Here is a 129,814-nt window from a genome sequence, read left to right as displayed (position 1 = left end):
AAAATGTAAAATAGTTAGTCCAAGATATCATTTGTGTATGTGCTGTGATCAGTCGTGTCTCTTTGCAACCCCATGGACTGTAATAGCCCGCTAGGCTCCTCTGTCCATGAGATTCTCCAGGCAAGAATACTGGAGTGGGTTGCCTTTTCCCGCTCCAGGGGATCTTCCCGACCCAGGGACTGAACCTGGGATATCCTGCATTGGTAGGCGGGTTCTTTACTATTGAGCCAACAGGGAAACCCAGATATCATTTGGACAGCTAACAAATTGAACTTTAGGATTTTGGGTTTTTTAAAAATATTTATTTTTATTTATTTATTTGGCTGCACAAGGTCTTAGTTGTGGCATGTGGGGTCTAGTTCCCCAACCAGGGATCAAACCCAGGGCCCCAGCATTGAGAGCTCACTGTCTTAGCCACTGGACCACCAGGGGAGTCCCAGGATTTTTGTTCTTATTAGGTACAATTTCCTGAAGAAAATTTCGTGGAAACTATTAAAAAGAAATGAGTAAAAGTAACTGCTTTTTCTTTCAGACTTCCTTAAGTTACCTCAAAGTTCTCTTCCCAAAGATGTTCACAGAGTAAATGCCTCTTATTTTGCCCAAAATGAAGTTCATCAAAAAAGAAAAGAAGTATCTTACACAGAAGGTTCTGTTTTTATTGATTAGAATTGTGTATAGTTTTAATTCTTTTCATCACACATATAATACACAGTAACCAGCAAGTAACATGCTAAAATAACTTATTGACAAATTCTAATATTGAACACAGAATAGTTCTATCTCTATTAACAATGAAAAACAAAACCACTCAGTATCTTGGAAAATTTAAATGCAGGCCATTATTTCACAATTTGGAAATCTGCATAGTCCAGCTTTACGATGACCTTCTCATTGTGGAAGCTTGCTCTGTCGATGTGCGATTTGGGACTTCCTTTTGTCTCAAGCCATTCCTGCATATGACGTACTTTGGAGGTGGGCCCTTGCAATTGTCCTTGCACTGTGCCCTGGTCAGTGTTCTGGACCCAGCCTACTAATCCAAGCTTTTTACCCTCAGCCTAAGGGAAAGAAAAAGACAAAGAGGAGAAATCCAGTGAGACTGAACAAAACAAAGCGAGACTACAGTCTCTTGCCAGAACCTTGGCCTACAATCAAGCCACTGAAACTAATTTGATATTGTCCAGAACAGTCAAAACAGAACTACAGCAAGGAGAATCTCATTGCTGATCTTAATGTGAAGTGTTGACCACTTGACTCCATTTCCTTCTTCCACCCTATAAAACCCAGGCACCAGCATTTTTCACTGCGTAGTCAATTTGATTAAGTACTAAAGATTTAAGACCAAATCAGATGTTTTCAAAATGATTCTGTAAGGCTGATTTTTGTTAGGATACTGGTATATATCTTGTTCATTTTCCTTCTCCTAATCAAGAATCTAATAGATATATTAAATAGAAAAAAGCATAAAGTTATCCGATCCTTCTGTTTCTCTTTAGCCAAGACCATACCTAAACAAACCCAGATGATTAAGTGTCCATTAAGTGTCCAATGACTTAAGTATCTTTAAAGATCATTAGAGAGTATTTCACAATTTCCTGGGAAAATCATTCCATTGTTCTCACTGTAAAGAAACAGTCTAATCCAAGGTCTTTACCTTGCATTCAAAGCCCGTTTTCTCTCATCCTCTGAGAGAAGGAAAAAGTTGCTGGTGATCAGCCTCTAAACAACTACATTTCATAAGACCACATTAACTATTGTTTTCACTTGACTTTCTTCTGTCTAAATAATCACAAGGCCTTTAATGTTGAATAAGCTTAGGAAAAACATCTAATCATTGTAACTGCTCTTTTCTTAGACTTTTTATTGTTCTTTCCTATAAAGCATTAACTGTGAAATAACTGAAAATTGGGGGAAAGTAGCAATGTTTCAGAGGCAATTTTATTTTTGTAAAATTTCCAACTAAGGATTTATAAAAGTTATTGTTTGTTATATTCTATCTAAATAGAAGGAGTTGGATTACAAAAGAAAATGGGAGTTAACAGGACTGCATGTCCAAATGCTGGACTAGTGATCTAGTAAATATGGGACATTGCTGGAGTTGGCCAAAGAAAATGTTATGCAGAGCAAAAGTATGTTTGATGAGGAACTGAAGTATTCATCAAATCAGTTATGTTCAAAGCAAAGACATGTTTCCATAATGAACAAAAGAGGCTTCGGTCAAATAACAGTTTAAAGGATATGGAGGAAATTAAGGAATCAAGAAAAACAAGAGATATCTACAACATGATTAAGGGTTGTAGATTGAAGCATTAAAAAAGAATAGAGAACGGATTTGACTAAGACTCCATGTCCCACTGACTTTGTGCAACAACTGCACTCTCTTCTACTTCATGTAAACCCAGGGGAGTGGTCTGTGCCTCGTTCTTAGTTACCTTATATGGTAACTTGCTATAAGAATGATTGTGTGGAGGTTTTGAGCAGGAGGTTATAATAGTTCAATACTTTAAACTGCAGCGTGATTTATCTGAATTCCTGAGAGTAAACAAAACACTCCCAACTTTGACAGATGTTGAGAATAGGGATTTCCTATGGCTTTTTATCTGTGCACTGGATTCTGTTCTTATTTTTAAATGGTAACACAATATTGCTGACTCATGTTCAGCTTTGACTATAGATCTAAACAAGCAAGTAGTGCTTTCTCCTAAGAAAATTCCCAAGAGCTGATCCTCCCTCATAACCATATTTCCTCTTGAACAGTCATCTGCAAACATTTTAAAGATTATAATCACCAATTCTAGTCTCAATCTAAAAAAAAGGTACCCTCAAACCAATAACCTAGAACTTCCACATTAAGAAACTAGAAAGAGAGGGGCAAACTGAACTCAAATCAAGCAGAAAAGGGAAATAACAAAGATTAGAGCAGGAGTTAATAAATAATACAGGGATAAAGAAAACTTCTCTGGTGGTAGGGTGGTTAAGAATCTGCCTTGCAATGCGGGTTTGATCCTTGGTAGGGGAACTAATTTCCTACATGCCCCAGAGCAACTAAGACACACGACCCACCCCCACCCCCCCCAACCCCAACTAGGGAGTCCTAGCTCAACAACAAAAGATCTGCAGGACTCAACAAAGATCCTGTGAGCTGCAACTAAAAGACCCGCCACAGCCAAATAAATAAATATTTAAAAATTGTTTTTCTGCATTCTTTTATTATCTCTTTACATTGAGGGGTGGGAGGTGCTATAAAGATGGGCTCTCCTGCCATCTGCTCCTTTTCCCTCAACAACTTTTATTAATCTTCATTAATTTTTAACCCATTTATTAAGCCACAGGAACTTACCCTACATGAAAGTGAAAGTTGCTCAGTTGTGTCTGACTGTGACCCCACGGACTATATAGTCCACGGAATTCTCCAGGCCAGAATATTGGAGTGGGTAGCCTTTCCCTTCTCCAGGGGATCTTCCCAACCCAGGGATCGAACCCAGGTCTCCCGCATTGCAGGCAGATTCTTTACCAGCTGAGACACAAGGGAAGCCCAAAAATACTGGACTGGGTAGCCTATCCCTTCTCCAGGGGGTCTTCCCAAACCAGGAATCAAACCGGGGTCTCCTGCATTGCAGGCAGCTTCTTTACCAACTGAGCTATCAGAGAAGCCTACCCTACATGACTGGAGGCAAAGCTATCTGAAACATAGCCTTGCTATGACTTTCAGTAATTCTTTTCTTCCAACAGGCACTCATACATGAGCAGGGGCCAGGAGGAACTGATTTGCAAATCATTGGAAAAAGAGGTAGTGACACTTAACATTCACATTTCAAAGATTCAGGTTTGAACTTTTAAGTGGCTTTGGCAAGTTCTGCAGTCTTAACTCATTATCTTTGGGGTTGGAGATACACTGGGAAGGCAATAGCCTGATACTCCCCTATAGAAGACAGAAGGCAAACTAAGATTTCATCTTTGTCATTAGGGAAGATTAGTGAAGTCAAGGCAGAGGCTGTCAATAGTCTGTTCATCCTCTCAATTACTAATATGTCATAGTAATACCAGGCTCCATGTTCAGTGTTACTATTACTTACCCTGGAATGAATAAAGTATTTTCATTAGAAAAGTTCACCTGGAAAAGGTGTTGTTGCTTAGTCGGCAAGTTGTATCCAACTCTTTGTGACGCCTTGGACTGTAGCCCTCCAGGCTCCTCTGTCCATGGGATTTCCCTGACAAGAATATTGGAGTGGGTTGCCATTTCCTTCTCCAAGGGATCCCCAAGGGATCTTTCTGACCTAGGAATAGATAGAACCCACATCTCCTGGATTGGCAGGCAGATTCTTTACCATTGAGCCACCTGGGAAGTCCTCCCCTGGAAAAGGTACTTGTTCTTTAAAACCTAAAATGAGCATAATTAAGGAATTAAGTAGAGGAATGGGAGAGGATTGAAGAGAAAAAAAGGTCTGAAGAAAATGCAACAGCTACAGAGGAAGCAGTTACATAAATTACAGTCATTTAAATGTCATCTCTGATCAGTGTTAACTTTCCTGTAAGAATTGTGATTTGTTTTGATGATGCCCCAATAGGGAGAACTGGAGAAGCCCTTTCTCTTTGTAAAAGAGAAGCTCATCCATATGTGTGTTGGTACTCAATACCACTGTTAGACCAATAATAACAGCAGACAAAGCTTCCAGTAGGGATTCCCAGGTGACTCAGTGGTAAAAGAATCCACCTGCCAATGCAAGAGACCTGGGTGGAGAAGATCCCCTGGAGGAGGAAATGGCAACTCACTCTAGTATTCTCCCTGGGAAAATCCCATGGACAGAAGAGCCTGGCAGGCTATATAGTCTGCGGAGTTGCAGAGTCGGACACGACTGAGCATGCATGCACACAGAAAAGCTTCCATTTGCGTTGTGGTTTACCCATTGCAAAGCATTTTCATACCTATTCTTCCACAAACCACCTCTTTGCCATTCAGTTACCAAAGAGCCAGCTTCTCCAAAGAATATTTTTCGGGAACATGTCTCTTGTTCCCATGCTGATAAGGTAGGTAGGCCACATACCTGAGTGTACTTGCGGAAAAACACTCCTTGCACCTTTCCAAAAATTTCATAATCCACTGATATCAGGGTATCCCCTTCTGCCATGCTCATGCTCAAACCTGTCAGAGACCAGGATAGCAGAAAAGTAAAGGGCTCATTATCCTACTCCAGGGTCTCCAATCCCTAGGCAGAAAGAGTCACACCCATACCTCTACATCCTTAACCACTGCGACCCCTCCCTGACCTTAAGGTGCCCGTACTTCGGATACGTATAAGCGCGGGTGTCTGAAGTAACAGGAAGACACCTGCAAGGGAGCTTCGGGTCGCGATTGCCCACAGAGGCCTCTTTTGGGGCAATTACCTGCTTATCCAATTACCTCCCTACAACCCATCCCCGGTCCCGCTCCCTTTCCATCCTTCCCTCTTCCCACAGACCTGTCTTCCACGCTGCCGCCAGCACCCCCTCCTATTAAATTTGAGAGCTAATCGAACTCATGGGCACGCCCCGGGTCCCTATCCCAGGCTCACCCTCCTTGTCTTCCTCTCAAGCGTTAGGGACTACCCGGCAGACCACCAGGCCAACAGTCACCCCTCAGCCGCGTAACCGCTGCGCCCGGAAGCTTAGAGGGCGGCTCCTCGTTCGCCGTCTCTCCTGTCCATCACCTCCACCGACCAATCACGCACGGTGCGCTCGGCCCAGAGCCCGCCTAGAGGGTGGGATTTCGGGAGGCGCGTGTCTAGGAGCGCCCGATCCTCGGGTTGGGAAGGATCTGTCCAGGGTCTCGGCCACGACTCCACTGACCGAGTCCTCATCCTACCTTGGTCACTAAGCGCACCTCTTTTTTTTTTTTTTTTTTTTTAAAGTTTCTCTTGGGGAGAAGGACGAAGACGAAGAAACACTTGAGATAAATCCAATCATTCTGTAAATAATTACTGAGAGCCTCTGTGTGCCAGGCACAGTTCTAGGTGCTTGCCACACATTAACGAACAGAAAGGATCCCTGGATTGGAGGAGCTTAAATTATGGAGACAGAGATGGACGACAAACACTAAACATCATAAACAAAACAAAAAAATTAAATTCAAGACATAAAACTTTTCTGCCCTTTTCCTCAGTTCTCCTCCAATTCTGGGTCATGCCTAAGTCTGGAACTGGTAGCAGCAGCAAGAGTATAGGAGGTCGCATGCAAGGTTATTTCTCCCACTGTGATTCTGGAAGCTGCCCACCAGTCTACTAAGTCTACCTTACTAAGTAAGTCTACCTTACTAAGAAAACTCTAAACAATGCTTATCGAAAGCAACTAATCACAAGCACAAACAAAATAAACCAGGGCTCCAGAATCACAACTGAATCAGTCAACCTAAGCCAAGTGACCAAGTTGCATGAATTTCTTTAGGGAGAGAAGGGAATTGTCAAGGGGAGTTGTGGGTGATGATTGTTAAAAGTAGGGTCATCTTGTGTGTATCAGTCACTCAGTCATGTCTGACTCTTTGTGACCTCATGGACTGTAGCCCACCAGGATCCTCTGTCCATAGAATTCTCCAGGCAAGAATACTGGAGTAGGTTTTCATTTCCTTCTCCAGGGGATCTTCCCCACCCAGGATTGAACCCAGGTCTCCTGCACTGGAGGCAGACTTTTTACTGTCTGAGCCATGAGGGAAACCCAAAGGTCACCTTGCAGGCATTTATATCCAGATATCCTATGATTAAGAATGCATATGGGGCTTCCTTGGTGGTGCAGTGGATAAGAATCTGCCTGCTAGTGCAAGGGACTTAGGTTTGATCCCTGGTCCAGGAATATCTCACGTGCCACAGAGCAGCCAACTCCATGTGCCACAACTACTGAGCCTGTGCTCTAGAGCCTGAGAGCCACAACTACTGAGTCTACGTGCTGTAACTACTGAAGGTCAAGTGCCTAGAGCCTGTGCTCTGCAACAAGGGAGGCCACCTCAATGAGAAGCCCTTGCACTGCAACAGACAGTAGCCCTCACCTGCCACAACTAGAGAAAGCCCGAGCACAGCAATGAAGCGTTAGTGCAGTCAAAAATAAACAAACAAAAAAAGTTATATATATATATATATACACACACACATATACATAAAGAATGTGAATGAAGGTAAACTGTGGTGCTTACTGTTGCTCTTTGGAGTGCTGTGCACCTTACATCCCTCCATAAGACTCCATGTGTAAATATGCCAGGTTGGCAGACTTGGCAAGGTGAGATGGATTTGCAGGCCATGGAGATTCATTATTCCATTAGTTCTCCACTACAAAGTGAGGGTCCAGATCCTGCAGAGTCATATGACCTCAGTGCTGGTGTGGGGGTGGGAGTGGGGTTGGAAACTGGATTGAATTGTCATGCTAGGCAATATTTGAAAATAATGCTGAACAGAGTAACTGGCTGATGTTATCTCTTTAAAATTTATTAAAAAAAAAAACTAGTTTCTAAAATAAATGGAAAAAAAAAACTAGTTTCTCTGTAGCATTAAACTATTGACTACCTACATGTATACACACTGTAGAATATATAAAGATGGATGGTATATAATCTTTGTCCTTAAAGAGCTTTTTATTTCGGTAAGGGACAAATATGCATGCAAATGATGACAATGCAATGCACAACATGAGAATTCAGTTCCATGAACATCCACTGAGAGCTCATGACAAGCCAGCCCTGTGACAAAAAATATTATGAGAGCACAAAGGAGCAGAGAGATTCCTTCTGGCTGGCAAGACTGGGAAAGCGTTCTTGGAGGAAACGGCATATTACCCAAGGTTACACAACCACAAAGAATAAGTGATGGAGCTGGGATTTAGTTCCAAGCAGTCTGAGTACAGAGCCTACTCTGTACTGAATGCTATGTTCTACCACCTTCCAGTACATGGAGTTGGAGTAAGGCCACTGAGGTAAGAGAGTATAAGTAGTCAGATGTGGCTGGACCCTGGGTGTATATTACCCAGTATATACTACTGATATACTACTGGGTATATATCAACCCTGGCTGTACATTAGGACTTTGGGGGAAAGTTTACAAAAGACTGATACCCAGGCCTTCCCTCCAGAAAAACAGCTTTCCAGGTAGCCCTAAAACACAGCTAGGGTTGACTCTGGGGAGGCAAGGCATGTTTCAACTTTATCCTGTAGGTAAAGAAGAAGCCACTGGGTAGGAGAATGATAGGTTCAGATGTATTTAGGATTTAGGATAGGGACTTTCCTGGGAACCCACTGGTTAACCTCTCAACACACATTTGATCCCCAGTCAGGAAACTAAAACTCACACATCACAACTAGAGAAGCTCCTACACAACACAGTGAAGACTCAGAACAGCCAAAAGAAGCAGATGTATAGCAGGAGAGTGGTGCTGTCCCAGTGAGAAGTGAAGAAACTCACCTAGGGTAGGAGAAATGAAAAGGAAGGGACATATATAAAAGACACTGCAGAATAAATTCAACAGAGCCTGCTGACCAGTTAGAGAGAAGGGGTGATAAATAGGGGGGAGTGGAAGATGACTGATGTTTCAGCATGAGAGGGAACACTGGAGAAGTGGCTTGGGAAATAGGGAGGTAATCACAAGTTTGTTTTCTGTCATATTGACTTTGAGATACCCGAGGAACATTCATGTGCATGTGCTACGTGGGCATTTGGAAACTTGAGTCTGTAACTAAGGGAGAGAACTAAGCTAGATGCCATTGAAACAGGTGAGAACTGAAATTTCAGCATTTGGTTGAAATCATTATGAAAGAGAATGTCTGAAATTGCATTTATATGAGAAATAAGATTTGGAGAACAACTATATTTGGGAGGCAGGTGAGGAAAAGATGTAAACGCAAGAATATGAAAGAAGATGGGAAAAGGACATGAAAAAAGAAACCAAGAAGGCACAGACGAGCAAGTGAGAAGAGAGTTCCAACAGAGAGAAAAAATCAATAATGTCAAATGAGTAAGCTGAAGAAATAGCAGCTTTTGTCTTTAGGGTCATTGGAAGGTCACTGGTAGCCTGGCCAGTTAAAAGCGGAGACGAGGAAACCAGACCACAATGGACTAGACAATGAGGGAGAGTCAAAGAAGTGGGGACAGCAAATGTAAAGCTTTCTATTAAGAAGTCTTGTGGAGGAGAAAGGATTGGAACAGTAAGGTGAGAGGTGAGGTCAAGGGAAATTAAGCTTTTTTTTTTTTTATTTTTGTAAGGCAAAGCTAAGCATATTTTAAAACCAAAGAAGAGTGTGTGGATGGATACAACTTGAAGTTAACAAGATAGATGGGTATGGTGAGTCAATTCCTGGAAGGTACTGAAAGGGACTAAGTCAAGAGAACTCAAGGAAAGACAAAGATTTTTTCTTCCTCAGAAACAAGATGGAAAAAAGTCAAGATGGAAGGAGGCACCCTGGGAAATTCTGCCAGGCTAAAGAGGAGCTTTGGGAGTTAATGACAGGCAAGCCCCATGCTGAGATAATTGGGACCTTGAAAAGAGTGAGAAACGTCTGGAAATGCATACACAGAGAAGGCAGTTGAGAGACAACTAGGAGAGAAAACAGGGCATCAAAAGACTGCTTTGGAGCGCCACCAAGGAATTTATAACATGTAAAAACTGCAATATGACATGCTGAAGTAGCAATACTGACCACTGCTGTCTATATTATTTTCCATGTGCATGAATCTTTTTAAGTAGTTACAAGGGAAAAAGAGTAAGCTGCCTGTTTCAAACAGCTTGCACAAATGAACTGAAGTATGAAGACAAATAAACTCTCTTTTGATGTTAACGAGTTATGGAATATCTTTAGGGTTGAAACCAGGTTACACTGAGTATTTTGGATCTGGTGGTTAGCTTCATTATCATTACACTTGTCTGAGTCATTCTTGGGCCCTAAGAAGACAGGGCCAGAGTTACCACATGAGAGGAAAACATAATATCAAAATAATGAGATTGGCTACAAAAACTTCCCCGGAAAGAGACTGCGTAGCAAAACCTAGCGGAGTTGCTAAAATCTGACGCAAGCTCCAAACTTTGTGCGAGGAAAAGCATGGAGAAAGAGTCGACAGCCGTACCTGGGGCCCGTACCAAGCAGCCGAGCGTGCCAAGAAAGGCGATCAGCATGCCCACTCCCGCTAAGAGGAGGGCCGACACCGGGATCTTGCGGCAGACTGACCGGAGGGCGGATCTAGGCGCTCCGTCTTTTGCCAGAGAAGGGCACACCCCATGATCGGAGAGCATCGCTCTGGGCAAAATACAAGCTCTTTGATGGAGCCCCAGAAGAGCCTCTCCCACCCCCTACCCACGTTCCCCAAGGGCAGGGCTGGACGGAGCTGAAGAGTTGGCGGGACACCCCGTCTAGTGACACTGCTGGACCGCGCCCGCGGCCCCGGCGGCCCCGGGTGCGCGGACTGCGCTTGCGCACGCCCCCTCCCCACCCCACCCCCTCCGCCACCCAGCGGTGGGGCTGGGCTGGGCATGAGCACGTGCCCCCGTCTCCAGGCAACGGGAATAACAGCCGCCCTCTGAGAGCGCCTGCGCGGCCGGCGGCTGCGGGAGGGCGTGTGGTCAGGAAGCCTGAATCCTGCGGCTTCCCCTGAGCGGGAGCCGCCTCCAAAAGAGCCTCAGGTACGCGGAAGGGCGGGAAGGCATGGGGTCAGCGCCTTGATCTCCCAAAGGCCCGACGGACTGAAGAGCCGAGGGCTTGTCCCCGAAGCGGAGTCACAAGTCGGGGACGTCCCGGATGACCCTCCAGGACAGAACGCAACTTCCGCGTTCCGATCTAAACCCGCGGTGGCCGGATCGTGTGGTTCTTGGGTGAGGGTTTGGCAGCCAGGCACCTGCTGCATGCCCTGAACCGGTTCTGTGCTCTTTAGGATCAAGCTCGGTTCCAGCAGGAGGGAAGCCCTGGGAGTTTTTGTGCCGGTCACTTACCAATGGGCTGAAGTTTTCTCGCCTATAAAATGATGGGGCTGGACTCAGAGTCCTGCGTCCCCCGAATTCCAGTCCTGTAACTCTGGGCGAATCCCCAGCGAGGGGAAGCTGCTTCTCCTGTTTCACAGGCCTAAAAACTGACTTTCAATCCAGTAACTCTTTCCATCTGCTATGGAGTGTATTATTGTGTGTGCGGGAGCATCACTGTGTATGGCAGAGACTGATAGTGATATAAAGGAAAGGTAGGTGGCTAGAACACCTGTGTCACACTCCTTTTTCTATCCTCAGAACCTAATAAGCACCCACAGAACACAGTAAGCGTTCATCAAATGCTTATTGAATGAAAGCTCTGGTGGACCCAGCACCAGTGTCCCTAAAAAGTCTAAGGGAAAATGTGGGTAGGCAGATGTAGAAACAGTTATACTTTAGCAGTGGAGGTGAACCTCAGACAAACTCCTCACATATGTCTGGTTTAACTCTCCCCTAGGCTTCAGTCCAGGCCCTGAATGGCTGGTCTCCAGTTGGCGTTGCCTCTGCCTATGGGCGTTATGCTCCCACATAATAAAAGGGATGCTCCAGAGCTCCATTCAGCTAAGCAAGACCCCTATAGAAAAAGTGACTCTTCCCAGCGGTCCTCTGCAGGGCACCCGAGGAACAATTTCCAGCAGAAGCTTTTGAGTAACCAAGAACTGATGCTGGATAATCTCTACACTCACCCCAAGTGGAACACCTGCACAAAAGCCCAGAGCTATTCGTATCCCCACTGTGCTGGAATGAGCCAGCACGATCCAAGGAGCAATCCCCAGGGCCAAGCCAAGGGTTTGTTTTACACATCAGACTCTCGGTCCCGGTATCCCAAAACAAATGACCAGGAATTCATCCCCTTGACAAAGAAGCGAGTGGGGGTGGACCGGGCATACCCTTTGAAACCAGTGTTTCATCGGAAGTCCCATAGTACAGGTGAGGCTGGCACTGATGGGGACCAGAACGCTTCTCCAAGAACCCCTGAGCCAAGAAAGTATTCGTACAGTAGCTTTGGTTCAAGGAACTGGGTGAATTCATTGATGGTTGGTCCAGTTGCTGCCACTCAGGAGGAAAGGGTCATGGCAAATGCCAGCAGGACAGAGTGGATGCAAATCCAAAGACTAGAAGCTGCAGGGGAGAGCTTAGGGGAGGAAATCCGCAGAAAAGAGACTCTTCTGAGGGAAAAGCTGAAGAAGACGGAGGAGGAACTCAGAAGGATCCAGAAGGAAAAAGAACAGGCTGAGGAAAATGAAAAAAGAGAGCTACAGAGAATGGTGCTCTCCCGGAGAAGAGTTAAAGATAATAGCATCACCACGTACAAACCTATCTTCTCTCCAGCATTCGGGTCTGAGGAGGTCTTCAACAGAGACACAGGAGAAGACGAAACTTGGGGACAATCTGAAGAGAATTCTAGTCCATTCCATTTCTCTGATTATAGAATTCAGAAGCTCAAAAGGGAAATACTGGTGGCAAGCAATAACAAAATCCGAGACCCAGTCTCAGGGCCATTGAAGGAGAAGTTTTCTCAAGCTCCAGAAGCACCGCTCAACACTTTGCGGAGATACACCAGCAATTCTAGCTCATCCAGGGCACCAGACTCTTCAGGCTCCAGATGTCCCACTGAAGAGCCAGAACTGGGCGAGTGCAGCCACTGTGGCCGAAAGTTTCTCTTGCTCAGGCTGGAGAGACACTCCAGCATCTGCCGCAGGATGCAGGGTTCCAAGAGGAAAGTGTTTGACTCCTCCAGGGCCCGGGCCAAGGGCACAGAACTAGAGCAGTACTTGAACTGGAAGGGTCCAGCTTCAGTCAAGGTAACAAGGGCCTTATGGATTTGCCTTTGAGTGGGGATCATTTTTAAGAGCCTCTTATGTCCTCATCCATTTTCTTTAGAAAGATGTCATGTATCTTATAGGGAGAAAGAATTCACATTTGATTTATTGATTACTACTGTGTGCCAGTCACAGTGATGGGAGGTTTTCATATGTTCCTCACTACAGCCCTGTGAAGATTTCATTATCTTATTTTATCAATTCAGTAATCAAGTTTCAGGTTAATTTGCTTACGATCACAAACAGCTTTAAATGGCCACATATAAATCTGGGTCAGAATGATTCCAAAATCTAGACTTTAAAAAATATGTCATTTTGATTATATAAGTAATAAACACTTACTGTAGAAAATTTAAGAGAATGAACCCTGACAAAATTCCTCATTCTTTATAATATATTCTGCCATCACCCCAAATTAGGACTTGTTACCACTCCTGGAACTCTATCTACTTTTCCAAGTTTGGCTAATTTTGATATACATGAAACACATGATTAAGTTTGGAATTCTTTTTCTCCCCATTTAGAGTATAAACAATCTAAAGGTGGAGGACTTTATTTTTTAAATAATTTTTATTGGAGTATAGTTGATTTACAATGTTGTATTAGTTTCAGGTGTATAGCAAAGTGAATCAGTCATATATAGGTATATCTCTATGTCTATACACACACACTCGTCTTTAGATAGGTCATTGCAGAGTATTGAGTTTCCTGTGCTGTACTGCATGCAGGTCCTTATTATCTATTTTATATACAGTAGTGTGTATATCTTAATCCCAGTCTCCCAATTTATACACCCCCAACTCCTCCTTGGCAACCACAAGTCTGTTCCCTACATCCATGACTCTTATTTCTGTTCTGCAAACAAGCACATTTGTACCATTTAAAAAAAAATTTCCACACATGAGTGGTATCACATGATATTTGGCTTTCTCTTCACTCATTTTGACAATCTCTAGGTCCATCCATATTGCTACAGATGGCATTATTTCATCCTTTTATTATGGCTGAGCAATATCCCATTGTGTATATGTACTGCATCTTTATCCACTGCTCTGTTGATGGACATTTAGATCGCTTCCGTGTCTTAGCTAGTGTAAATAGTACTGCTGTGAACATTGGGTTGTGTGTATCTTTTTGAGTTATGGTTTTCTTCAGATATATGCCTAGGGGTGATTTTTTTTCTGGGATAGCAGACTTTATTTTTGGTGAACATTCCTAACTGTAGAATAACTAGGTTGTAAAAAGTGACTTCAAGACGCTTCCATACGTTTGGGAGAACTTCACAAGCACATGTGGACAGTCAGATCAGGAGAAGATTGTCTGGTTATACGTTGTCAAGGTTACACCACTGGGATTGTAAATAAGTGTTTCTCAAAGTATGGCATGCTGACAAACACTTTTTATTTTAGTAATTTTAATGTGTATTAGGCAAGTAAACCAAAACAAGCCCTTGATTTCTAGGAATATTGACTTTAAAGAAAAATAGTAAGGAGGATAAAGTGAAAGTGGTCTGCAAATGACCAAAATGTGGGAAAGCCTAGACCACATGATCGCAAAGCCCTGTCTCTAAACTCTGAAAGCATTATTCTATTTTCATTTCCTTCCAACCCTCCCCACTGCTGCGCTAGCACTTCTTGTCCATTGGCAGTTTATAGTTTATGTGTGTATTTGTGGGGCCTTTAAAAACTCACATTTATGTGATGGCTGTTAAGACATGTTTTTTGCAGTTAGAGTTATTTCTTTTAGTATGGGAAATGACTACAAGAAAGTCATTTCTATGTTTATCGATGATCTCCCTGAAATCCTGTTGCCAATGAGAAGTCAACATTTTGCTCTTGCAGATAATGATATGATCACAGGTTCCTGTTCTTTCCTGTTTTCCTTCTGGTCAACCCAATAATCCACTGGGGAATTCTTTGTCCCACTGCAGTGGTTTATTTCTGGCCAAAGCCAAAAAGAATCTTGTATTTCTTAAATTCCCAAATAGCATAGCAATGAAGCAAAACAATTGGATTTCTGAGATTAGATGCCCTGGCTTTGTGGAAACTTGTTTGAGGAAACATGTTGTGTTGAGGATACCATAGCAGAAAGTATCTGGATTGAGATGCACTCCCCTCCTTGACTGTCCTGAGTCTTTTCCCAAAGCTTGGTGCCTCTGCAAGCTGAGTGGTTTGTGTCTGTCATTCCTTCTGTGTACTCACAAGAATAGATGGTTTTTCTTCTCTCCTTTATTATTCACATAATTCCCAATAGACTCGTACTTCCGGTCTCTCTACTGTACATCGTGCATTTGAGTGTAGGAGACTACATCTTTGTGCTTTGTGATTCATAAGTGTTAAGTGAATGAACTTCAGTACAATGAAGAATTAAAGTGTGAGTATCATATGGTTGAGGAACTTTTCCTTAATTCTAAAGGTTGCTAGATGCCATCTCTAACACTGATTCTCTTACCTTGTCTCTCCTGATGGATCCTTCCTTTCCTTTTGATAACATCTCTTCCTGTATTCATCACCAAGTAGCTACTTGCCTTTTTTCCCCTTTTTAATATTAACTTTTATTTTCATCTAATATTTGAATACATTTAAAAAATCACATATTCCTAAGTGACCTGTAGTGCAGATCAGCAGTCTTCTGCCTCATCCCTCTCTCACCTTTCATCTGTCCCCCCCAGGCAGTTCTGATAGGTGACGCTTCTGGAATGTCTATTTCTAATATACTTATTTTTTTGATTTATCAGTTTTGCACATGATCTGTTCACCTCCACTTATGGACACTGTAGGTTCATATCCCCTCTCCTCCCACTTCTGTCCTTCTGTTGTAGTGAAATCACAATTTTGGGTTAAACCAGTAGTCAGCTATTTATGTGATAATAATCACATAAATTTTGCTCACTGTTCAGTGAACAGAATCTGCCCCTGCCCACATGTACTGAGTTAATAATTGACTCATGTTTTAATTTGTTTGGTTTCCTACATACCTATCTCAAATGTTTTTCCCCCTAAACGGTCCTCCCAGGTTCAGACACCAGTTAATGTTTTTGTAACTGCTCAAACATTTCTCATAGTCTATCCATTTGACTTGTTCTTTCCGAAACCTCCCTCCCGTTTTTTTCTTCCTACTCCAGTCCAGACTGGTTCTTCCCCAGGCCTGGTGCAGACCTGTTGTCTTGAACCTTCTCTTTGCTTCTCTTCTGTTCCCAGCATCTTATGTCTTCCTTTTTCTTGCTTGACTCCTTGCTTTGGAGAGGCTTATTAAGAAAGGTGAATGGAGGCATGTTTTTTTTTCTTGTCATGGGATGAATGAAAATATCTATACAATGGTCTTATTTTTGACTGATGAATTGGCCAGGTAGAGAATTCGAGGTGGAAATTATTTTCTGTTAGAACTTCTATGATAGTTTACTACTAGCTTTTAGCATCCTGTGTTACTGTTGAGAAATCTGATGCCATTTTGTTTCCTTCTCCATTATATGAAATCTATATATTTTTGCTTTTTATCCAAGTTTATAGGATTCTCTCTTTAATATGAAATTCTACAGTGATTGTGTTGGGTAGTGCATAGGCCATTTCAATCTCAAGGGTAGGGACCTTTATTTCTAGGACTGCTTAGTGTCTTATTTATTTAATAATTTCCTCCTTGTCCTGTTTTTTGGAACTCCTATTGGTTGGTGTTGGATTTTCTAGTTTGGCTTTCTAATTTTCTGATGTTTTCTACCTTCCATTTTAATTCTTTTTTCTGAGTAATTTTTTGACATTATGTACAACAGCTCTGTTTTTTAGTTAGCACAGTATTAATATATAATAGTTACTTCTGGTTTTCTCATTACTTTTTCATAATATATATATATTCTCATTTCACAGACAAAATCTCTTCTAATACTCATTTGTTGATATTATAACTTTTAAATAAAATTTATTTTTAATTGGAGGATGATTGCTTTACAGTGTTGTGCTGGTTTCTGCCACGCATCAGCGTGAGTCAGCCACAGCCTGCCTCTTGAACCTTCCCCGTACCTCCCACCTCATCAGCCCAGCCAGGCTGTCACAGAGCACCCGGCTAGGCCCTCTGCATCCTTCAGCAGATGCCGCTGGCTTTCTGTGTTACACGTGGTAGTGCGTGTGTCTCAGTGCTGCTCTCTTCTTTTCCCACCCTCTCCTTCCCCCGTTTTGTCCACGAGTCTGTTCACTATGTCTGCGTCTGTACTGCTGTCCTACAAATAGGTTCGTCAGTACCATTTTTCTAGATTCCACATATATGTGTTAATATGCAATATTTGTTTTTCTGAGTTACTTCACTCTGTATAACAGGCTCTGGGTTCATCCACCTCACTATAACCAACTCAAATTTGTTCCTTTTTATGGCAGAGAAATATTCCATTGTATATATGTACCACAATTTCTTTATCCATTCATCTGTTGATGGGACATCTAGGTTGCTTCCTGGCTTAGATGTCCTGGCCACTGTAAATAGTGCTGCACTGAACACTAGGATACATGTATCTTTTAGAATTGTGGTTTTCTCAGGGTACATAGGCCCAGTAGTGGGATTGCTGGGTCATATGGTAATTTTATTCCTAGTTTTTAAAGAAATCTCCAAACTGTTCTCCCTAGTGGCTGTATCAATTTACATTCCCACCACAGTACAAGAGGATTCCCTTTTATGCATACCTCCTCTAGCATTTTTTGTTTGTAGATTTTTTTGATGATGGCCATTCTGGCTTTCCAGGTAGCTCAGTGGTAAAGAATATGCCTGCGTATGCAGGAGACCTCCGTTCAATCTGTGGGTTGGAAAGATCCCCTGGAGGAGGAAATGGCAATCCACTTCAGTATTCTTTCCTGGAAAATCCCATGGACAGAGGAGCCTGGCAGGCTACAGTTAATGGGGTTGCAGAGTTGGATGTGACTGAACACAGAGATAGAGCATTCTGACCAGTGTGAAGTGATATGTTGTAGTTTTGATTTGCATTTCTCTAATAAGCAATGTTGAGCAAACTTATCATGTGTTTCTTAGCCATCTGTCTTCTTTGGAGAAATATCTGTTTACGTCTTCTACCCATTTTTGATTGAGTTGTTTATTTTTCTAATATTAAGCTGCCTGAGCTGCTTGTATATTTTGGAGGTTAATCCTTTGTCAGTTGCTTCATTTATAACTAATTTTTTTCCATTCTGAGGGATTATCTTTTCATCTTGTTTATAGTTTCTTTTGCTGTGCAAAAGCTTTTAAGTTTAATTAGACCTCCTTTGTTTATTTCCATTACTGTAGGTGGGTCATAGAGGATCTTGCTGTGATTTATGTCAGTGTATTCTGCTTTTTTTCTGAGTTTTATAGTTTCTGGTCTTACATTTAGATCTTTAATCCGTTTTGAGTTTATCTTCGTGTATGGTGGTAGGAAGTATTCTAATTTCATTCTTTTACACGTAGCTGTCTTGTTTTCCCAGCACCACTGACAAGACTGTCTTTTCTTCATTGTATATTCTTGTGTCCTGTGTCAAAAATAAGGTGCCCATAGGTGCATGGGTTTATCTCTGGGCTTTCTATCTTGTACCATTGGTCTAAATTTCTGTTTTTCTGCCAGTACCATACTGTCTTGATGACTGTAATTTTGTAGTATAGTCTGAAGTCAGCAAAGTTTAAAGTCAGAGCTTTACTCAAATGTCTAGTGATCCTTGTGTGTCCATTCATATTTAAGCTTAAGTGGGGCTTGTTGATTGAGGGCTTTCATATTAGGGTTATCAAACAGTGAGCCTGTTAAGTGCGGTTGCTCAGAGTCAGCATTTCAACTTCTCTATCAACTGCTTGATGCATCCAGAGAAATCTCGTCTCCTATGAGGGTGCCAGTGTGCCTGGTACTCTGGAGGATGGTGGGGGACACAGTATATCATGTACAACTTGCCCTTAATCCCATTTCAGCTCCTAGATAACCCTGTTCTCCATTGTGCCTGGATATCCTGAGTCTGAAACCTGTCTTGTTCAATTTCTCCAGAGAGGGTGTCGGAAGTGCTGGGCCCTTGGATTTGCAAGGTGGAGAGGAGCCATGGGAGCCAGCCTATTCTCAGCCCTGTACCTCCCCCTTTCCACTACCTGTATTTCCAAGCATTAAGCCTCTCAGGGAAAACCAGCTTGTCTCTCAGTGATATTTGCCTTTGCAGGCCCTTAGGTTTAAGTATCTCCACTCTGGCAAGTCAGTTATTGTTGCTCCTTTCCTGTTCTCTTTGACCTTGTGTATTAACACCCTTTTAACTTCCTTACTATAATTCTAACGGAGACTCAGGAAAGGGATGACCTAGACACCAAGTTAAATGATTAGTCTTTCTTCAACTTACAGGCCAAACCTCCTCGGAAGAGCAACTGGAGACAGAAGCATGAATCCTTCATCCGTACCCTCCGTCAGGCTCGAGAGTTCCAGCAGGTGATTGCCAAAGGTGGAAACCCCTCAGACCTGCCTCCCATCCTGCCTGTAGAAAATCCAGACTATATTCAGTGCCCTCACTGTAGCCGCCACTTTGCTCCCAAGGTGGCAGAGCGGCACATCCCCAAGTGTAAGACCATCAAGAACCGTCCTCCGCCTCCAAGAAAGCACTACAATTGAGCAGACAACAGTGGAAACCTCCTCGATGGTCCAGAAGGCTTCTGCGTCTCACAAGCAGTAAGTAGTAGAGTGATTTGATGCAGAGCAGAAAGAACTAAAACTTTTACATATCCCAGATCTGCCTACAGAGCTGAGATCAGTGAAGAAAGAGAGACCCATTGCTAAGCAGCAAGATGCAAAAGGAGGCCTCAGCTTCCCATTAAATCTCCACCTCCGGCTGATGTGCCTGATGTAATTGCTCTGAGAACTGATGGCTGGAGAAACTTAAGAGCAGTGAGCAGGCTACATTAAAGCTCTCTTCTCGCAAGCCTGATTGTGGTTTGTGCTAGTTTAAGTGCCTGCATTTGTTGTGCCTTCTTGCCACTGCCTCTGCATGTATGTCTGTGGTCCCGGTTAACTCTTCTTGTTCTTGTAAGAAGCTGGCTCACTGGTGTCACAGGATCATGCATGGCATCTCTTATAAAAAATACACTTCTGCTCTAAGGCAAATGACCTTCCTGGTACATGCTCCTGGCAGAAAGTCAATGCAGGTATGTCAGGTTAGGGCGCCAGTATGTCCTAAACCCTCCCCATGCTGGGCTGTGTAATAAAGGGAACCTCATCTTTATGTACTTTACAGGGTAGGGATGGGGGAAAGCACACTGTGTCTCTTTTCTAATGGATTTCATATGTCAAAAAAAAAAAAAAAAAAAAAAGGAAGGAAGGAACTTTAGTTTCAGCTGCTGCTAGCGCTCTGCTTTCAAATCAGTTTGGTTTGATGACTTTTAAAATGACGCAGCAAAATGTACCCTCAAAGCAAGCTGGGACATTTCAGTGTCACATGTCTGTACTGATTATATCACAGTAAACCTCTCTTCTAGAAAGTAAACTTTGAAGGAGAAGATGCCAGATCTAAAATTTTCTCAGCAGAATCGTGCCTACTGCAAGTAACCTTCATAATTAGGCATTGAAAAAATAGGTTTGGGGAATTTAAAATTAAATCATAAAATCAGTGAGTCCTAGACTTGTCAGTGGAGAAGGAAATGGCAACCCACTCCAGTATTCTTGCCTGGAAAATCCCATGGACAGAGGAGCCTGGTAGACTACAGTCCATGGGGTCACAAAGAGTTGGACACGACTGAGTGACTTCACTTTCAGACTTGTCAAACAGGAGAAGTGATAAGGCAGTGTCTGATGGGGGAAATATCAGTTCAGGTAGAATGAAGTGAGCACAACAAATCTGAAATACTAATAAGATTACTGTCCTGAGAGCATTACTTAAACTGTTAGTTTAAAATACTGGAGAAAAGTCAACGAAGCTGGTCCAGGCAAAGGGCGCTGTGCAGACCATAAAGCCATGTTTACTAACTATAGACGGCCGCTCACTCTTGTTCCGTTTCCTCTGCAGCTTCCGCCAAGTGGCTGGGCCAACAGATCAGACCAATTTGATATGCCCATCTTTAAGGCATTAGCTGTGAAGCTGCTGGACACTAGGCTGAAAACAAAATCATATATATTTTAAAAAACAGCATATAATGCTTTATGCTTTTCCTGTTACAAAGAAAAAGAGGTATAACATAATGGGGCCTCTGGTTGGTCATTTCAAGAAACCTCACAGAGAAACACCGGATATTTAACCCAATATATACAGTTCCCTGGCAAGTTTAACAAGGTACCCACTTTTAGGTTTCACACTTGACAGTAAAAGCAATAGATGATGAGAATGAGTGGTGGCCAAGGTCACAAAGTGGTAGCCTGTAGACTGCTTTGCTTCACAGGTGTGTTTTGACTGACACAGCATTAAAAGTATAATCTGACATTTAAAAACGGTGATATGAAGCATCTTTTGAAAAACTGGAAGTTCTGGAAACCCTGGGCCTGCAGCTCTGCTCAGCACCGACTGGGGTTCAGAACGAGCTGCTCCTTCCAGACGGGGCGGAGCAGAGCAGCACCCATCCCCGTGCTTCACTTACTTGCCTTGTCTGTCTGGTCAGGACCCCTGGATGATGTTACAAGGTCACAGGCCGGGGCCTCCAGGAAGAAGGAATGTGTGTGTGGGGAGCACTTTCTTATGCTGCTAGAGAGATAAACAATAGTTAATGCCCTAGTGTTCCCTTCCATCTCAAAATGTTTAGGCCTTGATTACAACAGGAATATCCATTAGCCTTTTAAATTTAGCTTGATTGGATCTTTGGGAAGAAGTAAGAACACTTTTTCTATCTAAGTCTCTTCCTGGATAGCAGAGGATGACAGAGGATAAATAAATGCTGCTTGTTAATGTCTCTGTGTTATACTACTGTATCCAAGAACCTTTAGTAAGTAGACGCTATAAATTTTTAAAGTTCAAAAGGTTAAGCAATGGGAAAAAAATCTCACAGTAAGACTCACTTCGTTGAAAAGTATATGCAGACACGCTGAGACAGTATTAACAGCAGTCTGTTGAATGCAACACCTCACCTTTGGCCAACATTTGCTGTAGGTCATCAATTTGTCACTTTTCACAGCTACACAGGAGGTAGCAGAGAAATGATATAGTGTGTTCCTCCTTAATGTTCATGATTCTGTGAGATTTAATGATCAGCATGAACCACTAAATTATCTCTATGGTTAATCACTGCAGCGATAAATGATTTTTTGCTTTGTGGCTGGAAGGAACACGTTTTGCAGTCCTGACTACAGCCACTCTGCCCTGACACTATCATGAATAATATTACTTTGGAGGCCCAGGGATGCTCATTTGAAATAATTTATTTACAATACATCCTTGCACCAGAGTTGTTCTATTATGAATGTTTCCAAATATATGGCAAAATCAAATGAAATGTGAGTTTAGGTCTGTTCTTGCTTTTAACTTTAGTGAAGTGTTCAGCCAAGAGAAGTTATAACTTGGCTGTGCTATGTCAGAGAGACCAAATACAGTTCAGCCTTCTTGAGGGAAAACAGTTTTATAAACATAAACTGGCAGTATCACTTGAAAAAGCCCACTGTGACTGAGGAGATAAGTACAAGACATCACCCTTCGTCTTTTAATGGCTCATGTTTTTTTTCCTTCTGCGCTTTAAAGCACTATATTTTAGAAGTTTGGGGGTCGGGGGAAGAAAGTTGTAGCAGCAAAAATGATTCTATTACCAAGAAAAACAAATTGGAAAGAAGCAAAGATTATTTCTTTGCAAATGCCCCTTGCATTTATTTATTTATATAAAGACTCACTGAATCAAAGATTCACGAAGGCCTGGAGTCTGTGTGTTTGATCCCCAGTGACTAAGGTCCATGTGCAGGCTCACTGAGGCATAGCACTGATGGAGAGTTGAAATGTTTATTTAAAACAGAAATGCCAAACCACTCCACCCTCAACCTTTCAAACATCTGGCTAACAATAAGCTAATTCTTCAGCAACAATGTCAGAGCAAAGGAGTAACTCAGGTTATACTATAATGCAAAAGCAATACTACTGGAAAACTTAAAACACCTAGCACTACATAAAGAAGAAAAACAGGACACAATTTAAAATTAGCTACAGAAAACCAGTTAAAGGCATTTCTGCTGCCTCACCTTTCACTTCTTATCTGATGTATGGCTGCCACCTATGAACTGGTTTCTGTATGCATAGCTTTTTGGTGGGAAAAATCATGTGGCTGTCCCAGGCACAATTTGGGAAAGTGCAAATTGTCTCTAAGGCACAGAACTTAGATTCTCATCCAGATTAAGAGCAAACCAAGACTTCCCAAGGGAACATGCTAGAGCAGATGGCCCCAGTGTTCCACTGCTGGAGAGCGACTCCCGCTCCGGAGCCAGGGCTCCCACCCTCCCTCAGTGCTTCTTCACCCACAGTCTCAGCAACGTGCCCATGTCCCTCAGTTCCATGGCACAAGCAATACTCATGATTAACACCCAAACTGACCCTGCCTCTCAGGCCTGCTGAGATGGTGAGCATAAGGGATACAGGAACATGAAAGGCCAGTCAGTCCTTTAAAAAAAAAAAGTTGCATTTACATGATGAACCAAAACCCATTGTTAGGGTTTGTTGCAAACCCCCCAAGTCCCCAGAACTTGTAACTTTAATCCAGGGTTGGCCCCTTCCCTTATTTTAAGAAAAGGCTTCAGTGATTACATTAGTACCATTGTACTAGGCTTCCCAGAATTGAGAAAACAATGGGAATATCAAACCAAAGAAGATCCCATTGAGTAGAGTTGCCCATCCCCAGCTGTGGGGTTTTCCTGGAGCAGCAGCCTTTACACCACCAATTGTAGGGAAATGGCAAAATTTCCATTGCACAGGTCCTTCCAAAATATTAAATAGATATCAAACATTTACTTGTTGGTTGGGGAAAATGAAACAAATCATTTTAGCTCTTTCTAAGGAGGTAGGATGTGACGGTCATCAAGGCAGCTCATGTAAAGGCGAGCTGGAAACAAAGCTCGCCTCCTTAAGTAAAACCATCAAATGTTTCTAGGACACTTGCTCTCTTTGGAAGAGCTGGCGTGCTCCTGTCTACAATGACATGAAGACACGGGGATCAGAAGGGAGCTCTCAGCCAAAATTCCTCTCAAAAACTGGTAGGTTCCTCCTGTTCTGTCAGGCTTCAGGGACTACCAGGTTTTGGTGCTGGCTCTGGGCCACTCAAGTAGGAAAGATGATACAGATTCACTGATATGATAAAACACCAAAAGGGGAAAAATACTGACTAGACATACAGAAAGGGAGTGGCTGGGGCTGCTGATGTCAAGATTAGAACCCTAAGAGCCACGAAGGTAGAGGCACAAGTAGCCTCCTCAGAGGAGAAGACTCAAGTCACTCTAGGTCCTCTCGAAGATACCAAGCAGAGGCAGCTAAGGAGGACCTCCCCTCATGGTTTCCTCCAAAGTCCATTCCCTCTGCCCCATGGACTCAGTTCTCTACGAGACGCCTCATCTCTCAGAAGGCTTTCCCAAAGCTAGGAAATCCCACCCTGACACTCCTGCTGTGTGACGAGGAGGGACCTGCCCTTCTTTCTCTGCTCCTCACTGAACAAGTTCCACTCAACTCTCAGAGGAAAAGCAATCTAAGCCCATTGTTCCTCCTAAAGCATTCAGCTGCACAAAGTAATTCAACTTTCTGAAAACAAGCTGGAGACTTACTCCACCAGACATACTTTCTTGGACTAAGGCTCCTGAGAGGGCTTACAACACTTCACCACTCTCCAGATGACCCTGGATGGGCCATACCTGGTTCCAGCCCCCTCCAGCTTTACACTTTAACCTCCTCCACCCAGAGGTGCAATGCCTGGCACTGAATTCCCAAGGCAGCTTCCAATTAATGGTGAAAATGATAAGTGGGATATAAGCTGCTAGCAGCAAAATGAACGTGAGCATTGTGTCTCCTCTTCAAAGGTGGGATCACCAGATGAGGTACAGAGCTGCTGTTGCTATGGCAGTCACTGAGGACAAAGCCAGGGCCATGGGGCCCTCCGTTCTCCAACACAAAACCACTCCTAGATCCTAATAGGCAGTGCTACTCTCCAAGTGTACATGGAAAGTGCTTCAGAACCTCCGCCTCGCGCTCCTTGTCTGCAAGTGAATGAAGCCAGGAAAGCGCTCTCTGTGTTCAGTAAGTGTGCTGTGAAGGTCTTTGGATCCTAGTTTCCTGGAGGCTAGACAGGCTCAGGAGACTAGAGGCTGGGTCTACAGGAGTCTGTTCCCAGGAGACACCAGGAATCTGAATCTAAGTCAGGCTTTGGATCCACTTCCGTCTCTTCCTTTGCTGTCTGAGTTCCTTTGGAATGCATCCCCACCTGTCCAGATAAAACACAGTTCCAGGTTAACTGCCACCTGGTTACAGCGGCTCAGGACTACATTTTCAATGCCAACCCCTTAAGAATGTGCAGCCACAGTTTCGTGAGCCCATAATACTACCAGAATAACAGGACTTTATGTAAAGGCCACTCCTGGACACTTGTTGCATGTAGGGTGACCAAGTGTTGCAATTTGCCCAGGGCTGCAGGATTTTCTGGGATGCAGAATTTTTGGTTTTAAAACTCTTAACAGCCCTAGGCAAAACGGTCCTCCTGCCTGCTACCGCTGTGAATCACTTCATGCTTACCTCAACTGTGTATATTACTTTCCAAAATACCGTCACAGACATTATTTCATTTAATCCTCAAAACAACCATACAGGGTAGGTGGTATTATTTTCTTCTTTCAGGTGAAAACAAGGGCTCAGAGAAACAAACTAATTTGTGCAAACGTGTAAAGCCGATAAAGGAAAAAGCCAATGGTTCACAGTATTTCCCTATCCTAGTTCACTCTATACAGAGCAATACTATGACCCTTTAAAAATGATGCTAGCAGCAACACCAGTGAAGTTTTTTTACCAAAAAGGCTTAGCCTGAATCTAATCAAGCCTTAAGTCTAACTTATAGTTTACAGAAATGACAAGGTAACAAAAGAACAAGTGAAGTAACATCTCAAGAAAATAAGACAAAGCCAGAATGTAGAACATTCTGTTAAATGACTGACCCTGTTTCTTCAACAAACCAATGCCATGAAAAATTTTTTAAAAACAGAGGTACGAGTGGTAATGCAGGGAATTGTTCTACATAAAAGAAACAAGAAACATAATGTCAAAGGAGGTTCTTAACTGGTTGCTGGTCTGATAAAAAGTTATAAAGAACATTTTTTTGTGTGTGGGAAATCTGGGAAAATTTGAGTGTCAACTGAGTACTAGATGAAAATTAAGAATACTAGTAGTATTTTTGTTAAATGTGATAATAGTACTATGGTTCTCCAGAAGCATGAGTGTCTATTTTTGGATGTATGTAATGAAGTATTTAGGGCAGCTACGTCATGACTTGCATAATTTGTTTGAAAATGGTTTAGCTAAAGAAAAAGAAAAAAAATATACACATATACACACAATCCTATTTCAAATACACACAGATAAATACCAACACATATTTAAACATATACACATTTGAAACAATCACAGCAACATATTAACGACTGTTGAATCTAGATGGTGGATGTACGTGAGTCCACTGAACTGCAATGTTTAAGATTTTTCATAATAAGTAAAGGAAAAAACAAAGGTAACAAAAAGACAACGGAGTTAGGTGATGAGATGATTCAATCCAGGTGCCTAAAGACAGACCGAGCTTCTGGGATTAATTACAAAAATTACACTGTCAAAAAATAAGTACTTGCAAAGAAGTAAGTCTATTTCAGTGACTGGTGTTTTGTTTCTGTGATTCTTCAAAACAAAATTAGAAATTGAATTATTCTTTTAATGCTCTCACCTGCTGCCCTCCTTCTAATTTACTGTTCAGCTTCTGTAGCTGGGTAAAAATCTGAAGATTTTCTTGTTGTAACTTCTGCTGTTCAGCCAGACACTTCAACACCAGACCCTGCAACCTCTCAACCTCCACCTGCAGAGAACTGCATGCACAGGTAGGAGCCACGGGTGTTCCCTTCCCAGCACATGTTCCTGCAGGAGTCAGCCGAGGTGGCTAGGGAGACAGGAGAAAAAGGGTCATAGGAGGTTCTGCCCGTATGCTACAGCTCCCTAATCCAATGTCCCTTCTATGTGCTACCAGATTTTACTTTTAAAGTAATAAGAAAAAACACACACACATGAAGTCAATGTAAGAGAAACAGAAAACTTCTGGGATTACTGTAGAAGCTGGTTTTAACATCACAGAGCAAGGGAGCTCTCAGTGCCTCAGTTGCATTATGGTAAGCTAAAAGAAAAATCGTCTGTTTTGGAGGACTCTGTGAAATAATTTAAAGTCACTGATATCTTACCAATTTAAAGTTGTGGGAGAATATACAATTTGGTTTGGAACAAGTATGATCACAGTGAGGACACCATGATTCAAAGGGTCAATATTCATGAAATATAGTGGATCATACTTGAGAAGAGATTTAAGAGGTGTTCAATAAGCTGCATCACCAAAACAATTCAAGACTGCTAACTGACAGTGGAATAAAAATGTTTACCTTGAAGTTTCAAAGGCTTTATGTCCTCTTCTGGGAAGCTTTTCAATTATGCTAGCCTGGATTTTTCTCCCTTCTTCTACTGTACTTTTAAAAAAGGGTCAACAAATAATAGCCATTGGCCAAATCCAACCTACAGCCTGTTTTTGTAAATAAAGTTTTATTGGAACATAAACATGCCCATTCATTAGGCGTTACTTTTGGCTGCTTTTGTGCTACAATGTCAGTGTTGAGTGGTTACAAGAGACTACATGGTCTGCAGAGCCTAAAATAATTACTATGCAGTCCTTTAGAAAAAGTTTGATGATCCCCAGTTTACAGTTTTATTGAGACAGTTACCACAATTTGATTTCTACCAAAATTGGGGATAAATGCATTGCTCTCCCAATAGACTAAAAGTATTATTTATTATACTTAAAACTCCAATCTACGCTCACAGTGTCATGAAAGACTGGACTTGAATTTTGGAATTTCTAAGGCAGAGAGAAAAACATCTACTTCTGCTCTACTGACTACTCCAAAGCCTTTGACTGTGTGGATCACAACAAACTGTGGAAAAGTCTTAAAAAGATGGGAATACCAGACCACCTGACCTGCCTCTTGAGAAATCTGTATGCAGGTCAAGAAGCAACAGTTAGAACTGGACATGGAACAACAGACTGGTTCCAAATCAGGAAAAGAGTACTCCAAGGCTGTATATTGTCACCCTGCTTGTTTAACTTATGTGCAGAGTACATCATGAGAAACGCTGAGCTGGATGAAGTGCAAGCTGGAATCAAGACTGCCAGGAGAAATATCAATAACCTCAGATATGCAGATGACACCAGCCTTACGGCAGAAAGCAAAGAACTAAAGAGCCTCTTGATGAAAGTGAAAGAGGAGAGTGAAAAAGTTGGCTTAAAACTCAACATTCAGAGAACTAAAGTGACGGCACCTGGACCTATCACTTCATGGCAAATAGATGGGGAAACAATGGAAACAGTGAGAGACCTTATTTTGGGGGGTTCCCAAATCACTGCAGATGGTGACTGCAGTCATGAAATTAAAAGACACTTGCTCCTTGGAAGAAAAGCTATGACCAACCTAGACAGCATGTTAAAAAGCAGAGACATTCTTTGCCAACAAAGGTCCATCTAGTTAAGGCTATGTTTTTTCCAGTACTCATGTATGGATGTGAGAGTTGGACTATAAAGAAAGCTGAGCACTGAAGAATTGATGCTTTTGAACTGTGGTGTTGGAGAAGACTCTTGAGAGTCCCTTGGACTGCAAGGAAATCCAACCAGTCCATCCTAAAGAAAATCAGTCCTGAATTTTCATTGGAAGGACTGATGCTGAAGCTGAAATATTTTGGTGAATACTTTGGCCACATGATGCGAAGAACTGACTCATTTGAAAAGACCCTGATGCTGGGAAAGATTGAAGGCAGGAGGAGAAGGGGATGACAGAGGATGAGATGGTTGGATGGCATCACTGACTCTATGGACATGAGTTTGAGCAAGCTCCGGGAGTTGGTGACGGACAGGGAAGCCTGGCATGCTGCAGTCCATGGGGTTGCAAAGAGTCGGACAAGACTGAGCAACTGAACTGAACTCAACTGAAGGCAGAGAGAAAAGAAAGACAATCATCTGGTATCGAAAGGTGTGGACCTGTCAGAAATACGAAAGGGTAAATACTTTCCACAGAGGTCAGTTTAGCCTTGCATAGAGGCTTTAAGCACTACTGAACAGATAGTGTGAATTGATGCTGGGCAGCTGGGAAACAATGAAGCTAGAAGGGGAGACAGGAAGGCCAGGAGAATGGGGCGGAGCTTACAGCCACTGTTTATCTAGTCTTGACTTTAAGGCAAAAGCTCAGTTACCCAGGCTCCTGCTGGGGGCTTGTGTTCCAAAGGCTCTTCGGAAGCCATCTTGAGTCCTTGTAGCTCGTCATACGGCAGAGTATCTTTCTCAGATTCTGAAAAAGCTGCACTTAGGGGAGATGGGCTGTCAGGCATAGGGATGAATTCTGCATTTTCCAGCTCCTATGTATGAGAGAAAGAACCTTATCAGTTCTGAGCCATTCACTTTCGTCCGAATTTCTTCCCTGCTATAGCTTTCACTCTGACGTGTCATCGGCACCCTCTAGTGGAGCAGGACAGTTGTGGTTATAACACAGTTTGCCCTGTCAGTCAACATCCTGCCAGTCCTTCCTCTGAGGAGCTGATAGTGAAGGGAATTCAAATTCAAGAACACTTTTTGATACTCAGTGTGATGCCTCAACACATTCAGTCAACAAAGGCTATTCAGTAAGTTGGGAAGCTCTAAGGTGATGGCAGTGAGGCTAACTGCCAGGCTGCTAAAGGTTTAGACAGAACTGTGTGCCGCTTCTTTCATTCACATTCCTAAGTAGCTATCAAGTTTAATATTATTACAGAGGGGGCTTTACATTTACAGGTTCCCTTTTTTGTTGGGGGGGGGGTAAAAAATTTAAAATTTCTCTTAATTATAATTTTTTTAAAGAAGCTTTTCTTTTTTAATGTCATTTGTAAAGTCTTTTCACTGAATTTGTTACAATACTATTTCTGTCACTAGGCATGTGGGATCTTAACTCCCTAGTCAGGGATCGAACTTGTACCCCCTGCTTTGGAAGGCAAAGTCTCAACCACTGGACTGCCGTGGAAGTCCTTAACTATAAATATTGACTGTAGAAAATATGCAAATGTAGACAGGCAAAGGGACATGATAAAAATCACCAGTAATTCCATCACTCACAGGTAACCACTGTTAAGGCATTTTTCTACTGTAAGGCATTCCAACGACCCCAATATCCTACTTCTACGAACCACAGTACAAAATCTACAAGTTTAATCTTTGCACACATGCATTACAAACACTTCTTTCAAGGAAGGTTACATTAATTTCCATTCACTTAAGTAATACAGGTATGAGACCACCTTATCTTTTCTTGTCAGGAAGAAAAAGGATTAGAGATTTGATGATTTCGGCTCAGGTAGAAATCAGAACCCTAGATGCCTGCTGCAAAGCACTTGAGCAGGACATGGGAAACAGAGATCCTTCTAGTCCCTACAGAGTTCCTGTCACCAAAGGAACTACCTTTCGAAGCCAGCCAGGACAGGAGCTGCTGGCCCCACTGCTGATCCGCATGGCCTCGGTGGGACTGACGAGACCTTCCATGCCTCGGTCTGCTTCCATTGTTCCTCGGAAGCCTCCACTTGGATCAGGAGTTTCAGATTCCTGCTGACTGTCCTCTTCTTCTCTTCCGCCACCGCTGCCACCTCCTGGGCTGGAGCTCTGAACCACTGACAGATACACAGCACAGAAATAGAGAGCTTTGCTATGCAGCAATATTTACAAGCTGACAGCCCCACCAAGCCCTGGAGAGCTTCCTAGAGTTGTGTGAAGTGGAACAGCAACGGTGTAAGTCAGATACCTAGGACTAAATTTCTAGTTTTTTACACAAGGTATTGTGCATCAGGACCTTTATGACAGTATTCACTTCTACTTTCCAAACTTGCTTGTATTTATGTTCAGCAGATTATCAGTGTTCTACAGGATTACTGAATACTGACCCCAACCACTGCATCCACACCTTAAATGTTCAGACTCCAACATCCTCCATAGAGGTTCATCTTATATATTGAATACAAAAGATTTTTCACATTTGAGCCAAACACCTCTTAAAGTTGCCAGATAAACTCACCATTAATTCCTTTTCTGGGAAAACAATTGAATAGAGAAGTCCTCAACCATTAAATTCATCAAATTCTTTAATGACTATCTGCAAGAATTTAAAAAATATGAGGGCTTCCCAGGTGGCTCAGTAGTAAAGAACGTGTCAGGAAGATCCCCTAGAGAAGGAAATGACAGCCCATTCTAGTATTCTTGCCTGGGAAATCCCAAGGATAGAGGAGCCTGGCAGGTTATAGTCCCTGGGATTGCAGAAGAGTTGGACACAACTCAGCAACTAAGCACAATAACAACAAACACAAACACAAAAACTGCGATGGCTGGTTCTTTCATGTCATGCAGCAGATTCCAAGTTACCTTTAATGAAGATGAGCTGATGCACAGACAGGAAATGAAACTGAATTTTCAAATGGGCCAAAGAAAAATATAACTAAGAAATTTGCCAAAAAACAACAAAAAAAGAACTGCACGGTATCTTCTAAAGTTAAATGTAAAGGATTATTTATTCATGACGGCCAGCTAACTTGGTTTGAGGACTGCACGGTGCCACACTGTGCTCGTATGAAAGCGGCAGAACTGTGGACGCCAAAATAATCTCTGAAGCTTGCTTTTTTGTCTTAATGGCTTTAAAAAAAGTATATTACAAAAAGTAAAAGTTATATTACCATTGACATATACATAAGACTATTTCTAACATGTGTAAGTTTTGATGCCTAACAAAATAAACATATATGAATCTACTATGTGAAAGTACAATTACTTTCCAATATGGTGGCTATTAGCCATATTTTGTTATTTAAATTTAAACAGGATTAAAAATTCAGTTCTTCAGTCACAAGAGCCACTTTTTAAGCGCTTGGCAGCCACATGTGACTGGTGGCTATTACACTGGACAGCACAGATACAGAACATTCCCACTGCTGCAGAAAGAGTTACAGGACAGGACTGAACAAGGATATTGCTCTATCTACCTTGTGAATTCCTTCCTTCTCTGGCATCCCACCTAGATATAACTACTCTGATTAATTTTGTATTTTTTATTTCTTCTTGAGAAAAAAAAAAACTTTATCACACACTTATGTGTCCTTATACAATATATTATTTATTCTGTTTGTATTTAAACTTTATAAAAAGGCATGTAGACTGCTGTAACTTGCTTTCTACATTTCACATTATGGAAATATGTGTGGATGTTGTTCATTTTAACACATATAATATTCCACTGGATGGCTGTAACACATTCAATCAACAAACACTTACTGACTAATTATAATACCACTTGCAAGGCACTCTTCTAGGCAATGTGGATAAAATTATTGAAGAAAAAAGACAAAAACCCCTGCTCTTACGGAGTTTACATCTTCCAGATAACGGACATGTGCTTTTAATCTTATGTTTTTCCTTTAAATACTGTTCCAGTAAAATAAAGCTGTAACAGAACAGCTGTGTTTAGCAAAAAGATACTTTATCATTTGTAACAGATATTAATATGGACAAACAGATGCTCAGCAATGAGTTACTAAAGAAAACTAATAATAGGTATGATGCGTGTTTATGTCAACAAGAGTTTAACAAGTCTGGATCAGATTTGCAGCTGTCTTTTTGGAGGATTAATTTGCTTTCATTCTGGGTCTTTATCTGTTTTGATTCCACAAAATATCCAGTTTTGAGACATCAAGGACTATAGGTACTCTAGCAAATGGAAAACCAAAAGGAACACAGATTGTTTCCTAGGAAGGCCCTAAATAAGGGAACCATGAAGAAAGCAGCCAAAGGAAAAGTATTAGAGACCTTCAGGCTGATTTTCCTGACCACAGTGAAAGTTAAGCCAACTTTTAATTCTGAGGGCCTGTTTTGAAGGACTATTTCTACAGATTAGAACACCCCTGGGAACACCATAGAAGTAAAGGGTGGACAGAACACATGGCCCCTAGCATTCTAAGGAAAAGGAACAGTACATAAGTCACATTACAGTGTTGGGCTAGCCACATAATTACTCCCACATGTGTGGTGGCAAAGACGTACTCTCCCCCTGACCACAAAGTAAAAGTCATAATCTATTGTGAAATCTACCAAAATATGCTCTTCCCTCTTAATTACTGTGCTCCTCATTTCCAAAAGATATTTCCTATTTCCTTTTTTTGGGGAGACTGCATGGAATTCAACCCAAAGACTCGCACCTGAGAAAACCACTGGAACCTGAGATACCACTACTTACCAGTTCCGATGGATAAGCCACTGCTATTGGAACGGATGGTCTTAGAATTCAATACTTTCTCTGAGGAAAAATATTCAGTAGGTAAGCATTGTTTGCAGCCAGAGGCAGGCGAAGTGACAAGACTTGGACAGGGACTCAATCTAGGAGAAAACTGCTCTCTCTCACACCAGACAACTAACTACTATTTTAGATATAAGTATTAGAAGCCAAGCACCACTAGCAACTCTGACTATAATCACTGTGTGAAGCAGCAATTCTCCACCTTAATTATTCTTTGGAATTAGCTGGGAAGCTTTAGAAAGTAGCAATGCCTAGTCCCAACCCAGAGGTTCCGATCTAATTGGTCAGGACAATGGGATTTCTAAAAACTCAAGGGATTCTAATGTGCAGCCAAGGTTGAGAACCACTGACCTAAAACAATGAACTTGTAGACCTTTACACAGGCCTTTATAATTTAGTTCATAACAAAGGAATCTTTATGCAGAAAACAGTTATGGTTTAGTTTCTTTTTAAAGGTGTACTGAATGTTTCTCACAAAAGCATGATTACAGGTAAACTAATTAGTGGAGGACCAGAAGTAACAAATTCTATGTTAAGGGGGCAGAGCCCAAAGTTTTCATGAGATAGCAAGTGACAAAGCTCAGGAAATAACAATGTTCTGTTCCTACCACCTGATCACTGTTAGATTACAGAAGTAGCTTCTTTTCTTTAGGACACTTTTGTTTGCAAGAGCGTGACCCTCAGTAACTTAGGTGTGGGTCTATCCTCTGTCAAAGCCATCCTAACCAACAAGTGGAACCCTTACCAACAATGAGAATGGTGTGCCAGCCTCGGCAAGACAAGTCTGGGACGTGATGCAAAGATCCAAAGATGGGCCGAGGCCATGAAGTGCAGATATCTGAGCCGTGGGGTCTCTCTGTGGGTGTCATTGCCAAGCGACCATTACCACCATTGCCCCAGGCAAAAATGTGATTATCTATAAAAAAAAAATAGCAGAAAGTTGAACAGAACACTGGCCTCCCAACTCTTTTGGATTCCCCACCTTTATGTTCTAGAGCTAAAAAGATTTTTCGCCCCCGTTTATTCCCTTGTATAAAGCCTAAACAATTTCTGATGCCACCGACGTAAAAATGACCATCGCTTCTACATACTGCCATTCATTCATTCACTCATTCAACATTTTTGGTCATCCATTCAAGTATTTATTGGGCATCTACTTCATGACAGGCACTGCTTGAGGTCCTGGGAAGACAGCAGTGAACAAAGCAAAGTCGCTGCCCTTGTGAAACTGACCTTCCAGTAGGGAGAGACTGATTAATTACTTTAGGTAGTATTAAGTGCTTTGCAGGAAGATCAACAATAAAGAAAAGTGGAAATAAACCATAACAGTGGAGTATCATTTCTTTAGATAGTGTAGTCAGAGAAGTGCTTGCTGATACCTGAGCAGACCTCCTGAAGTGAGAGGGAACCACGTCTATCCAGGGGAAGAGCTTTCCAGGCAGAGAAAACAGCTAAGTACATAGCTCCATGTAGGTAAGGTGAGTATCACAAACACAGAGCAACTGCTCCTCTGCAGTTGGAGCAAAGTAAGGGAGCGGACAGTGGCTACAGAAGAGATCAGGAGGTGACTGAAGTCTGGGTCACGTGGGCCACTGCAATGACTTTAGTTTTTATTATTTGAGATAGGAAACCAATAAAGATACTTAACAGTAGGTATTTAAAAGGATCCCCCAGGCTACCATGAGAACAGACTGCAGGGGCCCAAGGGTGGAAGTAGGGAGATCAGTTGTAGTAATGAACTGATGTAGTAGTGAAGTGGTTGGATATATTCAAAGATAATCTATAGAATTTGCTAATGGATGGAATGTGAGGTGTAGGACAGAGGTGCTGTTTTCCAAAACAGGAAGGCTGCAGGAAGAACTGATTTGAACAAAAAATCAGAAATTTGTTTTGGAATACAGTAAGTTTGTTTGAGATGTTCATTGCCTCTTATCCAAATCAGAACACTTTTTAATGAAAAGGGGGTGCTATTAACAATTAAGCTCAGACAACAGGCATGAATCAGGACCAATCTGGGAAGACTGGACTATAAAGCCACCTTATCTTTAGACATTCTAAGTCAAGAGGCTGTTGAATTAGTGAGTCTGGGAGTCAGGGATGTTTATATAAAGCTATCAGTGTACAAGGGAGGATTTAAGGTAATAACCTCACTCAGAAAATAAAGGGAGGGAAGGACTGAGCCCTGGACACTTCAAGCTTTAGAGCCGGACACTGTAATCACAGCAGTGAACCTACCTGACTGCACTAATCTGTTTATATGTACATCTCCCCTACCCTACTAGACTATGAATTCCCTGAGAAGAGCAGCTAAGACTTTTTTTTTTTAATTTAAGTATAGTTGATTTATAATATTTTATTAGTTTCAGATGTACAACATAGTGACTCAATAGTTTTATAGATTATATTCCACTTAAATTTACTGTAAAAGAATAGCTATATGTTCCTATGCTATGCAATATATCCTTGGTGCTTATTTTTTATACATAGCAGTTTGTGTTTCTTAATCCCATGCCCCTATATTGCTCTTCCCCACTTCTTCCTCCCCACTGGTAACTACTAGTTTGTTCTCACTCTGTGAGTTTGCTTGTGTTTTGTTATACTCATCCATTTGTTTTATTTTTGAATTTCACATGTAAGTGCTAATATAGAGTGTGTGTCTTCCTCTGACTTATTTCACTAAACATAATACCCTCTAGGTCCATATACGTTGTTGTAAATGACAGTATTTCATTCTTTTTAATGGCTGAGTAATATCCCATTCATTGTATATCATATCTTCCTATCCAGTCATCTTTTGGAGGACACTTATGTTGCTTCCATGTCTTGGCTATTGTAAATAGTGTTGCTATGAACACTGGGGTGCATGTATAATTTTGAATTACTCCTTTCCTTTTATTTGGAGATAAGCCCAGGCATGGAATTGCTGGATCACAGTTCTGTTTTTACTGAAACTCACTTCCATATTCCCAGAGTCTAAAAGAGGATCTGGCGCATAGTAGGCACACAGCTGATGTCCGCCATGTGAGTGAGGCGATCAAGTACAATTCAGAGAAGTAGAGGAACAAACATCAGTAGGTAATATGCCCAGTCACAGAATCTAATTATAAACTCATCATTCTGAAGTTTAACCTGAGAAGTACACATCTACTGAAAAAACATTCCCTCTCTAAGGCCCTGTCAGAAAGTGCTACTGAACTTGCTACAGTATTTTTAATTCTCAATGACACACTCATTCTATTTCTAACATTTGCAGTTATCTAGCATGAACTAACCAGTCTGTTCCCTAAAGCCCCTTGTTTTGAGACAAACAACTCTGAAGGCTGGTTCACTTCCTTAAGTATGGTAACAGATCACTTATCTGACACTATTGCTGGATCCCTCCTGTATGAATAGCAGGTGCAGACTGAAAGAAAATAAAGACATCTCTGAGCATGAGCAATAGTAAAAAAAAAGAAAAAAAGAGTCAAAAGATAAGAAAATGAAATGTGTTTTGCTGCTCACCATTCACCAGAAAGAAATGACTACAAAAATCAAGGTGATATAGGAAGACAGAAAAAAAGAAGCAGAAGAAAGAGGAAAGGGAGTAAAGGGTAGCAGAAGTAACACCAAGAAGATGCTGAGGAGAAGAAATAGCTGAAAGGAAAGAAGAAAATCCCATTAGACCAATTCAGAAAGTTGAGAGAGAAACGGTATACAGCCTTTCAAGTTTTAGCAATCCCCAAGGACATCACTGCAGTGCAGTGACCCCAACCTAGGAGCAAGGTCAAATCATGATGTTCTCCTCTCTAGCCAGGTGGCACCAGTGGTAAAGAATCTGCCTGCCAATGCAGGAGACACAAGAGATAGGTTCGACTCCTGGGTTAGGAAGATCCCTGGAGTCAGGAAATGGCAACCCACTCCAGTATTCTTGCCTGGAGAATCCCATGGACAGAGGAGCCTGGTGGGCTACAGTCTGGTGGGTCACAAAGAGTTGGACAAGACTTAGCACATAGGCGCGCACACACATTCATCTCTCTAGCTACTCAGCCAACATTTATTGGAACCAACATTGTGCTGGGTAAGGTATACATATAAGTATTTGATAATTCTTAAAACATTGTGCCAAAAAAGTAAAAGTTAAAAAACCAGGAATTTAAGGGTACTAACTTGCCATTTCCTAGAAATCTAACCTTTTTACAACAATCACTATGTTGGACACATGAAAAGTTAATGAGGCTCCACAAGCATAAAAACATAACCATCAATTTAACACAAATAAAAAAGTAAACATATGACCCAGCTATACATGGCCAGTCCACCTCTTTCACACCCCAAAATTAAAATATACACATCTGTCCAGCAAGCTTGAAATAATGTGAACAGACTCACCATCAGTAGCTGCAATGGTAAACTCATCACCGCAGGACACTCTGATCACTTGTTTTCCACCTAAGGGTCCCCGCAACAGGTTGATTCCTAGACGCTTCTTATAATTTCCAACGCCCAGCTGTCCACACTTGTTGCAGCCAAAGGTCAGTAGCCGGCCTCGCTCTGAGACAGAAGCAAAAATAAATAACCAGGTACAAATGGGTCATGAAACAGAGAAAAGGCAGACAATGCAGAGTTCCACAGACTAGCTTTTGGTTATTAAGAATATACAAGTATAAACTGCCATACAATCTCAGACCCAGGGCAGTTAGGGGAACTATGACCAATCAGATACAGGGAATGACTCAATATTATATATTCTTTTAAAAAAAACAATCGCATTTGTTTTTGGCTGTGCTGGATCTTCATTGCTGCAGTGGCTTTTTCTCTAGCTGTGGCGAGTAGGGGTTACTCTCTGGTTGCAGTGTGCGGCTTCTCACTGCCGTGGCTTCTCTTGTGCAGCACAGGCTCTAGGGTGTGTAGGCTTCCACACCTACACCTACACACAACACCTACAGCACAGCAGTTGCAGATCCCAGGCTCTAGAGCACAGGCTCAGTAGCTGTGTTGCACGGGCTTAGCTGCTCCATGGCATGTGGGATCTTCTTAAACTAGGTATGGAACCTGGGTCCCCTGCATTGGCAGGCCGATTCTTTATCACTGAGCCACCAGGGAAGCCCTATATACTCTACTTTAAACATGGAAAATGGGTACTATTTAACTTAGAAAACGTCTCAGTTCAATTCAGTCGCTCAGTCATATCCGACTCTTTGCGACCCCATCAATCACTGCACACCAGGCCTCCCTGTCCATCACCAACTCCCGGAGTTGACTCAAACTCATGTCTATCGAGTAGGTGATGACATCCAGGATCTCATCCTCTGTCGTCCCCTTCTCCTCCTGCCCTCAATCCCTCCCAGCATCAGGGTCTTTTCCAGTGAGTCAACTCTTTGAATGAGGTGGCCAAAATACTGGAGTTTCAGCTTCAGCATCAGTCCTTCCAATGAACACCCAGGACTGATCTCCTTTGGGATGGACTAGTTGGATCTCCTTGCAGTCCAAGGGACTCTCAAGAGTCTTCTCCAACACCACAGTTCAAAAGCATCAATTCTTCGGCGCTCAGCTTTCTTTACAGTGCAACTCTCACATCCATACACGACCACTGGAAAAACCACAGCCTTGACTAGACAGACCTTTGTTGACAAAGTAATGTCTCTGCTTTTTAACATGCTATCTAGGTTGGCCATAACTTTCCTTCCAAGGAGTAGGCGTCTTTTAATTTCATGGCTGCAGTCACCATCTGCAGTGATTTTGGAGCCCCAAAAAATAAAGTCAGCCACTGTTTCCACTGTTTCCCCATTTATTTCCCATGAAGTGATGGGACCAGATGCCATGATCTTAGTTTTCTGAATGTTGAGCTTTAAGTCAGCTTTTTCACTCTCTTCGTTCACTTTCATCAAGAGGCTCCTTACTTCTTCACTTTCTGCCATAAGGGTGGTGTCATCTGCGTATCTGAGGTTATTGATATTTCTCACAGTCTTGATTCCAGCTTGTGCTTCCTCCAGCCCAGCGTTTCTCATGATGTATTCTGCATATAAGTTAAATAAGCAGGGTGACAATATACAGCCTTGACGTACTCCTTTTCCTATTTGGAACCAGTCTGTTGTTCCATGTCCAGTTCTAACTGTTGCTTCCTGACCTCCATACAGGTTTCTCAAGAGGCAGGTCAGGTGGTCTGGTAGTCCCATCTCTTTCAGAATTTTCCACAGTTTATTGTGATCCACACAGTCAAAGGCTTTGGCATAGTCAACAAAGCAGAAATAGATGTTTTTCTGGAACTCTCTTGCTTTTTCGATGATCCAGCGGATGTTGGCAATTTGATCTCTGGTTCCTCTGCCTTTTCTAAAACCAGCTTGAACATCTGGAAGTTCATGGTTCAAGTATTCCTGAAGCCTGGCTTGGAGAATTTTGAGCATTCCTTTACTAGCGTGTGGGATGAGTGCAGTTGTGCAGTAGTTTGAGCATTCTTTGGCATTGCCTTTTATAATAGAGTTTTATAAGAAACTTATAATTTTTACAAGAAAACTTACAGATGGTGCTAATTAGAGACAGTAGTTGCCAGAAATTATAGGTATGGCATTTTCTTTAAGAAATGTATTCATTATACATTTGTAATGATTACCAACAAAACATTTACTTGAACGCCCAAGTTGTTAATAAGATAATACTTGATGAGGGGGGAAATAAGGAGAACATACATTTAGTTAAGAAGAGCTACTACTTGATAGAATAAAAGAACCTGAAATTCTAAGGCCTGTGCACACAGTTGTAAATCAACTCACCATCAATAGCAGCAGTGTGAGTCTTGCCTGGGGCGATTGTACGGATCTTATAAAAGGACAACTGTTTGGCCAAGGTAAAGGAGGTGGTGTAGGGAACTTCGTGGTATGCCTGGAACAAGATAAACAAAGACTCAGGAGGTAAAAAATGGAGGGAAAATAGGCTGAAAATATTGTTAGGGTGACCAAAAGGACTTTCAAGCAAATCATGTTATTAAGAAGGTACCAGGTAACTTTTCATCTCTAACAGAATAAAAAAAGAAATCAGTTCAATATGTAATCAGAATTTAGTATGAGACTGGACTTTCTGACAACAAAAGTTTTAAATTCCTAAATTCAGTTCAGTCGCTCAGTCGTGTCCGACTCTTCGCAACCCCATGAATCGCAACACGCCAGGCCTCCCTGTCCATCACCAACTCCCGGAGTTGACTCAAACTCATGCCCATCGAGTCGGTGATGCCATCCAGCCATCTCATCCTCTGTCGTCCCCTTCTCCTCCTGCCCCCAATCCCTCCCAGCATCAGGGTCTTTTCCAGTGAGTCAACTCTTCGCATGAGGTGGCCAAAGTATTGGAGTTTCAGCTTCAGCATCAGTCCTTCCAATGAACACCCAGGACTGATCTCCTTTAGGATGGGCTGGTTGGATCTCCTTGCAGTCCAAGGGACTCTCAAGAGTCTTCTCCAACACCACAGTTCAAAAGCATCAATTCTTCGGCGCTCAGCTTTCTTCACAGTCCAACTCTCACATCCATACATGACCACTGGAAAAACCATAGCCTTGACCAGACGGACCTTTGTTGGCAAAGTAATGTCTCTACTTTTTAACATGCTATCTAGGTTGGTCATAACTTTCCTTCCAAGGAGTAAGTGTCTTTTAATTTCATGGCTGCATTAGGGTATGCAAAACATGAACTCTCCATCTCAGAAGGCATCTATATAAGGACAGAATCATTGACATCTGTCTTGGTTATACACTGTGCATAGCTAACAAAAGCAGGGCAAGGAATTAAAGAATCTTGAAGACTCTCTCTAGCCTATTAAGCTATCAGTTTACTGTGACCTAATTTTACCTACAAAGTTCTCAACCTGTTAAAACCCACATCCCCTTAGATTAGCATAAAATCTTGTCATGTAAGTTTAAAATTTCACAATACAATGCAATAACAAAACCCAAATCAAGTAATGTTAATTCTGAATATGTCTTTTCAAACTACATACACACTCTCCTAAGACCTGCTCCAAATTTGTACTCTCCCATTTCACAATCACTACTTTAAAACAGAGATTGCTTAAAATTAATTCCATTCTTTCCCACTTAGTCAACAAACTTGTCTCTCAATATGATTCTTTAGAAAAGGACGAAAACTCATATTACCACAAAGAGGGGACTAGGGCTTAATATTAGAAGTGCATTTTATGACATGCTTGAAGGAGGTAACAGTAATTACATTTAATAAGCCTGTATAGGATCAGTGATTTGAGAGTAATCTTAAAAACTCTCCTTGGAGGTGATACATGGAAAAATGTTTCTTTTCACAATGTTAATCTTCCTGTGTTTATATTTCAGGGACAAGGTAGAATCTGAATTCTGTCACTTGATTGTTTATAATCAATTAATTTATTGAGCTATACTGTACTGTACAATACTGTACAGCTTGATATATTTTTCTACAGGCATATAAACATAAAAACTACCCAGACCAAGATACAGACCATTGCCACCATCCTAGGGTCTCTCCTACCTTTTCTGTTAATGCCAGTACCCCTCCTCCCGGAAGTAACCACTATTTTGACTTCTGCCATAATAAGTTAATTTTGCCTTTAAACTTCAAACAATGGGCATCAGTGGGCTTTCCAGGTGGCACTAGTGGTAAAGAATCTGCCTGCCAATGCAGGAGATGTCAAAGATGTGGGTTTGATCCCTGGGTCAGGAAGATACCTTGGGGGAGGGCATGGCAATCCATTCCAGTATTCTTGCCTGAAGAAGCTCATGGACAGAGGAACCTGGTGGGCTACAGTCCACGGGGTCGCAAAGAGTCGGACACCATTAAAGAGACTTAGCACACACAAACTTCAAATAATGGGCATCATATAGTATGTACTCTTTTGTGGCTGGCTACCTTTGCTGGACATAGTATCTGTGGAGATCCTCACTTTCTTCTTAAGTGGTCACAAATCAATAATGGCATTTCCAAAGAAATTTCAACCTAGAGAGGTTCTGATGGTTTATTTAGGACACCAAATGGGGTACTCACTTCATGGTTGATGATTCCAGACATGCACTGATTCAGACCCAGTTTGTTGAACTCATTGAGTCCACAGGCTAACACTTTGCCTGACTGGGTCAGAAGAAAAGTCCCATCACAGCCACACTGAACCGCGACAATAATTAAGGCCTTGGGAACATCCACCTGCAAGAAAAAAACAAATTAGGAAAAAAAAAAAAAAGGAAACTCCCCAACACAACTTGTATTAGGAAAAAATCCTCAAATTCTTTCAAAACTGTGATGTTCTGCATTTAGCAGAATGACTACAGGGAAGTAAAGGTTGCTCTATTCTCTTCAGATTTGCAACCCAAAAAAGATGTCCTTTTCATTATAGGGGATTAGAATGCAAAAGTAGGAAGTCAAGAAACACCTGGAGTAACAGGCAAATTTGACCTTGGAGTACAGAATGAAGCAGGGCAAAAGTTTATTAATAGAGTTCTGCCAAGAGAAGGCACAGGTCATAGCAAACACCTTCTTCCAACACAAGAGAAGACTCTATACATGGACATCACCAGATGGTCAACACCAAACTCAGACTGATTATATTCTTTGCATCCAAAGATGGAGAAGCTCTATAGAGACAGCAAAAACAAGACCAGGAGCTGACTGTGGCTCAGATTATGAACTCCTTATTGCCAAATTCAGACTGAAATTGAAGAAAGTGGAGAAAACCACTAGACCACTCAGGTATGAAATAAATCAATCCCTTATGACTATACAGTGCAAGTGAGAAATAGATTTAAGTGACCAGATCTGATAGAGTGCATGATGAACTATGGACAGAGGTTTGTGACACTGTACAGGAGACAGGAATCAAGACCATCCCCAAGAAAAAGACATGCAAAAAAGCAAAATGGTTGTCTGAGGAGGCCTTACAAATAGCTGTGAAAAGAAGGGAAGCGAAAAGCAAAAGAGAAAAGGAAAGATATGCCCTTTTGAATGCAGAGTTCCAAAGAATAGCCAGGAGAGATAAGAAAGCCTTCCTCAGCGATCAATGCAAAGAAATAGAGGCAAACAAAAGAATGGGAAAGACTAGAGATCTCTTCAAGAAAATTAAAAGATACCAAGGGAACACTGCATGCAAAGATGGGCACAATAAAGGACAGAAATGGAAGGGACCTAATAGAAGCAGAAGATATTAAGAGGTGGCAAGAATACACAGAAGAACTGTACAAAAAAGATCTTCACGACCCAGATAATCACGATGGTATGATCACTCACCTAGAGCCAGACATCCTGGAATGTGAAGTCAAGGGGGCCTTAGGAAGCATCACTACAAACAAAGCTAGTGGAGGTGATGGAATACCAGTTGAGCTATTTCAAATCCTGAAAGATGACGCTGTGAAAGTGCTGTACTCAATATGCCAGCAAACTTGGAAAACTCAACAGTGGCCACATGACTGGAAAAGGTCAGTTTTCATTCCAATCCCAAAGAAAGGCAATGCCAAAGAATGCTCAAACTACTGCACAACTACACTCATCTCACACGCTAGCAAAGTAATACTCAAAATTCTCCAAGCCAGGCTTCAGGAATACTTGAACCATGAACTTCCAGATGTTCAAGCTGGTTTTAGAAAAGGCAGAGGAACCAGAGATCAAATTGCCAACATCCGCTGGATCATCGAAAAAGCAAGAGAGTTCCAGAAAAACATCTATTTCTGCTTTGTTGACTATGCCAAAGCCTTTGACTGTGTGGATCACAATAAACTGTGGAAAATTCTGAAAGAGATGGGACTACCAGACCACCTGACCTGCCCTTTGAGAAACCTGTATGGAGGTCAGGAAGTAACAGTTAGAACTGGACATGGAACAACAGACTGGTTCCAAATAGGAAAAGGAGTACGTCAAGGCTGTATATTGTCACCCTGCTTATTTAACTTATATGCAGAGTACATCATGAGAAACGCTGGGCTGGAGGAAGCACAAGCTGGAATCTAGACTGCCGGGAGAAATATCAATAACCTCAGATATGCAGATGACACCACCCTTATGGCAGAAAGTGAAGAAGTAAAGAGCCTCTTGATGAAAGTGAACGAAGAGAGTGAAAAAGCTGACTTAAAGCTCAACATTCAGAAAACTAAGATCATGGCATCTGGTCCCATCACTTCATGGGAAATAAACGGGGAAACAGTGGCTGACTTTATTTTTTGGGGCTCCAAAATCACTGCGGATGGTGACTGCAGCCATGAAATTAAAAGACGCCTACTCCTTGGAAGGAAAGTTATGGCCAACCTAGATAGCATGTTAAAAAGCAGAGACATTACTTTGTCAACAAAGGTCTGTCTAGTCAAGGCTATGGTTTTTCCAGTGGTCGTGTATGGATGTGAGAGTTGGACTGTGAAGAAAGCTGAGCGCCAAAGAATTGATGCTTTTGAACTGTGGTGTTGGAGAAGACTCTTGAGAGTCCCTTGGACTGCAAGGAGATCCAACCAGTCCATCCCAAAGGAGATCAGTCCTGGGTGTTCATTGGAAGGACTGATGCTGAAGCTGAAACTCCAGTATTTTGGCCACCTCATTCAAAGAGTTGGCTCGTTGGAAAAGACCCTGATGCTGGGAGGGTTTGGGGGCAGGAGGAGAAGGGGACGACAGAGGATGAGATGGCTGGACGGCATCACCGACTCGATGGGCATGAGTTTGAGTCAACTCCGGGAGTTGGTGATGGACAGGGAGGCCTGGCGTGCTGTGGTTCATGGGGTTGCAAAGAGTTGGACACAACTGAGCAACTGAACTGAACTGAACTTAGAGACTACTGTTTTCAATAAGGAGCTTAAGTTTTATAATAAACAGGCAACTGCAGGTTGACTAAACAGATAGCTCCTGTCAAAGTTTTAGCAACAGGTACTTAGTTACTACTTAGGAACACTTCTCAGAAAACACTGGGGAAGGAGAAGCTTCAATCTATTACTGATTTAGTCCTCTGAGATACAATATCTCATGATGGTTACAGAAGAACTCAGCCGTGTGGAGTCCCAGTCATACAGTAAATGAGGTGACCAAGGACTGAGGCAGCAGCCAAGATGTCTGAAGACTCATATCCCTCTGTAGCTAACTAGACAGGGCTGGAGAAAGGTGGGAGACATGATGGGTGTACCTGTGAAATCTGAAAACTCAAACCTTCTAACAATACTATAGCCTTTTCAGGTGAAGAGGAACAGCTATGAATTCTACTCAGTGAGAATGGTTCCCCAGATATATTAGTTAATTTTTAAAATGTAAACAAACATCGTTCATAGTGAAAGGTATAGCTGATTACAGTCAACCTTCCAGGGGGCGAGCCTCTGTTCTAGGGTGGGAACGTGACTGTGCTCTCCCTCAGCTCGTTTCCGCTCCCACGCCAGCTCTGACAGAGCCAGCTTCCACAGTGCTGAAGAATTAGGTATTATGCTTCATACAGTATGACCCCTAAATACAAACAACTACTTCATGTGGTGTGTAGTTGTGGAGGAGGAAGGGAAATGGCTGTGCCAGGTGAGAGGACAGCATACTGCATTCCAGCATCTTCCCTCACAGGATGTGTGTAGCTTGATGTGCCTTCTTCACTGGACATGCTGATGCAGTGCTGCCTGATGAGCACGCCGTGACTCCAGAGTGTCCACAGTGGCTACATCATTTCTCCACTTTTCATGGTTTAGTCAGATGACAAGACCACAGAGTGCTAAGTTAGGAATCCTGGATTGTCAATCTCCCAGATAGGGAATATTTCAGAAATAAACACTTTGATAGGAGGCGGCAGGGAAGCAGGACTTATTCCTGGACGCTGTGTGACCTAGACAGGCTCTAAGAAGAAGCTGCCTCTGATTTTACCTTTTGTGGTGTGTAGTAATCCTCTTCCGAATCCAAACCCAGTCGTCCTGAGACACACATGAGAAAGAAAATCATTAATGTGAGGGCTCCCATCCCAATGAAAATGTTCTGTAAGATTCTCTTTTACTAAATTAACACTTAAATAGAGGCTGCATGACAGGTTTAGAGGTGCACAAGCTTGAAGTCAGGCCGTGCCCCTAGGAATAATCGGAGAGTGTCAAGGCAGCACCTACCATATTCACCACAGCCCCAAGAGTAGACGTCTTTGTTTCGTGTCAGAACCACCACATGATTATCTCCACAAGAGACCTGCTCCACTGGATTGCTCAGGAAGAAGTCCAGCTGCATGGGTTCTAAGACTTCAGGGCCAGCAACCTTGTCCACCCCCATGCAGCCATAATAGTCAGATCCAAAGGCATAGAGCTGACCTTCATCTGTGAGAAGAAGGAAAGCAGAACCCACCAAATCAATTACTTGTTTTGTCTAATGAGAAAGCTGGACAGGACTGGAACGAGGACAATCTCAGACAATGAGCTCATATCAGATGACTGCAGCAGAGAAATCTGACAGACTGTCTACGAAGCCTAGAGTTCTTTGTATTTAGAGGGTCATGCATACTGTTATGTAACAGTTTGTTTTTAAAAAGTGGTGGGATGATTGTGTTAAAAAGGCTTAAAATTTTGTCGGGCCATCTCTATTTTACAGAGAAAAAAGGAAGCACCAAGCAATCATAAAGTGAGTAATGGTAAGACCAAAACTAAATTTTAGCTCCTGATTCCTGATTTAGTATTATCTACACCTGACTAGGTAGTGAGGTTATTCCTCCCCAGCCCCGCCCTCAAAATGGGAAAGACAATATAGTTCTCCTAATCCCACCTCTTCTGTTACCCACCTGCTTTCTCCTTGCTCATCACTCCCATAATGCTATATCAAGTTGGGCATATTGCTATTAAAGTGTATATTTGCTCACTGCCTTTGGTTCTTTGGAATCTTGTCTTTTGTGTAAAATCCCAGCTAAAACTGCATAAAATTAAGTACAACACTCCACCTGAAATGCACCTGGGTGCTTTCTGCTGCTGGCTTACCTGTTACACAGACAGTGAAATCATCACCACATGACACCTGACGGATAGCTTTGCCTTGCAACTTTTCTACGTGCTTTGGCTGTCGGTAGGAGGCTTTGTCGCCATGGCCCAGCTGACCATGGAGTTTAGTACCCCCTTGCATGTTCTGTGAAATAAACAGGTCTTGTGAAGTTTTAAACTTTTCATGCGAAAGCAAATCAATCTTTAACATCACTTCTTATTAAGAAAAACAGTAGGAAAAAAATCAGCTGATAATTAAGAAACAAAAACAAAGCAAAAAGGTAAGGGCATTAAATCTTTTAATGACAGATAGTAAAAATCCCCTGCCAACAGATAAAGATTTTTAAAATATCTTATCAGGACTTAAAAGGACACATTCCCAATTCTGTCTTTTTCCTTCAAGTCTAAGGTAAACTAATTATGGGTGATGATGAAAATAATGTCTTTATATAGTTTAGCTTGATTTTTTTCTATAGGAGGACAGACTCTTGGAAATCCTTACAAAAGTTTTACAAATTTTAGTCACAGGGGGGTTTCCCTTGTTGCTCAGCTGGTAAAGAATCTGCCTGCAATGTGGGAGACCTGGGTTTGATCCCTGGGTTGGGAAGATCCTCTGGAGAAGAGAAAAACTACCCACTCCAGTATTCTGGCCTGGAGAATTCCATGGACTGTATAGTCCACGCGGTCGCAAAGAGTTGGACACGACAGCATCTCTCACTCCCTGAAATATGCAAGTCATAAGGAATCTGGCTACATCAAAGAGGCTGCTAGAAGGCACTGACAATAGTCCTAAATGACTTCCCAGCAGTTTTAGAGAGGTGAGTCATTCTTCCCATTTAATAGCCCAACTGTAAGGCCTTCTACAAATGTTTTTTAAGCACTAATTTCACTCACCTCTAGAAGTACCCCCAGAAGCTAGTTCTTCAAGTGAGAGGGTATTTGGAAATAACAGCAAATTAAAACTCTGTAACAGAGGTCAAATCACTCATTCTTTCCACAATAGTTGAGTGTCTACTCTGTCACACACTGGGGATAAAGCCTGTCCTCTTGGAGAACTTATCTGAAACTACCGGAAAAAATGAGCTTCCTCCAGAAGGAGGAAGAGTGGGAAGAACTGAGGTTCTCAGACAGGCTGGGGAATGAAAAAGCAGCATGAAGTTAGCCTAAGAAGGCACAGCTGAAGAGACAGGAGGAAAGCCAAGAGAACATGCTCCCGTGGAAGGCAAGGGAGGACAAGGCTTCCTGCAAGAAGGAAAAGTGACCAGTATGTTAATACTGAGGTCAAGCAAGGACTCAAGGGCACCTATCTGTTTTGTTTTCATAATTTAGAGGTCATTTTGTCAAGAGTAGTTTCAATTGACTGGCAGGTGAATGAGGAATGAGTGGGCGATAAGAAGAGACAGCAAAAATATGCAGTATGTTCAAGGTGAGAGAGAAGGTAGTATCTAGAGGGGAACAAAGGAAAATTCTACTCAAGATATACCATCTTCAATCACTGATGGAGGTCTTGGAATTTTCCTGACATGGTACACTACTTCATTTGTTTACAAAGCGACTTCACAGATCTAAGTTGCTCTGAAATGCATGATAATGGAACAGAGTAAACAAGTGACTTTCTGAAGTCACCCACCTGTAAAAGAGAATCCAGTCTCCTGAGTCCGAGCCTTTTAATTCTTTCTCTCCTTCTCTCACTCTCTCTTTCATTCATTCATTCAAAGAACACTTAAAAGCGACCTAACATGTACCAGGCACTTGGGACACATCAGTGAACTAAACAGAAAAAAAATCCCTCCTCTCAAGAGCTTCCATTCCATCATCTCATGCTGCCACTTCTGCAGCACATACTCAACCAACAAAATTCTTACACATCCTGGGCCTAGTGAGGTGCACGTCATTGTTCTAAAGTATGTAGCTTTCACTTACCACCCAAGTGTATAGCTCCTTCTCCACTGTGACCACAGCAAAGTGGGTATTCCCTGCACACACCTGCCGGGCACTACAGCCACTCTTGATGACATCCAGTTTCTGGGGGGTGGATTTCCCACCACCCCAGACATAGACTTCACTTGTTCGGGATGTTACCACAGCAATGGGTGCTTCAGTCACAGTGCTTGACCTGCCAACAACCCCCAGAACAAAGGCACATTTAACATAAAAATTGTATCAAAGAAAAATGCTTTCAGTCTGTTCCCTGAGTAGAACTGCCAATTATGGTATGAGAAAGTATGTTCTTTCTTGACAACTTACTCCAACCCTCTATCATGGCAGGCTTTGCAATTCTTGCCTCAGGGCTTCATCACAGCCCAGCCAGATCAGATACCAGTCTGATCCATAACACCTACACTTTTCAGCTTTTCAACATTCATCATGATAATGATGTCCACTTTGGCAAGAGGGTGAAATTACAGCTTTCTTCTTCTCTGAAATGACTATTTGATATTTAGATGGATGCTGGGCTTCTGAAAGGATGCCAAAGGCTTCTTACTGGGATCAAACAATGTCCAGACCCAAGAAAGAAAGACCCCCTAGTGGTAATTTAAGATATATTACTTTTTTCAAGAGTCTCCTGAGCATTACCTTGGTCTCTTTGTAGGTGCATTAAGCAGTGTGACTTTTTCCTCCATCTCTCTACCAAAAGAAAAGCAAAGATACATGAGAGAAATAATAGTTCTATATTGCACCAGTATCTCTTTAAAACCTTTCACAGACTTAATCTTCTATAAACCATATGCCTCATATGATGCTATAACACTTTTAGCAAAGTACTTCGATACAACTCAAACAGTTACATAGGCCTAGCATTAGACAATTCATTAACCACAATGTGGCCAGCAGTCTGGGGTCATTTGTTGTCTATCTCTGAGGAATGTTCTAGGCTGGACCAGAGAGCCTCGAGAACTTCCTTCTGATGCACGTTTTAGGAACCTGCTAACATCTCCATCGAGTTTGCCCAGTGACTCCCAAAACTCAACATCTCTAAAGCTCAGCTCACCGTCTTTCTCCCCATACAGCTTTTCTTTCTGACTCGCCTGATTCTGTAACCGGCACCTTCAATCCTCCCAGTGAGTTAGGCTTAAAACTTCAGCGATTCTGGATTCAGCTGTCTTTTCTTCAATATTCAAATTCTACAGATTCTACTTGTACAATGCCCTTTATCCTCACCTATCCTTCTCAGCCTCACCACCTTAGCTCTGGGCAGCTTTACTTCCCAACTAGGCTATTCAGTTCAGTTCAGTTCAGTTCAGCTGTTCAGTCATGTCCAACTCTTTGCAACCCCATGGACTATAGCACGCCAGGCTTCCCTGTCCATCAGCAACTCCTGGAGCTTGCTTAAACTCATGTCCATCGAGTCAGTGAGGCCATCCAAACCATGTCACCCTCTGTCATCCCTTTCTCCTCCTGCCTTCAATCCTTCAACCCCAGCATCAGGGTCTTTTCCAATGAGTTAGTTCTTCACATCAGGTGGCCAAAGTATTGGAGCTTCAGCTTCAGCATCAGTCCTTCCAATGAATACTCAGGACTGATTTCCTTTAAGATTGACTGGTTTGATCTCCTTGCAGTCCAAGAGACTCTCAAGAGTCTTCTCCAACACCACAGTTCAAAAGCAGCAATTCTTCAGCGCTCAGCTTTCTTTTTGGTCCAGCTCTCACAGCCATACAAGTAGGATATGATCCAACTCTCACATCCACACAACTGTCCAACTAGGCTGTAGTAGCACCTAATTGGTCTCACCAAAGTTTCAATACACTTTATTCAGTCCTGCACTGACTTAACACTGATATTAGTATTGCTAAATAACTTTTCCTAAGGTTCCATCTCTTATCACATGAACTGCCCTCTCAAATATCCAACACTTTCATACAATTCCCTGAATACAGCACAAATTCCTTCATCTGGCATTCAAGATTCTCTACCTACTTTTCCAGGGTTCCTTCCATCAATTCCCATGTTTCAGGTCAGGGTTCCCATTCTGCCTAAACCAATTATAGCTGAAGACCTGGGGCGGTGCTTGAACACCAGTAATTTTTAAAAGTTCTAGTGGTGTTGCTACTGAGAACGCCAGGTCTAAAACCTCTAGTGTAGCCAAATAGGACTTAGTGCTTCCTGAATATTTTCACAATTCTCTGTGTCTGTGCTTTATCTGGAAAGCTCTTATGTTTTTCCATCAAAGAACAAAGTGCTAAGGAAGTACTATATGTATATCTCCAATTATCTCAATAAAAATTACAATTACAAATTATCAATGGAAATATTTAAATAAGAGATTTAAACAGTGATTATACTGTTAGAAAATAAGTCAGATAAAGAATTTAAATATGCCTACCAAGCCCTAAAGAGTGACTGCCTGAATACGAATAGAACATAAATGAAAGGTTACAGTGCTGCATCTGGAGTGTTATACGTAATTCTAGGCACTAAAACACTGGCTAGAGATCAACTGGAAAACCAGAAAAGATTAATTTAACACAACAGAATAAAGATACTGACCAAAGAACAGAGATTACAGAATTAGGTATACACTTAATGCATCCAAGGGCAAGACTTGAAAAAGAAGACAGTACAGGTTTGAATGTTGGGAAGATTCAAAAGAACTGGCAGAAGAAGGGTAAAATACTGTAAGAGGATGAAACAGAGACTAGGGCATTTAAGAAGGATAAAGAACATCTTTTCCTGTGAGCTAGGGTTTGAAGCCTCCTACAAAAAGTGAGGGATAAAGGGCCTTCCTTCTACCTCTAGAGACCTCTAACACTGAATAAATCTCAGAAAATAACCTGTCAGGAATCAATCAAACTCGACTATGGGAAATGGGCAAAAGGTATCTGAAGAGGACCCCTCCAATTACAACCTACCATCTAAACAAATGCACTAAAAAGCAATGGCCCAGTCCAATCCCGCACTCCTATCCAACAACTGTTGAGCACCTTGTGCCAGGCCCTGGGCTGAGCACTTTATATGCATTGCCTCCTTCAATCCTCAGCCGACCTCACTTCATAGAGAAGAAAACTAGGGGTCAGAGATGTTAAATAACTTGACAAAGACAGTGACAGAACTCAGATACAAACGTAAGGGTGACTGAGTCCAGAGCCTTCCTCTCTTAATTACTACACTCTCGTGCCCAAACTCTAGAGAACTCACAGAAGATGGGGGGTTTAGGGCCTCATCAGGATCGATTCAGAACATACTAGCAGGGGCGAGGGAGGTCGAAGTCGAGCGACGAAAGCAGAGATGCTGGAAGAAAATAGCACCAGAGTGGCCACGTCAGGGAACACCACCCTCTCTCTGTGGTACTCTGGTCAGGCCTATGAAGTCAGTTGCCCATCTACAGAAAGACAATGAAGCGACTTCTTTGTTCTTTACCTTCTGCGTTTCCTGAGAAGGGGTCGATCTAGAAGTTCATCTGCAGTGGGTCTCTGCTCAGGATCCTAAAAAGTACCAATGGGTTAGTTTTAACTTAAAGGAAATGGGCAAAATGGGATCTAAAGAGGCATTTTACTTCCTCTCAGAAGGCTGTAGGTTTGCTATTGAGAGACCACTATATATCATCCTTTTTATTTAAAAAAACTATTATGTCACATTCTATGCTTCATGCTCATTACCATCAGCACTTTCATGTCAGAATGAGAAATGCACCTTCCTCACTGGTTTTAACTGTTAGGGTAGTGATTCTCACATTTCAATATATACAGAACGTGAGAATCTCCTGGAGTACCTGATACAAATAAAGATTTCTGGGCTTTATTCACAGAAATTCTGATCCAGAAGGTCTGGGGTAGGGCCCAGGAATCTTCATTTTCTTCTTGTAAAACTTGCCCACCCCCTGGGGATTCTCACGCCTGTGGTTCCTGGAATACCTCTGAATAATACTGACCTAGAGCTACACTGCAAGGCAACTGTGACATTTAAAAACTATATACATTCTGTACATCAGGAATTCTAAATTACCTCTTATTTTATACAGTTTATAAAAACTAATCTTGATTATAAAAAATGGAGCACAATTTCCCAAACTAATAAAGGGAGAATCTGTTGGCTGAAGCACACTACTCGCGTGAATTGCCAATTCACCTGAATGGACCTCCTGGTGGCCCAGACGGTAAAGAATCTGCCTGCAATGCAAGAGACCCGGGTTCGGTCCCTGGGTTGGGAAGATCCTCTGGAGAAGGGAATGGCTACCCGCTCCAGTATTCTTGCCTGCAGAATTCCACAGACAGAGGAGCCTGGTGGGCTACAGTCCATGTGGTCGCAAAGAGGCAGACATAACTGACACTTTCACTTTTCATTCACCTGAATACAGCCACAAATACATCCTACCCTGGGGATGTGGACGTGGTTTTGTGCAAGTTCCTCTGTGCCATACTCCAGACACTAAGGCTGGAAGGGAAAACAGTGAACTGAAATCAATATGCAAATTATACTTACCTGGTCAAGGCATGCATGGACCATTTGGATCAGTTCCAAAGAGTACTGGCTAGAATCAACTTCCATGGCCCGGATGCCTTGTACAATCTTCACACACAAGTTGAGTGGATTCTATGAGAAAATGATTATGGTATTGTCCTTGGTTTTATAAAGATGGCATTACAATCTACCAGTAGGGGCTTTGAGATATCTGTGATTATCATATAAAGAAACGGCAATAGCTGTAAATTAGGTCTGACTTCTTTTTACAACTATTAGTATACTTCACTAAGAAATGGCTGGAGATGCACTACTACTATCAGAGAGAATGAAACCAACTGGCCAACACGGAGGTATGACTACGTGACCAACAGAATAATACTCAAGAGTATATTATAATCTGACCCCTCAACTGACTCCCAAGAAAAAGGAAAGCAAAGTTAGCTATGCTTCTTGACTTTAAGTATCTCCTTTGCTAACTAATTTGCCTCCTGATTTATATATCCTAATAATGGTCAGGTGACACTCTGCTGCAAAAGACAAGGCAATGAATAATAAGTTGATAATGACAAGAAATTATTATAACAATGCCACCACCACATTTACTAAGAGATCACTATGTAACATAAGTTGCACATATGTTTTTTTTTTTTTTTTTGCACATATGTTTTTTAACTCTTGTAAACACCACACAAGGTTATCATCATCAATTCAGAGATGTAAGGTAACCTGCCCAAGACTACACAAACAGTAAAAAAATGGAGCCATAATTCCAACCAAAGTCTGTCTGACTCCAAAACTCATTTTCCTTCCACTATATTACTTAAGAAAATAAACTTCAGGACTTAGAAAAATAAACAGGTCTCATAAAAGGCCAAAGAACTTTGCATTATCTTACATTTGCATTTTCATATACATTAGAAGAGCAGCTCTATAAGGGGAATATGTATCTTTTCCCTTGTTATTGACAAAATAAGAGAATCAAAGAGATGTGGTGATTTGCCTAAGTTCTCACATCTGGTTTGTAGAGGATATTGGATGTGAACCCACTTGTGCTACTCAAATTGTGGTCCATGAACAAGCATCAGAATCATCTGGGAGTCTGTCAGAAATGCAGAATACCAGGACTAGATCTAGACACACTAAAATAGAGTCTGAATTTTAACAAGATGCCCAGGTGATTTCCTATGTATATTAAAGCTTAAGAAGCACTACTTAACACTAGGCTTTACTTTAAGAAGAAGAGAGACTTAAAGGTATTTGTTTATAAAACAGTTTTAGTAAAACTAAGAGTCAGTGTGTAATCTTTCACAAAAAAGATCAAAACACTTTAATGAGTATTATACAATTTGCCTTAGCTTTTATAAAATGATGTAGCTAGAGCATAAGAAATGAAATGGCTTACCCAAACCGCTGCATCACACAATCGATCCTACAGTCAGTTTTAAAATTATAGTCAATGGATTCAAGGACCATGCTCAAACTACTTGATTATGATTATTTTTCAATGGGGAATTCAAGTTGGAAATAAATCTTGTCTGTAGTACTTTACAATACACTACTAAGCCAGTGCCTGAACACTGGTTATTATTTTGCCTACAGTTGATTTCTGTTCAAGAAGTCAGAAGCTCAGGGGTAAATGAAGTTGATTCTCTCAACCAAGTTGGACCATTTGCAAGGACAACGTAGGGATAATACATCAACTTACTGTAGCATCAAATGTTCTCTTCAGGGTAAGTAATTCAAAAATGACACAGCCTACTGCCCAGATATCAGACTTGAAATTGTATTTTACTCCTTGGCAGAGCTCTGGAGACATATAATACGGAGTTCCCACAAGCTGAACAACAAAGAAAGCAATCAAAAATTAACTTCTTTTCTGAGGTAACTATATTAATATTTTAACAACTAAATTAAATTTCCCAGGAGTTAGTGATAACTATAGAACATTCATCAGCATATCCCAAAACATTCCCATCAAACAGCATATCCCGTTATCATTCTGAGCTGATGCCACTCTGGGGAGAAATCTTATTCATATCAAATGTCCTGGGCCAGTTATAAACAGACAATCTCTGTGGTGAAGACCTGTGGTAACTTGGGAGGCAGAACAGCTCTGTGATTCCTGGATCACAGAAGATTTAGGCATTCAAAGACCACTGAAGACTTCACAGACTTGGAAAAAGCATACTTGGTAAAAGTTCACCAATGGAAAAAAAAAAAACAAAAAGCGGTAGTGGGAGATGGTAATTGAATAAAGGGGTTTAAAAGTTCTAACTGATAAACACACAGTAGTGAAACTCTGTAAACAACTCAACTTAACATCTGTAATACTAACATAGTGAATTTCTTTCAAATTCAAAAAGATCTTCTAAGTTCAAGAATGTGCTGGAAGGAAAATGTCCTGAATGGAGGTCATGTCTCTCCCGAAATGAGAGACAATGAGTACCCAAGAAATTCTAATAACACTGATAGCCATCTTTCATGAGCAAAACAAAGCAATTTTTCAGACGGCTTACTTGGCATTTATTTTACTGGATTATTCTTGATGAGAAAAATCCATGCAAGGGCATGACTACTTCCTCAGAAACTCAATACAGCAACATCATACAAGCAGACTGTCTCTGAAGCAGACTCCCAACCCTGGCTATCAGTATCCTTGGATGTTTCTAGATTGCTTGCAGGGATATCTCAATATTATTTTAAAAAAAATCAGGACAAAACTAATTTTAGTAACTTACATTTTCAAGGTCTTCTAAAGACAGAGCACTGTGAAACCAGAAGAGTAATAATTGGGTTTTATAAGTCCTAAAAGGATCAGATCACTATTGTCAGAGATCAATTTATGTCTCCTCTTTACCAATGGTCCTTCATAGGATCAGGTCAAAAGGCAGCCCTGTGGTGCAGACTGTGTATCATATTAAGGATGAGATTGTTTTCTGGGCATCAGCCTTTATTTGTAATATAGGGTTTCAGAACCAGAAAAAATTCAAAGGAAACACAAAGAGAGACGTCTAACATTCGAAACTCAAAACATTAAATGAGAGACAAAGTGAGATCTACTGAAGATCCTAAGCTGGAAAAGATGGTAAAGCATTTTATTGCTTTTAGAAAGTCTTTAGTCAGGGTTGGAAACGGCGATGATGTCTGAGCTGTTATGTGGACAATGGCTCTTAAAAAACACAAGAGCATATAAATACCTGGTAGTGGGTCTAGGGAAAAGACTCCTTTTTAAAGTATGACTTATAAAAGACTTGCTTTCTAAGTATGAAGAACTTGCAAAAACACTGAGACAAAGTATGCAAGATTTAGGAGGTACAGTTATATCTCAAGGTGCAAGAAAGGAAAAGAAAAAAAAAAAGTCAAGGGGGAATTCCCTGGTGGTCCAGTGGTTATCAGGACTTCACTTAAGGCCCCTCAGGCTGTGTGGCACCACCAAATTACAAAAAATAAATAAAAAATAAAAAAAGCCCAACTAAGTCAATGATAACACATACTTACCGTCTCAGCCATGGAATACTCAGAATTCAGTTTCTTTGCTAGGCCATAATCTCCAAGTTTTATCAGGTTTGCCTTGGTCAGAAAAATATTTAATGTCTTTATATCCCTGGAGAAAAAATGCTGTATATTAAACCCATACACTCAACTGTTTTATCTCATCTACCTTCTCGCCCCAAATTAGTACAAAATAAAAGAGTGTGTTACCACTGTTCAGGCTGTTATGGGATCCAAATGAGTGTTCATTATTTTCTCATACATTTTAACACTGAGAAGGGAACTTGGGGGAGTAGAGGCAGAGAATTACTTCATTCTCCAGGGACTCACAGCATAGGCACATCCCCCCAAACACTGAAGTCATTAGGAGAAGTTGAAAGGTCAGATTAAAAAAAAAAAGTGCCCTAGGTAATTCCTATAAGGTGTACTGCCTCTTCAATTACCACTGGTGCCTTGAATTAAGTGATATTCAGGCAATTTTAACACTGAGTTGTGTCAAAGTTTCAAATCTGTTAAGGCAAGAGAAGCACATCCCAGCAGCAAAATGATTAGGCCATACAGATCACCTAAATAAAATCACCAGCTATCTTTCTAAAGATGAACTGACCATTTGTAACACAAATAAACTGTGCCTGGTTCACCCTGTGCCTTCCTTTATTGAAAGATGTGAAAAAATCAGAACAATATTTTTGATAATTTTCAAAAATAAAACAATATACAACTGTAGCTACTCAACAACTATCAAGAAATATGTTAAATGGACAAACCAATAAAAAAAAACCTAGTGTATTAATATTAATTTCTAGCAGTAGTCCATGACTCATTTAAGGGTATAGTGAAGTGAAAATGTTCTTTTTTTTTAAGTTAATGGTCTTTTTATTGGAAAAAAAAAAAAAGACTAGCATTTACCACTTGGAATGGACGTAAATTGTAAATTTCTTGAAAAGTAATGTTGATGGTTGTGCTGAATAAAGGTTCTCTCCTATAGCCAGAAGTGAATAGAAAGCTGTTTCCCCCTGGTCAAGATCTGGTAAAACTGCATAATTAATTGTAAAACAATGAATAAGCTTTTTACTTAAATTAAAAACAAATGCCAATTTTATTGCTCAGAGAAAACATTTACTGTGAATTCCAACCAGTCTAATACAACTTTTATAGTGGCCTTCTAGGCTGTACTGATGAATTAATGAACTCACCTCTAAAATAAAGAGATGACTGAGAGTACTAAGCTACTAAGGAGACTCTTCCTAGATCACAAACAGTTTAACTTCAGGAAGTGACGATAATGCCCCTCATTACTCACTCTTTCCTTCCTAAATCAGTATCAACGGAAAAGCCTTGACTGTTTAATCAAGAAAATAATAGTGCTGATGGGAGGTACTCAAGGTGGGGGTTGGATTGGTGAAAAGGAATCTATCCCATATTCTTTCACTCTTTACCTATGAAGGATCCCAGCTTTATGGATACAGCTCACAGCTGAAACAATCTGAAATAGGTACCATACCACCATCTGCAGAGAAAAAATAAATTATACTTGGCCTAGAAACAAACAAAAAAATATCATTTAAATAAATACACGCACACACACACACACACACTCAACAAAGAAAACTGCAACTAGAGGTTATGATTCAACATGACTTGACATTTCTTGCTTGTAGGTTGAATAGGCAAAGAAAAGTGGTAGGGGTAAAAAAAAAAAAGCAGATTATCATAAAATAGTTCAAATGTTGTTATAAAATATAGTATGGTGAAGCAGACTTGTGGAAAGAAATCCAGGAAGAACGCAAAGGTAGAGAAAACTGGGCATACCAGTATGCAGTAATAGAACCGGGAAAGAAAGCCCATAGAGAATCATGATGTGGAGGTAAACCGTTTAGGAAGCAGCTATAGACAGCTTCCTTTTTAGAGGTTTCCTTTCTCATGAATATCAGAGCCTGGAAGGAGTATGAACAAAAGGAAAAAAACACTCTTCATTGTTGGAAGAGTAAATACAGAACTAGAATGCAAGAATCACAATACAATTCTAGCTTCCTTTCACAGAAATGTGAATTACCTCTTCTTCAAACAACTTGTCCTTCTGACGAAGGATTTTATCATACAGGTTCCCTCCTGCAATTAAATAAGAAACAGGTTTGAGTTGCTTAACAGAGATCAAAGCTACTAGGATTTTAACAGGTGGCATAGCAAGTGAAAGATTCTGCATGAGTGCATGTGTGCTCAGTCATGTCTGACTCTGAGACCCCATGGACTGTATCCTGCCAGGCTCCTCTGTTCATGGACTTCGCCAGGGAAGAATACTGGAGTGGGTTGGATTTCTTCCTCCAGGGGATCTTCCCTACCCAGAGATCAAACCCACATCTCCTGCACTGGCAGGCGGATTCTTTACCACCAAGCCACCTCGTTCTGCTTCCTTTGAAAAGATACCCCCCTCTTCCTTCGAGCTCTTCACATGGGTAAAAAACTTCCCATCTGTCAAGGACTATATCTGAAATATTCTCCAAAGATTCCCCTCCCTAATAGAAGAGACTCAGTATGAAAACGGGAAGTACAACATTTTTAGAAAAGATAAAAGTAAAGACCATTTCTCTAGTACCCTAATTCATGAAATTACTTTGAAAGTCTTCAAAATCAGATGACTTTCTTTTTCAAAACTCCTATTAAAGGAATCTGCAATATTTTGGTAACAACTTCCTCAGTCTATTAGAAGATTTGGGTTATACCTGTGAGGTTATGTTTTACAAAAAATAGGTATCTATCACCATCAACTTCTTTTTCTTTCCACTTCACACTGAAAAGGTTTCTCAAAATTTAGGGTAGACTCTAGATTGCTTCCAATTATTACTCCCTTTACTAACTCATTCCTTCAGAGTTAAGTCTGAATTTGCTTCTCCTTTTTATTATCAGGTAACAGATGGCAAATGATGATGGTTTGCTTTATTTCCTATCTGCAGCTATAACTTACTGTAGTCCTAGTTAAGTTTCACAACTTCTTCCCCTCTGCAATTTAGTAACTCAAAAGTTTCAATAAATGTACCATCCGTTCTAGTTCCTCCTAACCACAAAGGAAGTTAAGAGGCTTCTGCTACTTCAAAAATCTCTAATATAATCTCATACATTTAGGGTTGAAAACAATCAGGATACACAAGAATCTAGTAAATAAATGACAAATCTAGGAGCTTTCTCTTAGAGATTTAAATGAAGAATATGCCTGGACCATTTTAGCATGCAGCTCAAGAATGGGATTTGGGCGTTCTCTTAGGTAATAATGATAACAGCTAGTACAAAATTTATCAAAAATTTGCTACATATCAAGAACTACTGTAAAATAGTATACTTTCCCTTAAAATAGAAATGTTAAAGTTGCTGGAGCTTTACATATTCATTTAATACAATAACCCTAAGAGGTAACTACTGCTTATTAGCAAACTTACTTAAGATGAGGAGGCTGAGACACAGAGAAGTTAAGTAGTCCGTGCAAGATTATAGAGATTAAAAAGTACTGAAGCTTAGGATATGGGTTCAGGGTCTATTTTTTAACAAACAGGCTATACTGCCTTTTTTTTTAAACAAGCAAAAGGACTCAAAGAAATAATTTTCAGTCAGCTATGGTCTTTAGACCACTTTTCAGTAGAACAGCTTTAGCTGAAATCATTACAAATAAATATCACCTATAAGATTTCCCTATTAAGTGTCAAACCATGCTATGCTTCTAATGCCTAACTAATGTTTCATAAAGAAAAAACCTTGAAAAATGAGTGTAAAATTCAACTGAACAAATAATTTGAAGATGGAATTATCATCACAAAGCAGAATTTGAGTATGCAGGGGGAAAATCCCTCCCCTCATTTTGTAGATCACTTCAAAACTCTTCTGGGCCTGAACTATTTCTCTTAAACTCTAGCAGTCCACTTAAAGTTCTTATTCTTTGTAAATATAGATCTTATTTTTCTCTCCCCCTCAAGGTAAGTATAAGCACAAGACTGTCTTGCTGGAGGAAGTCCCACTGAATTCTACCTTACCATTACAATATTCCAGCTCAATCAGCAGGGTGGTATTGTCCATGAAGTGATTGTAGTAGGCAATAATGTTGTCATGCTGCAGCAGTGCCAGAATAACAATCTCATTCAAGGCATCACGACGTTCCTTCTCAGATAGCCGGGTCAAATCAACTTCCTTCCACACGACCAATGAGTCATCCTACAACACAGCAACAAAGGTGTTGTGCTTCCCTCTAGCCTGGCAGAGAATGAATCCACACGGGGATCTCTGAGACTAGAAAGAAAACTTCCTAGATGGGCAGAAACTGACTCCTTTTTCTCCTTTAAATAAAACATGAAGAGACTTGAAAAATTCTGCATACAATTGAGCATCAAAATTTACTGCAGGTCTAGGGAAAGCATCAAAATGTTATGTTGTTTCTACACTTAATTTACATAATGTCAATTCCAGGTAAAAAATATGGGATGGAGGTAGATCTCAGGGTTTCTATTGAGGGACATTATGAAGACTGCTAGTCATGATGAGGACTGTAGTATGGTTAGACTACTGGAAAAATAGAGAACTGGAGAGTGGTTATCTATGGCTGACATTTCTTGTAAAATAGACATGTTAAAGTTGTCTCTAACTTTATATAGATTTCTCTAGTGATTTTCATTTCTTCTTTCTAGATAAAAATAAGTCATGTCTAAGAGCTCTGAGTTTACTTTCCTTACTCTGTCACGTTCTGTGACTCCTGCATTTTTATGTTATCACATTTTCCTCTATTCATGAAGACTTACCTGCAGCTCCTAATATTCACTCCATTTTATAACACCTCTAATTTACTGATGTTCCCCAGCTCAGAAGCATCCCCACCTAAATAACCCTCCCTGTCCTTTAGAATGGCTGTGCTGGGCCTTTGAAACTTCAGCGGAAGATCAATGAACCTTCTACTGTGCAATCCCTTAATTCCCTTCCACTGAAATATTTGTCCATTCTTTCACACTTATATACACATACAACTTAAATGCTATTTGTTACTAACAAGACTAACATGTCTTCCCACTGAAATATATGCTTCTTGAGGGAAAAATTTGCTTCTAATTAAACCCTTGTAAACTCACAAAAGTAATAAACATTTGATGTTATGGATAATGCTATGCAATTTTGGGGAAAGCATAATCAAACTTAACTTAAAACAATCTTGGTAATCAAGTTCAACGCAATAATCATGGAAAGGCATGGACAAGCAGATGTGACCCTCCATTCCAGCCCAGGATTTGCTTCTAATTTAAGTGAGCAAGTCACTTAAATATACTACCTTAGTTTCTTCAACTATAAAATAGGAATACCAAAGCTCATCTCCTCATTCTCATGAGAATACTAACAGTAACTCATAATACATTAATCTTGCAACCACCTCTCTCCTCATCCATCTTTTAGACTTAAAAGTACTTGGAACACACACCTGACCTGCAGACAGATCACTGATAGAACCTCATCTTCAGCAACCCCAGCAACCCCACAGAAGCTTAACTATTCTGAAACTAGAGTTTTAAGACTTTAGTGATCAAAGTTTATGAACAATTTTGGAAATAGATTCTCCACTCTAGGGTTTTAATAAGTATACATTCTGAACTGGGGACCAGCAATCCAAGAATCTCTTCAAAGGATTTGCAGGTGTGCAACAGTGGATAAGCGGGAAGGTACCTTTACATTAAATTCTCAAAGAAGTCCTTTATCCCTCCTGAAGTTAAGAACGAATGGTTTAAAATATACCAAAAAAAAAAAGTACTTCCCACGTATAAACACTGATGGATCATCACTGATGAAGAAGCCCACACGCTACAATCTTACCAATGACCTTCAAGAAAAATCCCCAACTGAGTGTTCATATCTGAGCTTAAAGATTTGGCAAAGACAGTGAAGCTGCCGCGGATGTGGGAATTTTGAAGCTGTCCCCACTTCTCCACCTCGGCCTTGGAGAGATGTACGGCATGAAAGGAAGTTTTGACAATACTCCCCATTCATATACTACTTTAACTCTCAATCTCCAAAGTATCCTCCTTCGATGCTCAAAATAATCTTAAAAAATATTACTTATAAGGCACTTAGCTATTCCTAACTCCAATTTACAGAGGGGAAAACTAAGGCTCAGAGAAGGTTTAATGGCTTGCTCAGTCCCCATGGTAAACAAAAACGACCGGCTAGAAAAACCAGTGCTGTTACGCACTCCTAGTACAGGAGCGGTGAGGACCCCGACAGACACCCCTGCGGGATCCGATCGCGGAGCGAGGACGAGGCAGGGGAGAGCGGGGCCGCTACCTCGGTGCGGCGGTACAGCGTGGCTTCCCCGAAGGCGCCGCGGCCCAGCACACGGATGGGGATGTAGTGCAGCTCCTCTTGCTCCGCCGCGCCGCCGCCGGCTCGCGGAGCCGGACCGGCGCTGGGCCCGGGGCCCGAGTCCCCGCCACCCCCGGACTCGCTCCCGAAGTCCGAATTGAGGGAGTCGCAGTGTCGCTCGTACTCGCCCAGCACCGACATGGCGTCGGCGGCGGCGACGGGACAGGCCTGAGTGTCCCGGGTGGCGCTGGCCGCGCTGCGCCTCTCCCGCTTCAGACGCCGGCCCGCGGCCCCGTCAGCCCCACCACCCCGCGAGGCTCCATGGTGGCTCTTCCCCCCCTTGACCCGGAAGCAGTTCGGGGTGCTTCCGGCCCGGCGGGGTTTCCGCCTCCTTTGCCGGTAGTTCCTTTAAGCCCGGGGGCAAGACTTCTTTCCCTCAAGGTGGGCCGGGGAAACGACGCCTCGGGCAGGGGTAGGCGGCACCCGGTGGAGACCGAATGGGACCAGATGGCTCCCACAGGGGCAAGGGCGTCCTCCTCGGGTCTATAGACCCCTCCCCTGATTCCTAGCCCGATGCCCAGACAGTTTTGAGGTCCAGAGGTCGTCCAGTCTCATCTTGGCGCCAGGCCTATCTCAAGGGCAGTGACTAGGGGAAGCAGCCCTTCCTAGCGCGGCACAGCGCTCTTTGTTTTAGAGAATTGTTACAGCAAAGATATCTTTGAGTGCGTGCTAAGTCGAGGTGGTGTCCGATTCTTTGTGACCCCATGTACTGTAGCCCGCCTGGCTCCTCTGTCCATGGTATTCTCCAGGCGAGAATACTGGAGTGGGTATCTTCCCAAACCCAGGGATTGAACTGTCTCTTAGGTCTCCCGTCTACCTCACCTCCCTTCCCTCTCCCAGAGGAAAATTCTTGTCTCCTGTCATCTCAGTTAGTGGGCCCAGTTATTTCTTTCAGAACTACCCTGGGTCCCTCTGTCTTCCACACATCTTAGAGCAACTCTCCTGACACTCCTCTCTTTCCAGATTTCACATTCTTCTTCCAAGTGTATTTCCAAATCTTTGACCACCTGATGATCTCATGCAACATTCTTCATGCCATAAGTGCCATATACTGTAATCGGAGGTGGGGAATCTGCAGAGCCCTCAAGTCACTAAGAGAATTGCAATACAGTGGAAAAGCGTGTTCCATCAGTTGTGTGCCTTGAGCAACTTTACATCTCTAACATAACTTTTTAGTCATAAAGTTGGAATTATTGACCTACAGAGATCACAGCTAACATTCATTATATTTATTATGTTCCTGGCACTATGCTAAAGGTTTTCTTTCCATGTGTCATTCCATTTAATCCTCATAGTATTCCCATACTGCAAAAGGAGCTAAGATAGAGGGTTAAGTAACCTACTGTATGTTACATAGCTATTGAGGGGAGCTGGGAGTCAAAGCCAGCAACAAGGCCCGGGATCTCTTTCAGAGAGCAGGATATTTGGGGGCTAAGAGAAGATCATGTGGATGGAGATCATGGTATTTGTGGGATAGAAGCAGAAGACAAGGCCTCAAATATTTATTTATATAGAATTTGACATTTCCTGTGGGCAATGGAAAATATTGGACATTTTTAAGCAGAGGAGTATATGATCTGTGTGTCTGCATGTTCTGATTTGCTGGGGGGAGTCCCAATTAATACTTTTCCCCACAGCATAATTAATGAGTCTTCTTTTGTTCATGTGCCCAGCTCAGACAATAAATAATGTCACCTTGCATAAGACCAAAGCTATACTTTACAAAGAACTGATGACAACACGGAAGATAAAGACAGGAGGCCTAGAGACAGGCACTCAGGTGCTATCAGTGTGAGTGGACAGGGGGGCAAGATTTAAGAAATCCATCTGAGGAACATTTAGAACTTTGTGATCAGTTGGGATATGGTTGGTGAAGCAAATCTGAGTCCAGGAGACTCACATCTAGGTTTTTAAGTAGGTGGATAGTGACAGCAAACACAGGAGGAAGAGAATGGGTAGAATGGGGTGAAGGGTATGAGAGCTAATGAGCTCACGTTCCTTTGACCTCTGTAGAGTTCATCAGCGTTCCTTTTAAAGTATGATATCTTACACTCTGCGTGACATTCCGCAATGGTTCTGAATAGGAGGGACTTTTGTCTTTCTTGATCTGGATCCATTTTTTCTGTTAGTGTACCAGACTTAATGATGGTCTGCTTATACTGTGTTTGTATTTAAGCAAATCTCTTTTTCACATCCAATTTCATCCAAAGTAACACAGCTCTCCTGCCAGATCACATCACTCCTTATTTTCTTCACAATGTTTACCTTTAAAATTGATGTCTTATTTATTGTTTACTTTGACTACCTCCATTCATTAGAACATAAGCTCCAAGAGAGCCTGGATTTTGCCCTCTTGTTCACAACTATGTATCATCAGTGCCTAGAAAAGTGCTTGATATAACAAGCCTAAAATTTATTTGTTGAAAGAATATCAGGTCATTGTTATCATATATGTACATCTCTTAAACCAAAATGCCCGACTGATAACACCCTGTTAAATTTTTTATTGGTTTCATTCCAGGGTTCTAGACTGTACAGATAGTTTTCAATTTTCAATTCATTCATCCAACAAACACTAAGTATCAACTTGTGCAGGTGCTGGGTTACAACAGAGGTCAAAATAAACATGGTTCCTCTTCTCCTGGAGCTCATAGTCCATATAACCAGACAAAAAAACCAGGCAATTACAATGGTGTCTAAGTGCTATTATAAGGAAAGTACAATCTTCTAGAAAGGTGTTTAGGAGGGGCATCTTTCCAAGACAAACTAGCTGGGTTAGTGAGAGCTTTCTTAACTTCCACAATGTTAAGTCAGTGGTGGCTAAAGCAAGTATGGAAATCATGCTGGACAGAAGACATCCCATCTACTTCCTCCTATGAATTAGAAAGCACTTTGAGGACAGGTATTGCTTCTTTTTCACCTGGGTCTACTCCAGAGTTTCGTTCAGCACATTAAACAGATGATCAATAAATTTTTGAGTTGCATGGAAAAAACAATTGCTTAGAGCTACAAGTGTTGACTTGCATTCGGAGAAGCTGAATAGGTTTCAGCCAAAGCTTAAAAATTCACTCTTCTTTGTGTGGAAACTAAAAGTTTGCAATGTGGAAACAGTTTTCTATAACTTGGTTAGCCTGATATTGTGAATTATTCTGATTATAATACATAGATAAAAGCTTAACAAATGTCCTTTTTCATCTTAGACAATACAAAACTAAAGAAACTAAAGCTCAGCACTTCATTACATCAGATATAAATGAAACTAAAACTAAATATCTGACTTTTGAATACTCATAAGCCCAGAAATAGTCAACATTTTAAAGGTATAACTGATTTTAAAATACTTTTGGTAAAAAATGGTATTTCCATTTTATATCTTAACAAGTGAATAGTTAAATTGCCAAAGTACTTAGCAAAGTCTATAGCTTCATTGTTCAATATGGTCGCCAGTAGCGACCACTTGAATTATGGCTAGTATGAATGAAGACATGCTGTAAAATGCACACCAGATTTCAAAGACTATAAGGAAAAAAGAATGTCAGCTATCTCAGTCATTTTTACATTTCTATATTGAATTTTATGTTGAAATTCTATTTTGAGTCTATTAGACAGTGTATAATTAAAATTAATTTCACACTATTTATAATAGCCAGGATATGAAAACAACCTAAATACCCATTAACAGATGAATGGATAAAGAAAATGTGGTAGACATATACCACAATGGGATATTACAATATACAATGGAAATTCAGCCATCAAAAGAACAAAATAATGTCATTTGCAGTGACTTGGCTGGACCTAGAGATTGTCATACTAAGTGAAGTAAGTCAAAGACAAATATGCTATCGCTTATACGTGGACTCTTTAAAAAAAGTGGTACAAGCAAACCTATTTACAAAACAAATAGTCACAGATGCAGAAAACAAATTTATGGTTATTAAGGGGTAAAGCAGGGGAAGGATAAATTGGGAGATTGGGATTGACATATACATACTACTACGTATAAAATAGATAACTAAGAAGAACCTAGTGTATAGCACAGGGAACTCAGTACACTGTAGTGACCTATTCGAGAAAAGAATCTAAAAAATGGTGGATTTATGCAAGTGTATAACTGATTCACCTTGCTGTACAGCAGAAAAACACAACACAGCAAATAACTGCCAATCAACTATACTTCAATAAAAATGATAAAATAAAAAATTTCATGTTCCTTTGTACTTTTTAAATGTGGTACTAGAAAAATTTATATTATTCATGGGGCTTATGCTATAGGAGACTGTAGCAGACTGAATAGATAATAATTTGCAGAACATGCACAACCATTTAACAAATATGATACTGCTGACACAATTACATTTAAATTTAAATAACATTAAATTTAAAGTCATTTAAATTCACACTTAAACATTCTGCTGCCTTCACTATTTATGTTCTCTAAAGTATTAGGGAGAAATGAGACATTTTCGAAAGTATTTCAAATGTTGAGAACCACTACTTTATAAACTAGAGATTCACTGACTTACTAACTTTTTTTGAGGATTAGAGAAAGAGGCTAAATAGGAGGCTAGCTAGTCAATGCGTAAAGCACTTCACGTTGACTCTTAAGAAGCTTCACAGAAAATACTCAACTGCAAGTAAAAGGAAAGATGATCTTGCCTTTACCTGCTGGAGTAGGGTTTTACATAGATGTGATGGTCCAAAAAAATAAGTCCTAGAGGTTCTAAATTAGGAGGGGTATTTTAAGAATGGAAGGAAAGGGAGAAGACCCTGTAGGAATAACTTCAACAGCAGGTTCCAAAACAGAGAAGCTACAGAGAATTCCTGGCTTACAGAACCCTATTTAGTCTTTCCAAATTAATATATTTTAATATACATATTATATAGTTATACGTTTACAAATAAAGCATAATGAATTTATGCTACCTCACATAAACTTTATCCATCTGGAGTACATTACAAATATTTTTTTCTCTAATCTGTCACATATACCTTGCCATACTTTTAATACTGAGGAATGTGGAGGAATTATTGTCAATCCAGACAAAGAGATACTCATGAGTAACAGAAAAATACAGCTAAGATGGTTTCTGCTAGCCTTTATTTGAGAAAATTTACACAAAAATCCCAATCCAACACTTACAAGTGAATCTGTATAAATCCCACATGCCTCTTTCCACTAAAAAACACAAAAACAGCTTATGACAGGGGCTTATGACAATGATATAACAAAGCTTACTTAAAACTATCACTCTGATCAGTAATTTAAGACTGTGTTGAACAACAGAGCCCAAAATAGAGGAAAACAGACAACATCCTTGTTTTTAAAGCTGATTTGCTCTTGCACTAGTCTTTTATCAAAAGCAAATAATTTTATTTTTCAGATAAAATCAAAGTGTAATATCAATGAACTTTAAACCCAAAACACAAATGTCCAACTTGGCAGTCTTGACATGAGTAAAGGAAAGGATGTGAAAGAATTTCAATTTCACAGTCACGTTTGGGAACAAAACATTAGCAAAATAAAATATTTTCCTCTCCTATCTTCTTCTTTGACACTCTGTCAGAAGACTATAACCAACGGAGCAGCTTTCATTGCTTCTAAAAAGGGGGAAGGCACCAGTTAGAAATGGAAAAGAGGATCTTGTTTGGCTAATGGTTTGAAACAGAATTTCACCTTTAAATGTCTGAAGATGGAGCTTAACTCACAAGTTGGGTTATTCTCGCCCTGTCTGGATGTTGTTTAGTATCTGTAATATGTAATAGCCTCTGTTGTTTAGTATATGTAATACCACAGACTCTCTCAACATCTGTTGCTCTTATGGGGTGTCTCTGATGGCTCAGATCAGATGGTAAAGAATCCGCCTGCAGTGCAGGAGACCTGGGTTCGATCCCTGGGTTGGGAAGAACCCCTGGAGAATTCCATGGACTGTAGAGTCCATGGGGTCGCAAACAGTGGACACAGCTGAGCGACTTTCACTGAAACTAAACACTGTTGCCCTTATGATGAGATTTGGCTGTCAGGATCTCAGAAGCAGTACCTATTTTTCAACAGCAGATGGCAGCGTTACACAAACTGATGGAAGAACCACTTTCATGCCACATAGGAGGAATTTGAGTGTGTGCTCAGTTGCTAAGTCATGTCCAACTCTTAGGGACTCCATGGACTGTCACCCACCAGGCTCAGACTTTATCCATGGGATTTCCTAGGCAAGAACACTGGAGTGGGTTGCCATTTCCTTCTCCAAGGGATCTCCCTGACCCAGGGACAGAACCCATGTCTCCTGCATTAGTAGGTGTATTCTATACCACCATCTGGGAAGTCCAAGAAGAATTCATACGGGGAGTCAAAAGACGGTGAAAAGCCTTTTGTGTTTACAGTAGCTGGAACATTAACAGAACAGGCTGAGATTTTAGCAACATAATTTGCCCCCCTTCCCCCTTGGTACTTTATCCAGGTCATCACAACAGTGTTCTGTTAATTCTAATACGCTGCTTCTTAACTGCAAGCTGCACAGCCCTAACTCCTATAATTCTTGTCACTGCAATGGGACAAGCCCTGTAAGAGTCAGAAGACTTAAAAAAAACAAAAAAAGAGATTACAGAAAGGACAAACTCCCACCCACTTTACTGGGAGAAGTGGGGAAAATGTCAAGTGATATTATATGTCACTGTCAATGAACATGGTCATCTGTGCCCACACTTTCTCTTATTCATATTAGTATTGCCGTTTAGGCAGGCATGTGTCCCAAAGCGATTCTTGGCTTTGCTTTTACAACAAATATTTTCAAGTATTTACTCGATTCATGATCCTTCTAGGTGTGTTTACGTCATATATCTTAATTTCCTCATGAACACATGAGAACACAAATCAAATCAAGTCAGTGACTTACCATGTAAGAATACTCGGCAAATTTTACTTGTTTTTTCTTCTGTAGAAGTTATGTTAAAATTTAAGCAACCACAAAACTGACAAAGGACTTGTATCTAGGATATATAAGGGATTCTCAAATTCAATAGCATAAATCAACTATACTTCAATTAAAAAAAAAACAAAACCTCAGTAGTGAAAAGAACACACAATCTAATCATAAAATGGGCAAAAGAATAGGTATTTCACTGAGGAAGATATACCGATAGCAAATGAACACATGAAAAGATGTTCAACATCATTTGCTAATAGGAAAATACAAATTAAAACCACATGCCTCTCAGAATGACTAAAAAAACTTTAAAAAAAAATAATAGCAAATACTGAGGATGTTGAGAAACTGGACTGGTCGGACATTGCTAGTGGGAACGTAAAATGACACAGTAACTCTGGATGAAGAGCAGGACGGTTTCTTACAAAAATAAACGTCTGTTTACCATACAGCCCAGCAATTGCTCTTTTGGGCACTTATCCCAGAGAAATGAAATTTGTGTTCACATAAAAACCTGTACATGAATGTTCACAGCAGTTTTATTAGTAATGGCCCAAAACTGAAAACAACACTGATGTCCTTCAATAGGTGACTGGTGAAACCATGGTACACCCACGCCACAAAAGACTACTAAGCAATAAAGTGACACAAACTACTGACATATGCAACAACTTGGATAAATTTCAAGGGCATTATGCTGAGTTAAAAAAGTCCATCTCAACAGGTTTTATGTATATACCGTATGATTCCATTTATGTAACATTCTTGAAATGACAAAATTAGAGAGCTAGAGAACAGCTTAGTGGCTGCCAGAGGCTGGGGCTTGGGGTTACAGTAGGAGGTGACTGCAGCTATAAAAGGGAACCACAAGGGATCCATGTGATGAAATGGTTCTGCATCTCGTGGTGGAGGTCACACAAATCCATACATGTGATAAAACTGCATGGAACTAAACACACGTAAATACACAAAAAGAGCAAAGTTCAAGCAGCTGAGCACAAATGTTTTAATTCTCTAAAGTGAAATTTTCTTTAAGAGCTATCTACAGTTCAAAGCTCATTTCTATGAGGTGTCACAGCCATCACCCTTTCAAGAGACATAAAATTATGAAAGGGTATCACCAGAAGCTAACTAAACATTTCGGCTAAGGGTCAAGAGAAAGTTAAGGGTGTTGTCACACAGAAATCCAAAGAGGACAATCAGAGAGAAACAAGTTCAACATGGTCATACAAATGTTGGTAAAACAAGTAAAATGGAAGCCCAAGCTGGTGAGCAAGTGGGAGAAGGAAAGAAAACATGGTTCAAACAGATCATATGAGGAAACCCAGTACAAATGCTGGCTTTGGCATTATCTAGGTAACCCCTATTTTTTGTCATAGGTGACTCTAATAATAGTCTTGTTGCAAAACCAGTCCAAATCCTACCAGGTTAAAAAGAAGTCCCTCTTTGACTTCTTGGGTGAAGGTGGTAACACACGTCCTCCCACATCAAAGAGATCAGTTCTGGCAAGAAAGCTCCAAGGTGCCTTGACGGTGCTGTTGGTAGGATGCCTTTTGCCAGCGATGTTCTGCTGGCCAAGATTCAAGGTGGGAGGAGACTGGGCTTAATTACTCAATCAACTTCTTAGCCTTGAAGAAGCGACGCAGGTAGAAGACCTGCCAGGTGGCCAGACCAATGAGGCAGAACATTGAAAAGATGCTGAAGTACAGGACCCGAGTGTTCGTGGACTCTAAAACAAAACAAAAAGCAGTGTAAACATAATGAAGTGAGGCTCAGCAGGCTAAATGGCCAGGGGAAAAGGCAATTAATTAGCTTCACTCTGCCCCTAAACCTTACAGTAGGACTTCAGAGAGTTTTTTCTTTAATTTTCATTATCCTATATATATATGTTAAAATTACAAAGATTAGTGCTATTAATTTGATACACTAAGCTGACTGATATGATCAATTGCTTATTACAGAAAAAAATGTTATTCCCTTGAAAATCAAACAAGGCTCATTTACCTGTAACAGCAACAGCACTGAAGTGAGCAAATCACCCTTCATAACACACCCTTTGGTAAAACTGAGAAAAGGGTACATCAGAATTTAAAGTATGGGGACCTATCTCCTTTATGGTGCACTCACTGAGAAGTAAGAGTCGCCCTCCCCTCCTCTCACCATTGGTATCGCGCATCTCTTCTTCTCGCTTCTTCATGTAGGCAAAATCATTAACAATAGACTCTGAAAGGTCTTCTAGGCGTCGCAGCTCCACCTCCAAAGGTTTGAGCTTCTCAACTTTTGCAATCTGGAAAAGAAAGGAATTATGAACCCATTCCCTAAAAAAATTGCTCTGGTCAAGAACACTATGTAACAGAGGAGTCTTTTAAAAAGTTTCACCGATCTTAAAATCTGTCATCATTCTAACACATTTTAAAATTTGGGCTTCTTCCCTTTCCTACTGTCTAGATGTTTTTACCTCAGACTTTTTTTATACTTTCATTCTGATTAAAACCTCCTTAGAAATACTAATAACATGGTAGGCTATATTTCCCAATTTTTCTGACTTTAATAAAGCATTTTACTAGACATTTCACTTTTGTCTAAGAAATAAGCAATATTACTAGACATAAGTGTGAGCATCATAGTATTAGTCAAATGTGATTTTAAGAAGAAAACATACCAAATTCCCAATAGAGAATGCACAGGAATGAGAGAGTACAGATAACTATAGCACTAAGATAATAACTCAAACTGCAATGCCAGTTATCAAAATAAATCCCCAAGGATACCCTCGTGTGCTAAGGAGCATAGAGTGTGAGAAATAAACTTGCTTCTTTTTTCAACCCAGACCACTGTGAAACTTCTAAAAGCATCTAGTAACTGAAAGCACATATGACCAGAGCAAGGATTTCACTATTCTATTTGTGTTTTCTTATCAATCTTAGATTATGATTTGCTTTAAAAATGTGGATATAGTATCAGAGCTTTCCAAATCTTAAAACTCATGTACCAGTTGCTCTTAATTTTCTACCACAGAGAATTCTTCAAAAAATATTTCTGCATCTGCTTCTTTATTCCCTATACATTCTCTACATAACTCCCTACTTTTTCTTCTCTTTTGTCCAATGAAACTTTCTTGTACTTTCTCTGTTAAATGTTGACAGCACTTAACATGGGGTGAATGGGAACAGCTTGAGGGTGTTCTTATGTTCTATTTACTGAAGAACAAGCCAAAGTTATTAAAAAAAAAAAAAAAAGAAAACTAGAAACTGTTAAGATAGGAATATAAAAATTGACTTTATATTTAAGGTACCTAAAAATATGGGGATGGGTTTTTAATGATCCATCTAAGTTTTCTTTCACTGGATGTACATTTTCTAATAATTATAAAAGGTTGGGTAGAGTTAATGGCACGACTGACAGATGCAGAACAGAATAAAGCTAACTGGGTATGAGATTTACACAACAGTCAATACACTGAGCTAACACTCCTAGCTGAATACACAAATGTCAGGCTTTACCATTAACCTACAATATATATCTATTAATTGATCTCACATAGAGATGGAGAGCAAAGAAACCCCCCCAGGAAAAGGATACAAGACACATAATTAAATAAGCCGAACGTTAGCCTGTTTAACATTTTCCCTCCTGGTATATGCTTTCCCCTCCAAAGCTTCTTGAATGTGATAGTATAAAGGCAACAGCATAATACGTCTTTATAGAGGTAAGTGATTTAAGGCTCCCTAGATAGAAACTTGGGCTTCCCTGGTAGCTCAGCTTCCCCCCGTAGCTCCCTGCTGTTTGGGAGACCCGGGTTTGATCCCTGGGTTGGGAAGATCCCCTGGAGGAGGGCTTGGCAGTGCACTCCAGTATTCCTGCTTGGAGAATCACCACAGACAGAGAAGCCTGGGAAGGGCTCCAGTCCATGGCGCCAAAAAGAGTCGGACACAGTGGACACCTCAGCACAAGCACAAGCAGACAGAAACTTACAAAAGGAACTGGAAGTGAAACTGTGGCTGTACCTTTCTCTGCCGGCTGGAAATAATATTCTTAAAAATCACTTTGAAGACTACTTCTAACTCCCCATCCTTTTTTTGGGTTAAGAGACAATACCCCAAAGGCCTAAGATCCAAAACAGGAGGACGGAATGAAAATAAATTTGGTACTGAGAACAGCCTCAGTAGTCTCCTAAAACTGATCCCAATCCCAAACAAGAAACACATTCCTCCTACTAAGGAATTTCAATTATTCAGAAGTAAAGAAAATAAAAACAAAAGGCCCATCTTCACAGCTCCTCAATCCCTACATCCACCCATTCCTTCCTAAAGGTAACTGTGGTTATGAATTTAGTGTATATCTTTCAAGACCTTGATAGAAGATAACACACTATTTATGCCTTTGTGTGTCTACAAATGTACAAAGGGAAATATAATTTAAAACGTTATCTATAAATGTGACCATAATATATATGTTGTTCTATGGCTTCCTTTTTTTCATTTAATAAAATCTTTCTAAAAACTTAAGTGTTTGTAGATTGACCCCATTCTTCTTGACTGCTGCACAGTATTCCATATGGTACACAGGCCAGTGTTTAAGCATTCAATTTCCTAACCCCTTTTCTGGTATAGATCTTACTCTACTCTATACTTCTACTCATAACATGTCATCCAAGTTGAATCTCATTTCCCCAATGAAATCCCTACTCAATCCTGTCTTTAATTCAGTAAATTATCTCCAGACTTCTGAGTGGGATGAACATCAGTACAAAGAGCTAACAAAAAAATCTCTATCAATATCCCCACTGACTGTTCTGCTACTCTAAACATCTGATTTAATGTTCAAATAATCTTTAAGAATGTGAAATTAAACCTGTTTCATGAAGGCAGGCCATTATTATTCTAGTCTACTTTTCTCTTCCATGATCAGAAGGATGACGTGTGTTTTGCCAAGTTTGATAAAAGCAAAAGCCTATTTCACAGGTTTTCCACTAGGAGGTAGCATTCCCCTTTCAGGCTGCATTTAACCATTAAATAAATACCAGGGCTAAAAGAGACTTCATTTTACAAATAAGGAAACTGACAATTTCATAAAGTTACTCAGTCCTCGGAGTGCAAGACCAAGACCACCAGTACCATAGTCTCATGATTCCCTATTCAGGGTCACCAAAGCATTTATTTAGCATCAAAACTGCAAAGCTCTGCTATAAAATGTAAGCAAAAATGAATCCCTGACTTCCAAAAGCATACACATTCAGTGTATCCAAATCCCACCTATCTTTCCAGCCTTAACCATGACGCCTCCTTTAACCACTACTGTCCACACTGATTCCCTCTTCTCTAAAGCCCCACATTTAAGACTGTGCCACACTATTAACACTCAATCATACACTGGCATATCCACGTTGTTTTGCTTTTTATCCTTTTCCCCCACACTAGTTTGGATCTTGAATGCAACAGCATCAGAATGATATATACTTTGTGTAGTCCCACATGCCTGATACAAGGTACATACTTGAAGCTGACCCATTGTATCCATTCTGTGCCTTCTTTAAGGAGTCAACTTCCTATAGCAGATATTAAGTGCTGCTGGTCCCCTGAAGCAAGTACTTCTTGAATGTTAAGAGCATCAACTGTTACTCAGCATTCATTTTCACCAGACCCACTGCCTAGGAGAAAGTTTTCTCTACCACAATATCTATCACTCTCATCTGGAGTGGAAGGTATTATTTGAAAAAGCTTTCCCTGCACATCTACAATACCTCCCAAATAACTGTAAAGTTACCCTTAAACTATACCCAAATCTTCCATTCCTCTAATGATGATTTGAATTCTGAAGAGCTCAGAGTTCTATCTAATTATACCAAGGGAAGGTGGTAAATCTGAAAGACTGCTTCCTGAAACACACACGTGGAACCTGCCTCTAGGGAATCACTGCATTCTTTCCCTTGGTAGAACTTTGAGAAACTCAAGACAGAAGCTTCATGAGGAGAGCCAAATTCAAAACAGCAAATGACTGTTATCTCCATACCCGCACTCACAGCCCCTGCAAATTTTAGAAGCATAGCAATAAAAGAGGAAACCACCCAGTCTTAACACAATCAAGACAATGAAGACAGACTTACACCCAAAGCCAAGTCTACTTATGCACGAGGGCACATGGATCACAGGCTTCTTCAACGAAGGTCAGAAGGTCAACAACATGCCAAAATAAATCCAGAAAAGACTGCCAATCTTAGGACTCAATGAGTGAAATTTAGAAAGATCCTTTATTCACTCTGTCATAGCCATGCGGCAGCTTCTAGGCAGGGTAAGAGAAGGGAGCTAAAATCTACTGAACTGATCGCCTATGTGTCAAGTAGCTTACCCATGTTATTTCATTTAAGCTATATCAAGAAAGGGCTTTTGGATCTAGTATGCAGAACCAGAGTTCCTCCTCATGAGGGCATTCAGAGAAACAGAACTTTTGAAAAGGCTTCAGCTGATGCTTCACAAAGTGCAACTGTGTTTCTGGTGTATCTGTCGGTAGCAAATGGTATACTAATAGAACCTCTAGGCAAAACATGATTTTAGTTGTGTTGAAAATACTGACACCTAAGCAAGAAGGGACATACACAGCCCAGTGAGTTAGAGGATATGTCAGACAGCTCCTTCCTGGTGGGATAACTGCCTTCATTCCCACAACTTCTAAGATTAGATAATAAGTACCTGCAAACAGCTGTTCTAGTTCACAGACCACAAACTAAAAAGAAAGGGCTCAATTCACATACTGATTCTACCAAAATGGGACCCTCTTAGGGGGCAAAAGACAGTGGTGAGAGATCCTTAAAATCTATTGGAGGGAATTAAAAATGTTTTATTTCTGAAGAAATAAGCATTTTTTCTATTTAAAGATTTCAAGCTACAAAACTATTTCTTTACAAAATGTCAACCATTCTGCCTTCAAATAATGTTACCTTACATTTGTAATTTGTAAACAAATTACATTTGTCTACATAGCAAATGTAGACAAATGCATTCACATGCATTAACTAAACCTCCATAATAATTTGGTAGGTAGTGTGGTACTCTGTCCAGTTGTTTAGACAATGATTACTACTTAATTGTACAGGACCATGTGGGATTTCAGATTTATGAAGTCCACAAATGTGAGGTAGAGATATACTCAATGTGAAAAAACATTAAAAGAAATATACCGGGGGGGGGGGGGGGGATCGGGATGGGGAACACATGTAAATCCATGGCTGATTCATGTCAATGTATGTCAAAAACCACTACAATATTGTAAAGTAATTAGCCTCCAACTAATAAAAATAAACGGAAAAAAAAATAAATAAATTCCCTGATCCCAGTCCAAAAAAAAAAAAACAACATACCACCTTCCTGAATCTAAATACTGATGCCAAAGGGCCCCGATCCTCTGGAGATAAAGCCTTTCCCTTGCCCCAAGGGCCTGAAATTAAACGCCTCAAAACCTCTACGTATGTTCAGTGCTCTCTGGTAATAAGCTACACAGCAAGTGCTCCTATTATTCACGTTCCTGTCACAGGTATCGGACCAGCGACAACTAAACAGCTATTTCTGAGCAAGGTTCAAGGGAGCCAGCCTAGCCCTGGCCTGAGAAAAGGGCCGGTTTTTGGCCTGTGTCATAATCACATGTCATCCTCTGTCTCAGTTTGATCTGCTTTCTGATTGAGGGGTCGGGGAAAGGGGAGGTAGGGCACCGAAGAAAGTAGTGGGAGGAGTTTCTTGGTTAAGAAAGAGAATCTGGAGCTGTGTTGTAACCATGTGCGTAAAGAAAGGCTTAGGACGTGCCAGACTGCTGAGGCAGGAAGCAGCAGAGGAAGCTCCGTGGTTTCCTTTCTGCTAGGGATTCCCCTCTTGGGTTAAGTAAAAGGTCAGGAAAGATAAAGGCCCTTTCCTAGTGTCAACAAAGTCCAAGGATGACGGAAATTCCAGGAGGTACAGGGGTATGGGGGTTCTAAAATGCTATACAGTGGTGATGTCCACATTACTGTATATGTCAACTCAGAATAATACTGTCTGTTTCAGAGAAGCAGCAGCTATGTCTAGCATCTAATCTGAGGGTGAGAATATAACAGCAGTATTCAAAAACTGAAAATTCTTTTACCTATTCTTCAACCTCATAATAATACAACATTTTTCGTAGTGTTTTATATCATACAACAGTGCTTTAACTTACTAAATACAATTAGGATTCCTCTGACTCATAAAAGTTCAAAAGGATTTTTCAATTTACTCTTAAGTTCACTGAACAAAAAAGCTCTTGGCTTTATTTCTTTTAATTAAACCAGCCTGGAGACAGAAACAAGCAACCAAAGTCTCTACCAGGAATTGCCTTCCATTCACAACTGCATCACTTGCTCCGATTTACTGCCTACAAATAATTCAGTCTAGTTTTGTTCAGTTGAATGCATGAACTAAGAAAAAAGAGGAAAGACCTGGAGAGCCCCAATTATTATACTACTACCTCCTGTTGCAGAGCCAGCCACTGGCTTCCAATCTTCTTCCATTTTAGGATATTTCCCTTCCAAATTCTGACCAAAGACAGAACAACCTCTCCGGTTCCACCATTCCTAGAAAATTACCTTAAATCACTTAAAACAACTTTCCTTTGTTTATTCAGTTTACATTCTTCAAAATCCACTTACATTTCCTGTAGCCTGTCTCTTCTATATGCCTTCAGGTACTTTCATAAAAAGACTGACCTCGGGTAAAAAACACTCTTATCTTTCTGTAAAGATCAATCCTCCAGTCTTAAATAGGTCTTGTGGTTTTCACAGGTGCTCTTCATTTAAAGAAGCGTTTTGTGCTGCCCCAGAGTCTCTCACAATAGATTAAAAGAGCCCAGTCCCCCTCCCCTAATTCTAAGCACACTTCCAGCTCCCTACCACCCAAATAAACGCCTATTTTTATTCTCTACAATACATGCTGTTAGCAAAACTCCAAGTCTCTTGTAGTTTTTTCCTTCCATCTTGCTCTCTTTTTGAAAAATTTGAAATTATTTTAATTAAAAGCTACTTTTGATTATTGTGTTTCTCAAAGACAACACAATTGTTCAAGTCTAAAGAGCACTGAATCTATGCCCTAGCTATACCTACACATAGCTGTCAGTCTGGGAATAAAAACCATAGGAATAAAAAAAAAAATCACTTTTCTTAACCTTGAACATTAACATTAATGAATTCTAGCTTTTAGAAATTCTAAATATATATCTGGTTTCTGTCTCAAGAGCACTTCTGGCATGTGCTTGAGTGTTTTATCACACCAACATTTCTATGGGACAGTTGGTCCAGTCATTTGGCTGACAGCACAGCCAGAATTATTGTTCAAGGCTGTTAACACAACTTTTTTATATCAAGCTGGCTATCACATGACTGCTGAGAAAACCACAGCCTTCTGGGCAAAGCACAGCCTGTTGGCCTGACTAGGTCACAGAAACCTCACAGAACGGCAAGCTACTGCCTCCACTGGCTGTTAAGCAGGACGTACCTCTTCGTAATTTTTTGCTTCCACTCCATGCTTCATGTCTAGGATCACGAGTTGGTCAGGTATCCGCCCTGTTCCTGAGAAAGAAATCAAAGGGTTCATTGTGAGGAATATTTAAAATTCCGGGAAATCACCCACCCGCCCTCCCTCTCCCTAACCCCTACCCTCTCAATAGAGGGAAACAGTCGCAACTCCTCCCCCTACTCAGCTGCAGAAAATTCCTGGCTCTGGTTAAAAATCACAAGCATTCCAGACAAAGCCTCTGTGTGTGTGGGGTGCCGGAAAGCGACAAGAACATGCTGCTGGCAAACATCTCTGAGGGAGCGGGACACACGATCCTGCAGCTGGTAGAACAGGGGGACAGAGTAGGAGAAGAGAACACACACAGACTCACTGGGTTAGGAAACCAGAGTCAGAGCCGTGCACCACCGTGGCATACAGACCAGTAGGTAGTGGGCACCCACGCAGGCTGAACAGGCACATTTCCACATCTGAAAAAGGCCTGCGAAATTCTGAGAGGATTACTAGGTATAAGCTGAGCTTGGATTTACTTAACATAAATATGAGTACTGAAAAGTACACAGGATTTGTCTACTATTCCACTTCTTTCAAAGGTTTTAGTCAACGTAAGGCCATTTCAACAGGTAAATAAACTGGTGCAGGACTATCCCCACAAAGCCCTTAGAGGAGCCCAAGAAGAAACTCAATAGTAAGAATACAATTCTCAGGGATACCTCTTACAAACAGAAAAGTCCATTTGGGATATAGTAGGACCAACAGAGCAACGCTCCCATGAGAAATGGTAATCTGATCAACAAGAATTCTATCCTTATCAAGTAGGAGAAAGGGAAAGATTGCAAAAAGCCCCAGAAAACTGCTCAGTCCTCATCCTGTGGAATTCACCTGATTACTTATAAAACTAACAACTACCTGCATGAAATCAGGAGTTCTGGGAAACAGTGCCATTTAAGCACTGTGGTTCCTGAGACCATAAGCCATAGAGAATGGTACTGTACCCTGAGAAACACTGGAGATTTTCTGAAATATCAATTCAAAAAGCAACTCACTGAGAACTCACAAAGCGCTAGGACCGTGGTGGTGACTGCAATCCTTGCCTTCAAATAATTTGATGGGCATCTAAGACACAAATATGCATAATAGCACAGTGAAAATACAAAGCAGTCTAAAACTTTAAGGAAAAAACAAAACCAAAAATGGTTCAGATAATCCCGGCTATTGAGCAAAGGTTAGAAGAGGGAAGAGATTAGCTGTGGACAGACGTCAACACCTGAAGGCAGATAAAGAAAGTATCTAGGCAGAAGGGAACACATGGGCAAAGACTCAGCTATTGGAAGGAATAGAGGACTTCCCTGGTGGTGCAGTGGATTAGAAGCCACCCGCCACAACTAAAAAGTGGCTCCCACTCGCCTCAACTAGAGAAAGCCTGTGAGCAGCAACAAAGAAAGACCCAGCACAACCAAAAATGAATAACCAGGAAGGGAGAAAAGAGTGCAGCATGTTTAAAGGACAGTAAAGATGTTCTTCTGGATAAACCAGACAGATCAAGTCGAAAGCAATAAAGTTAGACTGAATAGGTAGGATCAAGAAACTAAGCCCTGGTGGTCCAGAGACTAAGGCCCTGCACTCCCAACACAGGGACCCCGGGTTTGATCCCTGGTCAGGGAACTAGATCCCGCATGCTACCACTAAGAATTCACATGCCACCACTAAAAAGTCCACATGCCACAACAAAGATTGAAGATTCCAAAACTAAGGCCCGGTCAAATGAATAAATAAATACTAGAAAAAAAAAAGAAACTAAGCCAAATCACAGATCCCTTCTGAGCATTAAACCAATTAGGTTTCCAAGAACAAAAGAAAGCAAAACAAAAAAGGGTCCCTCAGAGAGGTCTCCTCTCCCAAATCCAAATTTTTTGCTTCTTTTTCCTTATTTAAAAGTGAAATCCAAGCAGCTCATAGCTCCACCTGTTCCAAATGATCAAGATACTCTCCTAACAGACTTCTCCCACAATCTCTCTGTCACAGCACAGCTTCAGCATTATTCAAACACAAGTGAAACCACAAAACCATAGACCATCGGAGTCCAGACCATAGTTTCTTGCACAGAATAGCCAGCCTATCCCCTTAGCTGACATCATGGCTTTAAAGGGTCTCCTTTGTAAAAAGACCCATTAGTAATTTCTCTTTGCATTTACCTGGCAAATGGACAAGCTTTTAAAAGGTGCTCCAAAGACCACGGGGTATCAGATATTCATAACAGAATAAACAAATGGATAAACTCAAATAAAACTAGAAATTGAGTGTTGACTACACACACACACAGTTTAAAACTAGTTCCTAGACATTTACATGCACGGCATCAGCATATAAGAAATTTAAAACAAAAGATCTCTGCCTTCAAAGAACTCAAAATTGGGAGTGTAAAATATACACATAAGACATTTAAACAACACAAGGCGGTGTGTGTGAGATATGTGTATCTCCAGTAGCGAGTGATGCGCTGTTCAGTAGCGAGTGATGCGCTGTTCGGAGGAAGCCACAGTTACCCCCTTGCTATTTCTGAGACAAGCTCAGCATCTCAAGGTGTTTGCTTTTCCCCAAAGCCCTCATGACCATCTGACTTATATTTGCCTACTGTCTATTTGATCCAATGAAAATGTAAGCTCCATCGAGAGCAGAGACTTCTGTTGTATTCATTGCTATCTCCCCAACACCTAGAACTGCGATGGATAAATCAGTTGATTGAGATATTAAGCAGACCAGAATGGCTGCGGGATGTATTCTAAAAGTAAACTTATGTTTAATATAGGAAGAGGGTATTCCAGCAAATGAACAAATGTGACAAGTTTAGAGGGAAAAATGAACCAGAATGGCTGCAGCCTGATGGGCAGAGGGAGATAAGGCTGGATGGAGCAAAAGTATAAAAGCTATTAAAAGCCACGGTGCCTAAAATCTCATCTAGCTTGAAAATTTCATGATTCTGGGGTTCATTCTACAGAACAGGAACATCACTGCCACTACAAAGCAGCTACAAAGCTTTCAAAGAAGGACTGATATAATGCAAGTTTTAGGAGATAAATCTGGTGGCAGTATTTGGATGTATGAAAAGCAGGGATACTAGTTAGAAGGCTACTGACATAATCCACAATTTTATAGATGAGAGTTCAGAGTTGTGTGGTGGCAGATATAGGAGGTATTTTGAAAGAAGTATCAACACAACTTGATGACAGACCAGAAAAGACTTAAGTATGTAATTTCAAAAATGCGAGCCCAGATAACTGGAAAGACAGTGGTAATACTGATGAATAAAGGGAACTAGTCTGAAAGAGGTGGTCATGAGTACAGTCTTAGATGTCTGAGTCTTGAGGTAAGAACAGTACAACCATCTAGAATACTATTGAGACATCCTGGAACTGGCAAGGCAAGAGGCAGGGAGAAGGGTGTCAATCATGGAATCATTATCACAGTCTTTCAGTGTTCCATTCTATTATTCCATTTACTTTGGGAGAACTTCTTTCAGACTAAACTGACCCATTTGAGGTCAAGGGGTCAGTTTCTGGTTAACTGTTAAAGGCTGCTAGTTCTTCTGCTATTCCTGGGAATCCATTGGTGCTGCTGGCTAAGGTGCCTGTTCTTCTTCTAGGATCATTATGTTCTGAACACTGTATAAATGTAAAATTGCCAGAAGTCCTTTTGCTACCCTATGGAGAAAGCCTGAGAATAAAGTCAAATGGAGGTAAAAAGCACCAAAAATGAGGTAAAATGCCCCTGATGCTATTAAAACCCCAAGATACTGTCGTGCCTGAAGTCAGGACCACATTGTAGACTCCACGGCTCACAGTCACACAGTCTTCCTTTAAGCCAGTTTGAATTTCGTTCCTTTTGTCCTGCAGCCCCAAAGGGTCCCAAGTAATATGACAGGTACAAATGCATACAGTTTTTAGAGTCTGGTGTCCTGAAAGCTGCAGAACAGGAAGTGAAGAAGCATCTGCTTTTTCACCAACCACCATGCGCAGAAGCCATCAGGTAATCAATAAGCCTAGAAGTTTCTAAGGACTCTTGGCCTTGATATGCACAGAAGAAGCCACAGCAAGACACCAGGACTGGGAAACATCAAGTGCCCTGGAGATCAAAAGTGTTTCTGACGAGATGTGATTTGTCAGACAGACCCTACTTCTAACCTCTAAGAAAACATGTCACTAGCATATAAATACACTATTTTCTAGCATCTATACAAAATTTAACTCTGTTATTCAAGCCAAGTATAGCACTCAAGAAATGCCTACTCTTGCACATGCAGAACTCTACCTACTCACCGACTTTCACTTATATGTATATCAGTTCAGTTCAGTCACTCAGTTGTGTCCCACTCTTTGTGACCCCATGAATCGCAGCACGCCAGGCCTCCCTGTCCATCACCAACTCCCGGAGTTTACCCAAACCCATGTCCACTGAGGCGGTGATGCCATCCAACCATTTCATCCTCTGTTGTCCCCTTCTCCTCCTGCCCTCAATCTTTCCCAGCATCAGGGTCTTTTCAAATGAGTCAGCTCTTCGCATCAGGTGGCCTAAGTATTGGAGTTTCAGCTTCAGCATCAGTCCCTCCAATGAACACCCGGACTGATCTCCTTTAGGATGGACTGGTTGGATCTCCTTGCAGTCCAAGGGACTCTCAAGAGTCTTCTCCAACACCACAGTTCAAACGCATCAATTCTTCGGCACTCAGCTTTCTTTATAGTCCAACTCTCACATCCATACATGACCACTGGGAAAACCATAGCCTTGACTAAATGGACCTTTATTGACAAAGTAATGTCTCTGCACCCCAGCAAATGTAGTTTTCATTTCCTCTTCCTGCCCAGGCCAGGAGAGAAAAAGTTCATGCTCTAACTTACTTGGAAGATGCTGCTTAATTCATGGAAAACTTATTTACTTACCCTTGCTCTCAAAACACACTTCAAACATGTCATAATCTTCAGTGGTAAAGGCAAATTTCCCCTTGGTTGCATCCTCCTTGGAGTACAGAATATGGCCAGCAGAATCTGTGATCTAAAAGTAAAAAGTAAGTAAGAACAGGTAGCAAATAATACTTGTGAAGAGAACTTATAGAAACTGGAGAAATGGAAGAAAACACTCTCTATAAAAGATAGTCTATTATGATGATATGGTCTAAACACTCCCAAAGACAAGAATTAGATTAGAAGGTGAAACCCAAATACAGTAAATTTCAAACATTCTAACAGTTGATACAGTTGATTTAAGTGACTTTATTAGCAAAAGCTCACTTTATACACTGTAGGCCAAGATCATTTCCTAGAGAGAGATGAGTCACAAAAATACAAGTGGACAATTACCAAAAGAATATACTGCAAAAAGGAGAAAGATATATGAGGACACATTTCTTGTATAACACAAATCTTGATGTGGTGCGAGTGGAGAGTGGAAATATCCTTGTATCAGGGCCCCTGATACAAGGAGAGGCAGAAAAGATGGCTTGACGGAGGACAAGTCTGGGAGAGCTACTCCTGCAAATTTCACATTAATTATGCCAAGGGCTACAGGAGGTGTGGGAAGATGGGCATGGGGATAAGAAGTTACTCCTAAAAAAAGACATCTTTGCTTCCCAAAAATAACAATCCCTGTCTTCTAAGTTGTTGGCTCTTCTAAGTTTTCCAAACTTAAACTGCTCCATTTCTAGAGAAAGGCCTGTAACAGATGAAGCGGCATATACTGCTAAGTGAATGGTCGCAAATAAAGCAAAGGTCTGACACAGTACTATGACAGACTGGGTCTCAGGCTTCTTTTCTAGAGCACATGAGTGTCTGGGCAGAAGGCACATTTCATTACCTAAGACAGGAAGCTACTTGCGATGTGGAACTCAAAAGGAGTAGATTCCTTATAATAAACTGGATGTTCTAATGCTGTTTGTAAATCAAGATTCAATTATAGGTGAGATTTTAAAGACAAAAATTGAGTAGCATACATATAAACATATTTAATTAAAGCACTTTAATAACATTAGTTATTTTTGAGTAGTAAGATTTCTCTATACTTTTTTTTTTAAATGAGAGTAATGTGATTCATCTTGCAATTCAGAAAGATAAATCTGCTAACATTGTGAAGAGACCCAATACTGTGAAGAGATTCAAGAGGGAAGAATACTAGAGATAAGAAGATGGGTTAGGACACTAACCCAGGAATCCAGGTTAGAAATAATAAAGGCTCTGGGTATGGAGAGACAGGGGCCAGATTTGAGAAATTTTAAAAACAGAGAGCCCACAGAACAAGACCACAAAGCGTATGCCCGCAAGGATGAAGCAGGCAGCATAAACTGAGTCCAATGGGCCAGTACAAGTCCGCAAAAGGGCACAGCAAGCTCGCAAAGGGTCCCTCTTAAACAATAAAAGAACAGTTTAAAAATTTACTGTGAAGTTCTTAATTAAACAAAGGTAATACCAAGCCATAAAATCTGTCCATATGACATCAAGGAATAGGAAGTAATAAAGGTCTGTTTCTAGATAACACCTTCGGAAGAAAAAAGGCAAGGTAAAGTTCACAACTTATAAAATAGGAAAGTGTTAATTGTACATGCACAGTAGCTGATGTCAAGAATATGTGAATACTCACATCATAAAACAAGTGAGAATACAGGTCCACTGGGAATACAGACTCATTTAGAACTTGATTTTCTTGGACCATTCTAGGTATTGGTCAGAGAAGACAGGTTCTTGGGCAGGTCCTGCTCTGGAAGCCTGACCCTCTTCCTTTGCCACACACTCAAGATAATACCCTGCCTGCTTCAAAAGGATCAAGTAGCTTAGGCCCAAACAGGCAAATAAAGCAATTAAGAATTTAAGGAACAGAGTTCACCTGGAAGAAGAAACAAATAGGTACTATCAAATAGAATGAAGGTACTAACAATTAGAACTAAGCAAATGGTATCTGCACAATAAATTTGGCTCTCAGTTTTCCGGAAGCCAAGATTAAGAAAGAAACAAGTTGGGTTACACATCATTTGTTTACTGATGAAAGCTCACAAATTTATCTTCCAAGATAATTTTCCTGGAACTAAACGAGAAGAACAATTTATCAGGAAGGTCCTTGTGAAAGGACTGTAACCAACATTAGACTCTCCATTTTCAAACATGGCCTGGCTAAAGATACAAATATTAATACAACTGAGACAGATCCTTTTAGTGACCCGCCATAACATCTGCCTGATCTAATGCAGAGGCAGGACCTGAAGGAAGTGGGTGAAAGCTCCTGAGCCCCAGGCCTCCGCCCTTTACCCTATCCTAGCTCTTCTGGCTGCCCTGAGAACTCTTAGCCTTACGAAAAGTTGCGATAAGGCTGGGACTACTTTTGGCCACTTACTGCTACTACAAGAGTGTGTATGTGTGTGCGTGTGTGTGTGTGTGTTTAAATGTCAGGAAAAGATATCTTAAAATAATACTACCCATCCAGATCTTGGGTTCTAACTACCATTCTTCAATAAAAGGCCCCCCTGGAGAAATGGCTGAACCCAGGACTGGGGCAAGAAACACACAAGATGAGCCTGGGGCATCTTGTAGAGCCAGAAAGTAGAGAAGCGCTCAAAACAAACCAAGAAAAAAACGACAACGGGGTATGTCAAAGGGACACACGAACTGAACGAAAGGACACCCAAAAGCCAAAGCTGAAACAATCTGAGCAACAGAATAAAGTAGTACTAGAATGTAATGCAGAGTATAAAATAAACAGCCATGAATCCATAAATGATCAAACAAACAAGCAGGGGAGAAGAGAAAAATATTCCATGAAGAACACTCTCAAATGATTTATACAGAGACAACACCCTCAAAGCGGTCGAGCATAACTCCCCACTCAAGTGTGGGCTGTACACAGTGACTTCCTTCCAAAGAGTGCAGTACAGAAGGGGGGTAACTTGAGAAGTCTGACAGACACGACCTCTGCCATATGATCAAGGTCAACACAACAGTGATAATTCATGTTGACAGTATGCTCCTGTATGTTCCATATGATATGATGAAAATGACACTTTTGTGTTCTTCCTTCCCCAAACCCATAATCCCAGTTTCATCACAGGGAAAACATCAGATGAACTCTAACAGAGGAGTCCTTTAAAACATACTTGATTAGTATGCCTCAAAACTCAAATGGCTGTCAGAAACAAGGAAAATCTGAGAAACTATCATAATCTAGAGGAGCCCAAAGAAATATGACTAAACGTTACATATCAAGGATGGTATCCTGGAACAGGAAAACAAAACATTAGGTTAAAAACTAAGGAAATCTGAATAAAGTACAGACTTCAGTTAAAAATGATGTATAAATACTTGTTCATTCCTGTGACAAATGTACCATACAACAGAGGGAACTGGGTGTGGGGTACCTGAAACTCCATTATCTTCACTGTTATTCTGGAAATCTAAAACTAAGATAAAAAGGTTATTTTAAAAATACTATTCAGAAGGATGAAGTCAAACACATACATACACATATACCTCCAGAGTCTTAAGAAATTTATAATCAAAGTCAAGCAAGCAAACAAACATTTTCATATCCTTATGTTGTGTTAGTTGCTCAGTCATGTCTGACTCTGTGCGACCCCAGGGACTGTACCCACCAGGCTCCTTTGCCCATGGGACTCTCCAGGCAAGAATACTGGAGTGGGCTGCCATTCCCTCCTTCAAGGATCTTCCTGACCCAGGGATTGAACCCGGGTCTCCTGCCTTGCAGGCAGATTTGCCACTGTCTGAGCCACCAGGATGTACTTAAACCCACACAGGTACTTCGGACAAGTCTGCACCGACTCTTGTAAAGTGACATACTGTCTGCGGGGAGGTGGCAAGGCTGTGTCTTTCTACTGGCACAGTTCACACACTGCTTCCGTTTGCTGAATCAGCGCCACACCCCGGCAGCCCAGCTCCACGCACCACTCAGGCCATAGCAGCAGAGGCCAATCAACTTGCAGCTTGAGTGTAGTTGGTGAAATTCTGAAAATGTAATCTCCTTCATATAGGCTCCTACCCTGCACTGTCTTCCTTAGGTTTATGATCAGTCTGTGGTATAATACTGAGTACACAAAGCGTACATGTCATTTTAAGGATAAACATCAACCTTGTAGCTTCTGAACAACTAAGGAATTCAGAAACAACCAAGTCCCTATACACTGAACAAAATGAACCAAATGTATAGAACCAAATGAACCCTATACAATGTATAGAGAAGCTCTATACCTTGAACAAAAGTGAACCAAAACAGAAACACCTACCCTTCTCTCCCTCTGAGAGACAGCAGAGCACAGTAGCTAGACCGAAGGTTCCAGACTCAAGCTTCAAGTTGGTGCTCAAGTCACAGTTGGGCCACTTACCAGCTGTGAAGCCTTGACTATGTTCCTTGACCTCTCTGTGCCTCATATGTAAAATAAGGACAAGAGTAAGTACTTCATGAGGTTATTGTGAGAATTAAACATTTAAGTAACTAACCATACTTCCAACCTAAAAGTGCTAATGGATGGCAAACTAAATAAAGTAGTCTACATTGACTAAACCCAGGGATGACTAGGGCCGACATGGTTGTTACACGAAAAAGGAAAAGACAGGTAAACCTAGAGGAAGCTGCAGAAAGATTTAGAAACTGAAGGGATACAAAGTAACTAACAAAGCAGGTACTTGGTTCCTTAATGCAGCACTTTAACAAAACATGTTAAAGGGATTCAAGGGATTAGATCTGATAGAGTGCCTGAAGAACTATGAAAGGAGGTTCATGACATTGTACAGGAGAAAGTGATCAAGCCCATCCCCAAGAAAATGAAATGCAAAAAGGCAAAATGGTTGTCTGAGGAGGCCTTACAAATAGCTGAGAAAAGAAGAGAAGCTAAAGGCAAAGGAGAAAAGGAAAAATACACCCATCCTGAATGCAGAGTTCCAAAGAATAGCAAGGAGAAATGAGAAAGCCTTCCTTAGTCATCAATGCAAAGAAATAGAGGAAAACAAAAGAATGGGAAAGACTAGAGATCTCTTCAAGAAAATCAGAGATACCAAAGGAACTTTTCATGCAAAGATGGGCTCAATAAAGGACAGAAATGGTATGGACCTAACAGAAGCAAAAGATACTAAGAGGTGACAAGAATACACAGAAGAACTGTACAAAAAAGATCTTAATGACCCAGATAACCACGATGGTGTGATCACTCACCTATAGCCAGACATCCTGGAATGCAAAGTCAAGTGGGCCTTAGGAAGCATCACTACGAACAAAGTTAGCGGAGGTGAAAGAATTCCAGTTGAGCTATTTCAAATCCTAAAAGACGATGCTATGAAAGTGCTGCACTCAATATGTCAGCAAATTTGGAAAACTCAGCAGTGGCCACAGGACTGGAAAAGGTCAGTTTTCATTCCAATCCCAAAGAAAGGCAATGCCAAAGAATGTTCAAACTACTGCACAATTGCACTCATCTCACATGCTAGCAAAGTAATGCTCAGAATTCTCCAAGTCAGGCTTCAACAGTACGTGAACCATGAATTTCCAGATGTTCAAGTTGGATTTATAAAAGGCAGAGGAACCAGAGATCAAATTGCCAACATTCGCTGGATCACGGAAAAAGCAAGAGAGTTCCAGAAAAACATCTACTTCTGCTTTACTGACTACACTGAGGCCTCTGACTGTGTGGATCACAACAAACTGTGGAAAATTCTGAAAGAGATGGGAATACCAGACCACCTTACCTGCCTCCTGAGAAATCGGTATGTAGGTCAAGAAGCAACAGTTAGAACCAGACATGGAACAAGGGACTGGTTCCAAATTGGGAAAGGAATACGTCAAGGCTGTCTACTGTCACCCTGCTTCTTTAACTTACATGCAGAGTACATCATGCGAAATGCCAGGCTGGATGAAGCAGAAGCTGGAATCAAGATTGCTGGGAGAATTATCAGTAACTTCAGATATGCACATGACACCACCTTCATGGCAGAAAGTGAAGAAAAACTAAAGAGCCTCTTGATGAAAGTGAAAGAGGAGAGTGAAAAAGTTGGCTTAAAATTCCACATTCAAAAAACTAAGATCATGGCATCTGGTCCCATCACTTCATGGCAAATAGATGGGGAAACAATGGAAACAGTAACAGACTTTATTTTCTTGGGTTCCAAAATCAATGCAGGTGGTGACTACTGCCATAAAATGAAAAGACACTTGCTTCTTGGAAGAAAAGCTACGACCAACCTAGACAGCATATTAAAAAACAGAGATGTCAGTTTGCTGATAAAGGTCCTTCTAGTCAAAGCTATGGTTTTTCCAGTAGTCATGTACGGATGTGAGAGCTGGACCATAAACAAAGCTAAGCGCTGAAGAATTGATGTTTTTGAGCTGTGGTGTTGGAAAAGACTCTTGAGAGTCCCTTGAACTGCAAGGAGATCAAACCAGTCCATCCTAAAGGTGATCGGCCTGAATTTTCATTGGAAGGACTGATGCTGAAGCCAAAACCCCAATACTTTGGCTAGCTGATGACTCATTGGGAAAAACCCAGATGCTGGCAAAGACTGAGGGCAGGAGGAGAAGAGGACAGCAGAGGATGAGATGGTTAGATGGCATCACTGACTTAATGGACATGAGTTTGAGCAAACTCCGGGAGTTGGTAATGGACAGGGAAGCCTGGCGTGATGAAGTCATGGGGTCGCAAAGAGACACGACTGAGCAACTGAACTCAACAAAGCAGGTATTCAATGAATTGTTTTAGCTGCTACCAAGCCACAGTAAGAAATATCAGACGACTTCAGCAATTCCTGCATGTGTTTTACTGATGTAATAAACATGAAGGACTCAACAACATTAAGTTTGGGGGAGTAGAAGAGAGGACTGTGGATGCATATATTATGCTCAGAGGTTGCAGGTCTATACGTTTCATTTCGTAAGAGTTCACGCTGAATCTAAATCTGTAGGGTCTATTACTCTAATGGGAGAGAACACCAAATCACCGAAGATACTATAGTTTTACACTAGAAAAGTAGTATCAGAAATACTTCCAAGAGGCTACCACAAGTTCTATATACAAAGAATATGGGTGACTCTGATAGCCTAGCAGCTGTATTTAATGGTCATAAAACAAATTTACTCTGATCTTTCAAACAAGATTAAGTATCAAGTCTACCAACAGCATCCCTGAAATCAAAGGACATCTAGATTTTACCCAGAACAAAGTCAAACTTAGAAGGCCATAAGCAGCATCAAGCAACACTAAATTCTTTCAAATTTCCAACATAATTCAGCAATGGCATAGCACAGCACAGAAGTGACGTTTAAGGAGGCTTCTGAAGTACTGAAAACTAGACATGGAAAATTTCCAGGCAGTGGTATGATAATGGATAGATGCTCTCTTCCTGAGTCCATCAGCATTTACTGTATTAACTCAACACAGGCAATACGTCATTATTGACTGGGGTGGGGGTGGGGTCTGAGTGAGGGGGAGTGCAGGGTAGGGAGGGGAGAAAGAGAGGGAGGAAGGGAAGGGGAATGAGAAGGAAAGACCAGTTGCTGCCCTAACAATACTGCTGCGGGGGTGAAGCCAGATCAAATGTTTTTTTTCATACTGTTCCAAAGTTATTTACGGTAAAAACCTCCAGCATGACCCTTTCAGGCACAAACAAAGCCTTGTTCTTTCTTAACAACTAGTCCCTTGATTTCCCACAAGTTGTGTGGAACAATGAGGTTGGGGGCACAGGATAAAGCAGATGACATCAACCTCCCTCAAGTCGGAGGCTTGTTTGGGAGCCCAAATTCTGGTCTGTGGCCAGCTGGCTGCTTTCACAGAAGGCGCCACTGTCCAGGCTGCGAGGCCGCATATGCATATGGGGGCCGCAGCTCAGGATCAACCACCAGTCAGCAGCTCACACAAGAAACAGTAAAGAAGCCACCACACCCCACCAGGTTACCTTTAGAAATCGGTTCCCTGTTCCTAGAAACATGAGAAGTCATCATAAAGATATGATGCAATTTCAAATTCTAAGCAGCCCCCTTCTCTAGATCACTTGAAAAGAGAGAAGGCTGTGGACAAATGTCCAATGAGAGAGGTTTAAATGAAGTAATGCTGTTTAACTTTTGTGGAGACGGAAACACACAATCAGGTTTTAATTTAAATCTAGAAATCAGTATATAATACAAAAAATAAACTAGATTTTAATATCATTACATTTTAATGTACCAATCAGCCTTCTGTACTAAACTATTTATTGATCTGTTTCTAATCCACTGTACAACAGTCACATCAAATGTAAATTTGAGAAAGATGTATTTTTCTTAAGAGAAAAAGATCAGCCCTCAGCATAGACAACAGTAATCATGAGCTGAAGCATAGCTACTCCAAATAAAATCAATTAAAGGTGTAGTGCACATGTGTGTGCACACATGCACACACAGACACAACCTTTTCATACAGCTTTTAGTGGTGAAAAAAATTATAGGCCAATGGTTTCCCAATGGCCAAGGTTCTTCTTGATCATTTTTAGGCTTAAACTGTCACAGGCCTATGACTCAAGGGTGAACTTTCCAAATGATCTTGTTTGGCTTTCTTATCTGTAAGCTAGCTGGGAAACACTGGGACCATATCTGAGTATAATAGCCAAATAAAAAATAATCTCATTTGGCAAAATGGATTATTAATAGCAACAGCACTCTTGAAGAATAACAATGAGAAAAAAGTTAGACCAATTGGATTATTTGGAAGAGGCTAAAAATGTATGTGACCTAAATTATTACCATTAGGCTTTTCTTTCTTTTCTGGTGATGATTATGACATCTCCTCACAACTGCTTTCTTTTTTCCTGTAATGTATTTCCAAAGTATAAATCACCCTAGGCAGTAACTCATCTCATTCCCTAAAATTAATTCATCCTCCAATTTTCACTATTAACACAGATTCCAAAGAACTGATACTGGAATCTATATCATTTAGTCTTTATGAAAATGTGGTTTGTAACTCACAGATTCTGAGTCCCTACAACAGGCTTTTATTATGGCCCTGAAGTAATGAGAAAACTTCTATATTCACTATGCATGATGAGTTGGTACTTCCTGCTTCAATTCTGTGCAGCAAGCTTTAAATCTGAAACTATTTAGCCCGATTTAGCCTCATTTTATGAAACGAGTAGGGAAGGGATAACCTCAATTGGAAATCTCAACAGAAAACACATCCCAATATGGGCCTGAAGGAGAAATCTTTGCAACATAGTCCCACCCATCATCTCAATCCACTTCTCTCTGTGTTCAGAAAGGCCTTGGCTGGGGCTTCCCTGGTAGCTCAGTGGTAGAGACTCTGTCTGCCAACTGAGGAGACATAGGTTTGATGCCTGATCTGGGAAGATTCCCGCATGCTACCAGGCAACTTAAGCCCATGGGTCACAACTATTGAGCCTGTGCTCTAGAGCCTGCGAGCCACAACTACTGAGCCCATATGCCGCAACTACTGAAGCCCGGGAGTCCTAGAGTTGGTGAAGCCACTGCAAACTAGAAGCCTGCTCACCATAACCAGAGAGTAGCCCCCACTCCCGTGACTGGAGCAAAGCCAATGTACAGCAATGAAAACCCAGAGCAACCGAAAATTAATTAATTAAATTATTAAAAAAAAAAAAAAGGCCTTGGCTGGCCACTCAAATACATTTTACCCTATTAACCACTCCTTACCACCTATTGCTTGATTTTTCATTATAATACTTATTACTACCTGAGATTTGTCTGGATCTTTTTAAACTTGTATTTTGTCTTTGTTCTCACTAGAGGTCAAGGACCTTGTCTGCTATTCATGCCTATAACCCCAGCTATGTTTGGCATTTGTGCTAAGTATTAAATAAATATTTACTGAATGAGTGGGAAAATCACAAAACTTCAGAATTACTCTCATTAAAATGCTCTTTATCTGTCACTGCAATGACACAGGGAGAGGAAGTGAGATAAGCAATTCAATTTTCATTTACTAGAGAGAAAAGCAAAGTACTAATATCTATGGCCCACTGTAATAAGCCCTACACAATAAAGAGCTCACCTCCATTAGCCCTTCTAATAATTCTATGAACACTATCATCCCCATCTTACATATAAGAGACTCAAAGAGAAAGGTTAAGTAATTCCCCTAAGACCATGCCCCCTTTAAATGGTGGAGCTGATGGGATCTGAACCCAAATCTGTCTGACTCCAGACCCAAGCTCAATAAGACTAAAATGTTTAACTCAGTTGTACAATAATGCCTACACAGTAGGCATGATATTACTTTCCATTACTGGGGAAGCACACAGGAGAGTTGTACAGGCAAAGACTGGTCCCGCTTAAAAGAACATTTGTGTTCAAAGAACTGCAAGGTATTCAGAATGGCTACAGTGAGGAGTAGGAGGAGACAAGTGAAGATGAAAAGATCAGAGATGAGATTAGGACAGTGCCAATTCATTTGTTCACTCATTCCTTAGGCTGAAGTTCTACTGTGTACCATACACTGTATTAGACATAGGCATTTCAATGACGATTCAGACATAGGCTCTGCTCAAGCTTAAAGTCTACCCGAAGAGTTAGGTAAACACTGAACTACAAGGCAGAGTGATATATGGTAACACTCATGTATTCATTGGACATTAAGTTGCTCCTTGACAGGAAGATGATGAATGAGACAGGTTCATCAAGACACTACATTCACAAAGATCCTTCTAAGAGAGAGTGCCTCCATCAGGGCAATAGCTAAATGCCAAGCCCAGGTGACCAACTTTTGCAGAAAGTATCCATGTCTCCAAACCGTGGCTGCTTAAACCAGGGGTGAATATATGACCAAAAGGAAAATAATTAACAGGCTGTTTGGAGACCTAGAATGTGGCCTGGGATATAAAAAGAAGCTGAACCAACCAGATCCTTGCACACTGGAGTTGCACCTCAGAAGGTGAAATGATGCACAGAGAGAATTCTTGAGGCAGAGTCTGGACCACTCATGGCCCACTGCTTTAAGAGAAAGCAGAACTAAGTGGACAGAGGCTATGAAAAAGGTTGCAAATTGTGCTAAGGAGTGGGATCAAGCTCACATATAGGTTCTGCAGCCTGCACAATATATTAAACTTTTAAAAATGACACCTGACTTATGGTCTCTAAAATACCATGCCTCACAAAAAGGAACCACAACTTTTCGGAGGAACAGCTGCATCCAGGTCAAGGGTTCGACATACAAAAGATGAGCCAAAGGCACCACCTAGCTATTCCACAAAACAGGTAAGCCATCAAAGTCCAACAGGATTGGGTCAAAAGGATATAAGAGCCAAAGGGACAAGTGAGCATAAAGAATGACTGCAACTGACTAAAACAATCACTCCAAAAATGGAAGTAAACAACAATAAAAAATGATCTCAGTATAATACTTAAAACAACAACATTCTTCAGATTACAGTGGCAATGACAAGGGCAACAACTGCTTGCTCTGAAAACCAACAATAAAAAGGAATGAACTCTACACTGAGCCCAACTTTCCTTCCTGAATTATAAATTTTAGAGTAATCAAATGGCCTTAAGTGATGAATTTCTTAATAATAATTCCAGCTAGTAAATACGAAAGCAACAATTAGAAAATCATCATTTCACAATCTTAATGAAACAACATATCCACATAAGTCATCAATAGCTTCACAAGTTAAAGATTAATTGGCAGCTTTACATTAGAGGCTCCAGGCTGTTACCAACTTCGTAGGCAGGATAATGCCCCCAACCCCCAAGAGATGTCCATATCCTTATTTCCAGAACTTGTGAATATGTGATTCTATGTGGCAAAAGGGGGTTTGCAGATGTGGATTAAATTAAGGGTCCTTATAAGGGAAAGAAGGAAGCAGGAAAGTCAGAGGAGATGAGATGATAGAAGCTGAGAAGGGAGAGAGGTTTGGGTGGGAGAAAGGAAGAGAAAGTTTTGGAGATACTACGCTTCTGGCTTTGAAGATGGAGGAAGGGGTCACCAGTCAAAGAGTACAGGTGGCCTCTATAAGTTGGAAATGGCAAGTATATGGATTCTCCCCTAGAGCCTGCAGAAGGAACACAGTCCTGTTGACACCTTGATTTTAGGATTTCTGACCTCTAGAACTGGAAGATAAATGTGTGCTGTGAGCCACTAGTGAAAGTCGCTCAGTTGTGTCTGATTTTGTGACCCCATGGACTATATAGTCCATGGAATTCTCCAGGCCAGAATACTGGAGTGGGTAGCCTTTCCCTTCTCCACGGGATCTTCCCAACCCAGGGATCGAACCCAGGTCTCCCACATTGCAAACAGATTCTTTACCAGCTGAGCCACAAGGGAAGCCCAAGAACACTGGAGTGGTAGCCTTTCCCTTCTCCAGGGGATCTCCCCGACCCAGGAATAGAATCAGGGTCTCCTGCATTGCAGGCGGATTCTTTAGCAGATGAGCTATCAGTGAGCCACTAAGTTCATGATGATTTGTTATAGCAGCAGATGGACTTTAATACACACAACTGAACCCACTGATCTACCTTAGCAGCACCAAGGGGCACAAAAGTACTGTGTGCAGTGTCATGATGTCACATGAAGTACACAATACCACTCGTGAAGTAACCTCACATAAACCTGAATCCAGTTACCTCTTTATAGTTGATTACTTTTACAAGAACAAGGGGGACAGACTCGTCAAATGACACCTCAAGGAAGCAGAGACAAACCTATAATGTAGGACATGATTTAAGGACTACTGACTCCAATAATATAATTCAAGCATATAAAAAAAAGGGAGCTGGGGAAGAGAGAGTGAAACTATTGTAGATTAAAGAGACTTGAGAGATACAACAAATTAATTTTAAATAGCTATTTTGAGACAAGTGGAGAAATTTGAGTATGAAGTGGTAGGTGGCTCAGTGGTAAAGAATCCGCCTGCCAATGCAGGAGACATGGGTTTGATCCCTGGTTTGGGAAGATCCCCTGGAGGAAGAAATGGCAACCTACTCCAGAATTCTTGCCTGGGAAATCCCATGGACATAGAAACCTGGAGGGCTACAGTACATGGGGTCACAAAAGAGTCAGATACAACTTAGTGACTAAACATCAATCAATTATTAGATAGCATTAAGGAATTATTGTTAATTTTGCAAGGCATGAAAACAGCCACATAACATTGTGATTAAGTTCGTATTTTTAAAGAGATTCATCCTGAAGTATGAAAGACTGAAACACCATGATAATTAGACTTTAGTTTAAAACGATTCAGCATAAAATGAGAAGGGAGAAGCAGTTAAGATGAAACAAGTGTGACATGATTCCGATAATCTGGGTAATGTGTACATGGTGGACAGACTGTACTCTTCTCTATAAAAAATAAACAAATACCAAGACCAACTTGAATTAGTTGGTGATATTTTAAAATCAAGAACTTTCGCTTCAAAATCTGGATTTCTAACTTCATTTGAAAAACCAGATGTGGCAACAGGTCCACATCAAGAGATAAGTACTGGCTATTCCAAACTGAGAGTTTCCACTACTCCTCGTTATCCCCCATTTATCATCACAGCTGCTGTTTTTCTTATAGCTGGCCCAACTCATTCATTTATGTTACCTACTTGGCATCTAGGAGAAGGACCTCAGAAGTAGTCTGAGTAAGCTGGCCAGTAGCGAAGAGAACAGAGCAGACAGAGGATGAGATGGTTGGATGGCATCATCGACTCAATGGACATGAGTCTGAGAAAACTCTGGGTTATGGTGAAGGACGCCAGGGAGGCCTGGTGTGCTGCAGTTCATGGGGTTGCAGAGTTGGGCATGACTTAGAAATAAACAACCACAAAGTAAGAGAACAGAGCAGACATGGGGAGAGCAAGTGTGTGATGGTAAAGTGCTAGCGTGTAGATACAGATTCCTGCTGCTGAGGTCCCTTCAGCAGCCTTGGATATAAATGTAATTCCTGTAAGAACTTGCTATATTATATGCTTCCTGTATTAAGTGCTTACTAGAAGCAAGTCAGTATGCTTGACATTCAGAAAAAAATGAACATGAAAATAATTACTGCCCTCACAATACTAACAGTCTAATGAGGAAGACAAGATATAAATACAAGTAGTTACACTGTAAGATGAAAATAAACTGAGTTTAAGGTACTGTTCAGGGTGGCTCATATATAAAATGCAAAGGGGAGTGATGACAAAGTGCATAAAGCTTCAGGAACAGATCATGAAGAGTGCTACAGGGTATGTTGGAAAATTTAAACTTTACCAGGCAAAGAATAGTTAAGGTTTTAAAACATAAGTACCAATCAGAGGAGCAACACTAGAGATGAGAGTAAACTCTCTTTCTTTCTTTTTTTTTCTTTGAGTAAACTCTCTTTCATTGCTCAAATTCTTTTGATTCTATGCACTACACCCTTTGAAGAGCCAGAAGCAGGACCCCCAAAATACTGTATCTAAGTCTATAAAGTTACGCCATCATTCCTTTCTTGGCCAGAGAGAAGTGTGGGGCCTGAAGAGAATAACAAAGTCTGGGTCATGGTGCAACAGTGGTGAAAATAGTTTACATCTCTCAAAGTTCAAATAATCTGCATCTGTTAACCACTGTGCATACTCAGTCACTTTAGTCATGCCCAACTCTTTGCGACTGTAGCCCTCGCCAGGCTCCCCCGTCTGTGGGATTCATCATGCAAGAATACTGCAGTGAGTTGCCATGCCCTTCTCCAGGGAATCTTCCTGACCCAGGGATCCAACCCTCATCTCCAGAGCCTCCTACACTGCAGGTGGATTCTCTACCCTCTGAACCACCTGGGAGGCCATCTGTTACCACTATTGGGTTCCAATACCTTAAAAATAAACTATGGTCTTGTTACACCCAAAGCTCTAATAAAGTGTAAAAATGTTTCTTCCTGTCTGGGTTCAAGACCCCTCCTGCTAAAAACAAAAACCAGGTGCTTATAGTGAATGAATAAAATTACCTAAAATACAATCAAATATTGACAGATATCAAACACATTAACGCTTCAAAGATCAGGTCTGGTCATCATCCCCCGTCAATATGGGACCAAACTGGCACTATAGCAAATCATTGTCACCATCCAAGAGTATCACTGAGATTTACAGAAAACTTGGCCAAGCCCAGACTCTGGGGAACCAGAAAGGAAAGGACTAGAGACTGAGACCGTTTTGTCACCAAAAACCGACTTTAATCAATCACAGGAATGACAAATAAAAGACACGGTGAGAATAGGACTGCAGCAGTTTTCTGTCACCTTACTTAACTCCCAACCCAAGAATCCACTTCAGCTCTGACACCAGCTCTATTACCTTTCTGAGCCTCAGTTTTATCACGTGTAAAATGAGGCTAAGCAGTACTTACTTCATAGGGTAGGGTAGGAACTAATTGCTAATATGTGTATAGCAGCACGGGACCTAAACACAGCTGATGCTCAAGAAATAACAGCTTTTTATTATTCGCAGTAAATTTAAGTGATTTCATTATTTTCCTGCAGGTATCAATGTCTTATGATGCTGATCCCCACAAATAATCAGCCTCCAAAGACTTCTTCGAAGACCCCTAGTAACCAGTTCAAAGTACCTAAAACCAAAACAGGGACAGGACCCTGACAAGGACCCAAAGTCAAGGCCGCGGCCGCTCAGCGGTTACCACATCCGCCAAGGCCCTGGCGGGCCCTCTAAAGGGTTCCCGGCTTCGGTGCGCGGTTCCCAGTCCCGCCCCGCGACCGCCAACGAGCGGGGTGAGGGGGCGGTCTCGACGGCGCGCCCTTCGCTCTCCGCGCGGCCAGGCCAGCCCTCCAGGCCTCCGCCCGCCCGACTCCCCGATCCTCGGCCACCTCGCCGGCGCCTGCGGTCTCCCCTCCCCGCCCCACCCCGCCCCGCACCTTGAGATGGGTGCGCAGGCCGCCGGCGCCCCCAGACTGGTCGGTGATCTCGTACGCGCCCGTCACCAGCAGGTCCTTGTGGATCTCCTCGCGGAGGCACTTGCGGGAGTTAACGGGCAGGTGGAAGGAGATGGTGAGGACCGAGCTGGGACCGAGCAGGAGTAACAGCAGCAACGCGAACGGGCAAGGGCCACGCCGAGCTTGTGGGCCTGAGGAGCCAGACATGGTGCCGGAGACTTCGCCGCCCTGGGCCTCGATCGCGCCGGAACCGGGAGGGCCCACGGAACTCACCTCTGACCTTCTCAAAGTCGCCGGCGCCATTTTGGAGACTGGCAAATAGATGGGGGCGGGGGAAATGTATTAGTAAACCTTTATAAAGTGAAGAAGGGATATGATACTACGTCATGCCCACAAGTTAACGTGGTTAAATCAGATTTTTCCAGGAGTTTCCAGGAAAAGTTTTTTATTAAGCTCAGTGCCTGCTCAGTCGGCCATAGCAAGTACGGGCAGCTCAGGAAGTAATTTTCTTTTAACTTCCGGAAGTAGCGCCCGCGAGGTTTAAGGTCGGTGATACCATAGCAACCAAGCCCCAATAGGAAACAGCCACACTGCCTATCGCTGGGCCCGCCCACCGGCCACCCCCCACCGACTGTGGGGCAGTCCTAGCACCTTGGTGACAGTTGGGACGTAGCGCACTTAAGAGGAAGACTTCGAGAAGCAGAGGGAAGATTCTAATTTCGCTGTTAGGAGAGTTGGGGCCAGAACTTCAGAGAAGTGGTGGAAGTCTCCTGGTGAATGTGAGCTGGAGGTGTCCAGTTCGTGCGCCTGAGCGGGGTTTATTTGGGCTGTAGTAACTAATTTCTGAATGTGCCTCTTGTTTGGCAAATATTGAGCACCTACTCTGTCAGGTATTATTCACGCTAAATTTGGATTAATATTTAAATTGAATGAACACTGTAGATGGACCTAATGTGGTTTACCAGATTAGAGTTGTACATGGAGGGCAAGTATTGGTGTATTTTAAACGTTTAAAATAACCGTCTTACGAGTCATAGCAAGAAAATTTACATAGTAATCATTCATGCTTTCCTGTAACAAGTATTTACTGGTTACCTATTGTGTGCCAGACTCTATACGATTCGTACATACTGACATGTTTATAGATTTAATCATTATGGGGATGCTGTGAAATATTCAAGGCTAAAAAAATAGGAAGATGAAAAAAAGAGTACTTAAGTTTGAAATTATCTTACTTTGATTCATGTTTATTGAGCATCTACAGAAATACCCAGAAGGTGGACTGTCTGCACTTAGCAAATTAAATAACTGTTCCGTATTTATAACTTCTTTCAGTCTACCTAGTTTTCCTGGAGCTGAAGTCGCACAAACAAAACAAGAACAAACATAAAGGAGCTGTAAAGCATTTTCAGTTCAGTTCAGTCGCTCAGTCATGTCCGACTCTTTGTGACCCCATGAGGCACGCCAGGCCTCCCTGTCCATCACCAACTCCCAGAGTCCACCCAAACCCATGTCCATTGAGTCAGTGATGCCATCCAACCATCTCATTCTCTATCGTCCCCTTCTCCTCCTGCCCTCAGTCTTTCCCAGCATCAGGGTCTTTTCAAATGAGTCAGCTCTTCGTGAATCATTTTAAAATTTGACAAAAGGCATATAATAATTATTTTATGAGGTGTTTACTTAGGAACACTTAGTTTGATTTTTTTATCCCTCTTCACAAGAGATATGATTGCTAATCTACTCGGTGGTGGTTTAGTCACTAAGTTGTGTCTGACTCTTGTGACCCCATGGAATGTAGCCCACCAGGCTCCTCTGTCAGTGGAATCCTGCAGACAGGAATACTGAAGTGGGTTGCCATGCCCTCCTAAAGGGGATCTTCCCAACCCAGGGATCAAACCCAGGTCTCCTGCATTGCAGGCAGTTTCCTGCATTGCCGGTAACTCTTTAGCAACTGAGCCACCAGGGACGCTGTCTGTGTGTGTGTGTCCGAAGTTGCTTCAGTCATGTCTGACTCTTTGTGACCCTGTGGACTGTAACCCACCAGGCTCCTCTGTCCGTGGGATTTCCCACTACATCCTGATAATTTGCATTGGTCTTTTCCTTGCCAGTGCATGAAATCAGTACCAAGTCATTATCTAATTCATTGTTTACTGACAGTCCTGAGGCTCTGCTGATCATCAGCAAGAGATTTGCAAACCATAAAAAAAAAAAAAAAAAAAAAACTATAAAAAAACCCAAAAACCTATGTGTATGTTTTCTTTAGATTTCTTACATTTAAATAATAGCTTACATGTTTTAAAATATTTTCACACATATTAATTATCTTGTTTGGCAGTTTCAAAAACCAGTGTGACATAGGCTGGGCAAATCTTTTGATTTTATAGATGAGGAAACTGAGGTTCTGAGACCCCAGAGAATTCTTGTACCCAGAGTCCCATAGTTTAAAAGTGACAAAGTCAGTCTGAGGGCCTGAACTATCTTTAAAAGGTGCTATTAATATTATTTATATTTTACAGGTGAAGAAATTGAGACTTAGAGAAATTGAGTTACTTTCCTCAGTCACAGCTGTCAAGTCCTTTCCTGTCTCACTTATCCTGGTCCCCAGCTCTTTCCTGTCCCCCACCCCTCTGCTCACCCTTCCCTCCTTTATATTTTTCTCCTTAGTACTCATCACTATCTAATGCTGCATACATTTTACTTATTTATCATTAAATTAATAATTTAATGATAAATCTGTCTTAATATTAATCTGTCTCCTTAATTAGGATATCTATTTGTTAGGCGCAGGGATTTTTGTCTATTTTGTTCACTACTTTATTTTCTGAATCTCAAATAGTGCCTGGCACTTAGAAGGCACAATAAATAATGATTCAATGAATGCAAGATTAATTTCTTAGCTCCTAGCAGGAGGTCTAACAGTAAATCTATTCCATTATTCCTTAGCTGTTTTCACACAAATTTATTTAATCCATAATGTATCCAAAGTATAGGATACCACTTCAGTTTCAGCAACATTTTTTTTTAATTGAAAAACGTGTTCTTGTTTCCATACGAGGTTACAGGGAAAAAAACCAAAAAACTCCCCTCTCTGCTATGTAACTAGAGGGCAGAGTAGATACTCCAGGGAACTAGAACTTTTCAACTTTGCCTCTGTGTTAAATAAGGATTTCCCTGGTGGCTCAGATGGTAAGGAATCTTCCTGCAGTGCAGGAGACATAAAAGATGTGGGTTTGATCCCTGGGTTGGGAAGATCCCCTGGAGAAGGGAATGGCAAATAAGGTACCATTTCACATCTGTTTGGGGAAACGGCCTCATTCTGAATTGGAGAGCAAATGGAAAGTGTCCCCCAATTAGAGAAAATGGTGGTTTTTTTTCCCTGGCCTCACAGTGCTCTGCTGTCCCATCATCCTGAAACTTCCCCAGTCAGCCTCACCTAAGATTCCTGAAAACCCCACTCCCCTATCCCAGCCTCTGAAGGTGAAGAGATGTCACCAAGACACACCCTCCACCCAGTCTGTCCTTAAGCCACAGATTCACAAACTTTCGTTTGTATGAGAGGGAGTTTATTTAACACACACCTCACTCCAGACAGTGAATCAGAAGCTCTTATTAAAAATCTGCATTTGTAATAAGCTTGCTGGGCAGTTCTGTGGTTGGGAGTCGCTGGACGAGCTACGGCCCCTTGATGCCTCCTTCAAGCAGCCTAATCCTCTGGTGTGGCTTGAGGCTCCCCGGCTCCCACGCAAAAGCAGTCAAGGATGCCTAACTCTGGTGTCCCTGCCCATTTGTGTGTACAGTCCCACTCACAAAGCTGTATTTGAATAGCTCAAACAAGATGGGTTCTGTGAAGAGACAAGAGAGCCTTTTGGAAAGCAGTTTGTCATGTGTCATACTCTTTGACCCAGAGAGTGACTCCAAGGACCTTTTCTGTGGGTCCTCTAAGTTCTAGAGTCCCCCGGGGAGCTGGTCCTGGAAACTCTATGCTGCCTGTGGGTGATCTCATCCCATCCAGGACTTGAAATGCATCCATAGAGGATAACTCCCAGGTGTGAATCTCCAGCCCTGCCCTCTCCCCTAAACTCCAGAGTCTGTATTAGGCTCCTGACCTGACATCTCCACTTGGACGACTAATAGGCAACTCACACTTAACTCTTGATTTGCCCTCTCCCCCTACTCCCAAATCTGCTTCTTTCCCCATCTCAGTAAATGACACTACTTTCTACTTCTTCACTGAAGCCATCCTTGTTTCCTCTTTCTCTTACCCCCCAACCCACACAGAGCCAGTTCATCAGCAAGTCCTATGAGTTCTGTGTCCTAAATATATGCCTATCAGTTTCCACTTCTCTTGAGCTAGAGATAGGCCAAATACTGCCCAGCTAGGCAGGCCAAATCCATCCAGCAACCTCCTGCTTTTATATTGCCCGGGAGCTAAGAATGGTTTCCACACTTGCAGAGGATTGTTACAAATGAAGGAGAAGGGGTAGGAGAGAGGGGGGGAGAGGTAGAATGTGTGCAAGAGCGCTTATGTGGCTCACAAAACCTATTTACTATCTGACCCTTTACAGAAAAGTTTTCTTCTCTCACCAAGATAAGACTACAGCCTCCCTCCTGTTCCATTCTTGCACCACTGTAGCCACACTCCTTAACACATCTCTTGATTTTCCTGAAAAGATGTAAATCAGACGGATCAGAATAAAGCCCAAATACTTTAGCACGTCCCACTGATCGCCCCTGCAATCAGTCTCCTGCCTACCTCTCTAATCTCACCTTACTCGATGATCACTTCCTCCTACCACCCACCCAGTCACTCCGCTGCAGTCACCTGGCCTTCCAAACAGTTGAAGCTTCTGCCTTCATCAGGGCCTTTGCACTGAACGCCTACCTGGAACTTTCTTCTCCACAGCTTGTCCCATGGACCCTGGACTCTGCAGGCTGCTCCTGCTGTTCAGGTCCCAATTCCAATGTCACCTCCCAGGGAGCCCACCTTACATAAGTAACTCTGTCCCCAGGTTACTTTCTATCATGTGATCTGGTTTTATTATCTATATAAGGTGCATGTGCATGCTAAGTCGCTCCAGTCGTGTCCAACTCTTTTCGACCCTACAGACTTTAGCCTGCCAGGCTCCGCTGTCCATGGGGTTCTTGAGGCAAGAATACTGGAGTCGGTTGCCATGCCTTCTGCCAGGGGGTCATCTGGACCCAGGGATGGAACCTGAATCTCTTACATCCCCTGCATTGGCAGTCAAGTTCTTTACCACGAGCACCACCTGGGAAGCCCTTGCCATTATTTGACAGTATCTTGTTCTTTCATTTTTGTTTGTTAATTATCACCCAACCCCACTGGAACTTAAGCTCTAAGAGAGCACTGTTTGCGGTGTGCCTGATGTATCTCAGAGGCCAAGCACAGTATTCTGTGCACACTGGGTGGTCAAATAGTTGCTGAATGAAATACTACAACATAACATAAAGCACTTAGCACATCAGCATAGACCAGTTGCTCCATAAATGCTAGTTCCTCTATCTAGTATTTTAATTGCCATTTTTATATGGAGAAGCTGAGGTCTAACGTTGTTTAGTGACTTGCTTCAAGCCATACGATGAGTCAGTGTTAGAGCTGAGAATAGAAATGAGAGCGGACCCGTTTGCAGACATAACTGTCATTACATTTGATAAAACATGATATGTATTATTTAGTCCCCACTCTACTAAGAAGTTTTTGATTCTTCTGGGTTCTCTTTTTCTACTCTCACTTATATTCAAAATACAACTTTTGTGGGTTTAAGTAAATGTAAGTCTTTCAGAACATTCTTAAAGATGTTGGTAGTTGATGTGAAACTTGTAGAATCAATTAACATCTCCCCTTAATTCATTTTGCTTAAAAAACAAGATTTATTTTCTCTCCAGATTCCCATGGTGCTGAATTTTTATCTCCCTAGTAGGAAGCATGACCTCCTCCCTAACCCTCCATCACAATTAATGCCCTTCATTAGTGTTGTCTCTAGAACATTGGCAAGATAAGCCTATCAGGGCCCAACCTTTATGTTACATCCTGTAAATCCTTAGTGCCAGGATCAAAGTTTTTCTAGTGCTGTATGTGAGTTGAGAACACTAAGAAGTCTGGATTTAACAAAAAATTATTAGGAAGAACTTTTATTTATGTATTTATTTGGGGCTGTGCTGCATGGCATGTGGAATCCACACGTGGAATCTTAGTTCCCAGACCTGGGATCAAACCCGTGTCCCCTGCAGTGGAAGCAGAGTCTAAACTCCTGAACCACGAGGAAAGTCTCGGGAAGAACTTTAAAAATGAGGCAAGCACATGATAAAAATATATGTTCCCAAAGAAGTTTCAGAAAATATGAGAACCATCGCATGAACCGTCACCACTATGCATACGCCTTGAGAGCAAACCAAAGCCGACAAGGGCAGGAGTGGAAGGGAGGTGTCACTTCTGTCCCATCGGCACTGTTTGCTTATGGAGAATACCAGCCCCAGAGCCCAGGGCAGAGAGGTGAAGTCCTGGAGGCCAGGAAGGCAGAATCCCAAGGCAAGAATGAGATGAAAAGAAATCCACCTGGCCAGCTGGAGTGGAGGTATCAAGGTGCAAAAAAAAAAGGAGTTGCAAAGATGAGACTCTAGTGGGGAAGGATGTAGGGTCGGGGAGCTAAGATGGAACTGCAGGGGTCCCATGTTTACCTTATGTCTGTAGCCAATTATGCTTCTGAGGAGGAGAAAAAAAAAAGTATTGAGAAGGAAAGACAGAAATGGGGAAATTGCTCAGTGCTTTGTGAAGTAGCTCCAGAGTTGAGGCAGCCCAAAGGAGGATTCATAGCCAAATGGCATCTACCCTCAAGTCCCTGGAAACAGCTGTGCCTGAAGCCTGCACACAGGCCGGTCCTAAGAGCTCTCGGGATCACTTCGGAAAGCCCTCTGAGACTTAAAAAGCTTGCTGACCAAGAGCAGAGGACTACACTGGTTTTGGCCTTCACTCCTGGTTCTGAGAAAGTTTTGTTTTCTCTCCAACGCACCATCCTTGATAGGCCACTAAGCGGTCAGCATCTGGTGTCCGCCATCACCAGCTGTCTCTGAAATCTACCAGAAGTTATTCTCCTCCCCCAGAAGCTCTATCTTATGAATGATATGGACCATACAGATGAGAAAAGACCAGGAGCTGCAGACACCTTGATAGAGCACACATGACCTTCTCTTCATTATTTACTTGATTCATCTCTGTACATTGAATTCACCTGGCAGATTTTTAAAGATTGCCAATGCCTAGGACCCACCTGGGACCCAGTGCAGTCCCAGGTCTGCAGAATATCTGGGTCTTGTCCAGAGGAATAGCATATGTCAGTGGTTCCCTAACTTTGCTACACACTGGACCCATCTGGAGATCTTTAATAAACACTGATGCCTGTCTTCTCCCATGACACCCCTTCCCCCAGACATTCTGATGCAAATGGTACGGGTGCAACCTGGGCATTTAGATGTTTTAAAACTTCCCAACATGGCACCCAGAGTTGCAAATTAATGCTGCACCTAACCCTTGGCCATTCCTATTTCCATCCCTGACCTTTCCACACCTTCCAAGGAGCACACTCTCCATAAATATTTCTCAGTCCGATTTCCATCCCGGTTTCTCCTGCCTGAGCACTGCTGCCCTTTCTCCTGGGACATGACATGAAATTGGATCTCTGGTAAGGGGAGTCTCTGGAACCTTGTCCCAAGCTGGGGGACAAGGTTCATTCCTGGGCCAGCCACGTTCTGCCAGCTCAAGTGTGAGCAAAGGGGGAATGGAAAGCCAGGACTTTAGATGAAGAGGAAGTTCTCTCGCAGGCACATGAGGGAGGCTTTTTTTTTTTTCCTTTCTTTCTTGCAGAAAGTCATTGTGGCACGTGGGCAAAGGAAGTATTATTAACCATGCTAAAGAGGTACTTCTCCAAGATTTGGTGTTTCACAGACCACAGCCAGTGCTGTCAGTTCTACAGATGGCCAACTTCTGCATTTCAGATAGTGGCTTCCGAAGATAGCTCAACTTGCATCCCTAAAGCAGAAGACCCAGCTGTGGGGAAGGGAACTATCAGAGTCTCTAAGCCAGAGGTCACCGCCACTACCCACATGAGGGTCGGGGCAAGCAAAATCATTAGAAGTGACTCTTTTGGAGTGAAGTTAAAGTAACGACATCCAGGCTTGCAATAACCAGGGCTTCGTAGTAAACCCACAGTGAGAGCCTTGGCCTGGACTTCCGGCAGGAGATGTGTCCTTTAGGGGTCCTGGCTCTGCCCTGCCACCCACTCACTGGGCGGCCTTGGGCTAGAAATTATGCCATCTAGGTGTTGACTTCCTCCTTTGTAAAATATGAAGCCAGAGACTGAGAACAGAGCCTTTCTTTGACTTTTTATAAGCATGCATCCAAAACATAGTGGAGAAATTGCAGACTCGCAAAGGTGATGCCACCGCATTGCTCACAGCCAGGTTCCTCCACCTTCCTCTCGGGTCTGGTGTCCCGGCTGGGGGTTCAGCAAGCACAGCTGAGCTGTCTCTGGGCCAGGACCTCCACAGTCCAGCATCTAATTGCAAAGACCTCTGATTGCAAAGACTGGCAAAGGATGGGCCGAGAATGAAAGCCTCTGTATTACTAGTTTCCACACTCTGCCAATAACACATTACCACAACTTGGTGGCTTAAAACAGCAAAAGTGTATTCTGTCACAGTTTTGGAGGCCAAGAGTCTGAAATCAGGGTGTCAGCAGGGACAAGCTCCTTCTGAAGTCTCTTCCCTTGCCTCTTCCATTCTTGATGGCTCCAGGCGTTCCTTGGCTTGTGGCAGCAAAGCTCCAATCTCTGCCTCTGTCTTCAGATGGACTTCTCTTTTGTGTCTCTCCTCTGTGTCTTATAAGGACATTTGTGTTTGGATTTAGGGTCCACCCAGATAATCCAGGATGATCTCATCTCAAAATCCTTAACTCAGTTACATCAGGCAGAGACCCTTTTTCCAATTAAGGTCTCTTTCACAGGTACCAGGGATTAGGAGGACTTCAGCATATCTTTTTGGGGACACAATTCAATCCAGTATAGCCTCCAAGTGGAGAAGGGTAGAAGGATATGAAAAACCCTAGTCGATACTTAACATCCACAGTTTGTTGTGATCCACACAGTCAAGGCCTTGGCATAGTCGACAAAGCAGAAGTAGAAGTTTTTCTGGAATTCTCTTGCTTTTCAGTGATCCAGTGGATGTTGGCAATTTGATCTCTGGTTCCTCTGCCTTTTCTAAATCCAGCTTGAACATCTGGAAGTTCTCTGTTTACGTACTGTGGAAGCCTGGCTGGGAGAATTTTGAGCATTACTTTGCTAGTGTGGACTTCCCTGGTGGCTCAGACAGTAAAGCGTCTGCCTACAATGCGGGAGACCCGGGTTCAATCCCTGGGTTGGGAAGATCTCCTGGAGAAGGAAATGGAAACCCACTCCAGTATTCTTGCCTGGAAAATCCCATGGACGGAGGAGCCTGGTAGGCTATAGTCGGTCGGCGGGGTCGCAAAGAGTTGGACACGACTGAGTGACTTCACTTTGCTAGTGTGAGATGAGTGCAATTGTGCAGTAGTTTGAACATTCTTTGGCATTGCCTTTCTTTGGGATTGGAATGAAAACGGACCTTTTCCAGTCCTGTGCCACTGCTGAGTTTTCCAAATTTGCTGGCATATTGAGTGCAGCACTTTCACAGCGTCATCTTCCAGGATTTGAAATAGCTCAACTGAAATTCATTCACCTCTGCTAGCTTTGTTTGTAGTGATGCTTCCTAAGGCCCTCTTGACTTTGCATTCCAGGATGTCTGGTTATAGATGAGTGATCACACCATCGTGGTTATCTGGGTCATGATCTTTTTTATACAGTTCTTCTGTGTATTCTTGTCACCTCTTCTTAGTATCTTCTGCTTCTGTTAGGTCCGTACCATTTCTGTCCTTTATTGAGCCCATTTTTGCATGAAAAGTTCCCTTGGTACCAATAATTTTCTTGAAGAGGTCTCTAGTCTTTCCCATTCTTTTGTTTTCCTCTAATTTATTGCATTGATCACCGAGGAAAGCTTTCTCATCTCTCCTTGCTATTCTTTGGAACTCTGCATTCAGATGGGTGTATCTTTCCTTTTCTCCTTTGCCTTTAGCTTCTCTTCTTTTCTCAGTTATTTGTAAGGCCTCCTCAGACAACCATTTTGCCTTTTTGCATTTCATTTTCTTGGGGATGGTCTTGATCCCTGCCTCCTGTACAATGTCACAAACCTCTGTCCATAGTTCTTCAGGTACTCTATCAGATCTAATCCCTTGAATCTATTTGTCCCTTCCACTATATAATTGTAAGGGATTTGATTTAGGTCATACCTGAAAGGTCTAATGGTTTTCCCTACTTTCTTCAATTTCAGTCTGAATTTGGCAATAAAGTTCATGATCATGAGCCACAGTCAGCTCCTGGTCTTATTTTTGCTGACCGTATAGAGCTTCTCCATCTTTGGCTGCAAAGAATATAATCAATCTGATTTCGGTATTGACCATCTGGTGAGGTCCATGTGTAGAGTTATCTCTTGTGTTGTTGGAAGAGGGTGTTTGCTATCACCAGTCCATTCTCTTGACAAAACTCTGTTAGCCTTTGTCCTGCTTCATTTTGTACCCCAAGGCCAAACTTGCCTGTTACTCCAGGTATCTCTTGACTTCCTACTTTTGCATTCCAGTCTTCTATGATGAAAAGGACATCTTTTTGGGGTGTTAGTTCTTGGTCTTGTAGGTCTTCATAGAACTGTTCAACTTCAACTTCTTCAGCATTACTGGTTGGGGCATAGACTTTGATTAGTGTGATATTGAATGGTTTGCCTTGGAAATGAAGAGAGATCATTCTGTCGTTTTTGAGATTGCACCCAAGTACTGCATTTCAGACTCTTTTGTTGACTATGAGGGCTACTCCATTTCTTCTAAGGGATTCTCACCCACAGTAGTAGACATAATGGTCACCTGAATTAAATTTGCCCATTCCAGTCCATTTTAGTTCACTGATTTCTAAGATGTCAATGTTCATGTTTGCCATCTCCTGTTTGACCACATCCAATTTACCTTGATTCATGGACTCAACATTCCAGGTTCCTATGCAATACTGTTCTTTACAGCATCAGACTTTACTTTCATCACCAGTCACATCCACAACTGGGCATTGTTATTGCTTTGGCTTTGTCTCTTCCTTCTTTCTGGAGTTATTTCTCCACTCTTCTCCAGTAGCATATTGGGCATCTTGTGACCTGGGGAGTTCATCTTTCAGTATCCTATCTTTTTGCCTTTTCATACTGTTCATGGGGTTCTCAAGGCAAGAATACTGAAGTGGTTTGCCATTCCCTTCTCCAGTGGAGCACATTTTGTCAGAACTCTCCACCGTGACCTGTCTGTCTTGGGTGGCCCCCCACGGCATGGCTCATAGTTTCATTGAGTTAGACAAGACTGTGGTCCTGTGATCAGTTTGATTGGTTTTCCGTGATTGTGGTTTTCAGTATGTCTGCCCTCTGATGCAGAAGGATAAGAGGCTTATGGAAGCTTCCTGATGGGAGAGACTGACTGTGGGGGAAACTGGGTCTTGTTCTGATGGGTGGGGCCATGCTCAGTAAATCTTTAGTCCAGTTTTCTGTTGATGGGCAGGGCTGTGCTCCCTCCTGTCCTGAGACCAAACTATGGTAGGGGTAATGAAGATAATGGTGACCTCCTTCAAAAGGTCTTGTGCACACACTGTTGTATTCTGTGCCCTTGACCCCGCAGCAGGCCACTGTTGACCCCTGCCTCCACCAGAGACTCCTAGACACTCACAGGCAAGTCTGGATGAGTCTCTTGTGGGGTCACTGCTCTTTTCTCCTGGGTCCTGGTGCTCACAAGATTTTGTTTGTGTCCTCCAAGAGTCTGTTTTCCCAGTTCTGTGTAAGTTCTGTGATCAAATCCCACTGACCTCCAAAGTCAAATTCCCAGGTGGTTCTCAATCCCTTTGCCAGATCCCCAGGTTGGGAAATCTACTGTGGGTCCTAGAACTTTCTTAACAGTGGGAGAATGTGTTTGGTATAATTGCTCTGCAGCTTGTGGGTTGTCTGCTCGGCGGCTCTAGGGTGGGGTTAATGGTGACCTCCTCCCAGAGGGCTTGTGCCGCACGCTGTGTGACCCAGGTCTGCTGCTCCAGGCTGTGGCCACAAAGTAATTAATTAAATAAAAAATTTTAGAAATCTTATGATAACTTGTAAGGGAAAAAAAGGTGAAAAATAACGTGTATTTATATATTTCTATATATACATATAAAACAGAAGCACTTTGCTCTACACCTGAAACTAGCATGATATAAATCAACTATTGTTGTTCAGTCGTGTCTGACTCTTTTGCAACCCCATGGACTGTAGCCCGCCAGGCTCCTCTCTCTTGGGATTTCCCAGGCAAGAATCCTGGAGTGGGTGCTCGCTTCGGCAGCACATATACTAAAATTGGAACGATACAGAGAAGATTAGCATGGCCCCTGCGCAAGGATGACACGCAAATTCGTGAAGCGTTCCATATTTAAAAAAAAAAAAAAGAATCCTGGAGTGGGTTGCCATTTCCTTCTCCAGGGGATCTTGAAACTAACTCATGTTATATGTAAATTATACCTCAGTTGAAAAAAAAAAAAAAAAACCCAGGTCAAATGCCACCTTATCCAGGAGAACTTGCCTGTTTTTGTCACCCAGATGTTACCTCCACTGGGCCATCTAGTAATTCTGCACTAGGTGTTCCCCTCCCACCTCTAGACCACCAGCATCAGAATCACCAACAGAGCTGATTAAAAATACAAATTTCTGTCCTCCTTGCCTCCAGAGTCAGGCTTTCTGGGCCCTGCCAAGGGGTGTGCCTTTTAGATCATCTCTCTGGGAGAAGCCATGCTGTGTATACTCCATGACCACTTCTCTGCTGTATCTCTAGATGCCTTACATGTTTTTAAGCTGATGAGAGTCAGGATGTAAGTGTGTAGTCCTAGAGTCAGAATACTCAAATTCTGTTCCCAGTGAACTGCATGACTTCAGACTAGTTACTTAATCTCTCTGTGCTTTCTCTGCTGTGATTTCTCTGAAATCTGTTTTCTCATGTAAATGGGAAAAATTATACTGTCTACCTTTTAAGCTTATGGTGAGGATTAAATGAAATAAAACATTGACAACATTGAGAATAGTCTCTGGCGTATAGTATACACTCAGTAAATGTAAGTTGTCATGAAACAGAACAGGTTGGCATGGCTTTTTTTTTTTTCCACTATATTCCTAGATCCCTCCCTCCCAGGAACGTCCCCCATCATCACCAATTAACTGCTAATGAATCTTTTTCTTTTCTGGGCAGCGTGCTAAGCTCAGTACATGTGTTATCTCATGTTACTCTCTCAACAATGATAAAGCAGATGGTATTATTTCCTCCCATTTTGCAGATAAGGAAACTGAGGCCCAGGCAGGTTAAGTAACTTGCCCAGAGTGCTGCAGTCAGGGGATGGTGAGGCTGGTGTGCGCAATATCAGCTTGAATCCCCACTCCCTCTGCTTACCTATGCACTCTGCTTCTATGATCCCCCCACAGGACCCCCCTGCACTCTCATCAGGCCCAGCTGTCTCTCTGAACCAGCTTGCCAAACCTTCCCTCCACAGCTTCCCCACAGCAAGCTCCACCTTTTTTTCTGATCCCTCCCAACTGTGCTTTTCCAGGCTTTGCCTCCTCGGGCTGGGGCCCTCCAAGAAAATGTCCTCTTCCCAGAAGTATTGAATCAAACCATAGTTTCCCTCCATTTTCCTGGAGAGCACCTTCCAATCCTACCTCTGCCCCTAGGGTCTCCCAAAACCCAAATCCTTCGCCCCACACACAGCCACTCCAGCTGGTTTCTTCCTCAACCCCCAGGTGGCCCTGGTGTCCGCTGAGAGCCTGCCTCCCTCTTCCTCCCCTGTCCCTGTAGCCCCTTCAGCTGGTTGAGACCTGGATGCCAGGGAAGCAAAACCAGGCAGGCCCCGGGATGTGGCTCTCATCCTCCACCGAGTCCCAGGTCCACAGCCTCCCCCGAGTCCTCCGCTCGGCGGCTGTCAGGGAGGGGCCTCTCACCGGGCCCCACTTTGCTGCCCACACTCCTGCTTCTTGTCACCGACTAGCCCAGGACATGGGGCCACCATCAAGCACACAGGCCTTATCGCTACACAAACACTTCCTCCTTCCCCCAATACTTTCTCTCACACAATGGGTAATCAGGGTGAACTTCCTCTGACAATTTACTGAGCAAACACTCACTAGGCCCCTGCCCTATGCTGAGGCTTGTGGGGCAGCCCAACCTGGTCCCCATCTCAAGGAGCCTTGAATCTGGTCGAGATGAAGCACACACACAGGAGTGTCTGGCGCCCTGGTGCTCTGTGGCCCAGGACACCGGGGTGCTGATCCCGTTTCTGCTCTTCATGGGCTGTCTGTGCCTCGGAGCACGTTACTCACCCTTTCTGATCCTGAGTTGTCTTAGCTGTAAAATGGGAATGATGCTGCTTAGGTTGGCTGTGGGAATTAACTAAGATAAGATTCACAAAGGGCCTGGCAGAGCCCCTGAGATAATTATGTTAACTCTTGAGTTCCAGGGGGACATGGGGGAGGGTCTTCCAGGAGTTGGAGGAAGCTGCCTTCAGGTGGGAAAGGATCATGCTTATAGGAATGGCTTCCTCCAGGGACTGAGTTTCTGCTTTGAAAGCAAAACATCATAAAGAATGGCTTCTTTCTCCAGTCCCGGCTCTTCTGAGATCCAGGTGTAGGCATGGTTTCGACCTCTCTGGTTTCAATTGAGTGGTCCCAGCACATAGGTCAGCCAATCGCTTAGTCAACAAGAACTCATTGGTAACTCAGGTGCTGGGAAACCCAGGTGGAGTGTAGAACAAAACCCCTCAGTCTACCATGGGGTGGTGGCAGTGGTTGGTCATAACATGTCCACATGCAACAAGAGAACGTTAGAGGGTAAGTCAGTTTCCTAGGTAGGTGCTAATACTGTGGGCACAGCCTTTAAAGGAGAGATCACAGGAGGCCTGGAGCAGTTGGGAAATTTCTCATGGCTGAGGAATCAGTATGCAAAATCACTGCAACGCAGGTAAAGCATCAGCTTCATGTCCAAACAGGAGTGAAAGCAGTTCCCTCCCTCTGCCCTTCCATCAAAACATGCAAGCCAAGTGGACAACCTTTCAGCCTCCACATTTGGCTTTTTTCCCCCTAACACTTTAGAGTTTCTTTGTGCTCTGGCCTGGGTTCATAGGAAACACAGTTGAGGAAGAAGAGAGAGGGGCCAGAATCGGCTGGGCACTGGTAGAGGGCACCCAGGGGGCCGGGGCCACAGAGCAATGGGCATTGGGTAGTAGGAGTTGGGAAACTGGCTCCTGCCCTTGAATGGAGTGACCTGGGGGAAAAGGTGATGCTGTTTATCCCTCCAGTGAAGGAAGATTCTAGAGTTGGACACCAAGAGGGAGCATGGTACAGTGGTGGAAGAAGGCTGAGCCGAAGTGAGAGGCCGACTTGGTTTTCACTGAGCCCTGGACACCGATCTGCCGGGTGACCTTGGCCAAGTAAGTTAATTTACCTCTTTGAACCTCAGTCACCCAATCTCTCAATGAGAAGAAAAGCATCTGCTCCATGGAGCTTTTGTGAGGACTGAAAATTACAGAGCACAAAGCCTGCCAGAAGGTAGGTGATCAAGTTCCCTTCCCCCTTCTCAACCTTCTAGGAATGCCCCAGAAATACAAGACTGACTATATTTAGTGTCTGACTCCCTCCTCCGCCCACCCATGGTAAACTTAGAATTAAGCTACTTATGCTAAAGCCCCTTCCAGTTCTCAAATTCTCTGGTAGCAGTGTGGACGGGTGGGAGGGGACAACCATCAGTTTCCCTCCTGGGGCTGTGTTGGCTGTTGCTGCCACAAGCCTGGACGCTGAGCAGCCCACACAGTACCCCTGGGTGCAAGAACCTGCTAGTTGGGACCCTGCAGGGGGTGGGAAAGGTGCCCAGAAGCCTGACAGCTCCTCCTTTCCTGTCTAAGTTTCCCGTATTTCCCTCCCTTTGCCAAAATTTGCCTTGGGTGATGGTGGGTGTGGAGATGGGGGTGAAGGTGGGGATTCCCCACAAGGGTGGTTGTGCAGGAAAGCTAGCCAGAGGCTGATTTTAGTCCACTCTGAGAAAGAACATTATAATAATGGGATGTCCAACACTTGGAACCGTGTCTCAGGCATCAGAGAGAGCTTGGGCTCTGGAGAGCTCACCCAGACACAATGATTCTCAACTCTGAATATATTCCAGGGAGTTTTGGGGGAAAAAAAACCAACACTGCCATTAGCCTGGCCCCATCTATGAGACTCTCATTCTTTCGACCCGAGGCAGTGGCTGTGGAGCCCCGGAACTTTGTTAGCAGTGCCCCTGGGGGATTGCACAGCGCAGGTGGAGATGAGGATCAGGGTTCCCCAGGCTGGAGACCCCCCCAGGCATTCCTGCGTCTCTGGGCCAGAGCTCCTCTATGCTTCTTTCTTAGTCTGGGAGTCCCCGTGTGTGGGGTGATATTGTTGTAATCACGTGGACTTGCTTCCATCCTGGCTTCTTGTCATATACTGAGACACAGCAGCCAGAGCAATACTTTTTAAACATAAAATCGGATTCCATTCCTTTCCCACTCCAACATCTCTGCCCTCTGCTTGGGGTGCTCTTCCCTGGTCTGGTTCCAGGTTCGCTCCTCCTCGTCTTCTGGACCTCGCAGGCCCCCTCTTCAGAGAAGTCTTCCCTCACCTGTCCAGCCCACGTGGTGCTCCTCCCCCACACCTACACCTCCCTATCACACCACTCTGCCACCAGAAAGTAAGTCCCATGAGAACGGGGAACCTGTCTAACTGGTTCAATCACAGTGCCTGGCACAAATGGATTCTCAATAACTATTTGTTGAACAAATGAATGCATATGTACATAGAATATGTTTATATATTAAAATCACATGTTTCATGTACATATTCCTGTATATAGGGGGCTTCCCAGGTGGCTCAGTGGTAAAGAATCTGCTTGCCAATGCAGGCGATGCTGGAGACATAGGGTTCAGATTCCTGGGTCGGGAAGATTTCCCCTGGAGGAGGAAATGGCAACCTATTCCAGTATTCTTGCCTGGAAAATGCTATGGGCAGAGGAGCCTGGCAGGCTATACAGTCCATGGGGTCACAAGAGTCAGACGTGACTGAGTGACTGAGCGTGCACACTTGTATCTGTATATAATGAGATAGGAGGTCTGCTGTGGAAATAAACAGATGTTACTAGGGAAGATGCTTTTGAACTGTGGTGTTGGAGAAGACTCTTTGAGAGTCCCTTGGTCAGCAAGGAGATCCAGCCAGTCCATCCTAAAGGAAATCAGTCCTGAATATTCATTGGAAGGACTGATGCTGAAGCTGAACCTCCAATACTTTGGCCACCTGATGTGAAGAGCTGACTCATGTGAAAATTTCCCTGATGCTGGGAAGGATTGAAGGCAGGAGAAGAAGGGGACGACAGAGGATGAGATGGTTGGATGGCATCACCGACTCAATGGACATGATTTTGAGTAAACTCTGGGAGTTGGTGATGGACAGGGAGGCCTGGTGTGCTGCAGTCCATGGGGTTGCAAAGAGTCGGACACGACTGAGCGACTGAACTGAGCTGAACTGAACTGAACTACTAGGGAAGAGGGCACTGTAGGAGAAGAGAAAGGAACATCTATTGTGGACAGACTCAGAACCAGGCAGTAGGTTAGGCTTTCATACATTTGATCCTCACAACAAAATTCCCATGATCCACAGCCACCACAGACCAACAGAATCCGAATCTTGGAGATGAAGGACAGTGTTACTGTCCTCATTCCACAGATAAAGAAACTGAAACTTATGAGAGGGGAAATCACTTGCTTGAAGTTAAATTGCTAACAAGTGCCAGAGTTGGATATAAACCCCAGTTCATTGGACTCCAAGCTTGCCTTGTTCATTGCATCATTCTTGCAGGATAAATTAATTATTACCTCTTTTCACTATTGGGAAATGTAAGACCTCTGGTGAACGTGGCCACAGATGGCAATGGCTAGTTGGTAACTGGAGCTAATAATGTTAACAGAGGGAGCAGAACAGATGCGGAAGGGAAAGAGAATTTACTAGGAGTCTTGCCACCAGATCAATCAAAAATCAGCACTTTTAAATTTTATTTGTGATCAGTTAAGAATTTGTTTTCCTTTCTTTTCTCAAAAAAATTTTATGGTCTCCTAGACTTAAGTTCCTAAAACTCAGCACTTAAGATTTCCTGGGTCATTGAGATGTCCTGAGGGTACAAATAACCTTTCTGAACACCCAAATGCATAATTCAGAGGAGTATGATATATAAATCCAGGAGCATCTGGCCTCATTGAGCATCAGTCAGGCCCTCTATCTTAAGTTTCCAAATCTAATTTCTAGCCAAAGAATTAGAATATATCTTCTAGAACATACTTCTAAAAATTTCCCCAGAACTTGATTGATACCCAGATTCTCTGTAATCTTAGTCTCTGGAAAACATTTCTACTCTGAGCCACAGGATGCCTTTTCTTACTTTAAAATGTCAGAGCTAGTTCTCAAGGAAATCTGATCGGGAATACGTCAAGCCATCTGGCATAGGACAGAAATGAGTTAGACCTCCTTCTTGCCCATAAAATGCAAACAGTCTGATAGCTATCTCCCAGGGGATTGTTCCACAAGGGCTTAAGCTTAGTTAGGGAAGAGCCAATAAGTGAGATGCAAATACAATGTGGAGAATTTGTGACATAGGATGAGAAGTTTCGCTGCTTCGTTCTGTAAAAAATAGGGAGCTGTATCATTTAGGGCTCTTTAGTTTCAGAAGACAGGAATCAATTTTAGGTTAGCTGAAATGAAAAAGAGGACACTCTGTTGGAAGGACATTGGGGAGTTTATAGAATTGAAGGTAGAACTGAGCAAGCGAGAGGGGATCTCCAGAGGATGAATCCATGACTCAACTTCAAACCTCTTATGCCTGAATCCCCACTCAGCATTCAGATTCCAAGGACAGAGTCTCATTGGCTTAGCTTGGGTCACGTGCTCACTGCAGAGGCTTTGGGACTAACCTGCAGAATACTGCAGAAGAGGGAAAGGGAGACAGTTCCCAAAGGAAGAGATGCCAGTCAGCCAGACTAAAGGAGACATGTAGGCTCCACTAGCTAGTGGGTGCTTCTGAGCACAGAAACAATGTGGTTAACTTAGATCACATGTCACTACATGCTTGGATCCATAGTTTTGTTTGATCCTTACAACAACCTGGTAATGTGGGCACATTTCTTAACCACTATTTTTAAAGATGAGGAGAAGAACAATTTTGAGAGGTTACATGATGACTTTTCCCAAGAAGGAAAGCTCTTTTTGGACACCAAATCCTATTTTTCTTTACTGTATGATTTTCCTGCTCATTAGAGGCATTGGTTTGGCTCTAAAGTGTTTAAAGATAAGAGAGAGGCAGAAGATGGGTTAGCGAGCTGTCAGGGTCAACCAACATGGGAGAAAGGAACTAGGCTGGGACCACGGGGAATGGAAAGAAGCAATGAGACATGTGTCACAAGGGCCCAAAAAATAGTTTGAAAAGTTGACTGAACATCAGAACTGTCAGGGCAGCTTGTTACAGGCACCAATCCTGAGAGTCTATCTCTGACCTGAACCAGAATGCTCTCTGGGTGGTGACTGGGAATCTACAGTTTTAAAGCACACACCCATCCTACGGTGGCAATTATTTTGCAATATATAAGTATATAAATGAACACATTGCACACCTTCAATGTACACAATGTTATATGTCAATTACATCTCAGTAAAGCTGGAAAAAAACTTAAAAAAAAAAACACATCCATCCTCCTTACAGGTGATTATTCTGTAGCCAGCAGGACACTGGTCTATAGATCGGCGTTTAGAAATCACTGACCTATTAGACCCTTTTTTCTAAACGTCCTCTAGTCCAGTTTCTTGTCTTATCTCCCTGCTGCTGCAGCTAAGCTTTATCAAGGTATAGCTTTTGAGTAGTTACAATTTGTACTCATTACATTTAGCGTCACATATCTGCATTATCTTTTCTGAGGTCTGAGGGATAAAAACGAGAACAGAGAGGTAGGGTGGCTCCTGGCTGTCCCCTTATTTTGTTCCTGTGTCTGGGATTGGTGGCTTCTGACAGGGACTCCTAGCAGATGACTTTGCCAGCTTTCCCTTTGGGAACAGTCCTGGGTTCTTACTCTCCCTCTTGCTATAGTAAGTCTCCATAACAAACACACCCAAGTCTGGTATTTCTGAACTTATGGCTCCATGCTGAATACATACTGTTCCTGGAGCTGGGCTCGTTCTATAATCTCTCCTCCCAACCCCACCCTTTGGTCCCGCTGATGGACTGATCCAGCCTTGGCACATGATAACTCAAGGGTTCTTTATGTTCTCTCTGTGACATTCCAAAGAATTATAGACTTTGTGTCATGTCTGGATTTAAAAAGAATGACAGTTTTGGGGATGGGGTCTGGTAGAGACTGAAGCACAGGATTTATAATCTCAATTTGCTTCCTCTCATTCATACAGTGATAGGACCCAAGAATGAGTTATTAGGGGACTTCCCTGGTGGCCCAGTGGTTAAGACTTCACCTTCAAATGCAGAGGGTACAGGTTCAATCCCTGGTCAGAGAGCTAAGATCCCACATGCCTCACAGCCAAAAAAAAGAAAAAAGAAAAAAATTAGTTACTAGGAAAGGGTTTTCCAAACTCAGTCACTTGAATACCATCTCCATGGTTGTTGCCAATTCTGTGTACCATCTGTTATTTCCTTCATATTTTCATTAAATTTATTACCATGTTTTTCTGGAGTGCCCACAATCCATTCTAGCCTTCCCATAAACAATAATATTCATGAAGTCCCTGACACATGAAATCAGGTCTGATATGCTACCCATCAGTTTTCTTCTGGAACATTTTTAAATAAATATGCATCTACTAAAACTGTGTAAATGTTCACCCATGTACCATCTGAAATCCTCCCACAGAGGGATGCATATGTATTATTAGAGGTAGATGCATCACGCTTTGGAAACTTTATCCTAGAAAAGCCCAGGTGCTGGACACATGTAGTCCCAGACCCTCAATTCACCACCGTGTGGATGTCAACCCTAAGAATATTGTTTGAGACTCAAACTCTGTTTAGGGGCAAACTCTGCTTTTATATACTCTTGCTGCAGAATTTAAGGTTCAGAGCGAGAAACAGAAGCCACTTAAGGTATTTTAAGCCAGAAATAAAATTAATAATTTTATAATTATCAGAAGAGTTGGAGGACTGAACTCCCTCTTGGAATGAAAACCAGAGCGCTGCAGAACTAACCTGCCTGGGGAACCATGACTCCTCCATAAGCAGGAGGCTACGAATGAAACTGCCCGATTTAAGGATTCACTATCACGGCTGTAATCCAGGGATCAAGTACCACCTCTGCCACAACTTCCACCTGACACTCATGGATCCTGAAACTAAACACGGGACTTCTGCTGTAGCTGTCCACGTGGCTTCAACATCACCCTTCAGCAGATACAGCCAAGGCATCAGAAAGGTGCCCCCTGACGCCCTCCTGCCATTTAAGTATCTCATGAGTGCATTTAATTGGTGGAGCCTAATTTGCATCATTCAGAACTCAAGGGATTCTGAGAAACAAAGTTTATGGTTCTCTAGCTTTTAAGACGGAGAAGGCAATGGCACCCCACTCCAGTACTCTTGCCTGGGAAATCCCATGGATGGAGGAGCCTGGTGGGCTACAGTCCATGGGGTCGTGAGGAGTGGGATACGACTGAGCGACTTCACTTTCACTTTTCACTGTCATGCACTGGAGAAGGAAATGGCAACCCACTCCAGTGTTCTTGCCTGGAGAATCCCAGGGACGGAGGAGCCTGGTGGGCTGCCGTCTATGGGGTCGCACAGAGTCGGACACGACTGACGCGACTTAGCAGCAGCAGCTTTTAAGAAGACCCAGTAAAAAGTGGAAGTGAAAGTGTTAGTTGCTCAGTCGTGTCCGACTCTGCTTCCCTATGGACTGTAGCCCTCCAGGCTCCTCTGTCCGTGGAATTCTCCAGGCAAGGATACTATAGTGGGTTGCCATTCTGCCATTCCCTTCTCCAGGGGATCTTCCCGTCCCAGGAATTGAACATGGATCTCCTGCGTTGCAGGCAGACTCTTTACCATCTGAGCCACCAGGGAAGCCTTTTGTAAGAAGTGGAACTGGATGCTGAACACCAATTCGTCTCACCTAATACTTTGCCTGTCAGTGGCAGCTCTGCTGCTGATTCCCAGTGAACTGAGAAATCACCAAGCCAAAGGGAAAAAAACCAAAATCAATGCAGGTTGTTAACGAGCAGTTGTTCTTTTGTGAATCGGAAGTGTCTGTGTGTGTTTAAAAGTGGGTTTTGTGTAATCTGAAAGCATACACTTGCAAACAGGCTGGCCAAGTCAATAAAAAGTGACTTTGGTAGCATAAATTGACATGCTAGGCTAAAAACCTCATTGGCTCCTTACTGCCTGTGGGAGGGAAGTCTGGTAATAGCCTCATGTTCTATGCCTTTTATCAACTGGCCTTGAAACCCAGCGTGTTGTGTGACAGCACTCTACTCAAGTCAGAAAGGTCTGGTAATTCACAAGAAGGTTCCTACCATCCTCTTTCTTCCCTGCCTTTTCTGCCAATAGGTCCCTGCTTAGAAAACTGTTTTTTCTTCTCTGCTTACTTGAATCTTCCCTGGTGGCTCAGACGGTGAAGCGTCTGCCTGCAATGCGAGAGACCTGGGTTCGATCCCTGGGTCGGGAAGATCCCCTGGAGAAGGGAAATGGCAACCCACTCCAGTATTCTTGCCTGGAAAATTCCATGGATGGGGGAGCCTGGTAGGCTACAGTCCATGGGACCACAAAGAGTTGGACACGACTGAGCGACTTCATTCACTTGAATCTTAATCTTCCTTCAAGGTCCAGTTCTGTGCTTCTTCACTTTCTAAAACAGGCTTTGTGTGAGCTCTCTATCTGCTCCCACTTTACCACGAACTATTCTCCTTAGTTGGGACCTAGTTTCCACCCTCCTAGTCACTGTTTCAGGTCTTCCCTTCCCTGTGACCCATGAGGGGAGGTGCTGCAACTCTGCACTCCCCCTGTACTCGGCACTTCCATCCACAGGGATGTGAAACCACTGCCGCCCTCACTCCCCTGGGAAGACAAAGACTTGGGAGGAGGGTGGTCTTGACTTAAGGACTGAATCTAGTAGATCCTTACAAGTGGTGACACCAAAGCTTTAGCCAAGTCATCAGCTGTGCAGAAGAAAATCTGAAGCTGGGGAAAATGGAATTGCTTTACAAATGATAAAGGGAGAAAGGGGGTTGGCTTCTGAGAGGCAGGAAGAGGTAAAGTGGTGCAGGATGGAAGTTAGGGAGGGGGCGAGGTGGTTGCTCTTCAGTCGCTAAGTCGTATCCGGTTCTTTGCCACCCCATGGACCGCAGCATGCCAGTAGAGAGGGGAGAGGGCCAATCATCATGAAGGAACTCCAGGGAGAGAAATGCTTAGTGCTCTTGTGGCGATGATAGGGTGCATGTCTCAAAGCTTGGTAGGGTCTGCTGCTCCCACCAAAGCCACAGCGAGTGACTTTTGGGGCCAAGACTGAAATGGGACTGAGCTCCAGATCTGGGTTCTCATGGAACAGAACAGAAGAGACCATGGGGATGGCAAGAAGATTTACAGGCTGACCTAATTTAGGGGAAGGAGGAGCTTGGCCCCAAAAGTAACCGTGATCACCAGAATCCTGCAAGAGATCAGATAAAACACAAGGTTTATCTGTGTGCAATCTTTGAGTGTCTGCAGTCAGAACAGTGCCAGGACACGCCTCCCCAGAGCTCATCAGAAGCATGGCACACTCCTCTTCCCACTCTCACCATCAACCTCATGTGGAACCAAGACCTGCCAATTAGGATTCCAAAACTCCATTTGATTCCTAGCTCCTGTAGCAGACAGCATTTCTAAAATGGTCCCTGGTCCCCATCCCCAAACCCACAGATTGCCTACTCCCGGAATCTCTGCATATGATGAGATGTGACTCCCTTGATTATAGCATGTTATATGGCACAATTAACCTTTAGAGAGGGAGATTATCCAGGTGGGACTGATCTAATCATGTGATCCCTTAGGAGCAGGGAGTTTTCTCAGCTTGCAGCAGAAGAGGAAGTTGGAGATTCAGAGTGTGAGGGAGCTTTTACTGGTGGCTCAGATGGTGAAGAGTCTGCTTGCCATGCAGGAGACCCAGCTTCAATCCCTGGGTCGGGAAGATCCCCTGGAGGAGGAAATGGCAACCCACTCCAGTATTCTTGCCTGGAGAATCCCATGGACAGAGGAGCCTGGCAGGCTACAGTCCACAGGTTGCAAAGAGTCAGACACGACTTAACAACTAACACTGATGGCTTTGAAGATTTAAGAGGCCACTTGAGGAAGAATGTGAGTGGTGTCTAGGAGTGGACAGTGGTGGACTCTGGCTGGCAGCCAGCAAGAAAACAGGGACCTCAGCTCTACAGCCACAAGCACTTGAATTTTGCCAATACCTGGATGAATTTAGAAATGAGTTCTTCCCCAGGGTCCCCAGATAAGCACCCAGGCTGGCTGATACCTTGAGTTCAGCCTTGCGAGAAACTATGCAGAGAGCTTAACCGAGTCTGCTGGGCTTCTGACCTATAGGACTGTCAGCTAATATGTGGGTTTATTTTTGAGACACTAAATATGTGGTGATTTGTTATGCAGCAATAAAAAATGAATGCAAGCGCTGACCTTGGCATCACCTTTTGGCCCTATGGGACTCATGTAACTCTAGTTAAAGGATGATTTAGTTGGGTCCCCTTTTCTTAGCCCTTCAATATTTGTCACACTCTACTGACCTTATGTGAACATAGGCCTAACCTCCCTGGGACTGTGGCATCTCAGGGATCCTTGAGCTGCACCTGCAAGGCCTCTGGTGTATTGTGCACCGTTTCCCTCAGTTGTTTGGGTAATTACCACATTTAACTGACCTGGACTAGAGTCCCGGGAATCTATCAAATGGGAAATTTATTACCCATATCCCCAACACCTAACACGGTGCCAGGCATGTAGTTGGTGCTCAATGATATGCATTGATGATGCTGGTGAATACAGAGAGAAGGAAATCTCTGGATCATCCCCATCATACATTCCCAGAGTTGACATGTGATGCTCTAGCCATGTTGTACTATGTGCAATTCCCAGGAGATACCATGGTCTCCCTTACCTCTGAGTTTCTCCACCCTTAGCCTGCTTTTCCTCCATCCCTCACCCCTTGTACCTTCCTCCCTCTTTCAACTGGCTAAGTCTTCTTATTCTTCAGCTCTCAGCTTACATATGACATTATAATTGTCAGTCGGCTTGTCTGGAATCCCCACTAGGTGGTGGGTATGTTCTCTGATGGTGGGATGTGCTTCCTTTTTTCGCGTGAGACTCCAGCATCTTTATAGGGTAGGTTTTCAAGAAATGTTTGCAGAATGGTCATGCCTCTTTGTCACCTGCGAATCCTATTAAAGTGCAGGTTCTGATTCCTAGATCTGGGTGGGGCCTCAGATTCTGTATTTCCAACAAGCTCCAGGGTATGCTGATGCTACTGGCCCATGACCCACACTTTGTGTAACAAGGTAATAGGGTAGACACTCCCACCACTATCCCACTGTGGTAAAAAGATTGCGTTTCAGAGAAGCTGAGCAAGATTTAGGGAGCAAATAATGGCCACAGGAGAAAATTTCCCCTGTCATCGCTAAGCCAGCTGACTCATTTACAGAGATGGAGCCAGTAACCTTGGCCTTATTAACAACTGAGCTAACTGCCACAAACCAATAAATAACAACATTTGGCTGATTTGCATTTCAAAATTGTTTCCTTCCCTTGTTCACACTCTATAGCAGGTGCTAATGAACCATGAAATGTCTGAGGCATTGGCAGCAAAGAGAGAGAGAGAGACAGCTGACCCATGCCTGACGAATAATGATCCTTAAAAATCAAGAGCCACAAAATTCAATGTGGTATCCTGGATTGGATCTTGGAACAGAAAAAGGATAGCAGCTGGAAACCAGTGAAATCAGAATAACGCCTAACGAAAATGCCTAAGTGAAGTAGGGCCTTTAGTGAATAGTAATAGAGCAATGTTAGTTCCTTAGTTCTGACAAAGGTACTGTTTGGAGAAACTGGGTGAGTGTTATATAGAAACTCTCTGTATTGTCTTTGCAACTTTTCTGGAAATCAAAAATTAGTCATAAGTAAAAAGTATATTAAAAGAATCAAGAGTTAGACTGTATAGATTTTCTTTACTTCATGTAATGGTATTATAAGTCTCTGAAAATATACTGGGGGGGGGACTTCCCTAGTGGCCCAATGGTTAAGAATTCACCTGTCAATGCAGGGGACACGGGTTCAATCCCTGATCCAGGAAGATTCTTAGTTGCTTACAGAGCAACTAAGCCCAAATGCCACAAGTATAGTGCCCAGGCTCTGCAACAAGAGAAGGCACCGCAATGAGAAGCCCAGGCACTGCAGCTGGAGGGTAGCCCTCGCTTGCCACAGCTAGAGAAAGCCTGTGTGCTGCAATGAAGACCCAGGGCAACCAAAATAATAAAAATAAAATAAAAATTTATTTTAAAAAATTGGTAATGTGTATTCATGGGGAAAAAAATCTCCCTCTAAAACTCAGTAGCAGTCAAGGAAGGAGTTGGAGGATGGCTGGTCCTAACGGCATACCTGCAAGGTAGCATACCAGTGATACCTACTCTCCAAATTGCTTAGCCATATGCCATGACTCCAAGATATTCTGCCTGCTGTTTGCTACTGATTCCTGCCTTTATTTATCCAACATGCCAGGAATTTTTTCCATTCCTGAGAATCCCTTGATTCTATACTCAGGATTCAGAGTGTTTTTGTTTGTATAACAATATGATCTTCAAGACTTGGTCAAGATATCCCATTTTGCTTTAGCTGTGTTTGCTTAAGAGACTCTAAGCTTGACTTGTTTCTGGAGACTGTAAGCCTAGTGAGGTCACGGATTGAACTTATCCATCACTGCATGCCCAGCACCTGACTCCTAACTGGACACATTATACATTATTAATAATTATTTGTTGGACAGATGAGTAAAGGAGATACTTTAGCATTTGAAGTGAATTCCTGCCTGAAAAATACAAATTTTCTAATGATATTTCATTATGTAAAGATTTCCCTTTGGTGGAATTTGATGAAACTTAAAAGGCCTTCAGATCTTGTCAAGAAACTTATCAGGCCTTTTCCATCTGTGGCGAATTTATGGAAATTCATGAAGGTCCTATTAACTCTTATGGAAACTATGGCTTTAACTAATACAGTGTAGAGTGAGTGTGCTCTGGCCTCAGGGGGCTGCTCCTTGGAACGTGCATGAGGCCTGGGATCTGAGCTGGCCACAGAGGTATGCTCAGAGGCTGTGTGACCAAAGGTTCATGCATGTATTGCTTTGTCTGTTCTTCAGTACCTCCCTCGCTAAGGAGGCTGCTCCTCTCCTACTCCAATGTGCTGGAAAAGGAACTCACAGTTGGTATGTCTCCCGGGTAGGCCTCTAGCCCCTGCCAGGCTAATTGGAGCCTTCTCTGTGGTTTTTAAAGTTTGGAGCTGGAGGAGAAGTGGCCTTTGCCTTTTAGAGCATGGAATTGGGAGGGTGCGATATAAGCACAGCTATCAGCCTCCTCACCTGCCACACTGAGAAAATCTCCAGAAGGACAGAGGGTCCTCAGTCAAGAAATGGCAATGCAAAGAAAAAGAGAAACCTAACACCCATAGTTAAGGGTCTGGGTCCAATTGCACTTTAGGTTGCCTCGTTCCCCTGAACTTCCCAGTTCAGGGAACCAGCAAATGCCCTTTCTCCTTAGGCTGATTTGGGTTTTTGTCAGTTGCCATGAAGAGTTCTATAATCCTGGAGGAAAACATGCAATTTCCTTCCCATACTTCAGTCAGTCCATCAGTTCAGTCGCTCAGTCGTGCCTGACTCTTTACGACCCCATGAACCGCAGCATGCCAGCCCTCCCTGTCCATCACCAACTCCCAAACCCATGTCCATTGAGTCAGTGATGCCATCCAACCATCTCATCCTCTGTCGTCCCCTTCTCCTTCTGCCCTCAATCTTTCCCAGCATCAGGGTCTTTTCAAATGAGTCAGCTTAATGGGGACTAGTACCAGCTCAGCCAGGAAACAGCTCTGCAGGTCTCCACTTGGACAGGGCACTGTGGCCGCAAAGACCTACTGCCCTCTGCAAACTCAGGCTCTCCCCTCCCTTGCAGACACTGTCACTGGGGGATGGCACCCCTACCCTGCCTTCCCCAGACTGTACTTCTCATCTTCTCCATTTAGGTGAGCATGCATGGTTAGCTCTCATCAAGCGAATGAGTGGAAATGACATGTATCAATTTCAGGCTGGAAAGCAGTGAAGAGGCAGGGGTTCCTCAGCATTCTCTTCCTTTTCCTGTCCATTAGCTGGATAAAGGGGATTCTGAGACCTTCAAGGATAGCAGAGCCACAGTTGGAAGGAGTCTGGGTCTTGCCTTAAGACCAGGAAAGTTCCCCTTTGACTGTTATATGAGTGAGAAATAACTCTTCTGGATTTAAGTCCTTGAAATGTTGAGGATTTGTTGGTTATAGCAGTGAGCACTACTCTGACTAATATACTTCCAAGAGCTGGAGCTGGGTTTAGCTGAAGATTTTATAAGTACAAAGAGTCACAAGCAAAGCTTGAGACAGACTGGCCCAGAGTAGAAACAAGAGCTTAATTCTGTGGTTAAGTCCAAGAGATGATATCAAGGATGGAAACAGGAGACAAAGTTGGAGGGTCAGCCCCCAGGTGGGCCCTGAAAGAAGCTGTGAGTGGGGAACCAGAGAAGGGACAGATACACGGTGAGAGCCAAGCAGACGGGGAGCCTCCGGCTTGGTT

At 42.2% G+C, this 129,814-nt stretch overlaps 4 protein-coding genes and 1 non-coding gene across 8 annotated transcripts; 2 read left to right on the top strand and 3 right to left on the bottom strand.

The window, feature by feature from the left end:
• Positions 1-631: 631 nt before the first annotated feature.
• On the bottom strand, positions 632-10,372 carry ACYP1 (acylphosphatase 1). Of its 3 annotated transcripts, none has more exons than XM_043920848.1 (3): positions 10,071-10,372; positions 5,043-5,140; positions 632-1,055 (listed from the first exon to the last, which is right to left on the bottom strand). In XM_043920848.1, the coding sequence occupies exons 1-3, from the start codon at positions 10,234-10,236 to the stop codon at positions 840-842; spliced, it is 480 nt and encodes a 159-aa protein (XP_043776783.1). In that variant the 5' UTR covers positions 10,237-10,372; the 3' UTR covers positions 632-839. The 3 variants fall into 3 exon arrangements, with proteins under 3 accessions (XP_043776783.1, XP_043776785.1, XP_043776786.1); XM_043920850.1 differs by lacking the exon at positions 10,071-10,372 and adding an exon at positions 5,550-5,685; XM_043920851.1 differs by lacking the exon at positions 10,071-10,372 and adding an exon at positions 5,457-5,585.
• Positions 10,373-10,477: 105 nt separating this feature from the next.
• Positions 10,478-20,085, top strand: ZC2HC1C (zinc finger C2HC-type containing 1C). Its single transcript, XM_043920831.1, has 3 exons — positions 10,478-10,623; positions 11,417-12,764; positions 19,108-20,085. Exons 2-3 carry the CDS (start codon positions 11,436-11,438, stop codon positions 19,369-19,371), a joined length of 1,593 nt encoding a protein of 530 aa, XP_043776766.1. The 5' UTR covers positions 10,478-10,623; positions 11,417-11,435; the 3' UTR covers positions 19,372-20,085.
• Positions 20,086-22,512: 2,427 nt separating this feature from the next.
• NEK9 (NIMA related kinase 9) lies at positions 22,513-63,749 on the bottom strand. Its single transcript, XM_043920819.1, has 22 exons — positions 63,384-63,749; positions 61,100-61,277; positions 59,134-59,189; positions 58,517-58,587; positions 57,084-57,189; positions 55,291-55,422; positions 53,604-53,714; positions 52,542-52,606; positions 49,761-49,811; positions 49,107-49,299; positions 47,184-47,328; positions 46,332-46,532; positions 46,099-46,145; positions 42,283-42,438; positions 40,032-40,140; positions 37,651-37,812; positions 34,028-34,198; positions 33,223-33,282; positions 30,411-30,616; positions 29,177-29,338; positions 26,622-26,831; positions 22,513-25,121 (listed from the first exon to the last, which is right to left on the bottom strand). Exons 1-22 carry the CDS (start codon positions 63,600-63,602, stop codon positions 24,999-25,001), a joined length of 2,934 nt encoding a protein of 977 aa, XP_043776754.1. The 5' UTR covers positions 63,603-63,749; the 3' UTR covers positions 22,513-24,998.
• Positions 63,750-68,545: 4,796 nt separating this feature from the next.
• TMED10 (transmembrane p24 trafficking protein 10) lies at positions 68,546-101,850 on the bottom strand. 2 transcript variants are annotated; one of them, XM_043920839.1, is made up of 5 exons: positions 100,749-101,850; positions 84,834-84,945; positions 79,879-79,952; positions 72,512-72,671; positions 68,546-72,113 (listed from the first exon to the last, which is right to left on the bottom strand). In XM_043920839.1, the coding sequence occupies exons 1-5, from the start codon at positions 101,067-101,069 to the stop codon at positions 71,992-71,994; spliced, it is 789 nt and encodes a 262-aa protein (XP_043776774.1). In that variant the 5' UTR covers positions 101,070-101,850; the 3' UTR covers positions 68,546-71,991. The 2 variants fall into 2 exon arrangements, with proteins under 2 accessions (XP_043776774.1, XP_043776775.1); XM_043920840.1 differs by having other exon boundaries at positions 72,545-72,671; positions 100,749-101,032.
• Positions 101,851-113,225: 11,375 nt separating this feature from the next.
• LOC122705940 lies at positions 113,226-113,332 on the top strand. Its single transcript, XR_006344211.1, has one exon. It is a non-coding gene; the product is annotated as a U6 spliceosomal RNA (small nuclear RNA).
• The last annotated feature ends 16,482 nt before the right edge of the window (positions 113,333-129,814 follow it).

The sequence above is a fragment of the Cervus elaphus genome, chromosome 12 (assembly GCF_910594005.1).
Source record: "Cervus elaphus chromosome 12, mCerEla1.1, whole genome shotgun sequence".
In the NCBI taxonomy this organism is placed as follows: Eukaryota; Metazoa; Chordata; class Mammalia; order Artiodactyla; family Cervidae; genus Cervus; species Cervus elaphus.
The sequence above is the reverse complement of the archived record's forward strand: the minus strand, read 5'-3'. Positions and strand labels throughout refer to the sequence as shown.

Excerpts from the sequence above, each read along its gene's own strand:
- NEK9 (XM_043920819.1), bottom strand. The coding sequence starts at position 63,602 with ATGTCGGTGCTGGGCGAGTACGAGCGACACTGCGACTCCCTCAATTCG. Across the intron at positions 49,812-52,541 it reads CTTCTCAGGAAACGCAGAAG|AGAGATGGAGGAAAAAGTCA; the intron begins GTAAAGAACAAA and ends TTCTTTTGGTAG. Across the intron at positions 49,300-49,760 it reads GCACCTACAAAGAGACCAAG|GTCAAGCACTGTGACTGAAG; the intron begins GTAATGCTCAGG and ends GGTTGTTGGCAG.
- TMED10 (XM_043920839.1), bottom strand. The coding sequence starts at position 101,069 with ATGGCGCCGGCGACTTTGAGAAGGTCAGAGGTGAGTTCCGTGGGCCCT. Across the intron at positions 84,946-100,748 it reads GCCTGCGCACCCATCTCAAG|ATCACAGATTCTGCTGGCCA; the intron begins GTGCGGGGCGGG and ends TTTTACTTTTAG. Across the intron at positions 72,114-72,511 it reads AGGGCGACTCTTACTTCTCA|AGTCCACGAACACTCGGGTC; the intron begins GTGAGTGCACCA and ends GTTTTGTTTTAG.
- ACYP1 (XM_043920848.1), bottom strand. The coding sequence starts at position 10,236 with ATGCTCTCCGATCATGGGGTGTGCCCTTCTCTGGCAAAAGACGGAGCG. Across the intron at positions 5,141-10,070 it reads CTGCTTGGTACGGGCCCCAG|GTTTGAGCATGAGCATGGCA; the intron begins GTACGGCTGTCG and ends GGTCTCTGACAG. Across the intron at positions 1,056-5,042 it reads TTTTCCGCAAGTACACTCAG|GCTGAGGGTAAAAAGCTTGG; the intron begins GTATGTGGCCTA and ends TCTTTCCCTTAG.
- ZC2HC1C (XM_043920831.1), top strand. The coding sequence starts at position 11,436 with ATGGCTGGTCTCCAGTTGGCGTTGCCTCTGCCTATGGGCGTTATGCTC. Across the intron at positions 12,765-19,107 it reads AGGGTCCAGCTTCAGTCAAG|GCCAAACCTCCTCGGAAGAG; the intron begins GTAACAAGGGCC and ends TTCAACTTACAG.